The sequence below is a fragment of the Nothoprocta perdicaria genome, unplaced genomic scaffold (genome assembly GCF_003342845.1).
Source record: "Nothoprocta perdicaria isolate Ctin4 unplaced genomic scaffold, notPer1 scaffold_97, whole genome shotgun sequence".
Taxonomy (NCBI): Eukaryota; Metazoa; Chordata; class Aves; order Tinamiformes; family Tinamidae; genus Nothoprocta; species Nothoprocta perdicaria.
Window position 1 is genome coordinate 1,059,242 of NW_020456276.1, and position 127,289 is coordinate 1,186,530.

Genomic DNA, 127,289 nt, shown 5'->3' on the forward strand with positions numbered 1-127,289 from the left:
WACACCTCAGGCTTCCTGTGACACTGGAGAGGTGGCCCTGGGGTCTCTGATTCTGGCTCTGAAATGCTGCACCTCACTGCTGGAGTAATACCCATGGTGGTCACAGAGCCATTTGGATGTGACTCTACCAGGAACCCCCACAGAGGTCTGATAATATTTCTTGGCAGAGAGGAGGCAGGTGAGTTATCCGATCACCAGCACTGGGGAAGAAGGCAGCCAACTGGATCAGACATAGGAGGACTGAGAAAGGAGTTTGGATGGCAATGCACTTAGCATGGATGAGATTCATTGAGGAAGGTGAGGGAACATCTGAACATCTCAGCAGCTTCTCTGTGCAGCCACAGTGAAGACTCATGGCAGTCAAGACCTGTAGTAGGGACCTGACTTGGGCATAAAATCCCTCTGACCCTAGACTAGCCTGAAGCAACAGTGACAAAAGACGCTTACTTTTCCTGGCTTTGGCCTCACCTTGACTCTTGTTAACCCTTCCTGCAGCCCTYAGTACTGGTTCTGGCCAGGTGCAGAGGGAAACTCAGAGACACGTCAACAGGCATTGCACATACCGAATTGCTGCAGCCCAGTAGTATCTTCATTGTCTTCATAAGCCAAAAGCAGGGAAGAGCTGCCCACTGTGGGCATAGAGAACTAGGGGCTATTCCAGATGCAGAATGAGCTTGTGTCAGGTCAGGGCAGATCCAGGCAAGTCCTCGATGGCACTAAACACTTGACTYGGGGATTTTGCTCTGCCTCTCCTTGCCTTGCTGCAGTCTCACCCTTGCTAAAACCCCTGGAGAGCTGCCACGATGGCCCACCAGATCTGGGCTGGGAGACTAGGTGAGATCACGGAATCACAGAATGCTTAAGGTTGGAAGGGACCTCAGACCTCAAAGGTTGCAAGAGACCTCAGAGATCCGGGTGCTTGATAGCCCTACTTGCCCTCAAGGCACTTGTCCAACCATGGCCAGGAGGGCAGGTTGCAGGGATACCTGTCTTCCCTGCCTTCTGCTCCCACAGGACCCTGATGCAGCAGAGCAGCATGGCCAAGGTCACAGGAAAAGGGGAGGGACTGCTGTGCATGGGACTCTGAGGAACATGTATTCCTTTCAAGCTGCTAGCATTCATGTCCATAAATAAATAAATACCAGGAGCCTGGCACTCGTCTGCTCCCAGCCATTACAAAGGAGCCAGTGTTTGCAGTCAGGCTCCTCCTCCGATGCTGTTGGGGCCTGCTCATCCCTCAGGCTCCTGAGGTTTAAGCCCAAGTCAGGACGTGATCTGCTTTCCAGTGTGCAGGATCCGTTAGGGTGAGCATGCAGGACCGGCTGTTGGTGGTGCCCTTGCCATCTCCGTGTGCTGAGGTGGAGTGGGTCCCGGGAGCAGGAGAAACGTGGGGAAATTCCACTGCCAGGAAGCCTGTTGCTGAGCGTGCTCCTTTCCTTGGGAAGTCCAATGACACAGGGAGAGGAGGTGACCAGCTGAAGGTCACGCTGTGAGTCAGCAGCTCAGGTAGCAAGGAGTAAGGTTGAGGACATACCTAAAAACATCATGGCAACTTCAGGCAGAGCCTGCAAGGCTGCCTATCTGCTGTGTAAAAGTGCTGCATGTCTCTCCTCATGGCCAAGAGTGGGGATGGGAGAGAGTTCAGAAGGTCCTGAAGCCCCATCATCTCCCTGCAAGCCCTTCCTTTCCTTGGGGAGCAAGGAAAAAGTGCTGCTTTCATCCCAGGTCTGAAATCTTGTATGATCTTATATTTAAATGAATAAAAGTCTTTGTCCTACAGCGTGGAAGCGCTGCGCTTGGCCTCCTCCATGCCTCTTGCTTGTCTCTCTGTGGGGTCCTGAGCCTGCTCTGGGGCTGGCAAGGTGGTCGGAGGTCTCCCCTTGCTACACCCTGATGTCACCTGCTGCAAGACATCTGGGATAGGAGAGCAGAAGAGCACAGTGCTCCTCAGTCTCCAGCTACTGCTGCCTGCAGACCGCGCTGGGGTGAGGGAGGGATGTGAACAGCCCTGCTAAGACAGGGCACGCAGAGGCTTTTCAGGCTCTGCCTTTTGCCACAGCACCAAGAGAACAAGAATAGGGCGCCTGGAGGCTCAGGGCTTTCAGACTTGGTGCTGCGAAGCGTGGGGCTGAGTTTGGCTAAAGCCATGATCCCCTGAGAAGTCCTGGGAAATTTAGCATGGCAGCCTGCCCTGGAGATCTGGATCAATGTCAGGAATCTCCTGGCTTACCGCATATCTGCAAGGAATCCCTCCAGAAGGCCACTAAATGCAGGTTTGTGTGTCCATTGCTTAAGGAGGCCTGCCAGGAATGCAAAACTGCCGTGCATCTGGTAGGAACGGTCGATCCCAAATCGCTTCAGATTCACGCTAGCTGGCGACCTGTTTTGTCTGAAAATCCTGCCAGCACAGGGTGAGGAGTGTGGCAGTGCGTACTGCCCTCACTGCCCTCTCCCCCATGCCCTGCTGCTGCCTCTGCTCTCCTGGGGTGACCTGGATGAGGCAGGTGTGGCTCAGGCTCGGCACTCGCAGAACCCACAATTGCAGTTGATCTAGTTCATGACCTCGAGCTTGTTTGCCAAACGAATTTCTAGGCAGCGCCGCGCCCCTGGCTGACATGACACCCCAGCTCAGATGCGTGTCCTGGGACCGTGCCCACACGTCCACGCACGCGCGCAGGAGCGCGTGCGTCCACACACGCCTCCCACAACACAAACAGAGCTCGGGTTACTGCAGCCCCGGCTCCGCTCAGCACAGTTATGAAGTGCTGGGGAGTCCCTCGGCAAGGCAACTTGGGCAGGGGCTCAGCTACCCCTGTGCAGGGACTGCTTGTGCCCACGTGGGCTTCTGCTAGCTTAGTGCCCTGTGTGCCCCCCGAGGGACAGGACACCGCTTCCACCCTGCTTCTTGGGGGAGATCAGATGCCCTCAAGACCTACCCTGCTCCCAGCTCCACATTGCAAAGCCTGGCATTGGCACTGACTGACTGTCCCATGCAGGCTCACTGGGAGGASGACAAGCAGAGCAGGAGGAGAGCTCTTTTGGCTACAGGACAAAGTTTGCACGTGGAGGTGTGAACCAAAGAAACTGTCTGTGCCCATGTTTCATGTGGGAAGAGAAAGCTGCTGATCCCCAGGGCAAGAAGAAGCTGACATAACTTCCCAGGCAGGTGGCTGGATCCAGGACCAGAGCTAGCCCTTCGCCTCATGGTTGGTCATGCGCTGGTGACAGGACCAGTTTTGCCACCACAGGGCAGGCCTTGGGTAGTGGGTGGTCAGTCAACTTGGGAACAACCCCCATTCCTCACCRTGCTCCTTGCACTGAGGCTTCTCCTCTATGGCCTGAGACATTGGCCAAGGCCAGGTCTTCTCTGAACAAACCACATGTGGTCGTAGGTTTCCATCTCCAGTCCCTTCARGGGGACTTTTGGTTGAGGGAGCAGTCAAAACCCTTCGCAACACATGTGCCCTTAACCCAAGGATCAGTGCAGGGAGAGATATGTAGGGGGATGCACTGCAGTAACTGTGATGCTCCCCCASTTTTCCCTAAGTTTTCCCTCATTTTTGCCCTTACTTTTGGAGGATTGCCTTGGGCATGTTAAAACCTGCAGGCAGATGTTCTGAGCTATCCTGTCAAGGGTTGGATTCCCCTACCTGCTCTGGTCCAGAACAGTGAGATGAGTCATGTTTGCAGGGTCCCTACATTTCTGAAATCCCAGTCGTCAAGAGGGGAGAAGAARCAGAGATGTCTTTGCATGTTTGTGTGTGTGTGCAGGGGCATGCAGCCCCTGGGTATGTGTGCAAGTAGGTGGACTGTGTAGGGTGTGCATGATAGGAACGAAGGGTCTGTGCAGGCAGGGAGCAGTGAACACAGGGCTTTTGGTGACAGGGACAGGTTGAGGTGAATTTCTTTGCAGATGGAGGGAGAAGGCAGCGGGGATTTGGGCATGCAGCTGCAGGCTCCTTGCCCATATCCTGCTGCATGACATCTCCTGCTGCATTCATATGTCTCCAGAGATGCGGGATGAACGTGGGACCACAGGGACAAGGGTTGCACTCATAGGGAGATGACAGGAGGGGATCTGGCTTGGCTGCTTGAGCCTTGGTGCTGCAGCCTCTCTGTGGYGGGGGTGTGGGCAGGGGCTCTACACAGCCATGGTAGGTCCCAGCAAGAATGATATTTGTCAGAGAGCAGGAAGATAAACAGCTTCCTGTGAAAGCATCTTCAAGTCTCTAGAGGCTCAGAGTGTCTGCATGCCTCAGGAAAGCATCCGAGAAGAATTGTGCCTGTTCCCCTGCTGTCCTGCAGAGTCTTGACTCCACCGAGAGGGACTTGCTCACTTTGATGCCATGATGACACCAGGATGCACAGGAAAGACTAGAGAAGACATGAAGTGGGACGGCATCTGGTGCTGTAGAAATGTTCTAGCCATCCTGGGGCGCCTGACTCTGTGGTTCTGAAACTGAGGACAGTGAAGGATAAATTGATTGCCAGGGGAAAAGGTTCTTGCACAAGTTGTGGAGGGTTGGTTTCATGCTACAAATAGGGGTATACTTCACTCTTTTTTCTTTTTTTTTTTTTTTTTCCATTTCTTTTTATTTTTTTCTCCCCAGAGAGCGTTTCTGTTGTTTGCATCCATGCCAAGTCTCCAGGTGTGACCTAGATCTGTACTGACCCTAGCCTGCCTTTTTCAGCCTACGATTGTAATTATGCTCTAATTATGTTCCATGGACTGTTCAGCCAGCTCAGGTGCACCTTGCAGGCAAGGGCTGTGTCCTGTTCACCCCATCTGTGCCCCCCAAACACTATGGGGTGCCTGGCCTGGCACTGCGTCAGGACAACACCACCCTGAGCCTTGTTTCCCCTTGGGAACTCACAGGTGGAGCTGGGGGCTCTGCCCTCCTTGGGTCAGCCCGACTCTCATTCCCCACACAGCCCACGGCTCCCCCAGCTCACCTGCTCTTGCCTTGGGCCATGCAGACCTTGAATAACCTGTTCCCACTCCTGCTCCAACCTCATGACAAACCACCTGGCATGCAGCAAGGAGTGTTGCCATAGCAAAATGAGCTCATCCCCGTGCTAGGGACTGCGGGGGGCAACCATAGGGCCATGGGAACAGCAAGCACAGGACCCTGTCCTGGGCCCTGCCCTCTTCCCGACCCCCTCATGCTTTCTCTGTCTGTGCAAGCCTGCAGGACTCTGTTGAACCACTGCCTGCTTGGTATAAAATGGGATTTGCAGGCCCACTTCTGGGGACAGAGGGACCAAGCTGAGGACTGTTGTACATCTAGATTCCAACAATGCTGTTTTAAAGCAAGTGTGAGCGTCTGAACACCTCTTTCTCCCTGTCTCCAACACACACACATGCACAGGATGTCCGCATGGTGCCAAGTCATTGTGTGCTTTGCTACATCCTCGGTCGTCTTCTTCTCCCAGTGATTTGCTTTGAGCCTTGACCAGTGCATCTGCCTGGTGGTAGAAGTGATGGCTGCTGTTATGCAGCAGAGCTCCATCACTGGATCCCTGCTCTCTGAGAATCCCGATACCACAAATCCCAGGGGAGGCTTGGCGGCCTTTACCTGAGCAAATCATGAGAAGCAGTTGTCCTTCTGTGTTCAGTTTGCCAGGGCGGCAGGGTGCCCCACATATCTCTGTCTGCACAGCTGTCTGCCACTCTTAGCTTGGATCATGGAGTATGGCTGGACAAAATCTTCAGCAGTGCTTCATGGTCCATCATGTGTAAAGCAGAAGCCATAGAGGGGTTTGGGTCACAAGCAGGAGCAACRAGGGGATCCCAGACCGGCTTTGTCCTCTAGTGAGAGAGGCACAAGCTAAATCTCTGTGTTATCTGCRGGGAGTTTGGGATTGTTGGAAACAGGCTGGGAGAATTTGAGCCCTTTGGCTTGTTTGCAAGTGGCTGGGCAAGATGCTGAGGCTTCTCTCCTGTGGCTGGAAGGGCCTGGCCAGATCCTGRAGGTTGTTTCTGACCCCTAATTGCGTACTGAGAGACTGTGTATGTCAGAGGTCTCTGGCCCCAGGAGAGCCTGTCAGTGTAGGTCACCAATACGTCCCTGAGGACAGAAATTAGGAAAACAAACTGTGTGCTCACACAGCCCCTAGACAATGGCAGCCACGCCGGACTCAGGCTGATGTAGTCCTTGCAAGAGAAGCGTTGTGTGGAAGCATGGCAGGGCAGGCAGCGTGCCGGCCAGCACTCCCCGCAGGCTCCTGCCTGGCATTGTCACCTCTCGCTAGAAGACCTTGGATGAGTGAAGTCTGTCCTTGATCAGCCTGTGCCTTCACGAGGCACAGCTGGAGGCCAGTTCTTGGCTATTGAGGTTCCTTGTTCCCTTCTAGACATGGACTCTCACTCTGCACACTCAGGTGCCCTCACCTATTGCTGCTTGCAAGTCYGGGGCTGGAGCAGGGTATGTTACCGCCCTGTGATTCTTTGGCCCCGTTGTCACCCCTCAGGGCTTGCTCCGCATTCTGAAGCGCTCCTTGAAGGAGGGAGCAGGGCAGATCCAACTGAGGGGTGCTAGGGGCAGGTCACGATGCTGGGGAATGCCAAAGCAGCCCCAGGAGGGCAGGGAGCTGGTGAGCACATGGGCTTCTTTGGTGGGTGGGGGGTGTCTGCGCWACCCGTTGAAGGTCTGATACTGCCACGCCAAGTGCATGCTGACTGGAAGGTGTATGTGTAACACACACAGACGAGGAGCTGTAGGCGGGCCTGTGAGTAACCCTGAGTGTAGCTGCTCCCATGCATGAGTAACACAGTATGCATCCCTGTGTGTGTTCTTGTGTGTAAATGTGCAAAATATGCACACAAGCGTGTGCATCTGTGCATGTAAGTGTGCAACACTCCATGTGATGATCTACCCATGCAGTGTAACACCGTGCAGGCATCTACGGTATGTCTATAGTTGCCTGGGCAGCTGTGTATGCATCTGCATGTATAACTCAGTGAGATTATGGATAATCCACTCAATAAGTGGGGTCTCCCCACGAAGCAACATGGTCTCAGGAGGACCTGTGCTGCTTTCCGTGCCTGCTTCTGCGGGACAACCCCTGGCAGCAGCCCTGCAGGTCTGGGCAAGCTGTTGGGCTGGCCAGTGCCAGCAACTTGTCCCCACCCTTGCTCTACCTGTCAGACAGGTGGGGCTGGCCCCCAGCCAGGGCCTGTGCACTGCACAGTCACTTCTGGGAAGGGAGGATGCGAGAGGGCTGGGTCTCAGCACCGGCAAACAAAGGCTGGGGACCTGCTCGCAGCTAAACAAGCTCTTTGTTCCCCTGCACTGTGGCTCTGGGCCGTGCTCCCAGATTGCTCCCTAGGGTGCTTAAGGCTTAGAGTGTGCCCAGGATTTGGCAGCACAGTCTCTGAACGCTCAACCCCTCCATGTGGTCATGTCGTCTCCTCCTGGCAGCCACGGAAGACCCTCAAATCCACCCTTCCTCGTCTACCAAGGCTGTCCTACCTGTCCCGCCAAGACCCACGGCTGAGGATTCCAGGAATCACTGCCCATCTGCCCCAGCAAATCCTGGACCTGGGTCCTTAGTCTGATCTTGGACCCTTAGATAAGGCCAGGAGCTCATAAGGACTCTGTTAGGAACCTGGTGCCAGGCAGAGTCAAATCTTGCTTGTGTTCAACGGGATACACTGGGAATTTGCAGGGGAGAACTGGGACACCCAGAAACTCTGGCATTTCCACAACTGTGAACCTGGTGAAGAGCTTTTGAAAGGCATTAGCTATACTGTGACCAGTTTACCTTTTTGCTCTGGGAGACTCTACTCCCATGTGAAGCAGCCTCTCTTGCAGAGACTGCTCTTGGTGCATTTGAAGGACAGGGTGTTGCAATGTGCAGATCTCCCCTGGGGCAATGTGACTGGTAACTAGAGAGTTTCATGATGCAGGATCTAATCCCACAGCTCCCATCCTCATGGTTCAGGTCAGGGCCATCTCTGTGCTTGATACACAGGTTTCTAATGGTTCAATCCGGTGGCCCATTAAAGTATGTCTTATGTAATGACAGTGAATGAGGTGGCTCCCATGAAGCGTGCTCTGAAACTCAGCTCATTTTAGAAAGGCCTGGAGCAATGAGATCCTCTTGTGGGACCCACCCTTTGCCTGAAAGCAAGCTCAGGCCAGGACTTGCTTGCCTTCAGTCCTGAAGGCAAAACTAGAGGAGCCTGAGGATTCTGGAAGTGCTGCAACCACATAACTCCATGATAACAGCACCTCAGCCACCTGAACACATCTGAGCTGAAACTGGAATCATGAAAATGGAAAATACTGCTGTGACCTGAGCTTTCAGTCAGGACAAAACAACCTTGTTGTGTGTTGTGACAGTAAAGACTTGCTCCCCTAAGAGCCCAAAGACTCAAAAGTCTATGAATATTTTCTTTCCAGACAGATCAATGTGAAGGCTTGAAGGCTTCATTTTAAGATGATCAGGGGCAGATTCTCATCTCAWCTCTTCTAAATCGTCACCTTCCTGGTCCACTTTATTCTTCAGAAATTGAGGGAGCTCTGTCATCTCCACCCTAAGCAGACCTTTGCCCTGGGGCTCTGGAGGAGCATGCTGCTGACGCAAGAGCGTGTCTTGAGCTCAGTGAGGTGTGCCTGGGCAGTTCAACAGGGCACTGCCATCCTGGTCTCTGAGGTGCACACACATAGCCATAACTGGAAAATTTTGATTGTTAATGGAAAATCACAGGCTACATCACTCTGGCTGCGTGGGGGAGCTCCTGCCCAGTGGAGCACCTACGATCTATGGTGGTCCATGGTGCAGTTCCAGGAGCTTTGGGAGGACCTGGAATGCTGTGGTCCTCCCCTCTTCCCTCTCACCCCTCTATAACTGAACTGTCAACATCAGAGAACAGACGATAGGGAATGTGACAAACAACTAACCACATGGTATAGCAGGATGAACACTGGCAATGGCCTTCGTCTCCACTCACTAGACACTTGAGCTGTGACAGCTGGAGGGTGGTGATGCCCCTTTCCCTGCCACAGTGCTGATCCCCCTTGTCCACCACAGAGCAATACGCTGACTGAGTGAGCAGGAATTTAGCACCGGGCAGGCATGGCCTTCTCTTGTGTGGACACAACAGAAGATATGGGACGGATCTTGGCAAGGACATGTTTACACTGCTACCAGTTCAGGCTTGGTCGCAAGAAGGGGTGGCAGATAGCTTTGCTTCAGTCATGGGTGGGTGTTCAGAGATACCCTTCTTCTGTGCGCGCTCTGCTCCTGTACCATAATTGACCACTGACTGCCCTCATGCCTTGACGTATTTTTGGTGAAGAGGGAGCACATGCTGCCAGGATGACCCCCTCCCCCAGCTGTTTCTGGAGCTTCCAGCTCTGCATCCAGCCCCATAGTCCGACCTTCAGGATCAACATATTTGATGCTAATGACAATATAAAATGATCAGCAAATGGTTCCTTATATGTTTGACTTCCTTAGGCACTCAAGAAAGTGGTGTCACACCAGGGCATCCAGTTTCTGTTCCACAGCTCTCACTACTCCCTCACAGCTTTTTCCAGGCTTTTCCAGACACCTGTGTTCCCCCATCTTCCTTCCCTTTCCAACAGCTTGCTCTTCCCTTCCTTCCTCTTTGGCTGTATGCATTCCTGTGCTTTGCTGCACTGGGGTGCTCAAGCTAGGGTAGGCGCTGAGCTGGGCTGAGTCTCGTTGCCTTGCGTGTACACACCTCCATAGAGCAGTGAAGAAGGTCAGCCCTGAAGTGGTGCCCTAACTGCAATGGCCTTCACGATGTGGACTCACTCAACGCTCAGTACCTAGGTCTACTGCAACCCAGGGTATGCTCAAAATAGGCTGCTGGGCTCAAAAACCTTTTTCTATTGTCTGGGCTCTCAGCCACCAACTTCAGAGTGGACAGAAAGGCAAGAAATATGTGGAAGAGATCAGGATTACTAAACACCTGAAGTCAATGTTTGCATGCAGGAAGAATGAAAACATTGGAAGCTGCAACCCATGAAATAACATAGTTGTCTTGCTCAAATCCTACACCTGCAGTATGTGCAAGGATTCCCCATCCCTGTGTCTTGGGCAGGTAACCAGGGTGCTCTGATCACCAAGCATGCTCCTTCCAGTACATGAGGCTTTCAGAACCACAGACCTTGATGGTTTGACAGAGGACTTCTGAATTTATTTCATCATGGTCTGCTCAGCAGGAAGCAGGGAGAATGACTAAACATGTGGGATGTCTATCTCCACATGTTCTCACATGAGAACATAAGAGATATCGCTCCAGTAGACCTTGACCATGCCCAGGTGAAACATGTGAGATGGGAAGTGAGCATGAGTAACCGAAGGCAGCATCTTCAGCTTTGCCCAGCCTGCTAACAAAGCCATGAGCTCCTTAAGCCCCCTCTTGCTAATTCCTGGGCTTCCCAGCTCATGCTGTCTTTCCAGTGCTTGTGCTTGCATGCTGCTATGGTGCCAGGCTCCATGCAGTGTTTGGTGGATAACAAAGGGCAGAGTTGGCCAGGAAACAAGAATGCAGCGAACATTTGTTTTTGTTTCACAGTGAGACGGAACGGAGATTTTTACTTGCAATGATGGAGGAAGGGGAGGGAGGAATATAGGAAACATCCACTCTGTGAAACTCAGCAAAGACACTCTTCTGGGGATGCCAGAGACCAATGGGTGAACATCAGTCTTGAACTGGGTAGTCCTGAATCTGTCATTTTCTGCTGGAGAGGAAGTATTTGTGAAAGAAACAAGAGCTGGAGCAAATGGGGAGATTCTGTGTTGCCAGACCTAGGTGGGGATAAAACTTAATTCTGGTAGCAAGTCTCTAAATCTGCTCTTGAGGAGCAAGCGAAAGCTCAGTGAAGGGCACTCATGTGGCCAGCAGGAGCCACAAATGGGGAGCACCACCAAGCTCTACACTAAGCCTTGATCCCAGAGAAGCAGCAAGAACAGCAGGGAATAGGCCATGGGATAAATTCCCGGTCCTACCCAGCATCCCAAGAGAAGGAATGGCACTGAAAGAGCGGCAGACAGGCTGAAGAGGACCGAGTAGAACAGAATCAGTGTGGAAGATGCCAGGAGCCACCTCTTTGGGACATAAGTAGCTCTGGCCCCATTACAAATACACTCGTGAGGCAAGCAGAGGTTCTCCCGGTGGAAGCTTCYAGGAGGTTCAGACTGGGAGTGAAGGATGGAGATGGGATGTAGGACTTCAGCAGCAGGGTTGGCCACAGGGAAAGGGAACTACGGGCAAAGATCTGGTTGCCCAGGGCTGGCAACCCCCATGCCCTGCGGCTTGCCGCGTGTGCGTGGCGTGGTGGCATTCTGCTGTCTCTGGTTCCAGGCAGCTGCGACGGCGCCTTCCCCGTTCCAGCAGCGTGAGCAGCTGCTCTCGTGTTTAACAAGCAAACAGCCCAGGGTTTTAACAGGTGAGTTACCAGCAGCGAGCAGCTCTCCTAGACAAGCCAGACATCCCCCGAGCAGCTACTGCTGAAAGCGACTGGAAAAGAAACTGTTGGGCTCCTGCGCAGAGGAGAGTGTTGTCTGGGATGCCAGGTAACTGCTGTTGCCCTGGGAAAGCGGGACGCAGCCCTGAGGCACGCGYCCAGCTCCAGGCATGCCAGGCCAGCCCTGGAAACCTGGCCGAGTTTGGATCCRTTGTGGCAGTGCTTCGCTAGGATCCCTGGCAACATCCCTCAGCAGTAACTGCCCTCCGTGCATGCACACCCCAGGCTACAACTCTCCCTTATGGAATTCAGCATAGTGAAGTGCAGTTATCCCACGTCATATAACTGCCCCGTTCCTCACAGCACATTCCCCAACAGCATTTTCCTTCCTCCAGCAGTGCACTCCCTAAAAGCTCCATCCATGAAGCCCTTCCCAGGGCTGCAGCGCAGCTTACAGCAGTGCAGCTTCACCCACACCCTTTCATTCCCCCATTCCTCTAGTTCCTCCATGAATGTCTAGTTCTCAACTCCCCGGCTTTTTGACCAAGAGCTCAGTCCCTCTTGTTGTGTTCCACTTTTGTGGATCTGGAGGCAGTTTCCATACTTGTGCTGCTTGGGAGCTCCTGTACATAGCAATGGGAATGCCACTGTCACTGCCACCACTCTATTCCTCCCCAYAGGGAGTTTAGCCATGTCCTCCAGGAACGCTGAGCCAGAAGGAGAGGAAGAGATRGTGAAGGCCAGCAAAGACTGTGGGGAGTTTGGAGAAAAGGTAGAATGAGCAGGAAGGAAAGCTGGGAGATCCTAGGGAGATGCTGTTACCCTCCTGAAGRCTGTCCTCACTCCGCACGGGGTTCTTGTCAACCTTGCCATTACAGCCTGGACAGACAAGAGTCCTGCTGTGCTCAGCTATGCTGGAAAAGTGGTTCACATCATTGTGCTCATCATTGTGAGCATCATTGTGTGTTTGTGGTCTCGTGAGCTGCATCTTGGATGCCTTCTACTGGTCCAGCCACAGGTGTTCTAGGCTTACAAGACTCATTCCTCCTGTGGACTCACGCAGACCTCATGGGAGGCTGCAGTACCAGGTCCCCCAGCCCATATCTGCTCACTTCCCACCTCTGTCCCCTCACTCCCCTCTCTGGGACAGGACAGGGGAGTGGGATGAACAGACTCTGTGCCYGAGGCCTCCAGACTGGATGCCCTTCTCTTGCAGTGTCTGTGGCAGGGCACTGTGAGTGGCGGGGCTGGTGGTGGGAACGCTGGGGACATGGTGAAGCAGGTTTGCTGCTGTTGCCAGAGCTGGTTAAACATTGTCTCAGGCCTGTTAGGTAACACAAACCGCAGCAAGAATGAAATGAAACTGCTTGAGCAAACAAGGTGTGCTTGGCAGGGCGGCCGGCTGCGTGACAAAGTGCTCTTCTCCCTCTGCCAATATGCCAGGGTTATCTATTGACTGAGAATAAACACCTCGCCCACAAAGCCAAACTCCCAGGGACAGCAGCACAGATGACACAGACGGCTTCTGGAGACCCGGCTTGGCCCTGGGCTTGCCTTGCTCCCACTGTGCCCTCCTCAGACACTTCCAAGTCCCAGCATGGCCCCTGCCTTCACAGGTAGGTGTATGGGCAGCCCAAGCATCCCAGCATGGGCCCTACTGACACTCAGTACAACTTGCTTCTAATAGGTCATGGAGGCCGGGGATGGACCTGGAGCAACATCTGTTTGCTGGAGCCAAGAGATTCCGACTGGGAAAAGCCATTCCCGGGGGAAGGTGATGCAAGTTATCTGACAAGGGGCTGGCTGCAGACCAGACCACACTCAGTCCCGGTTCAGACCAGGGACTGGGACCTCTTCTTGCACCACAAGGCAGCCTTGATGCCCTCACCTCGGCCGTGKGTGTGTGACCCATATAACTCCACCCCAGAATACTAGAATGTATTTTTTTTTCATTGATAGGGCTTTGGGTGACCACAGATCTCCTCTCCTGAACTGTCTTGCTGAATGGTTAAGGTGGATTTCTAGCATGGCAGGAGACTAGGCCRCCCAACTGAGACAGCAAGGCAGTTCCTCACGCAGATAAGAGGTGAAGCTATCGCAAAGAGGCTGGGCTGGTCCCTGGGCACCTCCTTGCAACAGCAAGTCAGCTCAGCTCTTGCCATCCTGTGTCCTGCATTTGTTGCCTTGTGGGTGCTTGAAGCCACCGCAGTTTCAGTGCCCTGATCAGAAGATCCTTCAGCTGCCACTGATGTCTTCAGCTGCCAGGTTGGCAGCTGATCCTTCAGCTTCCAACCTGCCACCAGGTTGCATTGCCTATAGGAGGATTCTTTTTCCCTTTGGATACTAGCAGTCTGATTATTATGGTGGATCCCAGACTGTGCCCTGCAAAGCTCTGATCATGGCCATCAGGAATTTGGGAGGAGAAAGGGAAATTTGGTGCAGAGTCTCAAATCCCCCCATCCATACCTTCCTACTTACACAAGTGTGAAGTGGAGGCCTGGACTTCTCCAGGCAGCACAGTGGCTCAGCCATGGGGCTCTTCTAGCCTTCCAGCAACTCCCTCAAGCTTTGTCTTGGGAAACTGGGAGCAGTGTCAGCTCCCGGAGCCAGCCAGTACAGATGGGCCACATGACACCTTGCTTTGAAGGTCTCAGCTTTCTTTTGTAAACAGTCAGCCTCTTTCAGGCACAGAATGAATCATTTTTAGCAGTGCCACATCTCCTGCAGCAAGAGGTACAATATACCCTGCGGTCAGGGTGCAATATCTGGGTGCCCCTGCCAAAAACGCACCTCTGAATCTTTGCAAAATGTTCTCCCTGCTCAGGGAAGACCACCAAGACACTCTTACCTCCTTGCTGGTGGTGTGGCTCTGTTCTGTACTCACTCCAGGCAATAACCTTGCTCAAGGATGTGTCTTTGGGTGTATCATTGCTTTTACTTGAGCATCCCAGACCCAGTTCAGCCCCAAGCACAGAGGGAGGATTCCAGGGTCTTGTTGAGGGTGAATAGGAGCTGGGCTACCTCAGCCTCTTTCCCTGCCTCCCTATGACTGCGCTCGCAGGGCAAGGCTGGTATCGGCACTGAGCAAGGACAGGCAAACAAGCAAAATGACATACAAGAAGTTACAAAATAAACAAACGAACAAGTAAGAATTTATTCCTTTATGATCCTAAATCAAAAGGAGGAAACCACATGCACCTGCTGGGTGCCTGCCTGGGCTAGCGTCCCCATCCAGTGGCTGGCACAGATCCAGTCTGTGCCCCCGTGCCATTGCTTCAGTCCAGCTGAGCATCACCACCTTCCATAAGAGACGTGTGCCCTACAACACACATGGTCACACGGGAACATCTTAATTAATGAAAAAAAATAGATATGTACATTCATTCTGTGCCTTTCTTTATCTTACATAAATTAGAAGCTACTTGTGGGAAAAAAAAAAGGGCCTGTTTCCAGATACAAGTGTCCAGGCTGGAAATTCAGACAGGCCCTGTTTGGAGTTCTCTCTCCTTCTGTGGGTTTTCCATTGGACGAGACTATGTGTTGTCTCTGTCTGCTCTTGGCTGATGCTGTGGTGAAAAACTGCTGCACAGAGGGGCATCACTCATCCCATATGGAGRAACCAGGGCAGCAAGCACCAGGTCATGAGCAGCAACGGGGGAGGACACTTCAGAAAGGCTTCACAGCTGGGATGAGTCCTGTCTGGTCACAGTGGTGCTTGTCCCTCTGCCCGGGCAGGAGGTGGGTGCCAGCAGGATACCGGCTGGATTCTCTCCTTCGTGCCATCTGTCACCCAGATTTCTTTTCCCCTTTGTCTTTATCCAGGCTTTGACACAGCCAAAGTCACAGAAACTCTAGATGGTGATATAAATCCAACGAGGGAAATAATGGTTTACAATAACCTACTRGAGCCAAAATATTAGCTTTAAATATCTCAGTGCTGGCAGTCACCAGCGTGCACATCTGTGCCCACACAAGGGGGCTGGAGTCTCACACGCTGCGTAGGGCAGCAGCTTCCAGATCCAACCGTAGGCAAAGTTTCATGGCAAGGAGCCAGGTTCAAGGCAGGTCCTGGGGGGTTTGCCAGGACCTTTCATCCAGGATCTTTACAGTTCTTTGTTCCTGTTCAATACCTCCTCCTCTTTCCAGCCACTGGAGTTCTTCCCGAATTTGTAGACCAGCCGTCGCCCATCAACTCTTTCCAAGATCTCCCGTTTGTAGTAATACCTGGAGAGGATAGAGGTGGAATCAGGGCTCTGGATGCAGCATCATGTGCTGCAGGGGACAAGGACTGAACTCTAGTGGATCTGACCCAGCCCCATGGGCAAGGTACCCCTGGGAAGTAAGGGAGGGCACTCACCGCATGGCTCGGCTCAGCTTCTCGTAGGTCATGCTGCTATTCTTCTTCTTCTGGCCCCAGAGCTGAGCCACTGCCTCTGAGCGCAGAAACTTGAAGACACCTTCCCGACGGTCCTCCCACTTCATCAGCCCTTCGTTCAGCTCAGGGTGGATCAGAATGTCCCGGATAAACTCCCACAGATGGGTACCTCTTGGGGCTGCAGGACAACAGGGTGTTTGATTAGGGGGAAGCTCTTGGTTTCCCTTTACATTGGATCCCCCCTGAGCCCCCCACCAAGGAGCATGGTCAATGGACACCATCTTTCCTCCCACCTTCCCACCCATGGAGTCAGGCACTTCCCAGCTCCTGGCTAGGGTCCACGTACAGTGCTTGCTTTTCCGGCTCTCCAGACAGTCTCTGCTTTCTTTGCTGAGTTTTCTGGGTCGTCCTCGTTTCCGCTTACCATGTTTGGTGTCTCCTTTCTTGCCACCTGCAAAGCTGTCTGAGCACACAGAGAAGAGGATGCATTATATTCAGAGCCTCCAAGATTGCAGCTCACACCTCCCTAGGCAGAGATATTCTAATCTCTTTCTTTGGGAACAAAAGCACAGGGAAGAGATAGTGGTGGAGAGGATCGGGGGGTGAACCCACTTTGCAAGCCCAGCTACCAGAAAACCAGCTTCTGGAGAGAAGGGTCCTCATTATCTCCAGCCACCATTCCCTTCCCCACCAGGGAAGATGACTCTACATCCATAGGGCAGCATGTTGTTTTCCCCTGAAGACCTTGCTGCTCCCTTGCATCCCCCCGAAAGAGGTCTAAGACACATAGAAGGCCAATCTTCTCCCCTTTCCCTGTGTGGCGATAGCTCAGAAGATGTTTTCTCTAAACCAGTGTCAGAGCAATAGTACCCTTGCACTGGCCCTCACAATTCCCACCTGGCCCTTGCAGCCAGAAAGCTGGAAACAGCCAGGAACAAGCTTTCATTTCTGAGCTCCTATGTGGGAAGMGAACAACTCACCATCAGGAAAGAGCTTTGCTTCTGCAGAGTCGAAGTCAAGGTCAAGGTCACTTCCACCGGAGTCCTGGGAATTGGGGCTGTGAGACATCATAGGCCCTGGAGGTAAAAAGACAGGGCTCAAATCACCAGCAGTTTACACTTGAAGATTCCTTCCCGTGGATTTTGCTCCTCATTTTCACATCAGGCCCCTGTAGCACAGTGTCTCTGCAAGGTCTAGACCTGTGCTGGGGCAGGATCCCATCATCCTCCCAGCTTGATGGGATTTTGCAGCCTAGACAGTAGGCTGAACACTGACCTGAGGTATCCGAGCTGTCTGGAGACATGGCACCAGGCAAGCAGGTGAAGTCTGTGGAGAGGAAAGGGCTTGGGAACTTCATGTCCTCCAGGGAGTCCTTGGCACCGGGATTTCCCAGCTCTGGAAGGGACAGAGGGGAAGGGTTAGCCCTGCCGACAACATCTGGCTCCTGAGGACGAAGCCTGGTCAAGGCACTGCTCTTACCCAGGTGGGTGGTATCCAGGAATGTCTCTTGGGAAGTCGCATCCTCTTTTTCCAGCAAGTCAATGATCCAGTTAAGCTCGTCAGAGGCTGCAGAAAGGGAGAGCTTGGGATGAGCGATGCAGAGGGCAACGGCACACGCAGGGACTTGAGCCCAGGTCAAGGATCCTGGCTAAAGGCAGTGTCCCCGTTCCCCAGTGCCATCATGTCCACCTCCCCTCCAGGTAGCCTCCCCACAGAACAGACCTCTGCACTGCCCAGGTGAGCAAGGGGATCTCGGGGCTACAAGGGAGCTCTCAGTCTCATGCTCAGAGCCCAGCAGCCCAAAGACAGAGGGAATACTGGGGCCACTCACTAATCTCATGCAGGCGGTCATAGAGTTCATCCCCCAGGGGCCCAAAGATGAGGCGCATCTGGTCCCTTGTGCAGTGGCACAGCGTGTGCCCATCCATGTTGCAGCAGGAGAAGTCGATGGAGCTCGCGTCGTACTTGTTCTTCTCCACGTGGTAGCTGATCCACTCTAGCACTTGCACCTTGGTCCAGAAGTACGGGAGCTCACTGAACCACTCCGGCTTTTCTGCAAGGGATGAAGAGTGGGATTCAGGAACAGGGAGGTGTCACCAAGGCAGGGTGCCATGGGCTGCCTGGGTGGGGACAATCCCCGTGATGATCATCTAGGGCACAGCAGACCCTATACTTAGCACTCTATGGGGCTGACACGTGCCTGACATTTCCTGCAGAATTGCCAGTCACACATACTSTGCTCCATAGATGTTCTGGGTAACAGTGATGACCTGATGTCCTCCCCACCGTCAGGTTTAGGCGTTGTTTGCCCCATCCGTGCTGGGGTCTGCCCTACTCTGCTGGCTGTGTGGCTCTTTCCAGGCTCCCCACACCTCCCCTGGAGCTATCCTGCAATGGTCCCACCTGCAGAGTGGGATTGTAAGCACCAGGACCCTCCTTCCAAACTGCTCCTAAGCTCTCATGTGACCCTCACAGTCTGCATCTTGGGGATGTGCTGGAGCGGGTGAGAGGGATAGCAATGATTCCCTCTTCTCCCATGCGGCCAGGGCACTCTGAACTTTGTGCCATCTTGGACTCCTCTGGCAAGCTTCCAGCCAACACACCCCTGGGGAAACTGAGGCATGGAACAAGTCATTGACTTGCCCCAGCAGGACCAGGATCTCTTCCAAGCCACCAGAACTGCCTGATTTCTATCCTGCGTGCTGGGTCCCCTGTAGAGCCCACCRCTGCTTGCCCCTTACCTGCGCTCTCTGCCGAAGGCTGGCTGGTGGGGACACTCAACCCCAGAGTGCTGTCATTCCCATGCTGTCCTAGCACATCCAGGCTTGGCTGCCCCTCATCTGCCTGGTACATGGCGCTGATGTAGTTGGAGAAGATGTTGCTGATCTCGCAAGATCCCGCCATCAAGCTCTGTGCTGAGAGACCACAGTGAGTCCTTGGTGCCATCCGGGCAGGGGGCCTTGGGTTCGCGGACCCCTTTCCCTGCAGCTGGCACCTCCTCCGAGGCCACCCGTGCCCAGCACCCTGCCTGTTTGAGTCACTGCCGTGCTGGGGCTCCTGGTGAGGCAGTGCCCGCTCCTCCCCAGAGCAGGGAGGCTCGCGCAGAGCCAGGGGACACAGAACCGCCTCGCAAGCATTACCGGCACACTTGCAAAAAAGTCTCCTCTCCAAAAATCTGTCCTCCCTGACCTCTCTCAAAGTCAAGGCAAGCAAATGATAAGCAAGCAATCCTGCTGCCCGTTAGTGGGGGTTTGGCCCCTCGGTGGGGCTGGACATGCAGCAGTCCAGCGCTCCCCCAGGCCCGCGGAAAATCACAGCCCGGCTCTGCGCACTGCCGACCCTGCCGGCATCGCACCCTGCTGCGGAGCCGGCATCAGATCAAGTCCCTGGGGCTCCTCGTAAAGGGGGGGGGAAAAAAAAGAAAAAAAAAGCACATCGCCATGTCTTTCTGGCCAGGAGAGCATCAAGACAGCCCTTGGCTCTCTTGGATGAGCCAGATCTAGCTGCTTGATTGAGAAAATAGGGCAGCTGGGAGGGAGCCCTCAACATCGCTGTTTCATTTACCCCCCAAAAGGGTTCAGGGCTATGGTGACAAAACAGGTGTTTAGCTATGGGGGAAAAAAAAACAATCAAAACCAACAAAACAAACAAACAAAACCAACAAAGAGCTTTGCACCCATTGGTGAGAGCAAAGATGCACGGGGAGGAAAACAAAGCAGCCACCCCGGGGAACGGGCAGCGAAGGGAAAAGCTTTGGTACCTTCAGTGGTGGCAATCCCGTGAGCAGCAGCTAATCCAACGCCCGGAGCGGCGAGAGGAGGACCCCGAGCGCCGTGCCCTGCAGCTAGTCGCTGCTCATGGGGGCCCTGGCCTGCAGTGTGGTGCCTATGGGCAGGCCCTGCCCTTGTCTCTCTTTTATAGCGCGCASAGCCGTAACGCGATCGGGCGGCCTGAGGGGAATTCCAGCCTGAAACGTTCGTGCTCCCAGATCCAGGTGATTTGCATAATATGAACCACCAGGTCCCAGCCCAGCTCTGCCTTGCCGGGAAATCTGGGTTGGCCAGTTTAATCATTGTCAGAGCCCTGTGCCCCGCTGATGCCCAGAATCTCACCCACGTTGGCTGCTTGGGGTGTTTTCTTCGCTCCCTGCTGTTTGTTTGTTCCCAGCAGCAGGTTCATTCCAAGGGAAAAACGCTGGGCAGGGCCGGGTGCCTCCTGGCAGGCCCCGTGGGGCTGCACATCCTCTCGCGGGGCTCTGGTGGGGCAAAGGGGCTGGAAACCTGCCCCAGGGGCCAACCTTGCTCTTGAGTATCCCCCTGCGAGGTCTTGCCCAGGATGAAAACCCAGGAGGGGAGCCTAGCCCTGGGAGACAAAGCCAGTGGCCCATGTCGAGCATTGGCTCGTGGACATCGGTCCAGCGTGGGCACAGCTCAACCCAAAGCGGGGAGGAAGGACTAGGTGACAAAGCTTGGCAGAGGCTGTGAGTGGCACCTAGGTGGGATCAGGSTGTCTGTGTGGACACAAAGTGGGGACAAGACAGACGGCTGAATATTTCTGTTCTCCGTGTTGGGAGAGACCTTTTTTTTTTCTTTACTTGCAGTTGGCTAGGATGGGCTGCAGTCCATCCCCTGCCATCTCACAAGTGCCTTGGCATGGGCACACACATAGGAAATATGCCAAAGGGAAGGGCRGGGCTGGAGGATGCATTTGAGGAATTGCTTTTGGTGGCTTCTGCCTCTCTGGCTGCTGGGCAGGGGGCTTTGGGACTCTCTCTGGATTTGTTTGTGCTCTTCTTGGCCCGGCACTCTTTTGGGGAAGTCTGGGCTCATCAAAGTTTATGGCCTGGCACCCGCTTGCCTGGAGCTGGTACTCAGCAGAGCCAGCATCATCCATGCAACACTCGCCTGAAGCAAACCTGTATGTTGTGTGAAGAGGGCAGACTCTGGCATCGCGTAGCCAGGTTTAGGTGCCCTCTCTTGTTTGCTTTGAAAAGGTGCCTGGAGCAAAGCCACTTGGGTTCCTGCAGGTGTGACGGACAGGAGCACATCAGGCAATACTGATATTCACCCTTGTCCTTGTGGCCGGTAAGGGCGCTGTGGCTGCACGCCCCATCCCTCTTCTTGTATCCCTTGTCCTGGCAGGATCCTTGCCGCAGACCCAGGGCAGGCAGGGCCACCCTGCCATCCAGGAGGCACTAGGTCACRCCAGCTCAGGAACCGCTCCAGCTTCATTCTTGCCCTGCACAGTCATGAGAGCTGGGTCTTACCTTGCCCTTTTGTTCCCCAGGCACAGCATCCTGCGGGGCAGAGGGCTGTCTGCGTGCCAGGGAGCAGCCTCTGCCATCAGTCATGGACCAAGCCACACGCGCTGGGGAACACACTGGTGCTGGACACACGGAGAGCGGAGYGCAGGGCTCCTGTTGTAGCCAGGCACTTGGATGCCAGGCTGAGCTTCCAGCCTTTGTGGTTAGAAACCTGCTCGTGAGGGAGCTTTTCCACTCTCTGCTGAAATGCAGCGGAGCGGGAGCACCAAACGAGAGCTCCATGCTTTGCACTTTACCAGTGCCACGTGCCAAGGGAAAAGTGGAGTTGGTGTTTAGCATTTAGGACCCTCCTGCCCAGCCTGCCCACTGTTGTGGGTCGTTTGGAGGCTCTGCCCTCCGCACATCCTAGCCTGCCCCCTTCCCTTTGCACCATCCTCCCACAGTGTCTTTGGGAGCCAGGAGATCATGGGCTCTGAGCAATCCCCACCCACACCAGCAGACACCTCTGACACTTCTTCTCTGTGGAAATGGCCCTCCTGCCTGCCCACCCACCTACGTGCTTCAGCGCTGGCCATGCAGGTGGGCTGTGAAGAACAGTTCACTGGGGGGCTCCTGTCATGCCTCATGCCTGGCATAGAGACAGCATGGAACTGGCATTTCCCTGCACCCAGCTGCTCAGGGACAGTGGAGGCTGCTGGAGCCAAGGCATTGCCCTGGTGAGTACTAGGGGTGAAGCTCATGGCCAGTCCTCCCTGCCCTGTGATGCAGGTTTGCTGCCTGCCTGGCATTTTAGGGGGAAGGGGAGAGAGGAGAGCATGGTGTCACATCACTTCTGCATGCTTGGTTGGGACTGCACATTGGTATTAGGATCACCATGCACTCAGTGGCACCAAAGGCGCAACCCAGATGTCCTGGCATTCCTATCTATGCTTAAGGGTCCCAGCCACAGCTCTTGGCACRGCAGGAGTCCCTTGCCAACTTTCCACTGCCATTTATCTTTCCAGTAACTTCTGCAGCAAAATGTGAYCTTGGGAACACACTCCAGCCTCCTCTGCATCTCCATCTCCTCATGGATCTTGGGGCTGGGTGGCCYGAAGTGAGGCATCCCCGTGGAGACACTGCTGTCCCCAGCACCAGACGCCGCAGTCCCACAGCCGGGGCTGCCACCTGCTGGCTGTCCCCACGGTCTAGAGCCGTTGGCTGTGACTTCCCTTGCTCTCCTGGGCCACCAGCCATGCGGAGGTGGTCTTCACCCAGCCAGGCTGCTTCCCAAGATGGGACATAGAGTGTGCTGCAGACGGCCAATGCCTTAAGAGCCTCATTCCCAGAAGGGATGCAGTGCTCTCACATCCCCTAGGATTGCAGCATCCTAGGAAGAGCAGGGCAGGTGTGTGGGCATCAGCACTCTGTCCAGGAGGTGCAGAAGGAGTGGAGCATCCTGMTCCAGTGCTGAACTTTCACCATGGACATGTCCCTGCAGACCCWGTCTCAAGAAGGTGCTGAGAGCCAGCATGGGCTGGGGGATGCTCTGCTCTCTGGGGAGGAAATGAGGGGAGAGCTGACACTTTGGCTTGGAACTGCCCAGCTTGATTCCTTCCTCCCCTCATCGCCCTTCTCACCAGGAGAGAGGCGCAGAGCCAGTCTGGCCAGGGGGGCAGCCTTTCCAGTTCAGTCCCTAGCGATTCTGGGCAGCCCAGCCATATCTGTCCCATCTGATCACAGAAGGATGTAGGTGAAGGTCCTCATCTCACAACACCCAAGGCAAGACCACAAGGACTGTAACGGCAGCACTTCTCCCATCATCTCCTCCAGTCTCTTCACCACATGCATCAGCACAAGCAGGTCCCAGCTCTGCTCCATCAGTTCAACACATTTTATTTGTGAAGACAAAAAGGCAAGGAACAAACACATCCATTGGGGGAAAAATCAAAACAAACAAACAAACGAAAATTACGTCATGAAACAAATAACTTACACTATTTACAAGAACACATCGAGGTATAAAATATATGTACATGCCTTAACCTATGAACAAACCCAGACCACTGGGCTGGTCTGCCCAAACCAACAGAGAAAAAAAGCCTTCCAAAACTTGGCCTCTACAAAACAGCTCCAAGCTAGAAAAGGCACCTGCTATTTGCGATTCTCCTGCAGCAAGAAGGGCTCCTGGAGCTGTGTGCGCCTACAGTTCCACAAGCCCTCTTGCTGGGCTGGACTTAAGGTTGGTCCCAGGAGGTGGGAAATGCTCAGCAGTCGGGCAGGTACCACGGGGATGTGCTTGGGAACCAGAGCTGTTGCAGGTTGGGTGATGAGCCTTGGGGAAGGGAGGAAGCCCAAGGAAAGTCAGAATTGAGCCTGGTGGGCTGTGATTGTGCAGGGCTCCCTGTCCATTATAGCTGGAGTATCTGCACCAAGGTGCAAAGGAGCCAGGGTCACTGGATCCACCTCCTCCTCTGGACAGTGAAAGGGATATGCAGAGGGAAGGTCAGCTGTGAGACAGTGCTGAAATGCAGATCTGAGCTCAGTGTTCTGCAGGGGTGGTACCTGGACCTACCCAGCTCGTATAGGACTGGCGAAGAAGCAGGAGATGGGCTCAGGGAGCAGCACTGACTCCRCAGAGTCAAGGCCAGAGGGCAGTAGCTGAGATCCCAAAGCTGCAGCTGTGCTTAGAGGTGCTGGGGAGGGGGAGAAAATCACAGAATCACAGAATATCCAAGGTTGGAAGGGACCTCTAGAGATCATCTARTCCAACCTTCCCGCTMAAGCAGRTACACCTAGAGCATGTGGCACAGGGTGGCATCCAGGTGGGTTTTGAAGACCTCCAGAGAAGAGGTCTTCATATACACCCAGGGGGAAATATACCCAGGGGGAAGGCAAGACCCTCATGCTTTGGCTCTTTGCATCTGGAGATGCTAAACTTGGACAYGCTAGCTGGCCTGGCTGGCTGGCCTGCTGCTTTGTGCCATAAAAGCTGTGCATGCAGGGAAGGAGAGCTATGCCTATGCTCCCTGGGTAGGCTCACAGAGGTCTAGCAGCCCAGGGCTTTTCTGAGCCAAAACTCACCCGGATACAACCCTGTGCAATGTGGTCTAGGTGTCCCTGCTCGAGCAGGGGCGTGGGACTAGATKATCTCTAGAGGTCTCTTCCAGTCTCAACCATTCTAGGATTCTGTGACTCATCTCCCTCCCCTTTGTGCAAAGGTCAGTCCTGGGCCACAACAAAACTGCACACAGGGGATGGAGCAGGCAACTGCGTCCTGAAGGGAGAAGACCCAGGGAGTGAGAGAGTGCATGCACAAAGACCAGTGTCACACAGCAAATGCGTCCTTCCCATCAAGGGAAGGACATCCTGGGACAGCAGGAATCATTGCATCCTTGGCATGAACCAAGGCACCCAGGGAGAAGCAAAATGAGTGAAGGCAGCTCCAAATCTTCCCTGCAATGGAGAGGTTTGGCAGAGATGTGTGGAGATGGCAAAGAAAAGCGGAACAACCCGGCTCAGAGTGAAAGCATGAAACATCTCCTCAGCTTCCTTCCACAGGCAAATACTCCTCACCTTCTCCCATACCCCTGACGTCTACTTCTGGGCAGCTAAGCCCATGGCCACAGCCCAAGTGTTCGGTCAATGTCACCTCAGGCTTACAAAAGAAGATAAAAACGGGCAAGTGCAGCTCTGGGCATGTGCTGTGATTCTTCCTAARAACAGGGCAAGCAGTGAAGAGAGGAGATGAAGGACCACAGTCCAAGGGGCGACATTTGCTAGTGCATGGTGGGATCTTGTGCTGCAGTGTTTAGAGGAACATGATTCCCCCAATATTGTGCATCAGAGTTATGACTCCTTGCCAAACTCCATCGTGCTGTGAGAGTCAGGTTTGCTCTTCAGCCAGAAGAGGACAGTGGGGGTGATCAGCAATGATTAMATTTTTTCCTAATTGATGTTCAATGCCCAAGAGACAATCTGGATTCAGGTATCTTTTGGGAACATGCAAGATTCAGCTGGACTTACAGGCCAACTCAACCCAGGCTGTTCCAGACTGCTACCGAATCAGAATAGGCTCTGGAAATTTTTAGCTTGGACAGGACCATTCAAACTGGGAGCTTTTCCTGATATTTCAAAGACAAGAGGCGTTTYGCTGCAGCCACCAGCAATCTGCAGAAACAGGACTACAGGCTGAGATGAGCCTCACAGAGATCCCTTTCCATCCTTCCAAAGGACAGGAGAAACCACTTCCAAGGTGCAAATCAGCACAGAGCAACAATGCAGAACTGTGGCCTGGGCATCGACCAGCAGCTGGAGCAAAATCTCCCACTGTAAAGGTGAGACATAGGGGTGCTCATAATAGATTGCATTGCCGTGCCCTGCTGTCCACCATCAGGGAAGACAGGGGAGGAGAGGTGAAGGACGGCTCAGAGATGCAGCAAGGTGAGGCCTTGTGGGCGAGGCCATGTATCCCCAGGACTAATTCAAGTGTCAAAATCATAACCATCACAACAATGATGAACAAAACCAGCCCAAACCCCACCCCCCGCCCTATCCCATTCCCCAAACCAAACCAAGCAATGACAACACCCAGCTTGCACCGTGAGGTAGCTAAACCAGATCAACACCCAAGAACCACTCTCCTGCATGGGAAATACTAACCCATGGAGGCAGAGACACAAACACACACACAGACTCATGGGACCACACTTGAGTCCTGCTTCAAAGACCTCCCCTTCTGACCTGCTTGAAGATGTGCTGCAGTGCTTGGCTTCTTACCCTGCATCTGGAGAAGGCAGCCTTGACTTGACCGTCTGGTTCCTCACTGGCTGCAGTGGGAGGAGAGGCACAGTCTCCATGCATCTTCYCCACTTTTGGAAGCCCAGCTGGCATGGTGCTGGGCATAAAGGCATAAAAACATATGCTTGGTCTTCCTAGGACTGGYCCCTCACTCCCACGGGAGATTAAGTAAGCATCTGCTGCCTGCACATAGTAAGAAACTTGCAGTAAAGTCAAAGTGGGAGGTGTAGCTGATACCCCAGAGGGCTGTKTTGYTGTCCAGAGGAACCTGGACAGACTGTGCAAGTGAGCGGAAAGAAGTCTGATGAAGTTCAACAAGGACAAGTGCAAGGTATTCCTCTCCCATCAGRGGAGGAATAACCCCACGCATCAGTACAGGCTGGGGATTGACCTTCTGGAGAGCCGCTCTGAAGRGAAGGACCTGGGCCTCATGGTGGACAACAAATTGAGCATGAGGCAGCAGTGTGCCCTGGTGGCCAAGAAGGCCAAYRRGATCCTGGCACACATGAAGAAGAGCGTCTCCAGCAGGTCGAGGGAGGTGATCGTCCCTCTATACACAGCCCTGGTGAGGCCACATCTGGAGACTGTGTCCAGTTCTGGGCTCCCCAGTGCAAGAGGGATGTGGAGCTGCTGGAGAGAGTCCAGYGCAGGGCTACGAGGATGATCAGGGGCCTGGAACATCTGCCCTATGAGSAAAGTCTGAGAGAGCTGGGCCTGTTCAGCTTGGAAAAGAAGAGATTGAGAGGGGATCTGATCAGAATATGTAAATGCATTAAGGGAGGGTGCAAAAAGGACAAGAGGGTCCAAAGGAACTTAAGGAAAACACTATTGACAGCAAGGATGATAGAGCACTGGAACAGGTTGCCAAGAGAGGTTGTGGAATCTTCTTCTCTGGAGATACACAAAACCTGCTTGGACGCAATCCTGTATAACATGCTCTAGGTAACCCTGTGTGTGCAGAGGGGTAGGACCAGACGATCTCTAAAGGTCCCTTTCAACCTCAGTGATTCTATAAAAGCCATGGAAGGTCTGAACCAAAATCCCCCAGCAGCAGGTCCCTTCACCAACTTCAAGCAGGGAGCAGCATCGAGAGGTTTTAGATCAGGCACTAGCAGATCTGAACGTAGACACTGACACATTATGGTCCACATATGGTCTACATGGTGCACAAGCCCTGGCTACAGGTAGTTTCACACTGACACATACACACTCAAACACACACACCCTCGGCCAAATGCAAGTTGAACAGGCTGAGCAAAGAGCAGAGGAACCCTAACCAAGATGCTCGYGCCCTTGGAGGGTAACACCTCCTCGCTCCTGCTTAGCCATCTCATCTCTGTGCGTTATTCTGGTGGCCAGAGTACCTTGTGCCTTTTTATTTACCCCGCTCCCAGTCCCAGCAGCGTACACCAAGTCCACAGTAGCTGTTCCTCCTGTCACCTCTCTGGGTACACCAGCATCTSCTGGTGACAGGAGAGGTCCTGGAGCTTGCATTCAAGAACTTCAGTCTCYACCACACTAGGATCCCTCTGGCATCAGCCCCTGTGCAGTGCCAGAGCCAGCTCCAGGTGCTAGGGGCTCCAGGGGGTCTCCTCACCTCCAAAGCAGCCTACAATCCCAGGCTGAGCAGAGCTCGGCAACTGTCAGGAGAAGGCTGTTCGCTGTCCTTGTCAGTATCATGAGTACAAACAAGCCACCATGCCTTCCATCAGGATGTGGCAGCAGGATTTTTTTTTTTCCTAAAAAGACAACAACAAAAAATCCATCAAATAAATAGAGATGCTCCTGTGTTTTGGAATGCAGAAGAATTCCCACTTTCCAGCTGGAATAGTCTTGAGGAGTCCTGGTGGCAAAAAGACTGGATTTGGTCTTCAAGTACCCATTCTTGGAGAAAGCAGGGATAAAACAGTGGGTGTTTTTTTAAGAGCAATTAGGCAGATCCTGGAGGTCCCAGTTTGGCACTGGYGGGATTACATGGAGAAATCCTTAAATCAGAGTTCAAATACTGCTTCTTCTGTGACAAAATGGGAGGAAGAACATRAGAGTGCCTTTCCCAGCGTCTCCTCTGCTGTCTCACATCAAGTCCTGTCTGATACCATACAGGATGGAGGGGGATGATCCAGTGGGTCATGAAAGTGCCAGTGTGAGGGGGCCTTGGCGGCCCCTTGAGCAGGTGGAAGGGAGAACAGTGGTGGTGTCCTCTGGGAAACAAACTCCTGGAATGAGTCCCCAGCCTTCTGCGGAAGCTGAACTTTGTGAGGTCATTTACAGGGGATGAAGAACGCGCACACTTGTCCTTCAAGCATGGGGTGAATCAGTGCAAGACGAGTGCATGCAACCCTTTCCTGTGCTTCAAGTACAGATGACTCGCACCTCTCCTCCAGCTACACCCATAGCTTGCTGGGCATCCTCTGGCTCCGGGCTCTGCTGGAACCCAGTCCCACATGTCCATGCCCAGCACCAATCCTGCCTCCTGGCAATGGCTCAGCTAAGTTTATAAYCACAATGTGGAGACTGGGAAGGAAACGTGCAGCAAATTGGTCTTCAAGTTATCGAGGGAAGGTGTCTCCAGGCTGACCCTACTCTTTGTGCCCATGGCTAGGGCCCAGCAAAGCAGCTGAGTGAGGTAAATCCAATGCACATCTCCAAGCATTAAGGCCAGGTAGACCGATTGAGGGGAATGGATCCAACTGGACACCCTTATGCAGATCTGCTACCACACCGAGTTACTCTCCCATGCGTAACTTCTCCAGGGAAGCAGCCTTCAGTGCTGGGTTATATAYCTATGGATACCACACTCTGCCCCCTCCATGCTGTTGTCCTGGCCAGCAAAACCCATCAGCTTTGACATTGTGAGGTGGAGACAGATTGCTGCAGGAACCAGCTCTGGAGCCCACAGCAACTGAAGAAGCACTGACAAAGGCTGCATGAACACATTTCAAGTAGAAGAGTAAACAATGTCACCAAGAGGGAGTCAATCTGGAATCCGACACCCAGGAATCCCATCAAGTGTTACAGCAGGCTGAGCGAAAAGGGAGCTGAAGCGTTTCCCAGTCACAAGAAAACCATCGGGATGCTGCAGCAGGAGGAAAAGGGGAGATGACAATGCCTCACAAAGCTGCTTCCTCATGGAAGCCGGCAGTGCACAAAGTACCAGACAGGACATCATCCATCCTGTGGGATCAGGCACAAAGAAGTTCCCATTACCGGGCTGAATTCTTGCAGATATTAAGGTCTTAATAGTGAGGTAGAGGGACTAAGACCTTTGCCCTCCTGTCACTTTTTCCAGTCTTTTGGCAGCTCCTAGTTGGATCCAGTAGGTAATCTCCTCCCACTCCAGAGCTTCACTGTCAAGTCACTGAGAAACAAAGGTGAGAGGGATAAACGAGGGGCAAACACCACGGAAGGCATTGCTCAAGAAACATGTTCTCCACCCCCAGCCCACAGTAGCATGCAGCCCCCAAAAAAGGACTTTTCTAGGCTAATTCCTCTTGGCAGGAGGTCACCCAACCCAGTCTGGGGAGCAGGCAGGCCCAGTGGGGCTCAGCCTCTAGAGACTAGTGGCAGCAGCTGATGACAAGGAACAAAGATATTATGATCTGTGGGGACTCCGGAGCTGACTCTCCCAGGAGGATTCTCAGGGTCCTGTGACACTGCAGGGAACGGGTGAGCTTTGCCTCCCTGAGGCACAGGGTGCTTTGGGGAGCAGCTGCCAGCTCCTGCTCTGTCACGCATGCATGGGTGGAGGCAGGCTATGGCTCCCACAGAGCTGCAGCAGTAGATATGGGCACTGGGAAAACAAAAACAAAAGCCAACAAAACCAGGAATGTGACTGGGGCAAAGGGGTAAGTCACTTCTAGCAAAAAAAAAAAAAATCAAGTGGAGAAAAACGCAAAATAGTTTCATACCGTTAAGAAGCAGCTCAGACCAGAGAGAAAGAGAGAGAGAGAGAGGAGCTAAAGCAAGCAGCAGAGAGAAAGAAAGACAGAGGAAGGAAGAGATGGACAGAGAGAGAAAAGAAAAGTAAGATAGAATAAGAGTGCATGAGCAAGAGAGAGCCAGAACAGGAGGGTCAAGGCAGACTAGTAGCACGGCCCTTTATGGCAAGGACGCGTCGTGGAAGGCAAGGGGTGAGCCCAGGCACGTAATTCCATAACTTTACCCGGCAGTCACTGTGGCACAGATGGGAGGTTGGGAGGTGGGGAGTGAGAGAGAGAGACAGAGAGACAGAGAAAAAGGAAGGGAGAAAAGGGACATGGTTGAAAAGAAGGTATCAGAATCTTGCTGCTGGAGAACTCCCCAAGAGCAACAGGGGGTGACCAGCCCCCACAGAAGACGGGTCACTGTGTTGGGGACAACCACAGCACCACCACAATGTGGGCTGGGGGCACAGGAGCAGGAGCTATGCTCGGCCAGCCTGGCCATGGGGCAGGCTAACATCAACAGGATGACATGCAGGTGTGCRGGGACTAGAAAGCTGTAGGGAAGCCCCTCTTCCTTCCCTCCTTGTCCCACTTTTCCTTCATTCTCAGTGGAAACCCACCCCAGCTCAGGGCTGACACCTCCACCCAAGGGTCTCCCCCTCCCAGGATGCTCTGAGGACCAGAAAGCCTGAAGCTCACCTGGAGGCAGTGAAGATGTGCTTTGAGTTGGTGCAGATGGCGTTGATGGGGCTGTCGTGCCCTTTGATCTCCCCAACTGGGGTGAAGGTGTCCACATTCCACACTTTGATCATGCCTCCACGGCAGGCACTCAGCACCATGGGGCGACCAGGAATGAAGGCCAGGGCACAGACCCAATCTTTGTGTGCATTGGGGATTTGCTGTAGGTAGGGGGACAGGACAGAGACCATTACCATCCTTAAAGCAACAATTTAATCTGCAGCACACATTCAAGAGCTTCTTAAATGCAAGCAGGAACMCTCAGATCACCGCCGCCTGCCATGTCCCCATCCATCCGGATGCTAGGGATGACACTGCAAAGTTAGGAGGCCATGGGGCTCAATCCAATACTTGGAGCTGGGATTGTCTCTTGGGCAGGAGGCAACAGTCTTGTCTTCAGAGAGGAACATGGCATCCAGGTACCCAGAACAGCATTTCCTGCCACAGCCCGATACCCCTGGGTGCCATCTAGGAGTACTGGGCCATCTAGCATACTTTCCCACAGCAGTGGGGCTTGCTAGAGTTCAAGGAATAGAGGTGCTCTTTCAGGTTAGCTTAGCGCAGGACACTGATACCAGGTCTCTGAACTTCTCCTTAGGCCCTTTGTAGCAATGCTCCTCTCCCCCCATAACCCAGGGAACCTGTTCCATCCACTCCCCTCCAGACCTGGATAAGTTCCTGCTGCTCCAGATCCCACTTCTTTATGCCGTTGTCCCTGGAGCCACTGAAGAGGGTGTCTCCCTGGATGGCCAGGCACTCGATGCCGTCGTAGTGAGGGGGTTCAAAGTTGTGCGTGGGGCCAATGTTGCCCACCATGCCCTCAGTGATCTCAAAGACCTGGGGGAAAGCAGTTGGTGAGACACCTCAGATGGGAATGGAGGCCACCTGCTCTTGGACAACTGGCCATCAGTCTCTGTTTCTAGGCTCAGAGTAGCTATAGAGTTGCTGGAAAGGGGAGAGTTAATTACAGCTTTTTAGGGGGAGGCAAAGGTCTAACTAAGGATTCTGCCACAATCATGGGAATCTGCCACCAAAGACAACCCYCATTCCATTGCATTTTACCCGTGGGGAGTTTTTACACACCACAATGGGCCAAGTTAACAGCCTGCGGCTACCAGAAGAGTGAGATCCTGCTTTTCTTCCCAGCTCATTTCTCTCTGCTTCCCTGGTGCCAATTCCTACTAAACCTGCTAGAAAGAAAGATCAGAAAATGAAAAAGGAGGGGGGAAGTTTTGACTGTGTCAGTGCTGGGAACAGGCAGGCACAAGGTCTCTGTATCTGTGATAAAGAATACGCAGGACAGAGCAAGCTGCTAATCTGTGCCAGCCACAACAAGCAAATGTCATCCACAGAGCCTGAGGTTTAAGAAGGTTGCAAACTCCTGCCTCCAAAACTTAATTTGTATCAGGGGCAAAGCAAAAGGCAAGACTGGGCAGGAGCAGATGGGCCAAAAGCCACAGACAAGGGAAAGGAGGAATCTGAGTGAGGAGAGCATAGGCTTTGGGAATTGCTGAGCTCCCCTATGGACATTGGGCTCTGCCCCAGAGCTAGATAAGAGTAGTATCATAGAATCATAGAATGCTTAAGGTTGGAAGGGACCTCAGAGGTCATGTAGTCCAACTCCCCTGCACACGCAGGGTCACCTAGAGCACGTGGCACAGGGCTACAGTACCTTGACGTAGTGATCTTTGGAGCCCGTGACCACCAGGTCATGGTTGCTTGCAGTCTGGTTTACTGTGAGACACATCACAGGCCCGATGTGGCCACTCAGCTTCCCGATGGGTTGTAACCTTGGAGCAAAGGCATAGGGTCAGCTCACCCTTCCCTGGGCACCAAACCCCCTCCAAGAGGCTCCCCTAGGTACACGCCTGGTGTCCCCCCACATGCCTGGTGCCCCTCCGATAGGGAACAGTGCCCAGGGGGAATATGAGCTGGGACATCCTACTTTCTAGTGATACCAGGGGTAAAGCAGCCTTGGGACACATCAGCAGCCTCTGCAGAGTCCAGGAAGAAGCCAAAGCTCAGCAACCTGGTGCCTACCTGGCAGGGAAGGGAGAAACAGCACAACCAGCGGGATCCTGTCCACTGTCTGTATTTTTCCCCTTTTCTGCCTAATTCTCAGTGGATGGGGGGGCTGGGGCAGTCATTCCAGGCCCTCCTGAAGGGCCAGTGTCTGCTGAAGGTCAGCAAGCTGCCTGGTCCGCTTGTGGCACCAGCCCTCACCTGCTCAGCTCCCAGACGCGGACAGAGTTGCCGGTGGCGGCGTAGAGCGTGGTGCCGCTGGGGTTGAGCGCGATCTGGTTGATCTGATGCTCACCCTGTACGCTGGTGACAGTGCGAGTGCTGGTACCGGCACATGCATCCCCAGAGATCACCTGGCCAGAAGATCTATGGAACGGAGAGACGGAGGAGGGAGGATAAGTGGAGAGCAAAGTTCTGGTCTGCAAAGACCAGAACTGCAGAGGCCTTGCTCTGTAACTCGATGGGACTGCTGGGCTCCAGATTGGCACAGGTAGATCCCATGTCTTGGAAAGCCCTTGGATATCACCTACTGCAGGACCACCCTGGGATCAGCCTGTCTTCCTGGCCACCGCTCTCCYTGGGAAGTGGAACCATGCACTTCACTTGGAGTGTGTGCATGATATAAAGCATCCTACTCTGCCCCCTGTTTCCATTTTGGGCTGCTCTTTCTTCCTCCCATTTCCATTTCCTCCATGTAGGAAGAGGAAGAGCTGGCTGGCAGGTAGCACAAGGAGGTAGAAGTATCTGGCTTCACCATCATGGATAAGGTGGTAGAGAGAAGCACCTTCAGATCAATGCAGATGAGACAAGGTTGATGGAGAAAGTATCTCTTTGCTGGAGTGAGCTAGGGGCATAGAGAGCTCGCTCTCTGCCAACCTTTGGGCTTCGCTTTGGTTTGGCAGACAGTAGGCACAGCCAGTCCCTCCCTCCTTTCTAGTTCTCAAACTCCTCTCTAAAGATCCAAGTTTCCACTCTGGACTGCCAGACATACAGGAACATGTCTGCTACCTGCCAAAAGCCTTCAAGGTTCTCWCCCCTGAGAGAACCCCTCATTGCAGGGTGGTCCCAGGTCTCCCCCAGTCTCTCTGCTCCGTTGCACTGCAGCACTGCATTTGCTGCAAACTGACATCAGAACTGCTGGCTTGTGGCTTTGCCTCTATCACCTGGGGCCCCAACAGCTCCTGGCATTGGCTTCTGCAAAGCCAGAGGTGTTCCCAGTTCCATGGTCCCTCCGGGTCACTCCCGCCTGCTACATACGTGAGGGTGCGGATGCACCGGGCCGAGTCCCGGATATCCCACACTTTGATGTATGAGGTAGACACGGTGAACACCAGCCCTGTGTGGCTGCAGTACTTGATGGAAACCACATTGTTCGGGTGACCCTTGAGGGAAGCAATTTCCTGGCCCGTCACCAGGTTCCACATCTTGCAGCTCCGGTCTGTGGGAGAAGGAAGGTACCCAAGAGCGTCAGACTAGGGCAAATCTCTCACTGGGTCTGGGCGGTTAAGGGTTTCCCCTGTCTCAAGGGAAAATGCACCGGCCAGCCCTGGCACCAGCATAGTCCAGGGGCAGCCTCAATACTGAGGACAGGACAGAGGTCCAGGAAGAACCATCCCCCCTGCTGCCAGGCACTTCATGCATATTCCCTCTTGCCAGCAACTCCCACATCCTCTCTCTGTGTCACACACCTTTAGACCCAGTGAAAAGCAACTCGTCGGTGGCATCCAGACAAAGCACAGGTTTGGTATGTCCTTCTGCCATGGAGACACACTGCAGTGGGGCTGTCCGGGCATTCTTGGTGCCACCCACTGGATTAATGATGCCCCTTGCATGGGAAAGAGAGAACAAGAATGTTGGGGTCTGTGTGTGGACAGGTATGAAGCTACATAGGCCCAGAGACATGAGAGGACAAGAACTGCCTCATCCTGAAGATCTCCCACTAGCTAGCCAAAGGAAGAGCCCCTCTCTAGACATGCCCATACAAACCTCAGCACAAAGATCCTTGTGCCTGTCCATGCCCATCCCCATCAACCTATGCTTCATGTCTCTGTCCCTGTGAAGGAACCCGTCTAGAGATCTATCTAGTGGTCTCTGTTCTGCTGCTCAGACTGTCATGCCCCACTGGCACAGACCCAAGGAACAAGGAGACCCAGCTCATCTGCTGTCAGACCAGACTGGGACAAATGGGACCCTGCACCTTGCCTTGCCTAGGGCTCTGCTCACCATGAATGTTTCAGGATAGCAACATCTGCAACTCCACTTCCTTGGAGGTTGGGGTCTCCAKCCCATGGCTTGTGGGCCACAGACAAGGCCCTGCTGCAAGACCACAAGCATGGCAAAGAACAGTAGCTTTTTTGCATGCAGCATCTATATTACAGTGGCCATGAGAGCTCTGTTACCTATCACTGGCTCTAAGCAGAAAAAGGTAAATCCCGGCATCCCTGCCAAAGCTTTTTTTTTTTTTCTTCCTCAAAACATGTCAATGCAYGATGCAACCTCAGGATACAGAGCATCTGCCAATCCCTTCCACGTCAGCAGCGTATCGGGCACTGGGCATTGACCATTCCACCCTCCCCGTCCTCAAGGGACATGTGCACGGCCACTAAAAGCTCTCACCAGCTGAGATGCCAAAGCGCAGTCTCCTCCTGCAAGCAGAGCCTGGAGCTGTGCTAGTCTTTCTTTAACACGTAGGGAAACTGGGACACAGGGCTGAAGAGGGGCCAGCACATGGCCATGAATTAGTTGGGAGGACAGAGCAAGCATGGGGGCTCCTTAATTTGGGCTTGAAGGTCACCTGCGTGTGCTCTTTCTTTCTGCGTGTGCTCTTTCTTTCTCAGAAATGCATTGACAAACGCAGATGAAATGATCCTCCCCTGACTCCTAGTGTTTAACCCAATCATGAGGCAACACTGAAACCACATGGAAATCCCTGGTCCCTGACGTGGGGTGAAATATTATCAATGGGTGCTGCAGCTGCAAATAACCTCGAGGGCCCAGCACGCACCAGTACAACCAAGTCACTGGTACCATCCCTGCGAAGTGACTAAGCCAGCTCAAAGTACAGGCAGCGCAAGGAGACACCCAGCTCAAGGGTTTATGTTCCTGCAGGATAGTGAAAAGGTTGCCATGCTGGTAAGTAACTGCAGATGGTGGAATAAAAGAGGGGGACAAGCCCAGTGCTCCCTTCACCCCCAAGGCTAAGCTCTGGGCTGCAGACTAATTTGAGAAAAAATCTCTCTGCAGGTTGAGGAAAGAGATTGACTGTTCCTCAGCCCAGCACTGGGAAAGCACATCCAGACGTGGGGAGCGCTTACAGATATCCACCTGGAAGACAYGTGCAGGGAGGACGCACGGACAGTGGCCAGTGTTGCTCGAGCCACTCCARTGCCCTAGCATCATGCCATCCTACCGGAGAGCGGAGGGAGGGACGGGACACTGAAATTACGCTGCTGAGAGCCCACCAGAGGTGCAGCAGAACACGTGCTCGCCCCCATCCAGCCAAAGGCCACAGGTGTCCCCAGTGCCACCTTCACAAAGGCTGATCAAAGCAAGAACAGCTCGAAACTAATAGAGGACAGCACCAGACGTTGGAGTTGGCATGCCAAGGAGAGAGGACAGCACACACTAGCAGTCTGGGAAAGAGGCCTGGGAGACAGGGCAGAGCAGCAAGGTACAGGTGGAACATGCAGGGACCAGGGAGAGTGGAATCTTAAGAAAAGAGAGGAGGAGGAGGAGGAGGAGAGGAAGAAGTGATAATAAATAGAAAGTTGTCTATACCTCAGCACCTCCGAGACAGAGGAATCGCTGTCATCAGACCTAGGGGCAGAAAATTAGCAGGATTATGGGAGAGAAAACCCAGAACAGAAGAGGCAGAAGAGGAGTCAGAGATGGAGGGTTGTTATTGCATCCAAGTCAGCATGTGACAAAGAAACAGAGAGAGAGAAACAGAGAGAAGCACACAGGGAAAATCAGGGGAGAGGGCAAAGGAGCAGGATGTGACATGAGGATCAAACGGCAGATCTCTGTCGGGCACATCGATGCTGCTAGATTTGCTCTAAGTCAGGCACCAAACTTAGGAACAAGTGACCAATCTGCCACAGGGGCAGTCGGAGCAGCATTTGCGAATTTGTGCAAGTCCATCAGGTTCTTGTGAGCCTCACATCCTGCCCCACCCCAGCCCATCCTGCTCCGCAGTCCTTCCCAGCAGCCCAAGACTGGCACCATCACRTCTCCAAGCGTGGCTCAGCAAGAGCCCAAGCCTGTGAGCTCCAGCGAGCAGCCAGTTTTGAGGGAACMCACACCAGGTCACCACAGGACAGGGGCAGAGAGTCCAGCCTGGCCCTTGCAGAGCATCTGTTCCGTTGCAGAGAGCAGCAGTGAAGGAAGATGGTGATGAGAGTCTGCTTGGAGCCATCCCAGCTCCTGTGCTTCTATACCCTGTAGTGGGACCTGGTATTTGCCGCTTGCTGATACAGCATCGATCCCCCTCACTCAAATCAGCCCACACCAATAGGACTTACTTGTCCAAGGCAGACCCTTGGCTCTGGTTGCTTGTCAGACGRGAGAAAACATTGCGATCATTGCGTGGCCGGGTAGGTGGGGATGAAGGAGGTGTGAAACCAACATCTGGAGGCCTGAGCCAGGAAGGAGTAAACAGAAATGTGACATGGAGTACTCAGTTGTCAGGCGCTTAAATCCCTGTTGCCCACACTGGTACACGAGAGCCATGCTGAATCTGCCACAGGCAGCGCAATTAGCATCTCCCCACTTGTCTAAGTCTCCCCATGGCAAAGTCTCCAGCTCACCTGGCAGGTTGCCCACGGTCATAGGATTTCCTCCTTGTCAGGGGTGAAGTGTCTGAGCCACGAGATTGCCTGGGGCTGGAGCAGAGCAAATGGTGATAAGTGCCCTTCTCCAGGCTGAGTCCCTCTCTGCTGAACCCAGATCCCTCCCCCATCAGAGCAAATGGAGAAGTTGGGGTGCTCTAGAGGCATAATCACAAGGTCGGAGGATTTCTCAAGTCATCACATGAGTGCAGGTCCTTGTGGCATCCTGGGAAGCTGCCAGGATTCTGCTGCCCACAAAGCTGGTAACAGAACCCAAGGCAATGATCTAGTGGCCCTCATTTCATCCTTCTTTTCTCTCCTCCTTAAGTACTCTTCTCTTTAGTTGCAAAGGATATCAACACATTCCTAGATATTCTCCAGCTTGAGAAACCCACCACTGCTTGCTGCAAACTGGTCTGGAAGGGTGTAAAATTTGGCACATGCTTTGTGCTTTGGAGGGCTAGGACAACTTCCCAACCACCAACCCATGCCTCCGTGAAACTCTTGGTACACAGAGACCCATTACCCTAGGCTTACAAGGTGCTTCCTCGTGTGGGCAGGCTGATGGTTCGGGACACTTTCTCCTTACAGTAGGGGTCTCGGATGGAGAAGCTGATCCCGTCCTCTTTGATCTCCATGAGGGACGCCAARGATTTGGTGATGTTCTTGGTGGAGATATCCAGTGTGGGTCCTAGACACTCGGCTGATACTGCCTTCATCTGCCCTGAGAGCTTGGGCTCTCCCTGGAGCAGGGAAGAGGAGTCAGACACAGGGAGCATGGGAGAAGACATGGGGTACAGCAGGAAAGTGCAGGGTGCTGTTGCTCATGGTCTGTGAATATGAGGGGATAAGTTTCCCTGTATCACACTGGGATGCCCACCACAGCACTGGTTCTCCAGGCTACAAGAAAGGGTGACAGCYTGAAGAGAGCAGAGGGATTTCCTCCTCCTTCTCGAACACAAATGAAAGATGTGGTACTGCGTGGCAATCTGCTTATGTGCACACAAACTTGGAAGGTATTGGGTATCCTTGTGCACAGAGTGTGTATATCCTTGTGCAAGTCCCTAGTCCTTCAGGAGATTACAGAATCAGGAGCTATGGGATTCTCCTTGTCTAGAGATGACTCCACCATTCTATGAAATCCAAGGCCTGGCTCCCCAAGGGCAAGACAACGAGGCCAAAATCAAGCCCTKGCAGAAAGTGTGCCCATCACATACCCTGTGACAGGGCCACACAGCAGGACCAACTCACCTTGAACTTGAAGTCATCCTGGCTGGCTGAGCCCTTCATGGTGAAAGACTGCGAGAAGCTGCAAGGAGTGTGAGAAGACCAAGCTGGATTTTCAATGCTGAATACTTTTCAGAGACCTGCCCTCTCCCATCCTCTGGTCTCACTGGATCACCTCCTGCACTTCAGCATCCCTTCCCCATCAAATGGCTTACTCTTCATTCCTTGTTGGTCTAGGAAATGTTTGTGCTCCCCCACAACAGCTAGACACCAGAGGAAAGCTTAGATGGGACTTTCTTCATCTATATCCATTCTTGAGGTCCCATGAGTGGAATCAGACTCCCTACCGCATCACAGACACTGGGACTACCAGGTCAGGCACAGTCTGCAAGTCAGGGCTAAGTTGGGTACTCACCTCCCATCTGAAGCCAGGCTGAATTCGGAGACTTCATCATCCGTACTTGTGTAGCCATTCTCTGTGCACATGGGAGAAGGCATGTGAACAATATGAAGGGCTGCACATCACACCAATTCCCAACTGGACTGGCTGGCAGCAAGGCTAAGGGCAAAGCCTGGCTTGCTGCGAGATGCCACATCCTGTCCTTGTGGCTCTGCTGACATAGCTCAGGTTCCCTGCCCAGAAGCATCATCACACCCGGGTGCTGGTGCCTGGACAGGCTGACCCCAGCCATGGCACCTCCAAGTGCACACTCGGGGTTGGCATAGGCAGGCTAGACTCAAGCCACAGGGAGGAGACGGAGGCTCCATGGGCAACAATGCCTGGCCCAGGGAAAGTACCGGTCCAGCCCTTGCCCCYCACTCTGCCTCACCAAAAGTTCCTCCGTCAGCTCCCGGCCCACCTTGCTGGACATTGTGAATCAGAGCTTGCAGCTCAGGATGCAACTCTGCCTTCTCACGCAGGGCATCCAGGATCATGTGGTTCTGTGAAGAGCCGGTCACATCTGTCTGCCTCAGGCGTCCCTCCAGTAGGCGTATCTGGGCTTCCTTCTGTGCTACTTGCAGCCCCTGGCAGGACAGAAGACCATGGTTAGCCTGAAACAGTCACACTGAAGTCTCCATCTCTGTCTTCCATAGAGCCTGGGAGCAACCTCCATGGAACGACTCAGCTCCCCACCAAGCAGCATCAAGAAAACCCCTGTCACAAGAATGAGATGGGAATGAGGTTCCTGGCAGGACCTGGTCACACCTTTCCCAGCCCCCCGCCTCAAGTAGTGCAGTGTTCCCATACCTTATCAATGGAAGCCTTCAGGAAATTATCCAGCAGGAGCCGGGCTTCAGCCAGGGAGCAAGAGCTGATCACCACAGAGGTGTCAGTGGAGTCCAGCTCTTCCTGAAGATCAGAATTAGGCAGGGAATTAGATGCTGGGCATGGGAAGGGCAGAGAGCGGGCACAGTAGCCAGCACTGCTTCACAAGGCTGTTGGTGGCACCTCTGCTACGTCCCTGTCTTGAATCATTCACTCTTGACTCTCATTTACTCCAGTCTTCCCAACTGACTGCTGAGATCTAGACATCGAGACTCACATCAAACCCAGAACAGGAAACCTCTTGGTGCAGGCACTTAATTCAGCTAATTTGCAGGCACCAGCCTCACCCAGATTCACACCTCAAATCACCAGTTCAAAGTCTAGCCTAAATTAACAAGAGCCTCTTTTCCTCTGCTCATCCATGTGACACAAACCCGGCAAGAGCACAAGCACCTCTTGTCCAAGGCTACAGCCACTAGAGGGAAATGGAGAGTCGGGAAGCTCTACCATGCATCCGGTATAGAAACCAGGACGTGTTTGTTTGTTTTTTTTTCTTTCCTCTCCTCTCTTCTCTTCTCTCACTGGGAAAAAATGTTGATCCTCCCCCAAGGAAGTATCTCATGCAGGCCTTAAAAAGGACTGCAAACTCCCATGAATATGCGTGACCATCAGTCTTTGGGGAGGCCATGGACTGTGGCTTTCCCACATCTCTCAAGGCAGTGGAGTCTGAGGCATCTGGGCACCTGGGCTCATTTCCCAGYCCTGCTGCTGAGTCCCCACAAACCAAGTGAGGAAGAGGAGTGGGGAAAGAGCCTGACTGCCCATCCTGTACTGGTGGCCGATGCCTTCTTGTAGAGGTGTTAGGAAGCTGCAAGCACCTGGCAGAGCTCCCACTCACAACCAACCACACAACATGATGGGCTGGTGCAACATCTCACTGTCAGTATTTACATCATTGGCCTAGAAGAAGAGGCCAGACATACAACCTGGTGGGCCTTGACCTCCTGGGGATGCTCCCCACTCTACATCTCTGTCTCCATTTCTGCAGGCTGAGCCTGGTCAACTTGCCCACCTTTGTCTCCTCGATTTGCATGATGGTAGCCTGGCAGTCAGAAATGCTGTCATTGATGTAGTCTATGTTGGCCCCCAGCACTTCAATCTCCTCATTCAGCTCTTGCAGGCCTTTTTGCTCCTTGGGGCTCTCTGCTTGTAGTTTTGTTCGCTTGCCTAGCAATGCCTCTTGCAGTAGCGCCAACTCCTCCCGTTTCTGGGGGGAGAAAAGGAGGTTGGGTTGGCACTGTCAGCATGGTTCTCCCCTAACCCTGCGCCCACCGCCCAACACCAGTGCTGTCCCTTACCTTGATGAGCCGCTCCATGTCGGCCTCCAGGTTGACAATGGTCATTCTCTGCATGACTATGTCGAAAATGCGTCGTTCCAGAGACTGCCATTTGAGACGGGCAGCCTTGCTGAAGGTCTGGCTTGTCCCCTTTTTAGGGAACTTCTTCCTACAGCCAAAGGGGAAAAAAGGGGTCAGGGCACCAGCCACAGCTTCCTGGAAAGCTGTGCTTTCCCCTAAAGGACGTCCTGGCTCTGGCTACCCAAAGGTGGAGGAGGCATCTGCATCRTTTTTGGGTGACTCGGATCTGCCATCCTCCTTGTCTGCTCTTGTTAACTCTAGTCCCTTGTTGGCAGAGGCAAGAGACTGCCAGATCATTACAGCAGGGCTGAACCTGGCAGGCTTTGTGCCAGCACTTGTAGGAGCCCAGTGTTGGGCTCAAGCTCAAGCAACRGGTAGTCACACGCTACCAGCCTGATCTACCACCAGATCAGCAACTTAGTACAGGCCAAACGTGCTTCAACCCCTGCTCCCAGCTATAAGTCACATCTGCTATTATGGGGATCCTGGGAAGACTTATCGCCCACCCTGCGCAGCCCCAGCTCAGCAGAGCCAGACCACCTCTGTCCTGACCTGGCAGGCCGAGTTCCATTCATGGAGGGCGAGGAGTCTCCCAAGAAGTTATTGATTTTCCGGTTCCACTGTCGCACGATACTGGAAACGGAGCGAGCTCCAGATTCAGGCTCCGAAGAGGTGGTGCTGGCGGAGACCTCCGCACCGGAGTCCAGCATGGCTGGCTTTTGGCTCATCCTGCCTGCRACCCGGTCCGACATGGGCTTGGCGAGACGGCGCAGAGCTGAGACCTACCCAAAACAGGGCAGAGGAATGCCCATGTCAAACAGGCATCCCTGGCCCAACCCAACCTCAGAAACTTCTACTCTTGGCCGGACCAAGAGCAGCAGCAGATCGGAAGAGACCCGAAGCTCCAAGACACAGATGGGTGCGAAGCCAAGATGGGAAATAAGCCCTGGCTAAGCAGCTCTAATGGAAGTCTGAACCTTGCCCTGGGGGCATTTGTGCAACTCTGTGGACAGCACGCAGAGGATTGCTCCTTCCTGACTCCCATTCGTCCTCCCGAGATCAGCTGCTCTAGGAGGTGAGAAATTCCTCTGCCGGCCACAGTTGTTCCTCCTGAGCTACCTGGTTACTCACAGCCATAAACATCTTACCAGTCCTTTGGGAAATCTAACCCCAGGGCKAACATTCTCCAAATGGCTGGTTGTCTCCAAGTCAAGTTCGTGGAGTGCCGCTCCAATGGAGGTGGAGATGTTTCCTGCTTGCCCCAGACAGCTCCCAGAGGCCCCTGTCCCAGCAGAGGTGACTGCCACTCTCTTACCTCCTGGGTTTTCCTTCGCAATACTATTTCCTGCTGCCGCTTCTGAGACTCCAGAGCCCGGATCTGAAACTGAACATGAGAGAAAGAGATGCCTTGGGTCTTATAGGCTAGGGAGGGCTGCCCAAACACCCTAGCAATGATCTCAGTCCCTGGGCTCCCACCACTGAAGCCAGGACGTGGTGTAATTCCATATGGGACCAGATTCCTGAACAGCTGTCTGGATGTGAATAGAGTCACTCCTGATTTTAACAGAGAGSAGGTTTATAGTCCCCTTGGTGGCACCCTGCCTTCTGAGCAGGGCGAGGAGTCCACAGCAGCTCTGCTAATCACACACTAGGAGCTGCAAGTGGGCCCCRAGGATGTAGCTGCTCCATTAGGTATTCTGTGACAAGGTCTGCTCCTTGCAAGGCAAATGGGTGCAGCAGTGCCCCAAGTTTCACTGGTATTTTTGAGCACCTCAGAGTGCCAGCGCAGGACAAGAATTGACTCTCCTACAAAATGCAGTGTTCACTGCACTGGGACAGCCAGTATGACATGGGCTAGCTGGACAGAGCTCCAACCTCTTGCCGACGTTGCTCCTTTCTGAGCTGAGCAATCTCCCGATTCCTCTTAGTCTCCGCCAGCCGCCTCCGCTGCTGTTCCTCCCGCATCTGCTTCATCAGGGCAACCTGGAACAGAAGGGTGCTGTCTGCCAAGGCACAGGCACCCAGCGGCGYGGCCGGCAGAAAGCCTTCCCGTGCTCGCTACCAAGCAAGAGAACATTCCTCTTGCTCTATCAGGTACAAAATATTTCTCCCTTGAGCAGCGTGGGGAGCTGCACCTACCCACTTGGCTGTGCCAGTCTCAGCTTCGTTACTGCACTGGAAGACACCTCCCAGGCCTGGGCACATGGGATGCCCTCCCCATCCCTGCACATAGCAGCCACCCGTCTGGGTACCTTTGCCTTCTTCATCTCGGCCACCTCTGTCTGCAGCTTCCTCAGTTCTCGCTCATAGCGGGACTGGTTCTTCAGCAGCCGAGCGTGCTCCTTCTGGGCTGCCTGGAGCTTCTGCAGGTCCCGGTTCATCTCCTTCAGTCGTTTCTCATAGTCTGCCTTGATCTTGTTGGCTTTCTCCTCTGTGTAGCACTCCATGGTGCCTGGGGAAGTGTGGAAAGGGGTTGATTTGACCCACACACCCTGGGCTCCTTCTCCAATAACACATCCTGCCCAGGGAGGCAGGACACTGTGCYCTCCTCGTCTTGCCAGATCTTTCTTTATTCCCTCTGCTCTGACCTGGGGTCTGTCTGGAGGCACCATTCAGGACAGCAATTTATGCTACAATTGCAAGGGGCCATAGAAGAAGCCATAGAAGTGGTTCTACAGCCATGTGAACCCTGCCTATGTGATCCATTATCTACTGAGCCTCAAGATCTCTTAGACTGTTGGGTCTTTTGTGTAAACTTGTGTCCCTCAGTTTCTCCAAGCATCTAACAGGACCCCATATCCCAGGACGCAGTGTCCAAGGATAGAAAAGGCACTACCTCTCCTTCCCCTCCAGCCACCTCTAGGGCCACGTGAGCTTTCCAGGGGACTAGTCCTGCTCCCACATGACTGTGTGGAGGGATGGGCGCTTTGGCTTAGAGCTGGGGAAGCTAGGCAGAAAGGGGGGATTAGGAATGGAATCCAATGAGGAGAAATAGTTCTCACTGAGGTTTTGCAGGACACGGTCCCGCTCCAGCTGTGTGTCCCGGATCTTGTTCTGCAGTAGGATCAGTTTTTCCTCATATTGATGCTTGAGGGTCTGCAAACGCCGCTGGCTGTTCTCCAGCTCATCGATCAGCTTCTGTTTGATCTCTATCTCACATGTCAGATCCGCCAGGTCAGCTTGAAAATTCACAGCTGGAGGCCAGGAGGGATAGTCAGGCAGGRAGGAACTGAGGACAGGATCACTCCCACAGCCCCACTGAATTATAGTGCAAGGAGGGGACAAAAGGAGCTGAAGAGAAAGGGTTGCAGTGCACACTGCTGAGGAGGAGCAGCATCCCAMACACCCTCTGTAGCAACACCTGGACGAGACGTGGTCCAGGGTCCCACCAGACTCCCCCTTCTTTAGTGCCAGGACACCACAACTAATATAGCCCCAGATACCAAGATGCTCGTGCCGCTCTGAACTTTACCCTTCTCCTCCGCATCTGAGTCCGAATCTACCAGGCTCTCTTCACTCCCCGAGTCCTCATCTTCATCCTCACGCCCATCCTCTTCCTCACAGCCGCTCTCATCTTGTTCCTCCTCCTCCTAAAAGGAGAATGCCTGGCCTCAGCTTGCAGCGTGACCTTGTCCTTCTCTCTGCTGGCCCTCTCCATCTCCAAACCCGTGCTCATCCCCATGGCAAGGGGCTGTGGCCTCACCAACAGGTCTCAGCCTCCTAGACAAGGTGCATGGGGGCTGCAACATGCTTTCTGGAGCCCCCAGTGTCCACAGCAGAGATGGGCAAATCTGTGCTTTGGATCTGCCCCATACCCCTGCTTCTCCCAGCTGAGCAGCACTGCATCCTCCCACCTCCTTTCACTGACACAGGATAAAACAGGACCTAAAGAGACATTGGCTCCTTGCTGCACAATGGCTGTGGAGCACCTCCGTCTTCCTTACTCTTGCTCCTGTTCTTACGGAGTCCCTGGTATCTCCACCACCCACTCGAAGTTCATCACAGGGCCAYGCTAGCCCTCGATCCTCACCTCTTCAGCCTCGTTCTCATCGGTCTCCTCCCCATTGTCCTGCTGCAGCTTTGGACACTTTTTGAATGCTTCCTTCTCAGGGCTGGTGGAGAGGAACAGGAGGGCTGGAGTGAGTCTCTGCAAGAGGGAGCCTGGGAAGGGTCCCAAAGAGCCACCACTGCTCCCCTCCCACATCCTCTGTTTGGCTTTTTTGGACCCATYTGGGAAAGCAACCTCCAGACATGTACGATGACTGAAAAAGAGATCAAGGGGTGATGGGGAAGGCCATGCAGGACCCTGGGTTCCCTGTCTGTRGTCACTGGCAAGAATGGGGAGAAGAGGGCAGGACAGCTGGTCCTGCAAGGTCAGATAGGATATGCCACCTCCCGCCACATCCTACAGGAGCTGACCTCTTCCTCCGTTGCCTTCTCTCTTTCTTTTTGAGACGCTCCAGGTCTTGCTTGGCCCGCCGGAGGACATCAGAGGCCTCCGTCTCCAATGCAGCAGCAGGACTGCTCAGGCCAGCTAAGCCAGGTGCTGGGGATGAGCCCATGGAGTAGGGGGGTCTGGCAGAGACGCGCGAGAGGCTGCGACGGAGCGATTCATTCATGGACTCACTCTCCAGGAGTTTGGTCCTATGGAGGAGAGACAGGCTGTGGTCAAAGCGCAGGACACCCTTATTGGAAGGGAAAGACCTGTCTGGCTTTTAAGAAGGCAAAAGTCAGCCAGAGAGGCACTACCCAACCATCCCCACTCATCTTGGGCCAAAAGACCAGGACATTGCAAACAGGGAGCACCTGAGGGAAATGTGAAACAAGCAGAGGTACCCAGAGTCAGCAGTCTCTAGGAAACATCAAGAGCCTTGCCAGCTCTTCTCCTCTTCTACTGATGGCCACACAATGTGTAACACAGACCAAAGCAGTGCCCAACACTGAAGGTGGGATTCACAGCTCAGGAAATACCAGTGGCCTCAGCAGCTACTTCACTGAGGTTACACCTTCCTTAACCTTATTCTTAAACCTTCCTAAGGAACTGAATTCTGAATAATCCTTCTGAGCCATGACCAGCTCATGACATTGGCAAGGAGAGGAGCACCACCTGGGCTCAGACCCAGCCCTTGTGGGTACCAAATGCTGTGTCCAGCATGCCAGGGTATCCAGGTGACAAGTGTTAAACCCAGCAGACCACGTTGCCTCTCAATCAGCACTGAGCAGAAGGGGAGAAAAGCAGAACCTGGCTCACCTCAACTCTTCAATCTCTCGAATGTAGTTCTGGATGAGGGCACCAATGGCTTCGTTGCCGTCGCCTGGGGGAGGCAGAAGCTCAGGTCAGTCAAGGCAAGACACAGGACCTAACACAGACACCATGGATCTACATGTGGGTCAACCCTCTGCACTGCATGTGCACAATCTCACCTGCTTTAGCCAGCATCAAGTTAGCCTCCTGGCTCATGAGATGCGTGACTCTGCTATTGATGGCATCAATGGCCTCCTGCATGGCTTTCACTCGCATGCGCAGTGTGTTGTTCTCCTTCTGGAGCATGGCATTCTCATGGAAAAGGTCACTGTAGCCTTCTGAGCCATCCTCCCCGATGACCCGCTTGCCCTTTGGGGAGAGGAGAGGAGCCTTTGAGCACAGGATATGCTAGAACACAAGGGCTCACCAATAGCATTCCTGGGGTCAGACAGGTCCTGATCCCTAAAGTAGGGTCAGGGAGAATGTAGGAATGTCAAGAAATCCTGAGCAAAAACACCCAAAAGAAAATGGCATAGATGGAGGGTTGCGGATGTTTAAAGGCTTCTTCCTGCCTCAACATCCCAAAGATTTGACCGAGGTCCTACGTGTGATGAGGCAAGAATTACACTCCCACCCCCAGTGTATGAAGCACATGCACTAACCACTATGCCAGCCTTCACAAGGGCCTGCAGTGGGAAGATAAGTGACTTAGCACAAGCAGTTCACCAACCAAGGGCTAGCTTTTATGAAGAACAAAGCAGCAAGAGCTGGGCAGATGTACAAGGGTAAAAGAAACCTTGAAGTGATCTCTCTCTCTCTCTCTCTCTCTCTCAAAAAAAAAAGAACTCAGAAAAAAAAAAGATTTCCATCATCATTAACAGCAAAATGTGCCATTTTTGGTCTCTTAGTATTTTGCTATAGCTGATTTTCTCGACACCATGTTGCCATTGAAATACGGCCATCTCTGGAGCAGTGTTGAACTGTCTGGGGCCACAGAACTTGCTCATGGAGAAGGGGGGCTACGTAATGGGGCCATATAAGAGCTGCTTATTCATAGTGTGAGAGAGTGGTGGACAGGACAGTCCTGCCTTCTAAAATGGCCCCATGTTCAAACATGTTCAAACATGAGGAGTATTCTCTCTGCTTCTGGATCAATCCCACCTCTACAGTTGCCTTCCCATAGGGCTCTGTTTRCGCGGCCACTCACCGCCTTGTACTCCATCAGCTCCATTTGGAGTCGAGCAATCTCCGCCCGCAGGGCGCTGATTTGCTGGCTTGTCTTGTCTTGGTTTACCACCACTTTGTTCTTGATGTTGCGAGCCCGGTTTGCATACTTGAGTGTGTTCAGGGTCTCCATGAAGTCCCGATCGGATGGGCTCACACAGGCGATCATGATGGTTTGGCTTGGGGAGATGAAGGTCACAGTGAGATGACAGTTTCCCCCACTCTATGCCAACCTGGCAGATGAATCYTCAGGTTCAGTCATGTTCAGTGATGGGCTTCCCCCAGGACCCAACAAAGACCACTTATATCCACTCAACCTAGGCCCTTCTTTACTTCTTAACCAAGATATAAACCAGGTTTAATCCCTCCCTGAGCCAGAGGCAGAACTCATATCTACCACTCCACTACCACAGCATTAAGCATTATGAAGAAAAATCCACTATCCAAAAACTGCCTTGCACATGTAAAGCTTTAGAGAAAAGAACGGGTTCTTCAAACAAGTACACCCAAAGCAGGCAGGAAATGAAAGCTGTCCCATGCTGGGCAATGCCACGTGCTAATTCTCATATCAGCAAAGTCTCTTGCAATTTTGCCAAAGTTGGCTAGTTGTATCTGGATTTGGGAGCAGGCAACGTATTTAAATCTGCAAAGTCAAGCATTGCTTGCGAGGAGGCACCCCGACAACCTCAGGTGTCTGCATCCTGATAGAGATCCCACACAGAGCTCCCACATAGAACCTCAACCCCTTAGACATGAGGACAGCTCCCCACAGATGTCTCACTGGACCACTATGGTCCAAGCCGGTCCCAGCATCCCTTACCTGTTGCCCCCAAGGGAATCCTGCAGCAGACGAGTGAGCTTGGAATCACGGTAGGGAATGTGCACAACTTTCTTGCTCTGGTCTCCGAGGGCACTGATGACATTCCCCAAGGCCAGCTGTCAATGCAAAGGAAAGCATCCCCTTAAATTCAGCCTCTGCTGGGAATATAGAATCAGGAAGATAGCTAGGAATATAGCTGTCGCATTTCCAGCATTTCAGTCCTGGGGTGAATGCAGTGTCACAGATTTGGGGTGCAAGAGCTACAGGAACATGGCTTCCTATGCCAATTCCAGTAATCATCTTTCTTCCTCAGGCTGTGTCTCACATACCCATGTGCATGAGGGCACTGAGGAACAGCAAGGAACCCTGAAGTTRTTTTTAAGCTCAAGTTATCATATCTCTGCCTATTGAAGACTGGTGCCCTTGTTCATCTGTACTCCTTCCTCACAGTTCAGTTAYTGCCACACTCTGCCCTTGGCAGAAGAGCTGTGCCCTCCTCACTGGCCTTTTGGATCACGGATAAGGCATGGCATGGTAGCATAAAYCATGACAGACGTTGAGCAGCACAGAGCATCTCCGAGAGGGACCCCAAAGCGTGCCAGGCTCTTGCAGCAAGGTCCTGCCTCCCCTGCCCTCCACAGGCTAACCTCCCCAGCACCATACCAGCCCACAGTTGATGGAGATGCCTTCCTTTGCTCGCTCTCCTGTYGCACCCGTTCGCTTCAGCCTCTCCGAGCCGGCCAGGTCGACAAAGTGAAACTTGGCTGTGAGGGTCTCRTACTCAGTGGTGGGCTGGGCTCCGTCTGGGAGGCCGGTCACCTCCCCATTCACCTGCACASAAGCATATGCAGACAAGCACACACAAGGATTGCCAACTACAGGAAACTACCGTAGCCATAGACATCAAGAACTGTTGTGTTTCCACTTGGCATCCACCCCTTTGAAGATCAGGGAAAAGGATCCGAAAAGCAGTTTAYATCCCTTGGACCAGACCACCCCTGCCTGGAATGGGGCTGCTCTGGGGCAGACCTTTAATCTCATGAAATGCTAATGTTTGCYTTAGCTGGAAGGAAACAATACACAGCCCACACTCTCCAGCTTTAWGACTCCAAACTCTCTTGCCTTTCCAGAGAAGCCTCTGCACATTGCCTGGGTATCAGAGTTGGGGACAGCCCAACCAAGAGACAAGTTCTGCCAGCCCTCCCTGCATCTCACCATCTCCGGATGGGTGCACACTCTCATCTGGCACAGATGGATGGTGAAGATGGCATGGGATCGGGAGCTCTGTACATTCATTTGGGTACTGGCGGTGGTGCGGGAAAGAGCCCCTTGCTTCAGGCACTGGATCAGCTGCAACAACACCATGGAGGAAGAAACAAAACCTTTAAGTTCCCCTGTAGYTGGCCAGGACACTCTTTGCAGCTCTGTAGCACAAAGCTGCTGAAGATCTGCCCCATGCATCACTTCATGTAACTATGCAGGATGAGGTACCTCCATCCTCACCCTATCGCCTCTGAGTGGTGTGTCCCCCACGTGTGGGAGCTGTCTGAATGTCCTCTTTTGTACCCACCTCATCCTGTGAGCTGATGAGGCGTGACGTGACTCCTGTGGTATAGATGCTCCCACTGGCGTCCTCATGGATTTTGATGTTGGATTTGCGGTGGCGAGCATCAGGGTCACGGGTGCTGTCAAACAGGTCCAGAATCTCTTCATTGTACAGCTGAGAGGGATGAAAACATTCATGGGATGAGTAACAGTGACCAGGAGGCTGGCAGAGCCCAGCATGCAGGAGTTGCCATCTGCCCTCCACTGCTGAGGTCCTGAGAGTTGGGAGGAGAGCTAGTTTGTGCTCTTCCATGAGTCTGTGTTATTGCATATGTGCATGCGTGTACGTGCCTATRTGCACTTGTGCGTGCAGGCAAGGACAGCCAGGAGTGCCAGTGTGAAGATGTGTGCAAGGGTAGGAGAATGTGTCTTGTGACGTGTTTGTGTGTGTACTTATGTATAGCAGATATTGCACAGGCAAGCTTGTGTGTATATCCACATAATGCCAAAATCCAYCTAGTGAAATACTACAGCCTGTAGCAGTCACCTCAACCTTGCAGATGATTCTGGCCCAGAACTTGGTCATCCAGGCTCTTTGAGCAGGTTGATGCTGTCAGATCTCACCCTACATGGTCATGCTCACTGTCTCTGGCCCTGCAGATCCTGTTTTTGCACTGTTCATAGAGAGAGGGCAAGGTCTCCCCATGCAACCTGCACACCTAGGGATGTCACTGGTCACTGAATCAGCAKATCCTCTTCTTCACAGGTTCCTCTGCATTGCAGGGCAGAGGGAAAACAGGGGCAAACCTAAGGACCCAGAGCTGTTATCTGTGCCCTGTCTCCATGCCAGGATGGAGAGACAACTCAGTGTTCCTTCACCCCACGATCACTCAATGYAGCACATGTGCTGTCACCCATATCCTGACTCAGACAGGGAGGTCACCTGAGGACTACAGATTCCTGGCCAGTGCAGCAAATCTACATCCTAAGCAGGGCTAATCTACACCCTACTGCCCCAGGTTCAAAAGAATTCTTGGAGCATTTAAACCTCYCTCTAACAAGTCTGCTCCTAGGAGTTACAGGGCAAGGATCAATAGAGCCAAATCCTGTTCCCTTGCTGGGATGGCAGATTCAGTAACAAGCCTCTTACCCAGCCCCGTGCACACACATGGCCACAAAATCCTCCCCGGATGCCTGGCCAAGGGTGTATTAGGGGCAGGTATTCAAGCAAAGGCACGAGGTCTGTCCTGGTTTAATATCTTCCCTGCAGGCTGGGTGGTCTGGTGGGCAGAGTCCTCAGCAGGCAAGTACGGCCTTTCTCATCGGCCTTTCAGGCAATGGGTTTTCACCCTCCCCAGGCATAATAGGGCCTCTGGGAAGCCTTCAAGACTCCCAGCTGGCAGACAGCATGGCTCTGCATGCTCCYATCTACACTGGAGATCACAGAATCACAGAATGTTCAAGGTTGGAAGGGACCTCTAGAGATCATCTAGTCCAACCTTCCCGCTCGAGCAGGGACATCCAGAGCACGGGGCACTGGGTGGCGTCCAGGTGGGTTTGGAAGACCTCCAGAGAAGGAGACTCCACGACCCCCCTGGGCAGCCTGTTCCACTGCTCTGTCACCCTCACAGTRAAGWWGTTCCTCCTCAYMTGGAGACGGAACTTCCTGTGTTTCAACTTATACCCATTGCCCTTTGTCCTATCACTGGCCACCAATGAGAAGAGCTTGGCCCCTTCCTCCCTACATTTGCCTTTCATGAACTYATACATGTTAATCAGATCCCCTCTCAGCCTTCTCTTCTCCAAGCTGAACAGGCCCAACTCAGTCTCTCCTCATACGAGAGGTGCTCCAGTCCCTTCATCATCTTATTTGCTCTCCACTGGACCCTCTCTAGGAGCTCCACGTCCCTCTTATACTGGGGAGCCCAGAACTGCACGCAGTGCTCCAGATGCGGCCTCACCAGAGCAATGAGATGATGGCCCTTAGGGCTGTCTGGCCTCAGCTAAGCATGGATGCAAATGGCTTTGAAATACAGTAAAGGAATTTGGAGGAAACCTTGCGCCCATCTGCCACCGCACACCCTTGGGGCCAGCAACACTGCAGCTCCTCTCCCTCCTGGAACCTAAAGATCTCCAAGGCTATTTCAAGAACCAAAAATACCAGGGATAGAGGGGTGACAAAGACAGAAAATACACTGCCCTGTGGCAGCCAGAGCTGACCAAAGCAAAGCCACTGATCCATCATTCACTGCCCTTCTCTATGTCTGTTTGGGATTGTGTTGGACCTGGTTGTGCTCTACAGGCCTGCCTTCAAGGATGGCTGGTGACACAGGCCAGTAAAGGAGTCACCAACAGCAATCCTCTCCAAGGCTTTTCCTGCACCCTTCCAAGTTGCAAAGCCTTGGCCCTAGCTAAGAGGTTGCCCAGCACCCTGTGGCAGTGTGGGGTCATCCTGGTGAGCAAGCAGGAAAAATAGAAATGAGGCAACAGAAATGACTGGACACCAGAGAAGATTTCCTAAAGAGCAGACCTGGCTGGCTGACAGGGGGAAAGGAGGGGAAAGGATGTCACATCAGGGGACAGGCAGAAGGGGCTGAGGACAACAACATCCACCCTACAGCACAAGGAAGACTGGTCTTTACTCCAAACAGGGGGAGTAAGGGAGCCCATGACCTCCCACCCCTCCCCAGGAATCTAGACATGAGCAAGGGGGAAAGTTTTTCTCCTCAGGGAGAATATATTCACTCAGGAAAGCTATTTTTCCACAGCCAAGACAGTGCCACCACAAGGGACCTTGTGTGTGGTTAACACAAGGTCACCAATGCTCTGGTGCTTCCAGTCTTCTCTGCCCTAGCTCATCTGGGGAGCAGCTGGGACATGCAGAACTCCAGTAGACCAGGACAGACGCTGTGCAAAGGACATTCCCCACCAACACTGTCCCTCCTGGCACCCACCTCCAGGAACTGGGCACTGACTTTGAACTCAGGTGCTGCTGTGCCCTGGCTCTGCGCAGCCCGCTTGCGCTCCTCGATGCCGCTGAAGAGATGGCCGATGGCCCGGGGAATGATGCCCTGCTCATCCTCGGAGATATTCATATCAAAGCCAGTGCCCATGGTGTACGTTTTCCCTGCACCAGTCTGCAAAGAGGGAATGAGAAAGAAGCCAGCTCAGCCCATAGCGCCCCACAGCTCCCCACGCCAACCCTTGGCTTCCCAAACATCTCTGCTGGACTCTTCTGATCCCCTTTCCCCCCTACCCTACCGGTACCCAAGCCATAAACCAGCTGGACCTCCCCTTCTCCTACCCATGGTCACCCTCCAACCTGGCTTGCCCGTGAACCAGAAGCAATTCTCTGTCCCCCTACGTAGCCAAGGACATCCCCACTGTCCCCTACCCTTCACAGGTCTCGCACTCAGCAGAGAGTTGCCACTCTAGGCTCAGGAGAGCCCAGGGTCCATCCCAGGTTCCCAAGAAGGGGCAAAGCAGGTACCTGGCCATACGCCAGCACTGTGGCATTGTAGCCCTCGAAGCAGCCTTCAATGAGCTTGCCCACGCACGTTGTGTAGATCTGCTCCTGCCACGTGTCCAGGTCAAAGACAAAGTCATAGGTAAAGGCCTTGTCTTTCCCTAGAAGCACTTGAGGTTCTCCAGGCGTTACAGAGGTGCAGATGTGGCATCCCTCAATCTTCTCTTTGGACAGCTGGGGACGGATCCTGAAGGAGCAGAGACGGGGTGAGAAGTGCCTCACGACTTACCTGAGTGCCTGGTCCCAGGGAATCTGCGGCAATTCTTCACAGAAACTTGGCTGTTGCAGGGAGGGGGTTCGTAGCATTGCTGYGTGCACTTTGAAGCAAACAGCACGTGATGCACAGAGCACGTTCTCCTGGAGCTCTGCCCCCTGCCTGGGGCTGCTTGCCCCAGTGACGATGCTTATCTGCTTGTGCATGAGAAACAGGCTTGGTGGGTGGCAGCAGTGCCACCARCCACCGCCACAAACCACAGCAGAGCCAAGGCCAGGCAGTCCCAGGGCACCACCAACACAAAACCAGGCAGCCCGCACCTGAAGTCTTTGCCCTGCACTAAACGCTGAATACGGCTCAGCAGAGCCGGCTTCCCCACGCTCGGATCAGCTCACTTGCTGCAATGGCCCTGGCTTGGCAGCGAGCTCCAGGCTGCATGTGGACAGGGATGAATTGAACGAGGCAGCCCTGATGGGGACGACTGGAGCACAGGGACAGGCACGGGGACAGGGACAGGGACAGGAGGCGTTTCTAGGGCAAGCCACCCACCCTGCCCGCAACGCGGCAACTCTCACCCAAGAGGCAGCAAGCTTAAGCTTGCAGTTATAAAGGCCCCAAAAGCAAAACCATAGATAGTCCTATCATCAAAATGACCACCTAAAATAAGCCACTATCCATTCTGGTGGCCTACTGAAATCAAGGAGTCTGCAGATGAAATTGGGACAACAAAGCTGCACTTGGCTCCTGGCTTGCTTTGGGGGCAACGACTCCCTGCTGCATTCTTGCCCTCCACCCGCCAGCACCTCCAGCTGCACCAGAGCAGACCGAAAGAGCTGTGAGGCTGACCTCAGAAACGCAGCTCTGCCGGGCAATGCAGAGCAGCTTCTGCTGCAGCTGTAAGAGCTTTGGGTTTCAGGGGCTCGTGTTGGCAGCAGCAAGCTGGTGAGTCCCAAGGGACTTGGGGGAAAAGAAGGAACACAAAGCCAAACACGCTGGCAAATGCCCTCTCATTAGAGCTAATGACTGCACATCTCCTTTCCCTAGATGCTTCATAAATACATCAATTAATTCCTCCTAAACCACATAACGAGCAGGACGGGACGCAGATCTCAGCAGACGCTTTGTGGATCAGGGCTCSGCTTTCATTCACACAACGTACCAGGCCTCACCAAGCTATCTGGCAACAACCACAACACCCTAAAGACCAAAAGCATCCACATTTTGGCTGGGGGCAGGTCATCCCTGCACAGCCTGCAAGGGGCTTGTGGATCCCATGGGAGGACAAGGCCGATGGGAGGAAGCGCGAGCATCCTGTGTCCCGCAAGCAGGAGGCTTTGCTAGCAGATGTGTGGGAACAGCTCTTCGCTATATATGCACGAGGGTATATTTAGCTCAGCAGCCACAATAGAAAGCAGTTTCTGATGTGCTCAGCACGAGACTTGCCCCCAGGGTCCCACCCTCCTCCAGGAAAATTAACCCAACAAGTCCTAATGACTTTTTGACCATTACGACGCACTCGCCTACTTTATCCCTCTGCACACACAGTGACATCGTCCCCAGGGAAGGGAGAGGGGAACAAACTGAATGCAGGATATTTTTGGAAAGTTTCTCTCTCAGGAAAAATGGGAGTAGAGTTTTCAGCAAAAGATGCCTCTCCTAGTCACTAGTGATTAAATATGTGCATGCATGTGAGCTTGGAAGCCAGGACGAGCCAGACAGTAGATGCACGTATATGTATGTGCATCCATGCATTTTCCATAGCGTGGAAACCACGCTGGGCCTGGCCACACTGTGCTGAGCTTTTCCAGCTGTCCACATGTCAATGCCATCAGCAGACATCTCCCCGACTTTGACTCTTGTAATCAGCTGTCCAAATGCATTGGCCAGCTCCACGCACCCACAGAGACCTCATCCATCACCCCAAATCCCTGCACATGTGGGACTCAGAGGGCCAGAGAGGACTTGGGCATCAGCCCAGCTCTCAAAGCAACTGCCCTTGAGCTGTCCTGTCTCCCCACAGCAATTGAAGACCCCAGTGCTCACTCCTCTGATGGAGCTCCCTGCATGGAAAACTTGGGAGCCCAGGCTGTGGTGTGGGTTCCGTTTTCCAGGCAACTGGCCAAGCGTCACCCACTCCAGCTGACAGCAGCTGCCACCCAGGCTGTGAATACTGGGGCTTCCCAGCTGTGAGAGCAGGACGAAACGGAGTAGGAGGGCCAGAATGAGAGCACTGTGTGCCAGCAACCCCTGGCAGATACCRTGGGCAGCGACAACAAGGCATGGCCCCTCATTGCATGGTGCAGAGATGTCTATGGGAACTGGCTGTCACCAGCCACCCGGCCACCCAGCACTGCAGGAGATTTACGTGGCCACCAAGAGACACTGCATCGGATTTCTCTTTGTTAGTATAACTGATCCTCCTGCTCCTGAGTGTTAAATAGGCCCAGCTCACCACCACTGGGAGAACTGGCTACCATCCATGCTCTTCCAGGAGGAACATCTCCATTCYAGGCAGTGGACCACACAAGCCCTGGCTGGGCCAGACTTAACTGGCAGAGAAAAATGCCACCAGGATCAATTCAAGACTGCAAAGATCTCACGCAACTCATCCTGAAACAGGGTCCAACACCTCAAACCATGGCAGTTCCAGCATGTCTACATTAGCACCTTGCCCTCATCTGCAGTCTGTGGTGGCAGAAGCAGTATTTGTAGTATATACACAGCAGAAGTGTATTGGTGGGTGAAGTCATGAACAGGCWGCACAAAACCTCTTCCAAATATACCCGAAGGACCTGGAGACCTAGCACAGGTTCTCCCCTCAATCCTGTCATCAGCCCCATCAGGTAACGTTCTGCCTCAGTTTCCCCATTCTTTAGCAGAGATGAGCAGTTTTGCTAGCAGAGTGAGGAAATCAAAGTCTGGATTGGTTCTGGCCTATCTTGATTAGTTCTGGCCCTTCTTATCACTACCTCTATCTAAAAGGAAGCTGGCCCTATCCTACCTGTCCATGAGCCCTGGGAGAACTGAGGGTGATGCTGGCATGGGCTCAATCTTAAGGGTGATGGAGTCAGCACCTCTGGGCAATGCCTACTTTTAGGCCTGGCATGAGTGCATCCAGAGCTGCTCTTGTTTGCTAGGGTGCTCCCTAATGTAAGTGTGTGCCTTCCATGCACTCCTTTCAACCACAATCCCATGGGATGGCCATGACTCTTCTGCCTATGGTCACGGGTGCCAACTTGTGCCTACGATCAAGGCCCGTGACAGAGCCAAACGAGCCATGGTCTGCTCACCCACAGCCCCGATTCCTATGTTGATTTGGCAATTAGAGGCTTATCCTCTAAGAAGCACTCAGAATAAACCAGAGTTTAACCAGTAGGGAGCTCCTCATTGTTCCCCAGCTCAGGAGGGGYTAGATTAAAGTCCAGGCTCCACAGGGCAGGTTGAGCCCAGCAGCCCCCGCCCTGGCACAGACTGAGGTTTCTTCTGCTTGAAGTTTGCTCTGGTATGATAGAGGTTGCCCCAAGGCCCAGCCMGGAAGAGCAATCCCAGGCCTATCCCACCCATCCCAAACCGATAAACCTGCCCTGGGCAAGGCAAGGCATGCTCAGAAAGCAGGCAAAGGACACTCAGCAGATCCGCAGAGGCACCAAGAGCCTTGCCACAGCAGGAGGAAGGTGGCAAAGAGGTAGAATGAGATCACTGGCCACCCATCCATCCGCTCATCCATCCACTGGCATACACATCCACACCTTTAGTCTGCTCCCTGCAAATGGACGGTGATGAGAAGTGACCACCAAGCAGCAGCTCTGGCGGGGGCAGTGACCGATGCCGCTGCCTGCYCCGTTCAGTGCCCAAATCCGACAGCAGGAGAGGCGATGCATGCCAGGGGGAGCCCGGATCCGGTCTCCGCTAGAGTCGGATTCAAGAGAACAAGGGACACAGAGCAGTTTGTAAAGACACAGAGGCAGCRCACAGGGGACCTCGGCAAGGAGCCGCGCTCTCTCTCGCCCTTTCCTTTCTTGTCTTGCTGGCAGGCTCTGGAAGTGCCTGTCCACAGAGCCACGCTGCCATGGCAATGCAGCAGCAGGAAGGAAGAGGGGAAGGGGGGAAGAGGGGAGAGGGGGCTGCACCCCAAAGCGCAGCCAGCACTGCGGATGCGCGCGCAGGCGCGCTCTCCAGCGAGCTCCGTGCGCACAGAGGCTGCATTGTTCAGCTCGGCTGCCATAAGCCAACATTTAGCCAGGAGCAGGGCAGCCAGGCCAGGCTGGGAGCCCAGCCTTTGGTGGGCACCTTGGTGGGCAGCTCGCTCTCATGGGGAGACTTCCAAACGTTGTCTAGATGCTGCCTCCGCACGCGGCAGGAGCAGCCCCGCTGAGGGGCTCATGCACCCTGGCACCCCAGGGTGCCCTGCTCCCTGAAGAGGGGACGGGGGTGCACAAGGCACATGAACTGTCCTGCTCTCAGTGCTGCACCTCGGGCACACACTGGGTGCAAAGCAGACGCTACCTAATGCCGCTCAGTCCCCAAAGACAGACACAAGGGAGGATATCACCTATCCTGAGAAGGCATGACACATGAAAGAACTGCTGGGCCCATGTGCCAGTGCCCGTCTGCCTCTCCAGCCTGACTGCCTCAGTTTCCCCACTTCTAGCCCATTGCTAAGGCAATATCAGGGGGCTGCGGAGCATCTTGCCCCCAGCACTTTGCCAAAGCTGTCGCAGCACATATTGCACCCAATGCACCTACAAGAGCCATTGTAATGGCCCTGTCCAGTGCCTGGTATGTGAGCACAGAGTTCCTCCCACAGCCCTGCACGTGCCATGCTCTCCACAAGCTGCACTGCCCTTCTTCAGCACGGCCACTTCTGAAGCAGACTGGCTGCTCCACTGGGTACGGAGCAACAGCAACAGGAGAGAAAGGGCACAGGGGAAGAAGGGATCTAACCTCCCTTAGAGCCATCACCCAACCCTCCGCTTCAAACAGGGGCTGTTCCAGCCCTCCGCACTCCCCATGGAGGCAGACCACACATGTTCTCACCACTGGCATGGGACTGCAGGGCAGCCCATCGCAATCAGGGGTGCCAGTTCACACCAAGCCCTCCCCTGRCACATGGGACCTGGCATCTTGTCTGCAGCTGCCTCTAGCTGCCTTCTGTAACCATGCAAGTGTGAACTATCCCGCAGGCTGAGCAAAGCCKGCTCTGGCTCCAGCACGGAGCTCCCAGCTCTTGAAAGCCTGACTGGGAGCAAGGATGGCTCTGGGATGGCAGACCACTGTCCTCATCCAACAGGACTGCCAAGGAGAGAGGAGCTGCTCCCCTTCCCATACCCTTCCCGACGCCAAGGAGGCTGCTCAGCCTGGCAGGGCTGGGTTTCACAGGGAGCAGAGCCAGCACCACTGGGCAAGGGATTCAAGAGCAGCAGGGCGGAATTGCCCCGCAGGACTTTCCCGCTCTGTGCCAGGCCCTGGAGGCTTGGTGCCACTTGTTCTTGCCCTTCCCATCTCCAGAGCGAAGATACCTGCTGGCACCTCACACTGCCAGGCAACAGGGCACTGCTCCCCACCTTGCTGCAGGCATCTCCCACGATGTGGGCTAGCAGAGGGTGGAGTTGGCAGCCCCTAAGCCAGCCCCACCACTTTGCCTGAGCTTGCCAAGGCAAGAGGGCTGAGCAAGTCCAGGCAGGGACTGGCTCTGCTTCCAACATCACCTGCACTAGCTCCGGCTCCCATCTCTGATCACCCTTTCTCCAGCCTCCAGAGCTGCAGGTGTATCTACCAAATGACTGAAACTTGTGCACCGTCTACCTGCCTGCCACATTATTTCATCACCTCTACTGAATCTTGCCCACTGAGCTCTCTCTCTCCAGTGAGCCCYCCCAGTATGGGTGAAAGCAGAACGGGGCAGACTGGGATGAGAGGTGCTTCACTTGGTAGGAAGACCAGAGACACYAGTCCAAAAACTTTTAGATGAGAAATCAGACTTAAAAAGCCTCTCTCCTCAAGGAGAAGTGCTGAAGGACACAGCCAATGAGCAGAAGATACTTCAGTGACCCTGCTTCAGTGACCCTGCAGGACACCCTACAAGCCTGGAAGCCCCCCACTAATTGTTGCAAGCCCAACAGGTAAGACAGTGGGCACACAAGGCTAGAAGTGTGGTGGCCTAYGGGCTGCACTCAGCATGACTTGCCAGTGAGCAGCTCCCCAGGGCAGCTGGATATTTGCAGCATCTACAGAGAAAGAGCTAGAGACTTTTCCCATCTCTCCAGGCCAGCACATTAAGCCTTGCACCATCCTCACAAGCCATCAAAGAGCAGTGGGTCAGAGCCTCAGCTCAGAGTGGGTCCCTCCATTTGAATGGTCTGCCCTTCTCTCCCAGGACAGGAAACCTCCAGTCTCGTTCTCCACCACGGATAGGGTCTCTGGAGAGGGCTTGTTGCCAAGAAACAGTTACTCGCACACAGGTTGCTTTGGACCCCAATCAAGACAAAGCGAAGCATTTAATTACCACAGCAGGAAGGCAGCGCAGCAATCAGAGAAAATCAAATGATGCTCCCCTGGGACTGTCAGGTCTGGTCAGTAAATGCTCACATGAAGAGATACAGTAAATCATTTCCTAGTGGGAGAGAGCACAACACGGAAAAGGGCTGGCCTCTACCTGTTTCCAGAGGCACCTACTGCAGAGAGACCACTCTCACCACCAMGGCAGAAGGTGCTGCAGGTCTCACGGGTAGGGCTGGGTTGGGACTGAGGGCAGGGTGAACTGCCTGGCAGTCCAGTTCGCAGGTCTTCGCGGTGCTGAGAGGTGTGAGGGCAGCACAAGCAGACCTAGGGTGTGCAGGCGCAGATCTAGCAGCGGGCCTTGTTGCCATCCYGTGCTCAGACTCTACAGGAAGCTCATCCCAACGCAGACGCCCTGTGGCTGCTCTCCAGACCTGCTCTCCAGCGCAAATGGCACTGACCTGAGCAGAGCTCCACAAAGCACAGCCRTCCTCCAGAGCCACCTGGGCCCCTGCTAATCCTTCTCTCCCGGCTTTCCCAGGCTTAGGGAAACCTTTCAGTCAGACCTTGTCAACCACCACGTGCTGCTCATTAGTTTTGGCAGGAGCACACTGGTGACGAGCTGCACCATCTGGTCTGCACTGGSATCCACAAGTGGAGCTACAGCCAGGGAAGGGGCAGTGAGACCCACCTGACATTCCAGGAGACTGTCTACACAAGGAGTCAGCATCCCGGGGCAAGAAAAGATCCAGCGAGAAATCCAACCCAATGCCGAGGGCATAACAAGATCCTGGGGGAAACAGAGGGCATGTTTTATAGCCATCATCTCACCTGAGAGGAAAGGTGCGGACTAAACTGGGGATCCCTCTGGATTATTCCACTGCCTCAGCAAGCCAAAGAAAAGCAACTGACAATCCCATCAGCTCTGTACAGGATTAGCATGCTACACAGCGTGAGTCTGAACACAACTGGTGGGGACAGATGGGAACCAACATCYTCCCCAAGCCCTGCTTAGAAGAAGGGGGTGGAAAGTGCCACAGATATTAGAAGACGGTGGACAATAACTTGAGGCAGTCATCTGCCACGGGGTGCAGGGCCCAAAAAGCAAGCAGTAAAACAGATCAGCAATGCAAGGTAGAGCACATGTGGTAAAACAACCGAACGCAACACATCCTGGCATGGGGTGTGCTGGCCCTACAACCATGCAGGGATGGCATGGAGGCTGTGAAGTTTGGCACGCATTATTTAGCAATAAGTAATCATTGTTAGCCAGGAGATTCCGCCCCTGGTTTGCTGTCAGCTTCACCCTACGTAAGCGCACAGATGCCATGGACTGAAGCGGGTAGATGGACTCTGCCTTGTCACAGTCCCCCAGATCGGCCTCCTCGTAACTAGGCATGGCTCCTGATTCCTTTCAAGCCACTGGATCACACCGCAGGSTCTCCCTGGGGTGCTCCTGGGAGGCCCTGAATCTCAGTCCCACCTCAGCGCTAGTGAACCCTTTAGAGGTCAGGGTCTCACAGCTTCCTCAAGTCCAAGAATGCCCACCTCAAGCTCCCGATCTCTTTCCATGCCACAGCCCCATTGCCCAACTTTAATCATGGCCAAAGAAAGCAAACTATTTCCTGCAACATCAAAGCCCATGGGGTACATCAGGAGTAACTTGCCTACAAGAGAGAAGAGCAGGTGGAACAAAAGAGGTGTTTCTGCCCTATAAAAATCCCTGGGCACTTGGCCAGAAGGAAGAGGAATGCTACAAAAAAATCTGGGAGTAAACCAAGGCAGGGCTTGCAGCAAGAAAGGCTTGTTAAGATGTGATAATCCCCTTGGGCAGGTCCAGCATGAAATATAGATGAGCAGAGGCTGCAGCCACAAGACTGAGAATCACAGAACAGAATTACACAATGGATGAGGCTGAGAGGGACCTCTACAAATCATCTAGTCCAATCCCTCTGTACAAGCAGTCACCTAGAGTACATTGCCCACAACCCTGTGCAGATGGCTTCTGAATAGCTCCACCAGCCCCACAACGTCTCTAGGCAACCCTCCCAGTCAAGAAGGTTTTTCTCATGTTCAGATGCAACTTCCTGTGTTTCAGTTTGTGGCTGTTGCCTTTTGTCTTATCACTGCTCACCACTGAGAACAGTCTGTCCTCATCCTCTTCATATCCTCCCTTCAGATATCAATACACACTGATAAAAAGCCCTCTTAGTCTTCTCCCAGCTGCACAGGTCCATCTCAGCCTCTCCTCATATGAGAGATACTCCAGAGCCTTGATCATCTTTATAGCTCTGCGCTGGCCTCTTTGTCCTCTCCACGTCCCCCTTGAACTGGCAAGCCCAGAACTGGACACAGTGCTCCAGGTGTAGCCTCATGAGGGCTGAGTAGAGAAGCAGGACCACTTCCCCTGAACTGTTGACAACACTCATTCCTAAGGCACCCTAGGAGACCACTTGCTTTCTTGGCCACAACAGCACATTGCTGGCTCATGGTCAACTTGTTCACCAGGACTCCCAGGTCCTTCTCTGTAGAGCTGCTCCCCAGCAGGTCAAGCCCCAGCCTATCTTGCTGCGTGGGATTATGCCTCTCTCGGTACAGGGCTCTGCACTTTTCCTTCACTGAACTTCAGAAGTTTCCTCTGTACCCATCTCTCCAGCCTCTGAATGGCAGCACAGCCCTCTGATGTATCAGCCACTCCTCACAGTTTCATATCAGCAAACTCACTGAGGGTGCACTCTGTCCCTTCCTCCAAGTCACTGATGRATAAATTGAACAGGACTGGACCCAATATTGGGTCCCCTGGGGGACATTGCTAGCTACAGGCCTCCGACTAGRCTTTGCACCACTGACTGCAATCCTCTGAGCTCAGCCAGTCAGGAAGTTCTCAACATACTTCACTGTCTRCTCACTTAGCTTATCTGCTAATCTAGCACCTCTAAACTCAAAGGACCAGCTCCTTCTAGCAAGGCTTGGGGCCACCACAGACAGGGAACCAGCCTGAAACTTCTGCACAAATCCATCAGCTCTCCCAGGGGGCAGGACCCTAGCTTGAGCCTTTCTTCAGAGGCCAGTCTKCCCCATGTCCCAACACAAAGCCCTTCCTTCTTTCCCAGTCTCTCTGCTCTCCAGACCACTGCAGGGATAGAGACATCACCGTCTTGATGTACCTGTTCAAACAATGTCTCACAGATTGCCCATAGGACTCTGCAGACGGATGACTGTGGTTATKGTATCAATCCCCATGGAAGCTCTCATGAAGGAGTGAAAACCTTACTGCTTCTCCTGGGGAGGACTGGGCTGAGCAGATGCAGCTCAACACACACCTATGGACCATCCCCTGCCACCTCCTCCCACGACCCAACRGCTGCTCCATTCTCGTGCACACCAGACATTTGGACTCGGCCCTCAACTGTGCCCAAGGCTGCGACTGAAAGGAAGAGGGAGCCCACGGGGRGCAGTCACAGGCAGTTCTGTCCCTGGTGCTAAAGGTCAGGCTGCACAGTTCCCCAGGGAATGCACTGGGCGCCTGCAGGGTCTCAGCTGTCAGTGGGGAAGACGGATCTTTATTAAACATCTTACCCCTGGGGAGGGTCAGGCTGGTGCCAAMAGAATCACAGAATCACAGGATATTCAAGGTTGGAAGGGACCTCTAGAGATCATCTAGTCCAGCCCTCCTGCTCAAGCAGGGACACCTAGAGCACGGGGCACAGGGCGGCATCCAGGYGGGTTTTGAAGACCTCCAGAGWAGGAGACTCCACAACCTCCCTGGGCAGCCTGTTCCACTGCTCTGTCACCCTMACAGTAAAGAAGTTSCTCCTCACCTGGAGACGGAACTTCYTGTGCTYCAGCTTGTGGCCATTACCCCTCGTCCTGTCGCTGGCCACCAGTGARAACAGCYTGTCCCCTTCCTCYCTGCATTCTCCCTTCCTGAACTTATACATATTAATCAGATTCCCTCTGAGCCTTCTCTTCTCTGGAGAAAACAGGCCCAGCTCACTCAGCCTCTCCTTGTACGAGAGATGTTCCATTCCCTTAATCATCCTGGTTGCCCTTCTCTGGACCCTCTCCAGAAGCTCCACGTCCCTCCTATACTGGGGTGCCCAGAACTGAACACAGTACTCCAGGTGCGGCCTCACCAGAGCTGAGTAGAGGGGCAGAATCACCTCCCTTGACCTGCTGGCAACATCCTCCTGATGCCGGCCAGGATCCCATTGGCCTTCTTGGCCACGACCATCCTCCTCAGGTCGACCCAGTGCCAACATTCAGAGCTCTCCCCTTCAGGCTGGCTAGACCAGCAGAAAAATGCCTGCTTCTCCCAATGCAAACCAGACCAGCTCATGGAAAGGACTGCGGGGCTGCTCGGACCAAGACAGAAACTCTTTAGCACCCACCCAAGGTGGGAACCATCCAATGCAGGCTTGCTCCTCACACTGAGGGGGACAAGGAGGGAGGTGGCGAGGGCTGGTGGTAACCCCCTTTGCCCCAAACCTCCACGCTGTTTAACCTCGCAATCTGGGCTGTTTTGACAGSCTCTGGCAGGAAATACCCCCCACGGGACCACCACGGCCAGCCCCGCTATGGGAACAACCTAACAACTGTGTGGCAAGAGCGGGCTTTTCAATTAGCACCAGGCYCAGCGGGGGTATCTCCTTTTGCCTCTGGGGGCTCAGCAGTTTTATTCCTAGCAGGTTTGTTTAGAGCTTCATCTCCTGTGAGTTTCTCCTGCCCCCAATTTTACTTCTTTGCTGCAACTAATACTCCTTGCGCAGAAAAGCYGGACGTAGGCTCAGTGCCACTCTAGCAGCTTAAAAGGAGCCCGTGCTCCAAGTCCCTGGCACTTTGTGGTACTAAGTACTTGAATCCCAACTAATGGGCCCCAGGATGCAGGCACCAAAAGCCACTTAGGGCAGTTTTGCCCTGGGTGATGCCTTTGTGTTTACACAACGTGATCGCTGCCTTGTGTGCACGGCTGGCGGAGCTGCCCCCCCACACGTACCATCAGTGTTTCCATCTCTTTTTTAACATTTCCGCTGTAAAACCCCAGCAAGCGTGTGTCTGATTGAAACCAGGCACAGGAAAAAAAAAAAAAAAGAAAGAAAGAAATAATAATAATAAAAAAAGAATCTGTCTCACTCGCACAGCTGGACCTGGTTTGAGAGCAAAGTCACTGCTCTGCTGGGTCATGAATGCAGCTCCCCTGGCCACTATGGCAAGGTGAGGGTAAGATCTGTCCAGGCCAGTGACTTTCCCTTAATGGGGAGGAGAGGTCAACTGCAACAGGCTCTCCGAAGCCACGGAAGCCAAGAGCTGGAGCACGCGAACCCGAGCGCGGCAGCAGTCACACTGATGGGTTTAGCAGAGCTGTGCAATGCACACTGCGGGGCTGGGCGAGCTGCTGCGAGACCTGAGCTGCCCTGATGGAGGTGAAGGAYGGGGGGAGACAACCCAGGGCTTCCCATAGCTGTGCACTGCATGGCCAGATGACCTCGGCAGCCTCCGGAGAAGGGCCCTTCCTTACAACATAGCGCCCTTGGGGCCCAGCCACGGCCTCCTCCCCCAGGAGTTGTGGTCGCGTTCCCTTCAGACCTGTTCAGTTTTGAGGTGGCGTGTCCAGGCGGCGTAAAATTCACAACAGACCTCGTTCCTTATTAGAAATGTGGCGYAAAGCCCTCTCTGCCCTCGTTTGGGCTCTGCGATGGCACTAGGATAGGTGTCCCTGTTTCACTGGAGCTGGGGCATGTTCTCACAACAGGCAGAGGGAAGAGGACATCCTGGGGGCAGAAGAGGTGCTGAGGTGGGGATGCGTTTGTCTCACCTCCYGCTCCATCCAAACCTCTGTCCTGTAAAGCCACCACATGCAGCCTGCGTCCCCTGAGCCACCCCATCCCTCCACGTTCGAAGGGAGCTTGGAGCTGCATGGACCCTGCTGACAGCAGCACTCCCTGCACCGGGGTCAATGCTCTCCGTCAGCACCTGAGCCCAGCACCATAGATGTTGGGCTCAGGTTTGGGACYACATCTGGTCCCAAAATTGCCAGAGGTGGAGACAACCCCTCCCTATTCAGTTTGGAAAGGCTAGAAGCACCTCGGCCCGCTTGCCTCTACAGAGAACAACTCCAGCTAATCCCAGAGGTTCCATAAAACCATTCAGGAAAAATTACAACCACCTGGAGCGAAAATGCCAGGACCCCATGAGGTTCTGGAGCCCAGTTAACCACGTGGCTGCTTGTGCCAAGGCACCAACTCGTCACCACTGCAGTCCCGGTGACCTGGGCTCTGCCGGGGGAGACTGCAGTCCCCACGGGCTGCCCAAAGCTGAGCTCCACATCCCGCCCTGTCCAAGGGGGAAAGGGACGGACACGAGAGCTGCTCCCCGCGGCAGCAGGACACAGTCGGCAGCGGTCGGCAGGGTCGGGGGAGGAAGCAGAGAATCTCTCAGCCGTAATATTTACGAGAACAGCAGAAGAGGGAGGCTGCGCGGTTAAAATAAACTTGAAATCCGACTCAACTTCCTTCCCCAATTTCACCAGCTCTGTTTCCTGAGTCCGCAACCYACCAGGCGAGCTTGGGTGCTGCACATGGCTCAGGGCAGGGGGGCTGCTTGTTCTTCTGAGTGTGTTTGAGCCCTCCAGAAGTCCTTTTTGGGGGGCAGCACACCTGCAGACAATCGTGTCTCCCAACCACCCTCCAGTCAAGACCGAAGGAGGAGGTTAACAACCTCWAGTCAAGAGACCCTTCCTGACACTGCCCGACCTCCCGCAGCCAGAGCTGGACTCAACTTCCCACCAGCTCCTGCCACAACGCCCTGGACTCCGCTGTGGCTGCAAGAGGCCACCAGCACCTGGGAACAGATAAGGCTCCGAAGGAGACAAGGCTCCAGAGGGAGGACGCAAGCGAGAAGCCTGCAGAGCTGACGGTATCGGTGCAGCTGGAGCTCAAAGGCCACACTCAGGAGGAAGCAGCAGCCGAAGCCTCCCCTCCTCTTTGGAGCAGTTTTCTGCCGCGCTGCCTCCTCTAATCGTAGGGCAATGGAGTGCAAAGACCCCCCTCTCCACTGGCCTCAGCAAAGCACCGTGAAAGCTGGGGGCGGTTTCAAGGTTGAGTCTGTTAAATTGGCACAAAAACAAAACAAAACAAAAAACCACGAAGACGCAATTCCGCTGCAGCATTGAGCTCTGCTCCACTTCTACCTTACGGCATCAAACATTTTAAGATGGCAAAGGGATTGTCTGTGCAGCAAGACAGGTTTAAAACCTATTACAAATAAAAGGCAGACTGGGTCCTGCCCTTGGTCAGAGCCCTGCAGGAAGCACAGAGTTTTTTCCTTGGAAACAGAGGTGCTCCTTGTCCAACAAGGACCGTCTCTCTTCTGCATCTGTCAAGCCTTTAACACGGACACAAGCTGCAGCTTTCCAAGGCTGCTTCGCATCAGCCCCAATTGAGGTGCCCRCATTTCTTTAAGTTCACAAAGGTGCTCGAGCAAGTACTGGCCATCTCACTCTGTGTGCAGGCCTAGCCTAAAGAAACCCACTTGGCCCCGCCAGCAATTTAACCATAGAGAGCAACTCCCTCCAAAGCCTCCGTCACCACTCAGCATCCCTGCGTCTGCCCAGAGTCTTAGGTGCTCGTCACACCTTGCTCTCATTCAGCAGCAGGACTGTTAGGGACTGGATCACAGGCAGCCCAAAGCAGCATCACAGACGGCAGATTCAGGTAGGAAAGGGCTCTAGGGAGCAGTGGGAGGTGGAATCTGAGGGCAGAGTTCAACCCACTGCTTGCAGAGAGTACTGAGGGATGTAAAACACTTGGCTGTTCCTGCAGCAGGGCTGTATGAGACCCGGGGCACACACATAAAGCACCTCCCTCTCTTCCCCATCTAGGGCAGGAGAGGATGCAGATTCCTCTGCAGTCTCCGAGGCTGCCTGGGCAGAAAAACTGCCCATGTTGTCTGATCCCTGGGACCTCCAGCTGTTTTGCCCTTGAAGGAGGCCAGGTCAGCCCTGCACACGCAGGCTGGCGCTCAGAAGCAGCCTGATGCTGTCAGCGCAGTGCCGCAAACCTGCCTGCATTGTCTCGTGCTGAACTGCATTGCTTGAAACCCTCCTCCTTCATGCTGCAAGCTCACCTTCCGCTCCAGCATCCTTTCTGCACACAAAGCCGCAATACATAAATAAGTAAATAAAGAAATAAAACAGCCCACGGAGCTGGACAACAGCTAGCTCCTTTTTCAGGAGGAGCTGAGAAAGAGCTGAAGCTGCTCAGGTCCTCGCCAGGCCCCACTGCGACAGCAGCAATCAGTGGTCCTGTGGAAAGGAGCCTACGCATTTGAGGTCATTCCTGACCTCCCCCGTACCACTTGCARCAGACAATATGTGACCCCGTTGCTGACACAAAGCGGGAAGARGACAAAAGGCCTCCAGCACTGCAGCACCTGCTAGAGCTCCTGGGAAAAAAGGGATCCCCAAACTGGAGCAGGGCCTTTGGTGAAAAGGCTCCATCCTGAAAGAAATGCAGGATGGAGGATGGGAAGAGTTTGGCCAGCAGGAAAACTCCACCCCCAAACCCCAGCCAGTTGGCACCCTTTGGTTTCCAGGTCAGRGTCCTGGCATGGACATCCCGTTCCCCAGCTCTACCCCTGTGCAGTGATGCTGCTGGATCCACAGGAGGCAGTTGGTCATCTTACCTGCAGCTCCCCCAGATTTGCAAATGCTTTAAGAACCTGACTCTCATTTTCTGCCTTTTGAACAGAGCAGGGCATAAAAAAAAAAATACCTCCTGCTTCCAGGATAAGTAGGCTCAAAGGACAGGCAGCGCTGGGAGGTGTCTCAGTGCACACGCACACACACGGATGCAGCAGCGCTTGCAGTCCCACACCCACTCACTCCCTCTCCAKCACCGACACTGCATTGAACATCTTTTGTGTTCTTGCTCTACCCATGCAGCCAGGGTCCACCCAGAGCAATGYCACTTGCAGATGTTCTTTCCTATATTAATACGGATCCCCTATGTCCTTCCCACCCACCTTATGCCAGACCCTTTCTAGATTGTGGACAGAKGAGCACTGCACTCCTCCCTAGTTACCCCACCAATCTGTCAGGAAAGCTGGCTGTGCATGGACACCACTGCAGCCCCATAGCAGGAGACAAGGGAAGAGCAGTGGGATGGGGAGATCARTGCAAACTTGCCTAAAAGCTACCTAGCATTGCCTCTCTGGGCAGTTTGGCGAGATCTAATCCTTCCCTCTCGCCCCTCCAACACCTTGCGACGGAGCACGAGGGCTGCAGCAGGCTCACATCCGTCCAGAAGAAAATGGGCTGACTCAGCAAAAGCATGGGGCAAGACGAGGAAGCCACGGGCTCCCCTCCACGCCGGACAAGCCTGGCCGTGACAGACGGGCACTCTGCTTTCCTGCTGAGCTCTGGCTGTGCACTGTCTCCCTGGCTGCTCCTACCCCGCTCCAGTTGGGGACTCTCCTTGTCCTCCTTCTGCCTTCCTTGGCAGGGAGGAACAAAGAAAATGACATTCTGGGCTCCCAGATCCCAGCGGCTGCGCTCAGAATACACCCATCCAGCTTGGTACATCCTTAACAAAGAGCTGCCAAAACCTGGCCCTGAGGCTCATCTATATCTGCAAAGACTGAAAGCAACCACGGACCTGTCCTGCTGGCCACCACCCACATCAGGGCCCTGTTCCCCCAACAGCCCCCAGCACAGCACACGGGCGAGATGCCCCTGGCAGCGCCTTCATTTGGGTGCAGGGCTTTTTGTTCTCAAGCCAGRGACAGCACAAAGGACATGGAGATGCCGCATTGGTTGCTACCACATACATGAGCAGCCACCCTCCTGCTTCCCCTCCCCCTCCCCGCCTCCAAATCAGCCCGTGCTTGACACCCCGGCASGTCAAGTCCATGCACAGCATAGCCGGGAAGCGCCGAGCGGGAGCGTGGCACGGAGATCTCCTGGTTAAGGGGCCCCGGGGCTCTGCAGAGGCTCGGGAGGTGCCCAGCGCAGCCACCTCGCCTTGCCCAACACGGTGACCCGAACCCTCGGGGGAGCGAGAGCGCCGGGACGGAGGTGGCGGGAGGTGACTGTAGTGGCAGGAGGTGATGGGGATGGCGGGAGGTGATGGGGGACGGCAGGAGGTGACGGTGGTGGCGGGAGGTGATGGGGATGGCGGGAGGTGACGGTGGTGGCGGCCACGCCACTGAAGCAGCCTCGGAGCAGCGCGGAGGAGGAGGAGGAGGCGACACCGGGAAGAGGCCCAGGGCAGGACCGACATCGCATCTCCTTCCCCCCGTCGGTTCCGTCGGGAGAGCCGGCTCCCCGGCACCGAACCCCGCACCGTGCTGCGGACGGGCACCGAACCCCCGCACTGCGGGCGGGTTTATCGAGCCCCCCCGCCCAGGGTGCAGCGAGGCCCCCACGCGCGGAGATTGCTGCGACCCGGGACTCACCTCACCGCCACCTTGACACAGCTGTCCGGGGCCGCCATGGCCCCGCCGCCCCGGCGCGCACCCACGGGGAAGGAGGCGGCGGAGGAAGACTCCCGGTGCCCGCGGCGGGGAGAGGAGGAAGGCAGCGAGGCGGCTGCGGCAGCCCCGGGGCCGCGCGTGCCGAGCGGGCACGGCCGCCGCCGCCGCCGCCGCTCCGGGGGCCGGGCCGGGGCGGGCCCGCGCGGGACACGCCCACGCGTGCGGAGGGCCGCGGGCACGCGCACACGCACCCCGGCACAGGCGCGGGCACGCGCGCACCCTCCCCACGTGCGAACTGGCATCCGCGTGCACGCGCGTGCACACACACACACACACACGCATACGCGTGCATTCGCATATGCAAAGACTCACGTGCACGCACACCTGCACACGCATGCACAGACACATGCACACGCATGCATGCATGCATGCACACGCAGGGACAAAGGTGCACGCACCCACAGGCACACATGCACACATATGCATGCACTTACAGACATCAATGCACACACAAAGACACGCACACATGTGCACACACATACACAGGACTGTCATGTGCATCTTCTTTACATATGCACACATAGACATGCACGCACATGCAAGAAAACAGACACATGCTCTTACACACATTTACATACGCATGAACTTGTGCACGTGTGCATCTGTGGGTGTGCCTCTGGCGGGAGGTCTGTGAGCGCATGTAGGGGTTGTGTGTGTGTCTGACACATGGGCAACCTTCACATACACAGATGCACACGCACAACTGCACGAGTGTACTCACACACACACATGCACAAGCACACAGAGGCACACCCCCCCTCCTCTCCGCATACACACAGACATGCATGTGTGCTCACACTCACACACCCCCTCACATGTTCACACGCACACACACACTTGCACACTTGCCTCATGGATTTGGCACAGTCACGCATAGATGTTTGTGCAAACACACACATGCACCTACACACAAGCACGCACACACACATGCGCATGCACACACATGCACGCGCACACTCCTGCACACACACACATACACACACACGCATGTGCCCACACATGCACCCACATGCACATGCGCACGCCGCGCACTCAGCCCTGCTCAGCGGTGCCCATCTGCCACCTGCCGGCTCCGYGGGAATCCCGCTCCTGCTCCGCTCAGCAGCAGTGCCTGCAGCTGGGCCAGACCCACACGGCCACAGCCAAGTTTCTGGCTTTCATTTTGCAAGAGCTTTTATCTCTGCTCCCAAAAACGCACTGCTACCGAGCGGCTTCTTCTGGGGCTGAGCCCAGCTGCCCTCTGCTTCTGTGTGGGACTGCTGTCGCAGAGCAGCGAGGGGATGGCCAAGCTGCTCTTCCTTCAGCGTGGTTGGAGCTGGGTAAGACCTCTCCAGGAGTGGAGAGGTCTCCACAGCACTGTGTGTGGACCCACATTAGCTCCCACTCAGCCAGTACCTGGTCTGCGGCAGTGCTGCCTCCCGCCAGGAGGACCTCATGGCTTCGTGCCTCAGAGGAAGCTTGGAGAAGCTGGGAATATAATGGACTCGCTGAGGCTGCACGGCAGCCTGGGCTTGCTGCTTATGGCCACCAATCCACCAGAGATGCCCTTGTTCATGGGCAATGCAGAAGGGTAAATTCCAGCCACATCCCTCCCTCCCAGCTGTGTCCTGTTACGTCYGGGACTCTTCCTCCTGGTCCTGCTTGGACTAGGTGGGTCAGGTCATGTCCAGAGCCACTGTGCTCTTCTGGGTATGTCTTGGAGCAGAGTAGCTGTCCTCTCCTCCTCCCCAGGAAGAGCCACCGGGCCTGAAGCCACCCCTTCCACCTACTGCTTGCTGGATGCCTGGRCTGCAGCAAAGATGGAGAAGCAACCCCATGTTCTGTGCCAGCCAATGCCACCAATACCAGTAAAACATCACCCAACATCTGGGGAGCCCAGAATTGCACCCAATACTCCAGCTGTAACCTCACCAGAGCTGAGTAGAGGAACAGGATCATCCCCCTTGACCTCCTGATAACATCCTCCTGATGCAGCCAGGAGCCCATTGGCCAAGACTGCCCCCAACCCTCACATTTCCCACTGGACCATCTCTGTTTGTTAGTAACAGGGCCAAGGGCTTCGCAAAGCTTGGAACTCCCAAAATGGCTGGTTAGGGTGTGAGTTCCTCAGACCAGGTGCAGATCTCTGTCAGAACCCTGGAGGTGGAAGCTGTCATGTGAGTCACTGCCAGATGTGTTTAAATAAGACCCCTCTTTTAAAGAAGTTCCCTCCCCRGGCTTGGGTGAGCTGGCAAGGAGCCTTGGACACTGGCTCTCTGGCCAGGGTGGCAGAGGAAGGAGGGAACAGAGTGATCCATATGGACACATAGCAGGAAGACTTTAATGACCCATTTAGCTCTTACAAGACTTTGCTAACTCAGTGTTGTCTTGACTTGTTACCAATATCCTGCAGTCCTGGTCCAAGAATCCTTCCTTCGTTGGACAGAAGACTCACCCTCTCTTGCCTTGGGACAGAGCCAAGACAGGGCAGCCTCAAAGGTAGAGAGGGGTAGAAGCATGACATTTCTCCAGTAGTCCCCATGCAGGCACCAGAAAGGGGCTGATGCACATTTGGCAGCATTGGAAGTTCACAGGCAAGTGTTGGAGGTAGTCTCCTGGGAGGTGGGTCTGCTGAGCCCTTGAGTGGTGGGTGATRACATGGCCAAAGCGTCCTGTTGGGCAGAGCAGGTTTCCATGCCTTGAAGGTTTTCCCTTTCCTTTTGCAGCTCCACAGCTGCCTTCTCCAGTTCTGTCATCTGCAGCTGGCTGCTGGCTGCCATCTCATCCCTGGTCACTTCTACAAAGGATGGGTCACGGACCAGAGATGCGAAGCCTCYGGAAATCAAAACCTGGAGCATTCAGAGGAGGATGGAGTCACAATTCATAGTGTGCTCAGTCTGCAGCAAAGTGCCCCTTCCTGCAGGCAGCCCATTCCCTCTACTTTTGCTTTTGTCCCYTCTGTGCTGGCACGTAAGTGCTCTTCAACCCCACGGCTAAGCTTTGCCCTCCACACCCCTACTTGGTGGAGTAGCCCCTTGCCGCCCTCCTCCTCCTCGTTCATCCCTGGCAGCCCTTCCTCACTCTCYACCAGGCTCCTGCCCTGCCTTACCTCCTTGATGACCCCCAGATGATTGCTAGGGTGGAAGCTGCATTTATGTCATTGCTTTCATCCTGCTGGCACAGTGAGCTGGACATCGCTGTCTCCACAGAGCCACTCTCCCCAGGCAGCCGTGTGACAGGAGCAAAAAGTGCACCCTGGGCTTGGGCAATGCTCAAGTGAAAGCTCTATCTGGTTAATATGGGGACAGCAGGTACTGTTTCCCCAGACTGGACACACTCCCAGTCTTCTGGAACTCTGCCCAGCAATGGAGCAACCAGAATCATGGAGGTTGGAGCAACCAGAATCATGGGGGCAGAGGGAGCAGGGCACCAGCCTAGACTCACCAGTCTGCTTAAGCACTGACACGGGAAATCTGTTTGGAGCCCCAGGATGCAGAGAGGACACCGGAGCTCTACACTCCAGCCAAGAGGGATGAGAGCTAGAGAGGGACTCCCTGCCCTGAGCAAGGGCCTGGCAACCCTCGGTGTATAACCAGGGGCAGGGACATGGCTCAGCCTTCTCACAGCCACTGACCACCACTTCTTCCTGCCCTGGCTCCAGAGCCAGCTGCTACTGTGAAAAACAGAGCTGGTAGCTCCTCCAGCTTGGATGAACGCCCTGAACCCATTGCAGTAACTGAGGCAGGAGGCCTCCCCATTCCCAGAGATGATTACAAGTCCCCCTTAAGCTGTGATCTTGACGGGGGAGTGCCAGGGACTGGGTGCCTCTGTAGCATGGCAGTGTTGGCCTTTCCTAGGAAGGTAGGCAGGTTCAGTCCACATCCCCCACGGTGCTGCCACACCACATCTGGAAACATGTGGTCCCCTTTACCTCCTGGGGTGGAACATGCAGCCCTGATGATTGGCAGCCCCCCAAAGTGGCCACTCGCCTCCTGCTCAGCCTCTGCTGCAGCCTCTCCATGGGGAAGGTGTGGTTATGCTCTAGGGGAGGGAAAAGGGGGAGTCAGGTGGGAGCAAGAGCAAGGATACCACTGCCACCCCAGAGGTTATCAACTGGGCAAGGCTTAACTAGACTGGGCGAAAGAACAGGTTCAGGGGTAGGAGGACAGAGCAAGATCCCCTCCTGCCCATTCCCCATGCCTGCTGCTCACACGGGGCAAAGGTGGAAATGAGCATGGCCTTATGGCTTTGCTATCTTGGGGGTCATCAGTCCTCCCACAACCTGAGGCATCTGGCTCCCCACTCTATCMTTCTCAAGAGCAGAAACGCAGGGGAGAGGTGAGGAATTTATCTGCAAACTGTTGGGGACTATATGTCTTTTTTTCTTTCTGCACAGGAGCCAGTCCCTTCCTGGTGCTCTGACTCCCAGGAACCGGTGCAAAACTTCTCCAGGATATGAGCAATGCTGAGACTCACTCAGTGATGGAGATAGGCAAGGCTGCCTGGGTGATGTCAGTGTCTTCTGTCCAAGCAATTCATCCGCATATGTCACCCTGGCAGGGACAGGGAACTGGATCAGTGTGAGGAATGCAGCCCTCCGTTTTCAACCCAAGGGGACACCGGTTAGGGGATGGACCAGGAGGAGKGCCTGGGTTGGGTGAGCATGGTAAAGCAAGAAGTACGAAAAATTATGTTCTCYTACTTTTGTGACCCTGGAGCTCTATTGTTTACCTAGATCCTAATGCCACCAAGATGAAGGAAAAAAGAGAAAGGAAGGGAAGAGCACTTAGGGGAGTTGCACACAAGCATATGTGAAGACATCTGAGTCCTGAACATGTCTCTGTGAGTCTCAGAACGAAGCTGGGATTGGAGGCTTTCACTGCCTACTTCTCTGGATCCTTTTTTATGCTCTGAGAGCTGAATTTCTTCCCAAAGGACTCGTGTCCATGGAGTCACTTCCAAGCTATCRTCCAGCTTTCGATTACTCCCTGCAGAGTCAAACTTGCCTCATAACTGGAATCAGTCACTTCTCCAGATCTTACCTGGGCAAGACCAACACACAATCCAGCACTGGCACAGCCTCACTGTGAGCTGGCTGGGGCACAGCATCTTGCTCACCATGTTCAAACGAGGCGTACCAACCCTTACCCTTGCAGTGAGTTGTTGTTGTTGGCATTGTTGACGTTAGTCTTGCCTTCATGGGGGAAGTCATCGAGAAAAACAGGGGAGTCGAGGTCTTCGCTGCCCACCTCAGTGAACTGCAGGGGCCTCTGACTGGCCACATGGGGCTGCAGGGGGCTGCTCTGCTCCAAGAAGTTGTCAACCTGGCCAAACAGGCCACCTGTCCTCTGCAAATGACAAAGAGCATATATATATATATATATATAAGAGCAAGTGTGGAACTCTGGGCTGCTCTGCAGTGAGGAATGAGGCCATTTTCATGGAAAATAAACATCCGCATGCCCAATCCTTCTGATAACCTCTCTGCCATGGCATTGTGCACTGTATGGTGTCGAGAGCTTCTCTATCCAGGTGGAGATAGTGAGGCACTGAGTTGTGAATGATAAACCTTGTATCACAACGGCAGTGTTGGGATGAGAGCCTCCAGCATGTATGTGATGGCAAATTCAGCCATCTCTGAGGGACACTAAGCTTTTGAGATCTTTGGACACTGAAAGAGCCTGTGATAGGACAGTGCCTCAGGCTGTCTCACAGAGTCTTCAGGAATAGGGAGGGAATCCATCTGCATTGTGCTAGTGGTGACACCTGAACTGTCCTGTCTCAGATGTGGGTCAGCATCCAGCATATTCATGCCAGGCACAAGCAGAATCATTTTTACAGAGGCAGGAGGAGGATTGTCTGGTGGAGTAATACAGCGATTAAACCAGAGCATCCTGTTGCCTAGGCAGGGGACGGATGCACTGACCTGGTATTTGTGGCTCATGCTGTCTTTTRTGATCAGGTTCACTCACATGGACCGTGTTCCACTTGCTGGTAGCCTCACTGACCCGCTGGTGGACCACCAACACATGGAAGTGGGGAATGACCAGGACTAAGTACCCTTCAGCCCTCTTGGGCATCTGACATGCCCTGAAGGCTCAGCTCACCCTGTAAATCCCTTCTTCCATGGCAGCCTCAACCATCGCTCGCTCTAGCTCCTCCTCAGCTGTCAGGTCCCCAGAGATGGCCCGATGAATTTCAGGGGCAGTTTCTTCTTCAATGCTCCTGAGCCCAGCCTGGTAGGGACAAGGAGACAGGGTTGGATATGGCCTGACCCCACAATCTTTCTCTCTTTGGACTTTGAGGAAGGATACACAAAGAACCCCATTCTCTTGATTCCCAAACCATACTGTCATGGCAGATCCCTTACCAAGGACAAGCCACGCATTACCCTACACCATCTGTATTTGATGAAGCAGCTTCTGGGCCAATGCAGCTCCACTAAGGGGTTTGCTAAGGACAGCCTGAAGACAGGCCATAGTGGTAGCTATGTCTTTGTCTCTACTCTGGGGGTATCTGAACTGTCGTCCTGACTCATTTGCCCACTCCGCAGTCTTTGGCCCTCATCCTTTATTACTACATGTGATTTCCTCCCTACAGGTAGGTCAGTAGAATCTGGGGACATCTCTGTATCTTTGGCTGAACACACAAGATTCTCCTTTCCCATTCCACCCTAACAGCATGCTTCAGAGCTGCTTGTGCAGGTTTCTCTGACGCTACAGCAGTCAGATGCACATGAACTCTGTCTTCCTGTTGTCAGTTCACTGTCAAGGTGAGGAAATGGAAAAGGATCTCTCATCGAAGAAGGGTTAGTGGGAAGGAAAAGGATAAGCGCAGTTCAGTCTAAGCATTGGTCTGAAGTAAGCATTTGGTCTTAAAACCGCATCATGAGACATCATTGTCTTTTCTAGGGTAGAAGTCAGCAGAAGAGGAGCCAGAAAACTCATCTGCTTCAGGAGTCATCTATCTTCTGCGGACTAATGTCAGCTTAACCTGGAGGAACACTCATGACAAGTTCAGCATTGCTTGAGTTGGCCTTCTCATTTTCAGAGTCTGAGGGACAAAGATGCCTTCCCTCATCTCTGCCCTGTCTCTCTATGTCCTCCTGGACTCTCCTGAGCTGGGGAAAGCCCCCTTCCCTATTTGCAGAACTCCCCACCATGCCCTGTAGAGCCCCAGGCACCATTTGCTCCCAGGATGAGTCACCCCCTCCACCATTACTCCAGAATTCTCAACCTGGATCTCCACAGCATTCTTCTTGGGTCGGTAACCGTAATACTCCTCCTGGCGCTTCATGAACTTCCTGAAATGCTCTTGGATGAGGAATGTGGCATAGAATTTACCCACTGTCACCTCGTCATCTGGAGGGGAGAAAGCCAAGCTGACAACATTGTCTACAGTCTGAAGAGTCTGGAAGAGCCAAGACCCCGATAAGGGGTTTAGCCCTTCTGGGAAGCACCACCAGAAAACCCACCTCCAATAGGTGGGATGACCTGGTCCAAAAGCTTCATACTTGTTCGCTTCCAGATTTTCTTGATAATGGCTCTGAGCTCCTCATTGGCTTGCTCAAAGTTACCTGTGAGGAAATGGAAGAGATGGAGTAATTTTCCCCACAAAATCATGGACATGAACAAAGCCAAAGCCTGTGAAAACCTATCCAGGCTCGTGCAGGGTGTAATGGCTCCCTCCCAGACTCCCTGCCCAGGAAAAATTAGCTTTCTAAGAATGGATCTGTGATTTGAAATGTCCTTAACTACAGGCTGCGTCCTAGCAAACAGCAAGTGGATAGAAGGTTGCTGCCAGCTTCTCTGTTCTCTCTCTGATGGTCAACAGCATTTCTCTACCTCCTTCTAAGTGTTCTCCTTGGCCTCATAATTTCTGCTGGCTTRCAATCACAGGCTGTCTCAGAGCTGTTGCTCCAGAATGTCCTGTGCTCCTCCCAGCGCTTTCTGCATTTTCTGGAATGCTTTCTGCATTTTCTGACAGCTGTGTTTCCCAATGTCCTTTCCCACCCCAGCAAAAAGGGAAAGTCTGACGTGTCCATCTGGCCCGTCAGACCCAGATGGATCCCCACTGCTCAGCCTCACGTCCGTCTGCCCCAGCCCTGCTGCAGAGTTCATGTATGATTGCTGTCAATCCCAGAACCATGAGATCAAGTCAGTCTGGTGCATTCCCAAAGTATGGCTTTGCAAACTCCACTGCTGGCAAGGAAGGCGGTGAGAGCAATTCTTCCTAAGCAAAAGGGATCTACCTAGCTCCATCCATCTCAGCATGAGATACACAGGGAGATGCAAACAGATAGATATATAGGGAAATGCAGATCTGGAGCAGGCAGCACTGTGGTGGATGTGAAGGAYGATCAGACCACGCTTAGTAGTGTGGGGATGGAGTCTTCCAGCAGTGCACCATGTCTGGGATGGGAAATGGGTCAGAATTGCCCCTGAGCTGTTCAGCTTGAAGTTATATAGCTGGGATGGTACTGGTTTATTCTGGGGGGATGCAACACATGTACAATTTTAAGACATCCTCCTGGCTTGTCCTGAGCAGCCCCATGTATGTGCCTATTGTTGCTGATTCAGGGAAATAATGGTATGAAGCTGAGGGTGGGGGTATTTTGCATAGACGGTATAGCCCATCAGGGAAGAAACTCTGTGGTTCTTGACAGAAAATGTGTAACTAGCACCCCATACCGCAGGAAGAAGGTTCCCCTGGTATCCTGACCAAGCAAAAGAGGCGTACAAAAGCATCCCTCACCTTCTGTCTTGATCTTGAGGGCTGTCCTCACCAGTGCAAAGAGGGTTGCGTTGAAGGTGACAGTGCCATCGCTGTTCAGGGGCATGTTCATGCACACCAGCCGCTGCACAACAAATCAGCAACCATGTCCCCACTTGGCTGGAGCACGCTGGCACCTCCATGCAGACAGAGAGTCCGCTTTGGCAGGAGGGCAGCTACAGGCCCTTGCATGAGTGTGAGAGACTGCACACCGACTGAAACATCTCACTTTGAGCTGTGAAGCRAGAAGCCCTCCCAGCTATGGCTAATGCAGTCAGTCCAGCTGGACTCTGCACAGTTGCTTGGCATTATGCAGGCCAGAGAGAGGGAGACCACTCATCCCGATCAGCTAAACCACACTAAGCTGGAGGAGGCTTCAAGAAGAGTCATGGAAATGAAATGAAATGAAATGAAATGAAATGAAATAAAATAAAATAAAATAAAATAAAATAAAATAAAATAAAATAAAATAAAATAAAATAAAATAAAGCTGTGTTTTTTATTGTGACACCTTTGGCACAAGTTTGCCCAAGACTCCCGGGGTTTTATATCAGTGAAGCTTCCCTGAGCTCTATCTATCTGAACATCTTTCTCATATGAGTTTCAAACAGGCCCTGGCTTTGTGCAGTATGAGCCAAGCTGGGAAAAAGATTCTCAAGAGTCTTGGGCTTTCTCAGTGCTCTCAGGATCTTAGATACAACTCTCTATGGCCCAGCTGATGTATCTGATGAGGTTAATCAGGCCCATCATTGCTCTTCTGCCCGACGTGGGATCTGGAGCACTTCACTGTGGCTCAGAAACTTCTCTGCACTGAGGGCTCAGGGTCAGTCAGAGACCAGACCACTACAGTGGTCTTCCATGGTGCTGGAATGAGCACAGGGGAGTGCTTTACTTCAGGACCCTGAAATACACCAACTCTAGCCAACTCTCCTTGCTCCTCTCTACTAAACACCAGAAACCAGAGGACAAGCATAACTTATGACACTGAAAATCTAATTGCATTCCTGACTTTAGCCTCTCTGTTGAGGCAAGACAGGGRGTATATGGATGCAAAAGCAACCTAGGAAAGGCATCCCTATGCCCATTAACGAAACCATCCCCTTGGCTGTTACCTTACAAGCCACACGGTGTGGGCAGAACTTCCCAAAGCCCAGGGGAGGCTGGATACGTCTCAGCAGAGTTACCACATCAAGATGTTTGATCCTGCCCCTGTGGGAGGCAACAAGCAGCATGAACRGTGTAGATGGAAGAACGCTGTGGGGCACAGTAGTGTGTGAAGTGGTTTAACCCCTTGGCCTGCCCAATGCTTCTTTGGTGAGCAAATTCCTCCTCTTTCCTGTACTTTTCGGGAGAGCTGCTGTTCCTCTATGGCACTGGAAAGCAGATAAATCTGTGCTGCACAGTGGGAGTMTTATAGCCCCAAAAATGATGATGGTTAACATCTGCCTCGGGACACACTGAACAAGCTGACCGTCTACATTCATTTCCCAAAGCCTGGAAGCTAACTCAGGCACAGACACAGTTAGTGGAAGCTGTCTCAGGGACTGCGGCAGAGTTTAGCAGCTCATCCTTGGTCTCTCTGACAGTGGCCCCACAGACTGTCCCCTCATTGCCACTCACTCCACGCCACGCAGAATCACTCACTTGGCCTCAGGGTCGTACTCAGCCCAGATCCGTTTGAACTCGTCCAGGTGATGGGGCCCAAGGATGGACCAGTCCCGTGTGAGGTAGTCAAAGTTGTCCATGATGACGGCCACAAAGAGATTAATGATCTAAGTGCAGACAAGTGGGTGTGAGGGACACCAGGTCAAGGCAGAGCTGGGCATGCAGAGCAACCCCACAAAGAGAACCATTACCCCTTGTGATTCAGAGCACAGAGCAGTACCGCACTGGCCACATGTCCCCGAATTGGGCAATGGGAAAAYGAAGGCAGACAAGCGTCAGCTCAGGGGTGAGAAGGGGCTTAGGACCCTCCCRGAGTCTGTGGATGTTATGGATTATCCCATGCACAGAAGTCTTCTGCCCTAGCCCTGGCTGCAGTGGGCACAGGGCAGCTCTTCTCTCTCCATCCTCACCCTCACAAGAGACACCCTCACATCGGTCACTAAACACAAGCCCTCTTTATCTGGACAGCAGCACACTGAAGGGCTGTGAAGGTTTGGGGCCACATGGGCAAGCAGCTGCTAGGTCCCCCAGACTAAGGGAAGAGGGAGCTGGGAGACCAACTTAGTGAGACGTAGGGCTATCTGAATGCCCAGGAACTGACTGGGACTGGGAGTGGGATGCGGAGAGGTGTTCCAGGCTGAGCATGCGGGACCTGTCCCCCACGATGACTTGGGGCCCAGAGGGAGAAAGGTGTACCAGGAAGGCGCAGAGCATGTAGAAGCTGATAAAATAGAAGTAGGCAAAGTTTGTGCCGCAGGTGTACTCCTCGCCCTCAGCGAAGTCTGACTCAGGATCACACAGCTTCCCATAGCTGCAGGCCAGCAGGATCTCCTGCCAGGCTTCCCCCGTCGCACACCTGAGGAGAGGGGATGCCGGCTCATCTCTGTTCTGTGAGGGATGTGCAGGGAGTCTCTGGGAAAGAAACAGTCAGGGTCCCTGGGTTCGCTCTCCAGCTTGGGGCTTTGGGCATCATCTGTTACTGGAATCTCTGAAGTGATCTGTTTGGGAAYGAGCTCTTGCTTCCTCTTCAAATTTCACAAGTTAAAATCCAAATTGTGAAGCAAACATTCTAAATATAAAACTTAAAGCACCCTCCTTCTCCTCCCTCTCACCCATACTAGGCAAACCAACAGCCATTCATGAAGTGCTTCCACTGCTACATGACATTTTTTTGGCAGGGGAAAAGAAAAAATCAGCTATAGAAATACTAGTTGTCTTCATTCTGGTGGGTAACCGGGGGAGTTTGTGACCAGCACTTTTCCGGGGTTATCTTCTTAACACGGAATGACCAACCTGAATAGCAGTAACACAGCTTGTGGGAAGGTTTGAAAGTTGTTGTTCCGGTTGATTTGAGTACCATCCACCATGGCAATCTTCCCAAACATCTGAAAATCACACTGTCAGGTCTGCAGCACCCTTAACCAGGTATCCCCGGGCCTCATGACAGCAAAGTCCCAGGAAGTATCTGGTAGAGTAGTCGGTTTCTCAGTCTCCCTCTCCTCCCCCATCCAACTCTTTGGGTCCTACCAAGCTCTGTGTGGCTGCCAAAATCAAATCTCATCCCCACCCCTCTCCTTACCTGCATCCCAATCACAGCATAGATGAAGAACAGCATCACAATCAACAGGGCAACGTAGGGCAACGCCTGTGACAAAAAGGCCACGTTACGTGAAAAAAAAGTCCCATATCAAAGCAACCTGAGGACAACAGATTGGGTCTGGAGGTACTGCCTGAGGGAGGCATCAGACCCCCATGTAGGAAGCAGGGTTGAAGTTTACTTTCTATCTGTTCCTCTAACCATCCCCCTGCCAGGCCCATCCTCTGGTTCTCATGTATGGAAGGTCGATGCCAAACCCCAGGGGAGCACCAAGTTGCTGCAGCTAGCATGAAGGCCGAGCAGACTTGGGAAATGCTTAGGGCTCAGGGAGATGTCCAGACCCAGGCACTGGTATGCTGAGATGCTGCAGTGTGCTCCTAATTTGCCCATTTGATGCAATGCCCAGCCTTGCTAGGTCCAGGGCATTTCCTATTTGACTAGTCTTTAGGAGACACGCAGAGATGTCTCATGCTCTGCAAGCAGCCAGGGAAACCCACCCAGATATTCTCAACCATGCTGACAATGGTGGTGTACATGGTGCAGAACGCTTGCTCCAATCTGAAGCCAGTAGCCTATGACCAAAGGAGCATTCCTCCTCTGCCAATCTAGAGACCATTAGCCCAATTAGCCTTAAGATTGAAGACTGCTGCCAGCCCATGGCATGAACATGTCTGGGAGGAGAGGACTGCCCTATACACACACCTGGAATGACTTGATGAAGGTCCACAAGAGGGTCCTGACACCTTCTCCCCGGCTCAGCAGCTTCACCAACCGCATCACTCGGAAAAGCCGGAAAAAAGTGATGGAGACACGGGAGTTGTCATCAGGGTCCTGCAGGCAGACCATAACACTTGGAGGGCAGTGGGCACTGACGCCTCCAGGCAGATAAGTGTGGGAGCAGGTCCCGGCAGCAGAAGAGCAACAAGCTCCCTCCTGCAGGAACAAGTGATGCTCCCCATGACCCTCGCCTATATGGAGGACCAAGCAATGATGGCATTTGATGGCATTAATATGCTGGCATCTTCCCTCCAATCTCCACATAAGTTCATCTCCCCAGACCTACTGTCTCACATTTCAGCCCTCCCTGGACTGCGCAGGGGTCAGATATTTGCATGGGTTAGAGATATCCCATTAGTTAGGAGGACACTTCAAGGAGAAAACCATGATGCAATGCAGGTTAGGGAGAGCTGTGCAGTTTGCCACGTGCCAAACAGGGCCACCCAAAGACACTAGGTCCCATTTTGGACCTTCCCAACCCAGCAAGGCATTTCAGGGTCTTCTAGTGAGGTTAGCTCTAAGTCAGGCAGAGGAAGGGATAAGAATGGCTTTGTAAGCACAAAAGGGTTGATTTGAGGATTTTTTCCTCTTGGGCACATTCTAGCAGGGATTTCATAGGACAAATGGAGAACAGAATGGAGAACGGAATGAGGAGACTCTGCGTGGGAAGGTCTGCCCACTGCTCCCCCCAGCATCAGCGATGCCTCCCCTGTGAAGGTCACATTCCCCTCTTCCACAGAGATCCCCCCCAGATCCCCTCTTCCACAGAGCTCCCTCCAAAAGATGCCCTCCACAGGCTTTTCCTGACATACTCCTATGACACAGCCCAGGATGTTTGTTGTCCCTCCAACTGCCATCTCCAGCCTCCCAAGACTTCAGTGCTGCCTCCCTGAACTGCGTTAATCCATCACACAACACACCAGTTACCAGCGATTTCAGGGCATTTGAACTACGACCTTCATCRTTCCCTCTAGCAGCTCAAACTTCTTCAGCTCAACATTTCTAAGAAGTTCCCAGAACCACGCTGGGAAACACCATCTCCCCTCACCATGCCTCCATATTTTGATTTTCTCTTTTCCATAATACAAGAGTTTCCCACTAAAAATGGCAGTAAGGAACATCTGTATCAATCTCATCACGTTGCTGTCCCCACATGGCCTGATCAGAGCAATCCTGGGTTACAAAACTACACCAAGAGACCTGTGGAAGTCTTAGTCCAGGGTGCTAAGACATGGAGGCCTGGACAGGGAAGGGAATAGGGAACTCAGGGAATAGGGAATTGTCACAGCCATCCAACTCAGGAGGGACATGTCTGAGTATGCAGCCTACGTTTCTTGGTATCCAGCAGCTCCTTGCCCCTGTTCAGCTGCAGAAGCTTGTAGGAGGCCCTCAGTTAGAGCAATCCATTATGAAAATTGGAGCTGATGAGGAGCACTTTTGCCTACCCCAGCATGGTTAGTATCAGGTCTAGCTCAAGGTAATCACTGTCCACCATGAGCTGCCCTGTCAGCCAACTTTTCCCACCTTTGGGGGAAAAGTTGGACTCTCCTCTGAGGCAACGAGAGGAGCAGTGACATCCCTGGGTTGCTGCACCCCACAGTGCTCAGTAACTGCATGGTCTCATGGTGGTTTCAGACATTAGCATGGRGCCTCTCTTTGACCAGTTACACCATCGCAAGTGGATTAAACCATGGGTCTAGCTGGACGAGACTTGAGGGCCCGTGCAACACTAGCCATGGGACATAGTCCATCTTCCAAGGGGAAATCAAGGCAAAAGAGCTAAACCTCTGCAATTTCTCTGGTCAACAATGTAAAAAACGGCACAGAAAAATCTTGTTAGTCCTTGCACAATCTAGAAGATGGTTAGAGGAAAGAAGGTCAGCAACCTCCAGCAGTCAAAGGACACCTTTGCTAGATGCTCCGTTCTGTTTAGCTCAGCTATCCTTGTGTTTCGTTCCCTGGAGGTGGCCAAGCTGTTCCAACAGCTTGACACATCCAAGGGCGAGACAGATTCCCTCTGAGAACTGGTGTACATGGAGGGGTATGTCACTCCATATCCCACTCAGCAAGGGGTGATTTATTTGTGKGAGAGAAGAGGGCGGTTTGGTGTGTGTCTCAGCAACATGCAGAAYGCGTGCAAACACCAGCCATATGGGCACACCAGCAAAACCATGGGCAGCAAAAAGGACAAAGGGGCCCACTACAAGCACATGCAGCTGATATTTACAATGCTATCACAGCCTCCACCGAGGCAGTACAATCCACCACTGGAAGCAAGAACAGTCTGTCAAGAGAATAAGACAGTCAGCAAGAGAGGTGAGGCAGGAAGTGAGAGAAACTGTAACAGAAGAACAGATAGGAAAAGGAGAAAGACACAGACACAGAGGACAGTGTAATATGAAAACTGGGGATAAGCAATTGTGTCTAAGGGTGACAAGAGGAAGGAGGATGAAGATCCACCTCCTTTGGGCTCTTTGGACAGGGAAATGTGACTCCTGTGGGGCAGAGGCAGCAGATGGATAATAGTGGAAGTGTTGGTCATGATGGACTTACCTAACCATGTTCCCTGCTGCATTTCACTTGTTGCAGYGTGTACATCTGGGCCAAAGGCACAGCGGGAATATGAACTAGCATGTCTTTGGACCCAAAGACTCAGGAACGGCTAATTTAACTGCTTCCCACAAATTCCCCTCCAAGCCAGACACAGAGCTGCAGAGGTGAGATCTGARCTCAAGCTAAATCACAGCTCCTCTCCCCAACAATCTGTGCTGATCTCATTAAATCTGCTCGAAAGCTGGAGTACATGAGACTGGTGCAAGTTTGTTGGGAAATGAACTGTGGAAGTGGCTATCCCATGCATTGCTACTTCTACAGTTATCACTAAGTCTGCTGAATGCAGCACACAGCCTCCAGGTGCACTGGGGCGTTTTCAGACCATGAGGTATGAAGTTCCCAGTGCTGCAAAAGGCAGCGGCACACTGACTTCTTAGCACRTCAACCTGAAAATGCTTCCTGCAGGGTCTTTGCAAACATAGCTCCTGGCAGTGGCACAGTGTATATGGTACATAGCTTCCAGAATGCAGTGTACGGGCTACACGCTTGCRGACATATACAGTCTTCTGCGTGTATATGTATAGATCAGTGATCACTGTGTATAGAGACACAGGCAAAGCAAATGCTTTGCAAATCGATCTGTCTGCCTTTCCTGTGGCATGTGACAGAAGTGTGTTGTGGGGGGACAGGGAGTTCAGGGGAGTCTTTTCTCTTTTTTGCATCGTTTTTGCAGATCTGCAGCAATCCGAGAATTAACATTTCGGTGATTTCTGTCCAGGTGTGTGCATGAGGAAGAAAGGCAGGCAGAGTGGGTAGGGGGTGCTCCTCATAGTCTAGTCCTGTTTCCCAAAGGATTCCTCTGCTCATAAATTTTGGGCAAGAAAAGGGACAGGGCACTGTCACATGTTAGCAGGCTGGGGGAGATCCCCTATAGTGCTTTAAGGTTCACAGTGTCACAGCTGTCATCTCCATGAATCCACGTCTCAGGCAGATCCTGGCTGTGTGAGGATACAGGGCCTCTGTATTTCCAGGACAGGAAGAGAGGTGTGCCAACAGGCACACTAGCAGAGCTCGGCACTGCGCTGGTGTCCCTGCCCTGCCCTAGCACAGTACAGCAGAACGGCCCCAAGCACGTACAAGTAGTGATGCTCCCCGGGGACACCTTGGTGCTGCAGAGGCCTGCCACTTACATCAATCTCGCTGAGGATGACATCGATGATGCTGCCAATCACAATAAGGAAGTCAAAGACATTCCAGGGATCCCCGAAGTAACCCTGTCAGGGGTGAAGCAGAGAACAGAAATCAACATCAAAGGGCCAAGCCGAAGAAAACACWATTTCTTGTGCCCAGCTGAAAGTGAAGCTGACAAAGGGACTAAATCCACCGTAGCAGATATGGTCCCTTCTTAGCAGCCAGCAGATACTCTGTGCAGTCATACTACCTGCATAGAAGCTGAGCAGAACCCACTGTTACACTGGCAGCAAGGGAGAGCAGTGGTCCATCTGCACCCCACTCAGCAGTGCTGCAYTGGTTGGGATGAGGATAGCGTGCAGCCTCTGATGCCTGAGGCAGAGGCAAAGGGAGGGATGGTAGTTAGATCTGGGACTCCCTCATGAAGTGCTTGGTTTTATTTTGCAATAGTAAAATGAGGAGGGTACAGAGAGGTAGCTAGAGGTATAACAGGTCTCTGGTACCCAACCCCACCCAGAGAGAAAGGTGAGCTCAAAGACTGGAGCCATGAGTATTTGCATTGGGTTGTATGGGGTCAGCAAGGTTAGTTCTGACAACTGCTAGTCCATCCAGAGACTTACAGATCCTGCTCATGGGGGTCCACAAGAGTCCCATGAGGAGAATTTCTCTGGAGTCCTAGGTCTAGGGGGAAGTTGTACATGAAAGATGCCAAATGCAAGGGAAAGGCATGCTCTTGGCTTAGCCTGAGACCATCCCCCAGCCTATGGACCCTGTCCTCACCTTGGCTTTAAAAGCCATAAGCTTGAGGATCATCTCCAAAGTGAAGAGGACGGTGAAGGCCACGTTGAGGATGTCTGAGATGTGGTTCATCTCTGCAGACTGGTTGTAATGCTGAGGAGATGTCAGGAAGAACTATGTGAGCCCAAGGACAGGTACAGTCTCCATTGTGATCCCAGAGGTGTGTGCTGGATGAAGACCCTCTTTTACACACCTATGGCTCAGAAAGGGTCAGCAAAAAAGGATTTATTTTCCCCTGCATCCCCTTCTCTGGGCTTCCCACATCCAACCAGTCCCACTTTGCTTCTAGTCCTAGGGTTGCTGAGTACACAGCACCAGTTTTGCCATATGGAACCCTCTCTCCAGGAATTCTCTGAAAAGGTTAGAGCTTAAGAGGTGGGTCTGGCACTGTTGACACCCCTACATTACCTGTGGTTGGCACTCTGCTCCCTTACCTGCATGCCCAGGCAGATGGTGTTCAGCAGGATCAGGAAGAACATGAGGTACTCAAAATAGGAGGAGGTGACCACATACCAAATCTGATACTGGTAGGGGTTCTTGGGGATGTAGCGCCTCAGTGGGCGAGCTTTCAGCGCATACTGCACGCACTGGCGCTGGGGAARAGGGGGAGATTTCATGCACACAGAAGGACATAGGCCAACACCACTGGCACTGGCAGGCAGACAGCACCAGTGGTCATGCTGCAGCTCCCCAAAAGCACAGGCTGGTCTCCCATTCTTTTTTAGCCCAGCAACATAGGCCAGGGATAATGATATTTCAAGTATCTGCTATGCTGTCTGCAAAGACCTCCAACAAGCACCCACGTGGAACTAATGCAATTCTCATGGAAATAACCATTTTTTCTCCACACTTCAGAGTTTCTCAACAGGCACTTCCCTCCCTTCCTGGCTAGGGTCATCTGTGCACCTGGGAACCCCAGATCCTCCTTTCAACCTGCAGGCATCCATATCTAGTTCTCCTCACCAGCATGTGATGTGTCCCCTACTGAAGCTGTTCTCACTGTTACTTCTRTCTCCTCTGATATCTCCAGTCCTTTGCTTCAGGTCAATTCGGGCACCCCACCAGAACCAAAAAGTCCAGTCCCTCATTCTATTCCTCTCTGCCCTGCCTTTGAAAAGCTACTATATGGTTTTTGTCAGTCTTGTCTTGTGCCAGGAGTCAGACTGGGTGCTGGGATTATTCCCTGCTCCAGCAGTGCCGGCAATAAGGGCTGATCAAATTCAGGCTGCTCCAGAAATGCCAGAACCCAGAACAGGTCCGTTTCATCCTTATCCCGAAGCAGCAGGACCCAGGGCTTGCTCACCTCCCGGCTCCCCAGCAGCCCCAATACCTGGTTCTTGTCCAGCTCACAGTTCTTGTACTCGCTCTCCCCCTGCTCCTGGAAGGTGACGATGACAAAGCCCACAAAGATGTTCATCATGAAGAAGGCAATTAGGATGATGTAGATGATGAAGAACATTGCAATCTCTACACGGTAGTTATAGATAGGGCCYGTGTCCTCAGCGTTAGTATCAATGGCCTTGTACAGAAGCCTACAGGAGGGACACAGAAGAAACAGAGACCATGACTGGGAGAAAAAAAATGTGTTTTCTTGAAAGACACAGAGAGTCCTGGGGATGTCCCAAAASCAATATGGGTGGAATGGTTCAGCCAGGGACGCTCTGTCTGCCCCACAGTCCCCACTAGGRTGGTTAATGCTTCTCCTTGGCCTAGGCAACTTTTTTTTTTCCTCGGAAAAGCTCTCTCAGCTGATAGCTGTTAATCTGAAGCAAGTGGCAATGACCTACAGGTTTGTTATTTTGGCTAGGCCTTTGCCCCTGCATGCAGACTCACTCCGGCCAGCCCTCGAAGGTGGAGACCGTGAAAAGTGACATCATGGCCGAGAAGACGTTGTTAAAGTGGAAGTCATTGTGCAACCAGACGCGGTCAAGCATCACAATCTGCGTTGGGTCTCCATCCACATAGGTGATAAATTTGCCCCTGCAATGGGAAGGATGCGGTGCTTACAGGGCCATGCCTTCTTCTGCCTGCCTGGTGCAGCACAGGCCAAGGGCTACCTGGAGCCTGGTAGGGGAGGACGGCCCTGTGCTTATTTTSAAAGTCCAACAGAAAGGGGAGCAGAGCAATGTGCAGTAAAGGGAAGCAGCACAAGACACCAAAACCTGCTTTTAACGGCAAGATCCCCTTGCAGGAACACAAGTGATCCACTCCCCTGCCCTCACCTTCCAGGCCCGGCCTCAGCAGGGTGCCCGGCTGGACTGTGGTGCCCAGAGCTCTTACCTGCAKTCCTTCTCCGTCAACTTGGATGGATCTGTACAGCTGTAAAACTTGCCCTGCATTGTACAGAGATCAGGAGAGACTATGATTTTGCTGGAAYTTTGGAAGCCTCAGGGAAGTTTGACTTTTTCATAGATCACAGTTGATCCCCACCCTTCATCTGTACTAGCTCTGACATGTGCCACAAAGCGCTGCAGGCTTTCCCACTCCACTCATCAAAACAACCCATTCCTGAGCTCAGGAGCCACGGCAGACTCTGTCGACAATTCTAGGTTGAGACAAAAAGTGCCTAGTACTGGTAGAGGAAACAAATTTCCCAGGGCCCAAATCTGACTCATCCTATCTGGTGTTCAATTATTTGGAAATCAGAGAATGAAGAAATAGCTATAGAGGTAAATGAAATCTAATGTTTGTCGACATTTTTTTCTGAGTTTTCAGGGAATTTTGAGAGCTCTCGTCCATTGGCTGGGAATTTAGGCACAAATACTAGAACAAAGCTGAGTTCAGCCAAGGATGGCTCTGCCTTTTCTAAGAATATTCCCAAGGAGAACTAAGGGAACGGAGCTCTCCCAAGGGAAGAACTAAGAGAGAAAGGGAGCTCCTGTAGAAGAGGTGCATCCAAACTGCTAACAGAAGTCATAAAGCACTTGACATCTTAGAGAGGAGAAACTGAGACAGTAAGCGGGGAGAGAGAGCTGGTCCCTTTGTGTGTGTTGTCTGGATCCCACACTTTCCTGGGTGTTCCTTGGCATCCCTCCTGTCAGGTGGCTCTTCATCCTGAATGTCGGGTGCAGACAGGTCTCCTTTCATGTATTATCTGTGCTGGGAGATAGCTTCCCTGGGGGGTTATGGCTAAAAGAGTCTGTCTAGAGCACCCCTGAGCAGGAGGACATCTCTTCTGCGTGTGGGGAACATCTCTCACCTTGAAGAGCTGGACCCCAATGCAGGCAAACATGAACTGCAGCAATGTTGTGACGATCACGATGTTGCCAATAGTCTTGATGGCCACGAACACACACTGGACCACGTGCTGTAGAAGGAGGGGACAGAGCACAGGTGAGCATTTCTGGGGGAGGTTCCCTCAGCCCTCCCTCTCACTCACTGCAGGGACTGGACCCAGGGAGTGAGGGCAGGCAAATGCAGAGTCCTACCAAGAACAGAAGAAAAAGGTAAACCCCTTCATATACTGCATCTCAAGGGGAGGTGGAATTCAGTTTCCTCTCTGGCAACCCCCAAAGAGTGTGAAGCCTGTCACATAACCTCACATAGGGATTCCCATGGGTTGAGCACAACCTACCCCATCTTCCCTCTTACCTTCAGCCCCTTTGCCCTGTTGATAGCTCTCAGAGGCCTCAAGACTCTCAGCACCCTTAGGATCTTCACCACAGAGATGGTGCTGGATCTGGAGAGAAAGGTAGAGTTGAGAAGGGGCAATTCTGCTCAGGCCACAGATGTTATGGACCCACCAGGCAGCCAGGTAGGCCAAGCTGAGGTCATGCATGAGCAATGAGGACCAGCTGAGACCTCTAAGGACACTAAGTCACCATGCTACACAAGGCCGAAGGCTACACAAGGTGGCTAGAGAAAGTAATTCCAAATTAAATTTCTGTCTGCATGTTTGACTTTGACATGGAAAGAGTTTTTCTCCTTGCCTCCCAGCCATTTACACACTTTTTTTTTTTCACAGTGTAGTGGCAACAGATGCCTTATGGGCTCTAATACATGATGAACACCCAAGGGACGATTGTTCTTTCTCTAGGCAACATGGGGAATTGCAGCACCAAACGGGACTGTCTGGCTAGAGAGAMCGATGATGACCCCAGGGAATTATGGAGGTGCTTACTCAATTCCCATGGAGATGAGAGAGACAGCAACAACGAGCAGGTCGAGGATGTTGAATGAGTTCCTGCAGAAGGAGCCTTTGTGCAGGAAAGCGCCATACGCTGTCATCTGGGGAGCAGAAGAAGTTAGCAGAGAGGCCAGGCAAGGCTCAGAGACATGGTCGCACTGCAGCCCTGGGACAGATGTCATAAGAGGGGCTTTTCACAGACCCTATCCTGCTCAGGGTCCTGCTCACAGACCCTATCCATTACTCTGTAGCCAGGCCAGGAGCTGACTTCAGATGAGCTGGAAATCCTCCTTGCTCAACCATCTGGAGACATAACATTTCCAAATGACTCAGCAAACTAAGGGGGAGAAAAGCAAAGGGACTGCACTGGGAGCAGCATTCAACAGCTGTTTGAATTGCTGTTTCCCTCCTCAGTTTTTCTTGGCTTTCTCTTTTGCAAAGTGATTCTTGAGGAATGTCTGGAAAAAAATGTTATTGTCATGCCCATGTGTCCTGGTGTCACAGGAGAGCTGACTTGACTGCCTGATCTCACAGCAGGGTACACACAGCCCCTGGGATAGGTCACACACATCCTGGACTGCAGAAACAGCAGAGACTTTAGGCTCGGCCAGAAGCTTTTCCCCTTTGGGTCCTGGAGCTTGTTTACTGAAGCAGCTCCAAGCTTTTATATATATATATATATAAATATATATATATATAAATATATATATATAAATATATATAAAAAAAAAAGACTGCCCATAGTCAAAATCTAGTTTAGAACCATGCTCTAGGTCTTGCCCACTGCTCAGGGTCTGCCTACGTGGATCTGTCTACACACATTTATCTCCTACTTGACGGCAGATGAAGGGGCTGTTCATGGCTAAATCCGCGGGGACAGAGACTCACCTTCAAAACAATTTCTACTGTGAAGACAGAGGTGAAGCCAATGTCAAAATAGCCAAGAATCTGGAGATAGAAGCACCAGAAATTGGTGAAATTTTGGTGACATGAGAAACATTCAAGCATTCCAGTTTCAGATATCCTGGCACAGTGGTTGGGAGAGCCCATCTCGCTAAATAAAGCCTGCAAACCAGATGCTAAAGACTCAAGAACTTCCCTCAGCTTTGCTGATTCTCCCCAGTGCATGCTCAGACTTGCTGCCTAAGACCAATCCCTTACTTGGAAGTGAATGAGGTTTCATTCCCCAAGCTTCTGATCTCTAAAAGTATTGAGTACCCTGGGACACTGTCTCCTTATGAGACCCCACATCCTCTGCCAGGCGCTGCAACAGAACAAACCCATGCATACTCTGAAAGGTTAGATTTACAACTACATTTGCTCCATGTAGGCAGCATTGCAGGTTGCTGCATAAACAAGTTGCCCAGTTTGCTGGCTAATGGGATGTTCCTATCCACAGAAGTCACTACAACGTTGAATCAAGATAATCTTAAACTCCTGGCTGGTGGACCTCTTGAGCCAGAAGTAAGATAAGGCATGAAACAGTACTACCTTGTTCCTATTACCCACTGAAAGGATAACATAACCAGCCTCCTCTCCCAAAAGGTATTGCCCTCCCACAGCCAGGGCTGGACTCAGGAGTTAGCCTCTCACACTGATTCTTATTTAGACATAAAACAAGGCTAGGATAATCTGGCATGCTATAGGACCTTCTTCCTGGAGACCAAAAGAGAAACGGGGAGCTCTTAGTGAGATTCTTATTCTCTGCATGGAAGTCTCTCACCGGGAGAAAAAAATCACAGGTACCAAAATCTGCCTGGGTATTAWGCCCAACAAGCAGGTCTCTGCTTACTGGGGAAATGAGGGTCTTTGTGCAGTCTTCCCACCCATTCGATCCCTCTGGAGCCATATAGCACCTGGTTGCGGAAGGACTCAGCCCGGATGGGATCCTCGGCTGCCAGTGAGATGCTGCTGAGTAGGATGAAGAGCAGGATGAAGTTGGTGAACCAGGTGGCATTGACAATCCTGTGGCACAGCATCCGAAACCTGCAGGGAACATGGATGGCATGAAACAGTGCCATAGGGTCAGAAGGTTCTTAGATGGGGGTGCAATAGCCTGAAAAAGGTTATTTCTAAACCTTGAGAACAGGAGGGCCCTGGACATGAAGGAATTTCTGTGCTAGCTCCTCCATGAAGAAGACTGCATTGTCCTAGTGAGCCGGCTACCTCCAGGACTGGCTTTTATGTGCAARTCTCTGTTGGGAATGGTTGATGCTAGAGGTACCCAAGCCAGTCCTGGTTCCATTATGCCAGGAGTAGGATGGGTGCCTACTTGTTAGTGGGGCTGAAGATGAAGAAGGAGCTGGCTTCAGGCATAGGCACGGCCTTCTCTTTCAGCTGTAGCTCTGCCAGAGGACGTGGCCGAGGGCTCAGAGGGATTTCAGGCTCATCTTCCTCATCATCACCTGCAGGGTAAGCACAGAGAGCGAAAAGGAAAAGGTCATCCAGAGCGGGAGAGAGAATGTTATTCTCTCTGGGTGGATCTTGTGATTCTGATSCGTGATTGTGTTCCTGTGATCTTACAGCCCTGAGGCTGGTGAAGAGTGACTGCATCCTTTATCCCTCATATAGACAGGGTGGTGGTACCATCCCTGCAATGTCTCCCCATCCTTCCTGCTCTCCTTCCAGGGACAAGACTTACCTGGAAAGTCAGCGGAAGGGTAGGGGTCTTTGATCTCATTGACRTTGGATTCAAACTCGTCCACTTTTAACTAAAAGAGGGGAGAGGAAAAGACAAGAAGCTGAGTGTGCCAATATTGCTGTTAAACACTGAATGTTGGCCAGACCATAGTAGCCTGAGAGCCATGTAGTGCAAGCAGTTTCTTTGCATGGCAGAAAAGGTGCCCGGCCCTTCATCAGGACTTCCTTAAGACTTGGCCCTACTAGCACCGACCTTGGCTGTTGTGGGAATCCCTTCTCCCTTTGCTTTCTGCTCAAGCTTCTTGGCCAACAGCTGCTTCTCATCTTCAGACTTTTCTGGGTAACCTCTGTTGAAAAGTGAAGAGAGGATAGAGGAGGAGAGGAAAGGAGACAATACTTAACCCAAGACAGAGGTACCGCTGATGTCTAGTGTCTTTGTGCTCTAAAGCTCCTGGTTTAGGATCTCCCACTGCCAAGGAGCATGTCACTCACCTGGACATCTTCCGCCGCTTGCGCTCCTCTGCTTTGGCCTTCTGGGCTGAGGTCAGACTTTCAGCCTCAGCCAGGTTATCGACTGCAATAGCCAAGAAAACATTGAGGAGGATATCTGGAGGCATAGCGCTAAGGACATGTGGGATAGTTCTCCTTTGAATGATATGGCCAGGCTACTCATGATCTCCAGAATGCCCGGAAAAACATTCCTAGAGCTGTGCCTTAGGTCCCCTTGATCACCTGATCCTTGTGATCCTTGAGTCTGCTCACATCCCTCTTTCCTGCTGCACTGAGCCCTTGGCTTAGTGATTCTTGGCTCAGTTTATCCAGGTCAATCTTGCTTCTGTATTGACTGATGACTGAAGATTTGCCTTTCATTCTTTGAAACCACCCTCTGTGGTATACTTTCCTCCAGCCTCTGGACTCCAACCCCACCAGTGAAAGCCCTGAAGCCTGTGTTTTGTTCCAGCACCAAAAGGACTAAGGCAGTGTCTGTCTCTCTAGTAATGGGTAACTGCATCAAGGGGTAGGAAGCCTCAACCTGACTTCACAGGTGGAGGATACAGTTACCACAGACGAAAAGGATGATGAAGTAGATGCAGACCAACATGCCAGGRAAGGATGGGCCCCCATAGGCCCTGATTCCATTATACATGATTGAATTCCAGTCCTCTCCTGTCAGGATCTGGGAGCAGAGCAGAGATAACATAAGATAGAAATGGGAATTACAGAACACCTGCACTAGAGGACAGAATCCCATAGCCTGATCCCATCTCCTTCATCTAGTTCTGACTCAGAATTGCTTTCCCTGACCCCAGCCTCAAAGCCACACCATCTCACACACCTTGGCTCTCACCAGAAGACACACAGATCAGGCAAAACCGTCAGCATCCTGTCTCCCACCCCTATGTCATGTTTGCCACAGTCCATACCTGGAAGACACTGATGAGGGCCTGGGGGAAGTTGTCAAAAGTGCTGCGCAACACCTCCATATTTTCAAAGTCATACTTGCCTCCAAAAAGCTGCATGCCCAGCAAGGCAAAGACAATAATGAAGAGGAAGAGGAGAAGAAGTAAGGAGGCAATAGAGCGGACTGAGTTGAGCAGGGAGGCCACCAGGTTACTGAGAGATGTCCAGTACCTGGGGAGGGAAGAGACAGGAGTGTGTGGAAGGGGAATGACTGCTCTGGCTGCAGGCAGGACCAGGGCAGCAGGAATATGCTGCTCTGCTCAGAGAGTTGCATCAACAGCCCATCATGGGGGTTCTGACYCAGTGACACTCACAGGGCTGGAGGCTAGGACTTCTTCAGCTAGGCTCCTGGAGGTGGAAATAAAGTTCCAGCTCAGTGTGCAAAATATCTCACTGCCTACACAGGGCTTCACTAGATAGGAGCAGGGGAGGAATGTGTAGTGCCAGAAGGAGAACCCAGAAGACTAGCCCATAGAACTCCTATTTACAACACATCAGAACCCAGAGCAAGATGTGAAAGTCTCTAGAAGCCCTTCAGAAACATCTGCTCTGTCTTCCTCCCCACTCCTAAATCTCATCCACAGGATGAAGAAATCCCCAGTTTGGCCTTGCCTCTCTTGCAAGAAGCTCCTAAGTCTTCTCCCACTGCAACCCTCTGAAGGGACAAGGCCAGTGTAGCATGGAAGTCCAGTTAGTCCACAGAGCTCCTGCACCAACCTGGTGATCTTGAAGATACGGAGGAGCCGGATGCAGCGCAGCACAGAGATGCCCAGGGGTGACAGGGTGCTGAGTTCCACCAGGATGGTCTCCAAGATCCCCGCACACACCACAAAGCAATCAAAGCGGTTGAAGAGGGACATAAAGTACTGGCGCAGGCCCAGTGCATACATCTTGAGCAGCATTTCAGCCGCAAAGAGTGACAGCAGCACACGGTTGGCATTATCTAGGATGAGAGACCCAGCCCATCAGAACATGGACCTCTTCATCTCAGCATAGCACAACATGAGGGCTGTGCTGCCCACCTCCCTTCCCTGTCCWCCACTGACCCCTGAGTGCCAGTTGTAGCAAATCCTTCTTTTAGGGAGCACCCAGGAGAGAAAGGCAAGGGAATGGCTGACACATGTACAACTGGGTGCTTGCATTTGTGCTTGTGCAGCGCACGTCGGTGCACGCAGTTTGTCCACATCCGTGTCTCTGCGTACAGAGTGTGTGTGCTGGGCTATGAATGTATGCRTGTGTACATGCAGATTGTGAATTGTGAAGTCAGGTGTACATGGCTGTATTCTGTGTGTGCACGCATGAGTGCGTGCAGCTTGACTAATGTGTGTGCATGTGTGGCTATACTCCATGTGCAAGTGCCCTGGCGTGTATACTCTGTGTGCTCGGTGGTAAATATATCTGTGTGTGCACCGTGCAAGACCATGTGCATGAGAGTATACACTCTGTATGTGTAAGCGTGCAAGCTGCACATGTGCTATTTGTTGCTCTGTGCTGATGGTATACCTACACTTGTGTGCAAACAGTGTTTGTATATATGAGTATCTAACAGCCCCTGTACTATGCTTATGTGGCATTCAGCATAGAAATATGTGCATTTGTTTGCACGGCAGCAGGGTGTTCAGAGCCCTTGCTCCCTCTGGTGCTCTTTGCTCACCTTGCACTGTCGTTAGCCATTCAGGCTGTAAGTGGTGTTCAGAGGCGATGGACAAAGTGTTCAGTGCCACAAGCAGTATAACAAGCCAGTAAAAGAACTTGGACTTCACCACATCCCTGCACTTCCTACGGAACATCCGATTCCAACGCCTCCACTGGCGGCTAGGGAGACAGACAAAAAGGGTCAAAAAGGCCGATGGAGAGCAAAGTAGAATTACCTCTATTCCCTTATCTAGAGCTGTCCTCTGAGAGAGACTGAGATGGTCACCCGTGAGTGGGGCCATGTAAGTGCTGGGGTATGAATGGTGCTACTCCCACTAACAACTGGAGACTCTGGGATAAGGGGACTGGCTATGRCTATGGGACTGGCATTGGCTATGTTAACTCAAGCTTTGCAGTTCTTCCATACAGAAGCCTCCTGAGTCATTTCTGTCCTGCAATGACTTCTAGTTTCCAGCCATGGTGCAGCTCCTAAATCACAGGTCATGCTGAATGGGGCAGGAGAGGATGTCTGAAGCCTGTTTCCGAAATGAAGAGGCAATTTATCCTGAATTGGCTTCTTGCCAGTACCAGAGCGAAATTCCCTGCTGTCTGATATGCTGGATATGCACATATGCTATGTGTTAAGACACAAAGCCCTCAGTTTTCCTTAAGGAACTGTGGTAAAAAGAAAGCCTGGCGCAGCTAGAGTGGCAAGAGAGAAACTGTGCAAGCCTGTATGCAAGGTCGCAGATGGTTAAACCAGAGCATACTCACAAGTAGACAATCCATTTGTTCATGCCCTCTATTTCATATAAGCTCTCTGTCTCCGACCCTCCTTCATCCAATGGCATCATACCTATAGGAGGAGGAACATTGCAAGCTTTTCTTGGAGCTCTTGGGAGAGAAACATCACGGAAAGGACCTCTCCCAGGAGTATATCTGGAAGATCTCCCCTACTTGAAGTGAATATAAGAAACAGTCCCAGGGAGACGGCAGGTAGAGCTCTGACATGTGGTTTAGACTGGCCCATGCAAACCAAGAAAGTAGAAGGAACTGGAAACCTCTGCGCTGCAGGAAGAGCAACAGTAAACCAGTGGCTAAGGCTGAACAACCAGTAATATGTAGGTAAGTTAGCCACCATTCAAGATGCTTCCAGAACAGACTAAACCAGGGTTCATAGTGATCTAAAAAAGTGCTGCAAAACGGGAGGTGTTTAAAAACACTGTCTGCAGATGTGAACTTTGATCTCTTCCATTGTTTCCCAAGGCTTTTTGCACACGTGCATCAGCTCAGCTTAGGGCATCAGAATTTACTACCTYTTTTGTTGGTTTGCAGAACACTGACAAGGGACATGACTGACTCACAAAGAGCGTGCGGGATCTCCAGGCCTTGATGCACCCTTGACTAGATGGTTGTTTTTCAGTTTCTGCCCTGAACCATGTCTAACCTTTCAAACTGTCAAAAAAATGGCAGGAAACTCATATATCTCTTAATATGTGAGTTAGTAACCCTACATTGCCCCTGCACAAACAATTGCACACAAGCATGGCTTCTCGTGACCATTTCAAGTATGTTTTGTAAAAGAAAGATGACTTGGCCAAAAAACATTACTTTCTGCAAATAGTAAATAGGGTGGCTGAGATGGAGGTTTTGCACAAGGGCCAAGTTATCTGCTTGCTTGGATCAAATTCAATAAAATAATTCAGAAAAKGAAAAAGAAAATGAGGAAAGAAAATGTTCTGCAGAAGTCAAAACATTTTGTTCCATAGATTTTCAAACAAAACTTCCAGAATGCTCAATGTTAGGACCCCAATCTCTACACTAATCTCTACGAGGCAGCTCTGGTACCTTCTCCTCTGGCCCGATCACTGTCCATGACTTCAGCATGAGTAATCCAGTCCATGTAACCCTTCAGATCCTCCTCCAGCTGCTGCTTCTCCCGCAGCTTCTGAAATGTGCCCCGTGATTTGGCCTTCTCACGTTCTTTGGTGAACTCGCTGAGACAAGACAAGCAACGGAGTGAGCCACATGTCACAACTCTGTCCCAGGCCAGTCTTCATAGAAAGATAAAAGTCTGAAACACCCTATCCCGAGAGGCAGCTCTACTGACTCTCCTTTCTCTTGACTCTGTTGCATGATGCAAGAACATGGGTGATCATCTCCTTGATGCCAGGCAGGGTTTTTTCGCCATCACTGGCTCTTTTTTGGGAGCTTCTTGTTGCAGATAGCTGTGTCTAGACAAGCTACCACTAGATGCTGCAATGCTGCAGAGGCTGCAGGAGATCYGTAGTCCTGCTAAAACGCCAGAGCAAGCAGGGCCCTATCTGGAGGGACAGAAAGCTGTCCCAAGTGCTCCGTTTGGGAAAAATATATTATTATTATATTATTATTAATATATTATTATTAAAAATATATTATATTATCACAGGAATTAGCAGTAATTGGGTAATTTGGCACTAAGTGTTAGGATCATTTAACCTGAGTGATATTAACTGGTTATAGTACTTCAATTAGATTGTTGAAGCATTAATTATAATAATCATAATCTCTTGTATCTCTTGCACCCACATCAAAGATGAGTCATTAGGTTGCCCATAAGAAAAACATGTGGGCTTCACAACAGGTCGGAATATCATAGAATCCAGTATGAGAGAATGTGTGTCTTGCATTTGTTAGCATTTACTTATGTTACAGAGAGATTTCTTTGTTTCCAGTGTTAAGCTGAAGTTTTGGACAGCCCAGGCTTGAGTTACCAACAGGCAACTCAATGTTCATTGTTTCTAAATATGCAAGGAAAAAGGAAATGGGAAACGAAAATGAACAAAAACTTTTCTAGGCTTGCCTCTTGTACAGTTAAAACCAGCTAAGGCCCTTCCTCAACAAAGAGAAAGGCTAGGGCAGCACTTACCCACTCAGCACCCCCAGCACCAGGTTGAGAACAAAGAAGGAACCGAGCAGGATAAGGCTGACGAAGTAGATCCAGGGCCATTCATTCCCAATGGCATCATTCACCTTGCAAGGACAAAAGCAGATGAGGCATCCTGAAATTGGAATACTAACTCATGTTTCTTCTCTGGGAGCCTCTTAGCAGCCTTYGGGAGCTTTGTGCAATGATAGGAAAGTTTGGGCTGACAGCCCATGAACCTGCCTCTCTSAGCCCTGAATCCTCACTACTCTATACAATCCTTAGAGGAGATAAAGCCAAATCCAAGTTCTTGGGAAKCAGAGCTCAGCCCAAACCTCATCAAGATATTCTCCCAGTAAGAAAGTCATGGAGAAGCACTTATCAGTCAGTCATGCCTGGGCCCAATCCATATCTCTATGGCCTCAAAGGTTTGACAATTATATGAGCAGATCACTGGGTTTCTGAAAAGCTCCAGCAACCAGATACTCTGGAGGCCAAACCTGTTCTATGAATGAAAAATTCCCTTGGACCAGGGCATCCTCTGACAAGTTGGTGGCAGGGGTAGGAGCTGAAGCACTCTTAGAGCACACTTTTGCCTGTCTGAAGTGAGGGGATCTCAGGCAGTGCTGCTCAGCAGAGACGCAGATGTGCCTAGTTAATGAAATGGAAATTGTGAAATGAAGCTTAGTGGGAAAAAARTGCTTCTCAAAGGAGAGACCTTAGCCCTGGAAGGGGTAGTGCATACTGGTTGGAATTGCTCCACATCCAGGAACAGGATGTGGAGTTGCAACCACATCCAGGTTGCTGGGGCTTACCCAGTAGAGAACTTCAGTCCAGCCCTCCATGGTGATGCACTGATAGACAGTAAGCATGGCAAAGCCAAAGTTATCAAAGTGAGTAATGCCGTCATTGGGCCCTGGCCAGCCGCTTCGGCACTCGGTGCCATTGATAGTGCAGTGACGTCCATGGCCAGAGCTGGTGCATGGGGCTGGCTTCTCTGGCTCCACCGTGGCAATCACATCTGAGAGGAAAAGCTGTGGTATAAGSAGCAGGCTGGGATAAGGAGATCAGATCCCAGTATCTCCCAGTCTCCTAGTGAAGCATTACAGAAAGGACCCCACTCACCACCTTCTCCAMATCATATACCATCACCACAGCTGTGCCTTCTAACAAATAACCTTCCTCCCTCCCCTGTTCCCATGTCAAATACTGGTAAGACTAGTGGTAAGACTTGGTGGTTCCCAAAGCAACCGCATACAAACACCTCCGTCCTGCTGTTGCATGCCACAGTCCCACCTGTTCCAATGTAGTAGCAGGTCTTGTGCATCTTGCCCTTGAACAGCTCTTGCCCAACGATGGCATAGATAATGATCATGAAGAGGACCAACAGGGCAATGTGGAGCAGGGGTACCATGGCCTTGATGATGGAGTTCAGGACAACCTGAAGACCTATACCAGAGAGAAGGGAGAGAAGGTCAGCTCCTTCCCAACCAAACTTGTCTGTGCCTTGCACGCTTCTGGTCTCTCCAAGACCTTCAGCCTACCCAAAATACCACTTGTCAAAAGAAGGGCAACATCAAAMGCTGGCACAGGTGAGGTGGGACTGGATGCCCTGGAGCAAGAATTCCCTTCTCTACTCACCATGTGAGCAGCTGGGAGACCCCACATGAGTCATTGCCAGATATTATTGGAGTGTGATTCGTACCCCTCCATTTGTTCTGTTCCTTTCATACGTCTTGTATTCACATGAGTTACAGGAAAAGGACATCCCTGTCTGGAGAGAAACTGCAGAGAAAATCTGCCCTCCTTTCCACAGTCTACCAAAAGATGCTGATGCTGAACCCTGAAGGGAGCTATGTGTGCTGTGACCTGCAAAGCTCTGCTGTTGACAACACAAGTTGTAGGGCTGAGTGATAATTTATAATTTCATATTCTGGCCAGGCGTGGTCCAACACTAATGTGAAACCTGTGCCATGGTCCCCCATTCCAGAGAGGGACAGGGATTCATATCCACCCTCTCATTAGTCCTCCATGCTGACAGGGTAAAGGGCACCCACTTGGCACTCCAGACACCAGCCGTAGGGGTCTCAGCACACGAAATGCTCGCAGGGCCTTCACRTCAAATCCACCTTTCCCTCCTGAAGACCCTCCTTCCTTGGCATTGATCTGCTCCAGGGTCATGGTGAAAAGCCTGTAAGAACCAGCACACAGGGCAGAGAAAGGGTAAAGGAAGGAAGAGAAGGGCACAAAGATGGAAACTAAGAAATCTGTGCAAAGGAGTTAGAACTCCATAGCCAAGTTGAGCCAAASTTATAGAATGACTTCTGGCTAAGTCCAGCTCACGGGTCCACCCACTGCTGGATACCCATATGTTGGGATCTAACCTTCTCTGCCAGGCATCTTGGAGCTCTCCCATCCCCCTGGTGCCCAATGGATCTATTCCCTGTGTGCCAAACCCCAAAGGACTCCATGCCACTCACATTCTCCAGAGCAAGGAGACCTGACAGGCATGAAGAAATAATGAAAAGAAACAGGAGTTACAGAGGAACCCAGAAGGAGAGGGCAGGGCAAGAAAACGGGGCTACRTGGGAAAAGGGCATAAATTAAGACTACAAGGTGCCCCCAAACTCACTGTGGTCACTAGGAAAGATGATCTAACTGATGGGATATGGATGAGATCTGGGGAAAGCTGCATATCAGCAACTTCCCCTCTTCACATTACCCCAAGGACACGATGGAGAAGTCAAGCACATTCCAGCCATTTCGGAGGTAGGCGTCTGTATGGAAAAGAAATCCGTAGGCAATTATCTTGAGCATTGCCTCGATGGCAAAGAAGATCAGGAAGGCGATTTCCATCTTCTCCTGGGGATTGCAAAGAGAAGCAGGAGAGGACACCATTAGTGCAGACTGACACCTCCCGTGTGTCACCACTCTGCATAGTTGCAGACGATGTGTCCCTGTCTCTGTCCTCGCTACTAAGGCTGTGATCTCTCGTGTATACTAGAGAGCACCTTGGCAGCTCTGAGGTTGGGGATGTCGCACGTAGCCATCTCTGGCTACTCTCTGGCCTGCTCCATGTTCCCTAGCATCCCTTCAACAACAAACTACCAGGAACAGGCTTTTGCCTGCACACATTTTCTTACATGCAATTTCTTACAAAATACATCAGCAGATGCGTCATTTCCCAACCCAATACCCAGAAGCGTCTTGCCCAGGACATTGTACATCTCCATTTCTCCTCCCTACTACTCCATCCTCCCACCACTGCATGGCCTTCCTCCCACAGTCTGAATAGTTTCCCTCTCCTCATGGTCTGAAACCGTGCAGTCTCCATGCAATGAGCTGACCACGTTGTGGCTTCCCCTGGGTCTCAGGCTCTCAAGGGAAGTAAGGTCATATCTAATGTCATAAATATGCATGATCTAATGTCATAAATATGCATGGCAGACATGTCTGGTAGAGTGAGTTTCTAGAAACTGGCCCACCAAGTGTTTCTTCATCTCCTCTGTGGGGAGTGGAGCCGGCGGTGGGGAGAGGAGAGGGGTGATCTGAAAGACAGATTAGGTGAACCCTGTCTAAAAACTTTATTTTTTCCTTCTCTCTCTGTCTGCTGGGTGAATTCTTTGCCAAAAAACTTCCTGCAGCAATATGTACTTCCCCACCTCTGCAGGCGCTTAAGGATGGGGCATGGTATGTCTCCCCTTAGGAGAAGAAGAGACATCCCATGGCTCCCCTGGGGTACTCTAGACACTGTATCTGCTCCCACAGTGGGTCTGGCACCCAACCGCAATGGCTCAGTACAGCCCTCAGCAGCTACAGGGCCCAAAATAGCTTGTCTTTACGTGGGTTTAGCTGCCTGTGCCCACTTGGCTCTGTCTGTCACTCTGATCACTGCCCTTGCTGCTGATGGCCTTTTCCAGACAGGGATTAAAATGCAGTTGAAGCAGACAGATGGATGAGGGTATTTATATTTTGAGCTTTCCATAGACGTTCTCCTCCATCTGCACCCCAGGGATCAGCAATTGCTGGAGGATGGGAAGCATCCCTGTTTGGGCTCTGCAGAGAATTATATCTAGAAAGGTGAAAATGTCACTTTAGGACCAAACTTGCATAAAATTCTTTGCTGGGAATGCCTTCAGCACTCAGCCTAGTGAAAGCACACAAYATACTGTATGCCTTCCTTACAGGGTCTGTCTGGTTTGTCAAACCTAAAATACTGTCCACCTGAGAAATTAAGATCAGAGAATAGATAGGAACATTGCTTGATCAATCACCATGTCCAAAGGCAGTAGACAACATGCCAGGTGTCACAAAATCATAGAATGGTTGAGGTTGGAAGAGTTAACTGGTAGAATAGAAATCATCTCGTCCAACTTCCCTGCACAGACAGTATCACCTAGAGCACATTGCACGGGACTGTGTCCAGGCAGGATTTGAATATATCCAGGGAAAGAGACTTCCCAATCTTTCTAGGCCAACTGATACAGTGATCTCTTACTCTCACAGCCAGTAAGGTTTTCTTCAAACTCAGGTGGAATTTCCTGTGTTTTAGTTTGTGTCCATTGCCTCTTATCCTATCKCTGGCCATCACTAAAAATAGTCTGCCCCCATACTCTTGACATCCTCCCTTAAGGTATTTGCATACACTGATAAAACTCCCTCCCCATCCTCTCTTCTCCAGRTTGACTAGGCCTCGCTCTCTCAGTCTTTCCTAGTATGAGATGTTCCAGGCCTCCCCAGTCCTGTAATCATCTTTGTAGCCCATTGCTGGACTCTTTCCAGTAGCTCTATGCCACTCTTGAACTGGGGAGCCCAGAACTGGACACAGTACTCCCGATGGGGCCCCACCAGGGCTGTGTGGAGAGGCAGGATCATCTCCTTTGACCTGCTGACAACATTTTTCCTAATGCACCCCAGGAGATCATATGCCTTCTTGGTCACAAGAGACCAAGGGAACTTGTTCACCAGGACTCCCAGGTCCTTCTCTGCAGAGCTGCTCTCCAAYAGGTCAAGCCCCAGCCTTTACCAGTGCAGGGTGGCAGATTACATCGACCCTTCATTGTGTTCACTGCACTGTCACATAAAGAAGTGTCAGCTCCTTGTTGGATCGGAGGGCAAGAGATGCTGAGACTTCACAGTCTTAAAACACAGGGATCTCCATGACTGAAACATSACCCAAAGCAGCTCTTAATGGTGGGATTTTTGGAAATGTATTCCCTTAYACTAAATATTAGTTTTGTCTAAACAACCACAACAATAAAATCTATGTGATACTAACAGAGTGCCTTCTGCACAACTTGAATTCTAGTTTTGCCCTGTTTACTAGGYCCCATGCTTTATCTGATAGGTTTATATAGCACATAGGGTTCAGCCATGCTACTTTTAGCTGCTTTGATGTGGAGAGCTCTATCTGAGCAGTTACTCTTGGGTTCAACTAGCAAGGAGAAACAGGTACTTTAAGTGTCCACAGCATGCCAAGCAACACTCATAATCTTATAACATGAACATGTCCTAGGAGACAAATTCCACTCTAAATTTACCACCATATATCTATGGAGAATAAGGCCTTAATCTATGCTATTCATCTGTGCTATTAATCTGCAGTTTAGTGTCTCAAAGACAGCAAGACAATAGATTTAGGGATGTGGCAAAACTTTCTGGAAAAGCTGTGGTTGAGGAAAGGACTGTGCCTTACCAGGCTGGAGTTTGCAATGTTGGTGTCATCCTCAGGCATGGGCAGGTAGATGGCCAGTGCCACACAGTTAGCAAAGATGGTCAGAAGGATGATGATCTCGAAGGGTCTGAGAGGAAGTATTAAGAAAAGGAGACATAGGAAAGGGACTGAAAATCAAATACGGCCCAAGCCCCTGTTCTGATGCATCTGGGTGGATGTGGGACAACTTCCCATTGGGGCAGGAAATCAGAGAGAACAATCTGGCTTCATGCTATACACAACTACACTTGTTCCCCTTCCTTGATCCTTGGGGAATGGAAGGAATTTGTTAGTGATGGACCAGAATGAGACAAAGAGCAATGGCTGCTGGAGAAAGGCTTTCCATTGAYTTTCCATTGGCTTTTCCAGTGTTGGCCAGTGTGAAGGGGAAACAAAATAAAAGGCTGCCTTTGGGGAATAATGAGGGCAAAGGAAAGCTGCTAGTTTTCCCCTTAATATCCTTTGGTAGGTTATCTGGAGATTCAGGATCTTCTCCCAGGATGTAAGCACTTAGCCAAAGCATCACCCTTTTGTGTGTGTTGGCCCTTGCTCCCTTTGCACTCAAGGGCATTAGAGACACTGCTGAGAGGAGACTTCAGGTGGGCTGTGACATTCCAACTAGGACGTACCCAAAGCAAGACAGCTCAAGTCTCTTCTTGTCGAATATCCAGCTGCCATCCTAGGGCCTGAGGTGACCCAGTGCAGGCAGCTCCATGGGCCTGAATATCTACAGCAGTCAATATAAGTATCATTCCCTCTTTAAAAGGGAATATTGTATTTATAGGGTCCTGTAGAATCTCCAAAGGGTCTGACTTGCTGTTGCACCTGCAGGGCTGGCACTCAGTGACAGTTGGGTTCCTGCAGCCTACGCTGCTTCATTCAACCATTGAAAACACCAAGTCAAGCTCTAACTGTCATGTTCCTGCATGCCCAACAGTTCAAGCTTTGGCCCTGTCCAGGGCAGGGCTCTCACCTCAGGGATCACAAGTCTCTGTTCCTTGCAGGATGGTGCATTTCACCCTGTGGTCTCCAGGAAGTGCAGCAGATGTGTGGTTGGACAGCTACACATTTCTTAACACTGCCAGGGACAGTGACTCCACCACCTCCTTGGGCAGCCTGTTCCAATACTTGACTAATCTTTCCACGWAGACAATTTTCCTAATATCTAACCTGATACCTTCCCATGCCATGATCCATCAAGTAACTATCTCAGTTTTCCAGCTAATTATGCAGAGGCCAGTCTCCTGCTGCACTGGCTATACTTCTGTCTAATCCGGTGTTATGAGATGAGGTACACTAAGCAGTGTTCTCTCCATTYCCATTTCTGCCTGAAAAAATGACAGAGTGCTGTCAGTTGGACCTTCCTATGCTGGTCTTCGATGAGTTATTTTGCCTTTTCTGGGTCCTTCTGGCAAACAAACTGCTGATAATTTAAAAGCTAAAAAACAATTGGAAAAGCTGCACTCTGTGCCCCAGGTAATATAGCATGACATACGTGTTAGAGGCTTCCCTGTCTGCTCTGATGGAGATGACCYGTCCACTTTGCCAGCTTTCATTCCAGTTTCCATATGGTTGCAAGAATGCAGAGGTGTAGGGTGCAATTCAACACCATGGAGTAAGTCCCACATTGCCTGACAGAGTTCATGAGCGTGCTATTTCATTGGTAGAAATGAAAATGGGATGATTCAGGTAGCCAACACATTCTGTACTAGGGCAAGGGGTCTCTGCATCACATCTCTGATAGCTCCAGAAACTCAAAAACCTCCCCATCCTCTTGCCCTGAAAACCTCAATTCTGCTCCTGAGCAGCCTCCTAACGTGAGACACCTGAAGGAGCCAACTTGAACATCACAGTGGACATTAGGCACTCTATGCCTTGTTCTTGGTCTCCAGACTCCTCATCTCACTCCAGACTCATCCTCCTGTCTATAAAACGTCATAGAAYACCAGCATTCTCCAGCGGGCAAAGACACTATTCCAGCTCTGTGCCTCGGCTTTGACGGATGCAATGCAGTAGAGAAGAGGCTGGGCAGAGGGGTGTAACAGCACCCTGAACTCCTTTTCCAGGCATCCCCACAAAGCATGGTCACGCTAATCTCCACTTGGCAACCAGCCTTGCCTTGACGTCCATAACAACCCACAGGGGCTGGAACAACCCCGTCATGCCTTGCAAAGCCTGAKCCTTGAGTGAGGCGCAGCAGGTGCGTTGGTATATAAATACAGCCGGGCTAGATGAGCGGTGCCAGTGAAACCCAACGCCCAGGATCAGGCGTTTCCCACAAGTCTGGACTGCCTGCTCCTCTGATCTTCCTGGTGAGACATCTACCTCTTTCCTCCGCTTGCACAAGTTGCCAGCGTGGGAAAGACCYCTCTCAGTGTGCTGTGCAGTTGCTCTGATATATACTGGCTCATTAGTAAGAATGTGTTTGAGCATGCTGCATATATTTATATATATATGTACTATTTCCAGCTCTACGTCTGCCACTAGTGACCATGGCAAGGTCTTTCTGTGCCCCGTGCCTATGTAAGACACAAGACACAGYTCTGTGGTGGAAGCTCTTGCAGAACACGCTATTCCTCAGTTGAAGAGAAGTGGCAAATTCCCCAATCTCTGTTCAGCTCCTCCTCAAAGTTCAGAGGGTCTGCTGGGGCTGGTAGGAACAACAGCCCATCAAAGCAATGCCTGCTGTGAGCCTGCTGCAAGTGTCTTCAAAGGGGCAGCTTGGATTCTGGGCAGGATAGCATCACTGGTGGTGCTGGAGCATGACTTTGGCACATATACCACAATGCAGGCAGTGCTTCTCACCAGCAAGGTCTGACTCCGCAGTGCCCAGGCACAGGATGAGGGTTTGCTCCAGTGGGACACGGCTACCCTAGCTACTCCAGAGAGGAAAGAACTCCAGTCTGGAAGAACCCATCAGGCCTGGGGACACCTAGATGCATTCAGCAACTGAAATGAGAAAAGTTGGGGTGGTAAGGCTGGATTTGTTGGAATTGCCCAAATCTTATCAGTTTCAATTGAGTCCAGATCTTTTGTTGAAATTAAGGGGAATGTTTTCTCTCCCCATTAATGCAAAAATGTCTTCTTCCCTTTCACAAAAGTCACAGTTTAAAAAACAAGGCCATGTATAATGGCCTAAAATTATTTCTGGAGAAGTGGCAGAAACGTGATATTGTAGCACTTCAAAACTGTATCACCCCAGGCAAAGCAAGTCCAGCTAAGGGGAAACYATCTCAAACCCATCCAATAGTTAAACGAGAGACACACAGAGATACATAGAGTATGTCACTCAGAACATCTTCACTGTGAATGCCTTCACCTRTTAAAAAAACTGTGGGAAGAGAGGGAATAAGGAGATTAAAATGGTAATGCTTTTGTAGGGATTTGTAGGGATTTTTGTAGGGAGAATGCTGGCTAGATGCCCATGAAAAAGGCAGGGAGCAGGTGAAGAAGCAAGCAAGCAGTGCCAYGAACACACAGGGCCATCCCAAGTGGCTCTCTGTGTTTTTCCTGCTTTCCTCCCAAGCCCCTCTTCCCTTAGGCTGGCCTGTCCTCTCAACTTACATCCTAMGCACCTGCCCTTCCACCTCAGTCCTCCTCTCCTGCTTGACCCTCTCCCTGCCCTAGGAGAGAACTTGCATCTCTCAACATCAAGCACTCTCCCGTCTTGACAGRTCAACACCTATTTCTCCCCAGCATGGCTCCTACCAGCCAAAACTCACACAAAATCTGTATATGCCTGCCTCCCTTGGCACACAGGCCATGTCCTCCTGTCCCCTCAAAACCTTTCTGCGCATCCCATGACCTGATCTGCGTCCTATTTGTGCCCCCAGATTGCACAGCTGTCACCTTTGCCAATGCAAAGATACGAGCATGCTGTGAGCGTGCCCACGTCSTTCCTTGCCTTTCCATGTTTCCTTGCAGGCTCAACGAGACAACCAGCACCACCGGCCCCATGTCAGAGACAGCTCACAGACTCAAGGTGTGCTGAGGACTTGCTTGCACAGCAGCCCCAAGCTGCTCCAGCAAGCACTCCTCCTTAGCACCCATGCCCACGGGCATGCACATGCACGCGCTCCCGCGTCCGCCCAGCCAAGCGCACCCAAAGGATACTTCCACTCCACGATGCTGATGCATGCCTTCCGTAGCGGGTTTTGAAGGGTTAAGCAGAACAGAGCCCTGGGTGGCCGGGGGGCTGCTGGTGGCACCGGCTTCTTGGATTTCTCCTTCTGTTGCCTCTTCTTCACGTCATCTTGGGGAGAAGCAGTCTCCATAGTGTTTCTCTCCTAGCTGCGTCTTCTTAATCCACAGCCAAGCCCCCTTTCCCCAGATCCTGTTCAGCCAGAGCCCCCCTGGATCTTCTTCTACTGGGGTGGATGGTGGAGGAGCAGGGACTGGCAGCTCCACTCRCATGCACAAACGGACAAAGTATGAGTTTAAAATTAGCTACTAGCCTGGCTCTTGGCTGATGTCACAATTCCTGAGGCAGCAAAAGGACCCAAGCAGCTGTTGCTTCTTTACCCAGTTTATTCTGAGGCGAGTGAGTGCTTCACATGCCACTGAGCCAGGCGGGGACGAGCAACCCAGTGTCATATGTACGTGCTGTAGAGGAAAATTGCCCTCACCCTAGGTCGCCTCTTTCCTCATCTCCCTTGTCCTTCCTCACCCAAGCGAGGAGACTTGCTCATAGGGCAAGGGCAATGTCTGAGACATGCAGGATACAAGAAACCTAGGGTAGGCTGTGTCCTGCTCCAGGGATGTCTTGGAAGTTCAACTGGGCTTTGGAAAGCCCAGCTGAATATATGGACAATGCTGGGGACTCCTGAGCCAGATGTGTCTCTCAATGCACATAGGGAGACAAGGGGGTTTTCACAACCTTTTCACAGGGTCATTGTGCCAGCTGAAGAGCAGGCTGTGATACGGGCCTGGAGGGCCACACAGCCAGATGAAGCCAATCATCCCTTTCTCGGTGGCTTATGGCAGGAAGACAGCATGAGAGTAATTCCTACAGATGCCCCAGCCCATTTTTACATACCTGGAGGGGAGGAGGCCTCAACAGTAAAAGTGCAAAACATGCCCTTTTCTATGCCACTTGTCTGCATTAAGCAAATCAGAGCCAAATTATTGATTCTCAGAGCTCCTGCCTTGCCTCCATGTCATTGAGACAAGCCTAATGCCCCCATTTCTCCTCTGGTCCTCATTCTTCCCCCTCTAAAGTGCTGCTGAAAGCCATAAACTGTGTTTGGGCTGCAGCCTGTGCAGGGGTGCCTGCTCTTGGACTGCGTTCTCCCCACCAAGACAAGGATTTGGGGTCCACCTTGTGGCTGGCCTGGAGAGAGGCTGCAGCACGTCCCTGGTGTGCTCACGCTATCAGCAGGCAGGGCTCCCTGGCACGGGTCTGCCCCAGCTTGCCTTAGGGCTCTTCTTCCAGCTAGGTCCATGCTGGCAACTTCTCACGAGGCCTCTGCAGGGAATGGGCAGCAGCATCTCCCCTTCGATTTCTCCTGAGACAGCTGTCTCAGAGGACAGTGTTGTGGCTGCAGCAGATCTGTTGCAAGCAAGGGTCTGCAAAGGATTCTCAGGGTCCCTCTGATCTCCTCTCGATCCCGGCATTGTCACAGAACGAGTGGTGGCAGGGGTGAGTGACAAAATGCACCTCACTCATATGAAAGAAATAACAATAGGGTTTATTGATACGGACAATGATTTCACGAGATTCTATGGCAAGGTCACTTATTATTCACTGCATGGAGGCTCAAGATAATACATGATTATTATCTTGGGATACCCTCCCGTTGGGTCACGAGGTTCAGATTGGACCCCCTTGCTTTCCAGGCTCCTTCTGAGAGGAGTCTGGGTGCGGCTGGATCCAATCCTAGTCCCAGACCTGGTCAACGGTTTATGCCTAAGGGTTTCTGTGCACAGTTGCAAAGGAAAGTTAAAGAAAGAAAGCGCGCTGTGTTCACTTACCACAAATCTGTCGTGGAAAGGGGGGTCTCTCAACCTCGAGGAGGATCCTTGAGAGGCGTCCCTGCCCAAGGGGAGATCCTGCTGTGCAGGCCGCAGCYGTGTCAGGAGAAGCTCAAAGGGCTCCCGGGCTGTCCGCATATTTATAGGATAAGAGGATTGACTTATAGTCATTCTTTCATTTCAGAGGCCCATTGGCTGGTGCATTAGCCTTTTCTCCCCATCGGGAGGCAACCTTCAGGACTGTTATGTTGAGTCTAAGTGGGAGAAGAAATCAGGATGGTGGCGCCTACCAGGGTTAGATAAATYGCTGGTGGTTGGCAACTGAACAGGGCTGCATGTAAGGTACAGGCCAGGTTGAGCTGGGAAAGGAGCGTATCCATCACAGTCACTCACCATCTGCTCCCTTCTGAATCCTATATTTCCATCCTTGGAGATAATCCGAACTAAACCAGATAAGGTCCTGAGCATTGTAACCTAATCAGACCTTCTCCAAGCAGGGGGTTAAACACGAGATCCCTGGAACTCCCTTCCAAAATTCCTGATTAATTTCTTTTGACATTCATCCACGTGTGCAGCTATTGGGAAATGCTTCCTGCAATTTGTGCTCTGTGTTTTGCACAGGGCTATGTGCTCAAGCGTGATCCCTAAGGCCAAGGCTCATTCACACATCACTCAGCCCTGGCACAGCCGGTGCCAAGTGCAAGAACTTTGGTGCGTACCACATATTAACAATTCCAGAGCTAGAGGGAAAAGCCGAAGCCCTGCGCTCTGAAGTGTAATAACAGGGTTGGGACGGGGTGAGGAGCACTGCACAGTTATCTGCAGGGACTACGCTCACCTCCCTCTACAGGGACGGGTCATTCCATTACTAGGTCCTCCCGCAGTCCCTTTCTCCCTACACCTCTTATTCCTGAAATCCCACAATTAATGGATTCACGGGGTGGGATTCCCACAGCCTCAGCTCTGCCTGTGCTTCATGAGGAATTATYTTTACTTTTATTTATTTTTAACCAGGCAAAGAAGGCTCTTAAAGCCTCCGCCTTTCCATTGTGCTTCGATATATTTAATTGTTAACAGATTTCACCTTTCCAAATTTCATTTCTTTGCAGCATAAACGAGTGCTCAGCTCTGTGTACTGCATTTATGAGGGATCTGGGGAAGAAGCTGGAAAGAGTATCTTTTGGAAAAGTTCGGAAGTATGGAGTGTTTGAGGTAGATCAATGAATACAACAGTAGGGCTGAAAAGCAAAGAGCACATCAGCACTTGTTCAGCACACTTCCATCTAACTATTGCTCGCCTATATTCTGTCTATACTCACTATACTCTCTCCAGTAAGATCAGARCAGGGTTTTATCGTGTTTCTTGGCCAGGGTAAGTCTTTGCTGAGGCAGGTAAGCATACTTATAGACATTCTAGGATATACTGTCAGCTTTTAATCTGCAGTTGAAAAATAGTTTAGACGATCACAATTTCCCACTGGCACCACCAGTCCTACATTAGTCACCTGAAATTCCTTGACCAAGTCGGTCTCTTCCCAAGGAAACATCAGATTGTGGAGTCAGATTTCTCAGTTGTCCTTTATATTTTTAAAGAGAGGGTGAGTTTAGTAGCAGGTATTCATCAGACAAACATCCCCTACAGCAAGGTATAATCTCAGCTAGATGCATATTTTATCTAAACGTGCTATTCCAGATGTGAGCAGTGGTGCCCCGGGGAAAGGATGGTGCTGTACAGCTGGATGTTGGCCTGTCTGCATGACGCCCAGTGTCCCTGTTGCTCTCTACCCCACAGGATCCAAGGCCAGAGGTTTCAGAAGGGTTCAGGCCATGCAGGGCAGCTCCCAAAGGTGGACACCAACCTGCGCAGCAGTTCCCAGCTCATGCTGTTGCTCTTGAGCAGGCCCAGGCAAAGCAACGCAAGTTGCAGGCAGGCAAGAAGAACAAAGTGCCTCCTGCAGGCCAGGAGAGAGGGGACAGGAGACATTTGTTTTACCTACCTCCAAACATCATCTGCAGACGTCACTGGATCAGCACTAGCACCCTACACCAAGCCAGACACACCACCCCTCCTGTCCCACTCCTGGGCCTCAGATTACAGGTCCAGGCATCTCAGCTCTGCATCTTTATCTCACTCGTGGGCCTAGGAACAATCACCACCCATGTAACTGAGGGAAAAGAGATCTTCAGAAATGTCAGTGCTGAGAAGTTAAAAGCTGACAGATGCCTTGGGACTACTAGTCTAGGCCTCCCACCACCCACAAACGAGCCCCAGCACGCCAAGTCCCATGGGGCAACTCACTGCAGCCAAAAATTGATCCCATGCCTCTTTGCCACCAGCTGCTCTTCCTGCAGGTCAATGCACAGCAGGGACATGTGTTGGTATGGGCAAGACTACAGCTTGTTGGGAGCTCAGATCACCCCACCCTCATCCCCACTGATATTAGCACCCCCAAGGCCTGCAGATCCCTTCTTCCCCAAGCCCCACAGTGGGCTTGTCTGTCCTACCAGCTTCACAGTCACCATCTCCTGCATAAGTGATGTGGACATCTTGGTCCTCCGTTCTCTCTTCCACCTGTTGTGGGCACCACAGGCATTTGAGGTGTGTGGAGAGATCTTGCTCAGCTTTAGGACCACTAGGTGGGGAACATGGCCCTAAGGTGGTGAGGGTGATGTGAAGAATCTGCTGGAACTAAAGTAAGACACCACAGAGTCTGAGCGTTGAAAAAAMTCTTTCCTCCACTCACTTCCTGCCTCAGGCTCTGAGGGCATKTAGGGCAGGATTGGAGCTCTTCAGAGTTATTCAGAGATCCTTTAAAGAGTCAAATWTGTTTGTTTGTTTGTTTGTTTGTTTGTTTGTTTTCATGAGCTGTTTTGGAAAGGGCGACAGCTCTTCAGAGAAGGTTTGTAAGATGAGGCTGAACACTGCTCAGAGCCACATAGGCCTGTCCAGAGCTGTTGAGCACTCCTTAAAGGATTTTAGAGCTGCATGAGTGATCAACCACTGCATACGAAAATTTTAAAGCTACATAGAGGCATTCTAATAGGGTTGAGAACAGCTTAGATGGCAGCAGAGGATGATTAGATGAGGGCCTCTGTAGTCCAGAACTGATACAGACCCCCTCAAACTGGGGCTGGGGACAGAGATCCCTGGAAGCTGCATAGAGTCCTGCCCCCATAGGTTAAGTTTGGGTGCCTGTCACCACTCACCCAGCTGTTTGCTGTTGGAGGCCTTCCTGTATCTCCCAGAGGCACTTGTTTTTTCTCTTCATGACCTGGGCAAAGGACAGGCCCAAGTCAGTAACCCACTCCACACCCATTTTGAGGGGGCTTTCCCCACACAGAAGCCTTGTCCTGCCTTGCTTCCTATGCCTAGTACCTTCTTGATCTCACCCTGCTCCTGAAGAGCCTCCATCACCTTGGTTGCTGACTGCTTCTCCTGCAAAAGAACCATGGAGCATTGTAAGGGACCCAGGTGGAAGCGGGGATCCCTAGTCAGTCTCCAGGGCACTGTGAGGCCAGACAGGGCTGGGAAGACAGAACCACAGGAAACCTCAGGGGTTGGCGCAGGATCGCAGACCTGGTGGAACTCCTTCAGGTCTATGGCTCCCTCTTCCTTCAATTTAGTCATCTCTGCCTAGGAAAGAAAAGGTGTCAGGAGCAGTTCAGTAGGGACAATTGGAGGATACTGATCAGAGTAGGCTGGGCTCATTACCCAGAGGTATTTCTGACTGAGACTGGGCATTCCCAAAGCATGCAGCCTCTGCCCCCATCAGGGTCCTGTCAGACATGATGCCCCCAGATGCTCAGGAAGGGCTACCCACCCCAGCTCATTCTCTCACAATCCTTCTGGGGAGCCTGCAGACCCACACCAGGGTGCTCCAACCACCCATGTACCCTGTAGGTACCTCAACATGTCTACCCCTTGCCCCTCTATCTTGTGAGCCTTTCAAACCCACAAGGCCTGGGAGAGTCAGGTGAGCAGCAGAATATCTGCCTCACCTGGAGCTGTGTGAGGACTTCTTTGGTCCTCTCCAGCTGCTGGAAGCMCTGGGCATGCTGCACTGACAAGTTCAGGTGCTGTGGAGACAAAACAGGAGTGAGTACCAACTGTGGGATGATCGTGGGGCAGCCAGAAGTGTGTCCAACGGGATGTGTGCATATGCTTTTACTACCTTAGTTGTGAGCTCCTGTAGGGTGATGCGGAGCTGGTCTTTCTCCTCCTCCTGCAGGAATGGGGACAGTGGTGGAGAGCAAGGTTTGGAGGTCCCCCTGCACATGCCTGCTCATCCCCAACACTTACCAAGCACTTGAGTTGTTTCTGAACTGCAGCTGTCTCATGATTAGTCTCCTTCAGGTGGTCCAAAAGGTCACTGAGCTCTTCCCTCAGCCGCATGTTAGGCTCCTCAGCCTCTTTCCAGGAGCTTCGTAGTCTGCAAGAATGAGAGCAAGCTGATGAGTGCAGATCCCCAGAGCAATGATTAGGCACCCAGGCATGCAGGTAATACACAGAGCCCTTCAAGGCTGGTGGCAGGTCCCCCATCTCCACTCAGCGTACAGGTCCTCTGTCACGGGCTCAAGTGTACAGGTGCTGTGGACAGCCCCAGGGAGTATCAGCCCTGAGTAAAACGGAGCCGTGCCCACCTCTCTTTCAGCAGGATGCTGGCTGCTCGCAGGACCCCACAAGCATGATCCAGATCCAACAGCTTCTCCAGTAGGTCCTGGCATTCATCCTGCTGGTAGTGCAAGGAGATCTCCAAGTCCTCTAGCTCCATGCAGCCTGGCATGCGTTACAGGCCAAGGGGGCTCCAGGAAGGACCTTCCCACCAATAGTTGCAGGCAGGYCTGTGTCTAGCTGCCACGGATACACTGCCTCATTGTGATGTCACCCCACCTCACCTGGAGATGACAGACATCCTCCAGGGTTGGAGCAGTAGCTTCGGACAGGTCTTGCCCAGTGTTCTCACTGCAGGGGTCCAAGAGAGATGTTTAATATTCAAACATCGCTTCCTCCATCTCAAAATCAATGAGTCACTCATCTCAATGATCAATCACTCATCTCAATCACTCAATCACTCATCTCAATGAGTGAGAAGCGAGACAAAGAGAGAAGGAGACCTGCATGGATGAGTAAGGAACTCCCAGAAAAAAAATCATAACAGAAGAAGCAATTAGAATCTGGAAAAGGGCACAGGCCACTTGGAAGGAATGTAGGAATGCTATGAGGGTATGCAGGTTGGGAATTAAATCTGGAATGTCAAGGTCAACCAGAAGGATTTTTTAATTGCATCACTAGCAAAGGAGGACTAGAGAAAATGTGAGTTTCTCCTTGAATGGGGTGGGCACCATGGTTGCAAAAGACACAGAGAGAGCCAGTCAGCCAGTTTTCCRTTTACCCCACTGCCCACTCATCTAACCCACACTATCTGAAATTGCTGTCATGGGAGAGAGTGTTGAAATTCTCGCTGAAGGACAGGGAGATGAGGAGCACTGCTCTCCCTACATCTASCAAGCCATTCATTCCATCCCAAAAGGCTCCCAGTTTCATTGCACATGATCTCCCTTCTGTGAATCCTTGCTGATAACCCCTCCTCCCCGTCTTGTACACCACTTAGAGAYGACATTCATAAGGAGCACGAAAGTCCGGAGGACGCCGAGACCAGCTGTGCACAGAGGACCAGGGAGGCTGCACGGAAGCCCGGAGGGCCCAGGAGGGTCAGCTGCACACGGAGGCCCGGGGAGGCTGCACAAAAGCCCACAGGGCCTCCAGGGCCAGCTGCAGAGGGAGGCCCATGAGGCTGCACGAAAGCCCGCAGGGCCCCTGTGGCCTCGTGTGTAGAGGCCCAGGGAGGCTGCTCGAAAGCCCGCAGGGCTCCCGGCGCCAGCTGCGTTCCCTGGGCAAAGTGGGAGGCTGCAAAGCCCCGGATCACAGTCTGAGTCTCACCTCCAACTGGGAAGCACCTCCGACACAGTACCAAACACTCCAAGCCTCCCTTGAGAAACACATTGGATGCTTAAATACCCTCCAGCTTTTCCTGGGTAATTCAGGGCTTTCCACCCTTTCTCTGTTTGAGGCTCGTTTCTGTAGCAGGGCTACAGAAATGCCTTTTCCTGATAATATTTGCTGTGGGTGATGGGTGTTCGCCGCCTCCTGAGGAGCCGGTGCTCAGTTCTCCGCGTGCTCAGCATCACTCTGCTTCCTCTCGTGGTTTGCTGGCCCGGGCTGCTCTGATGCTTCCAATGCCGGTGGGCTTGAAGTGCGTGTCCATGTAGCTCCACTTGAGCTTGCTCTGCATGTGGCATCCCAAGGAAAGCCGGCGCTGGTGCCAGCATCCCAAGGAAAGCTTGAGCTTGCCTGGTGCCTTACACAACGCCTTGGCTTTCGCTTGCTGCTGAGGTTACCCATATGGGGCTTGTGGCTTCTGTCTTGGCTAGTGAGACCTCAGAAGGTGTGAGACTAGAGCCAGGTTTCACGTCTGCCTCTTGCCAGGCTGCTCTTCCTTTGCCACCAGCAGTTGTGTCCCCATTTCGCCTGTCCCTGCAGTAGGTGTCCGAAGGCATCAGATCCTTCTCCAGCACCAGCCCGTCCTAYTAACCACATCCTCCTGCAGCTGCTCGAGGAGACAGGGATGTCCCGTTGCATGGGATCCACCCTCTGCAGCGTGGTCTTGGGAAGAGCAACACTGCAGTCCTCATTACGCTTGCTCAGCCTGGCGCATGTTGACAGCAGATCAACAGAAACACAGGAGCAACCAGCAAAATCTTGATGCTGGTGTGAAGAACATCAGCGTGGACAACCTGGATGCATGTGGGCCTGCAGAGGAGCAGCCTGCACCATTGGCAGGGAGCAGGGTGGCTCGTGCCCCCTTTGTGTTTGACTTCTGGTTAATCAAAGGCCAGCTCCTTGCTACTGTGCCAAGCTCCGAAGCCTCTGCAAATGTCTGGGAGGGAATTGGGTGCTTGCACAAACACAGAGCAAGTGCTGGGAGGTGGAGCTGGGCGCTTGCGCCCTGTGCGAAGCCAGGCACCGTGCGCTTTCTAGGGGACTTTGCCAGCCTGTCTCAAGCTGGTGTTTAGTCCTGTGGGCTCCTTTCAACTCCCTCTTGAGTCCCTCCAACTCCCTGGAGCTCTTCCAGGGCAGGTCATCTTCATGCACTTGTCTCAGGMTGCCCTTGAGCAGCTTCTTGTGAGGAGTGTTGGGCTGTACCCAAACTAAGGACAGGAAAATGGGCTGAACTCTGTTCTCTTCTGTACAGAGAATGTCTGTGCAGCAGAAGAGGTTGTTCTCTAAGCACGTGAGTCCTTGCTGAGTGCTCCTGTGGTCACAGCACAGGACATCATGGTCCAGAGAGAAGGTTCTGCATCCACTCGTGTCTTGGGTCTCTATAAACAAGTTTCTCCAAAACAGAAACTCCAGCGTGCAGAAAATCTTGTTTCCACAAAGCAGAGCCATTACTAAAAGCTGGCTTGGGGTTTTGGGATTCTTTGCTCTGAAAACAAGCAGAGCAGCAGCTGAGGGAGGCCTCGCTGGCCACCTTCCAGCAGCAGAGCCGACCTGCGGCCTTCCCAGCTGCGGGAGCCCGGGCGCATGGCTCTGCTGTGACATTCCCGAAGAGCACACAGGCTCCGTGTTCCTTGGAGAACCCAAGCACTGCTCTCCTCATCCCCATGCGGAGAGCAGCGTTCCCAATGGGCCGAGCCGGAGCCACGCCGCTTGGCTTCACATCCCGCCTTTCCCCAAAGGTCTGGGAGGGCTGGCGGCTGGAGCCCAAGCGCCTGCATCCTTAGCTCATAAGCGGGTAGGTGTGGATAGGAAAACTGCACGGAGAGGAGCTGCCTGCAGCGAGGTTTCCCGCCCGGGGTGTAGGTGCATTTGCTTCACAGCCGCATCCTCATGGTGGTAGTGGAGCTGTCCCTGYGCCAGGGACCAAGCTGGGTGGAGTGGCCGACACTCCGGAGGGCTGTGCTGCCATCCAGAGGGACCTGGACMGGCTGGTGAGTTGGGCAGAGAGGAACCTCATGAGGTTCAATAAGGACAAGTGYAGGGTCCTGCACCTGGRGAGGARTAACCCCAGGCATCAGTACAGATTAGGGGTYGACCTGCTGGAAAGCMSCTCCRCRGAGAGGGACCTGGGAGTCCTGGTTGACACTAAGTTAACCATGAGTGAGCAGTGTGCCCTCGTGGCCAAGAAGGCCAATGGGATCCTGGCCTGCACCAGGAGGATGTTGCCAGAAGGTCAAGGGAGGTGATTCTGCCCCTCTGCTCAGCTCTGGTGAGGCCGCACCTGGAGTACTGGGGGCAGTTCTGGGCACCCCAGTATAGGAAGGACGTGGAGCTTCTGGAGAGGGTCCAGAGAAGGGCAAGCAGGATGATTAAGGGAATGGAACATCTCTCGTATGAAGAGAGGCTGAGTGAGCTGGGCCTGTTTTCTCTGGAGAAGAGACGGCTCAGAGGGGATATGATTAATRTGTATAAGTTCAGGAAGGGAGAATGCAGGGAGGAAGGGGACAGGCTGTTCTCACTGGTGGCCAGCGAYAGGACGAGGGGTAATGGCCAYAAGCTGGAGCACAGGAAGTTCCGTCTCCARGTGAGGAGCAACTTCTTTACTGTTAGGGTRACAGAGCAGTGGAACAGGCTGCCCAGGGAGGTTGTGGAGTCTCCTWCTCTGGAGGTCTTCAAAACCCRCCTGGATGCCACCCTGTGCCACATGCTGTAGGTGTGCCTGCTTGAGCAGGAAGGTTGGACTAGATGATCTCTAGAGGTCCCTTCCAACCTTAAATATTCTGTGATTCTGTGATTCTGTGAAGGAAGGTGGCTCCTGCAGGGATCAGATGGAGACCCGGCGCTCGCTCCTCTGACCAGCCCAGGTGCCRACAGGAGCCACCACCCGAGCCGTGCGATGCTGCAGCGTCAACGATGAGGAGCCAGGTACGCGAGGGCCTATTTTTGCCTGGCTTCTGTTTTGGTGGCTCTCTTGCCTGCCTGGGAATTCACTTCGTCGGCTCCTTCCTCGAGGGCTCCCTTTGGAGACCGCGCGCCAACATGACTCATGCCCGCCTTGCGCTTTTATCTGTGCCCCTTTGCTCTTCTGCCTCGCTCCAGCCTCTCCCTGTTCCTCCAGGACCTGCCCCATCCTGCCGCCCTCCGCTCGCCGCCCCGGGCGTGTGACAAACTGCATCTCCTGGTCGGATCGAGGCCCTTCCCGGGTCTCCGGCAGCTCCCATGCAGCACCCGCCGTGCAGGGGAGTTGGGGGAGCACCAGCCSTGGTGCCTGGCATCTTCACAGGGCTGTTTTGCGATTCCTTTTAAGCAGACCGCAAAGGGAGGGGAGAGGTTTTTGTAAAATAAAATTCCCTAGATACATATCTCTTGCACAAGGCACATTGCAGCCTCACCTGCTTCCCTCTGGGGACTTGGGGAGGCTTCTTGGAGGCTCCGTAATTACGTCCCCTTTGCTCCAGTGAGGCGGTAGCTCCAAATAGAAACTGCTCCAGGGAGCTACAAATGTGATCCCCGGGAATGGGAGGGCATCAGGAGGAAGAGCAGGGCTCTTGGGGGGCCTCCCTCCTGCAAAAATACCCCCAAGAGGGATGTGCAGCTCCCGTGTCTCCAAGGCTGCCGGGCTGGAACCGCGACTCGTCCCAGCTGCCACGTGCCTGCCAGCGTTTCCCTGGTGCAGCGCGGGATCGGGAAGAGGCGCCCGCCACGTGCTGCCAGTGAAAAGGCTGCGGGGTTGCTAAGCAGGGCTGTTTTWAAAGGCATTCAACGCAAGCAGGCGGGAGCTGGAGCTGGGCAGCACGTAGGAGGGCACAAAGAGGGGGCGCGCGGTGCTTCTAAATTTGCAGCCGTGGCTCTGGATGCAGCAGCGCGAGGCGGGCGCTGCAGCATCGCGGGCAGCGGCCGCCCGGTACCACTCGCTGGTACCACAGGAGGGCGAGGGCAGATGCTCAGTTTGATTTAGGGGATATATCTTATGGAAACACATCTCTGTTTTGGCTTGTAGCTCTTTTAACATCAGAACTGGATTTCTGTGTGATCTTATTTATCCCTTCCCATGTGCAGTCCAGTCTGGGRCAAATGCCCCAGTTTGGGGCCAAGTTTCTTCTCCTGAGAGCCAAGCAGCAAARAGAGGCCACCGGTGCCTTGTGGAGCCAAGCAGGTGGAGGAAAAGGTTCCCGAATAGAGCTGCAAGGCTTGAACCCTCGCGGGGCTCTGTGGCCTTTCTAGGGCCGCAGGGAAAGGGACAGGAGCCCCTTGTTGCCTTGTGGTGTCCTGGAGCTCGTATGGAGCCGTAGTTGGGCATCAAAGCTCAAAGCTGCCCTGCAGAGGAGGAGGAGGAGCAGCTCATTCGTAGGGAGGCTCGGGATGAAGAACGTTGCTTTGTAGACAGGTTCATGAGCGGTTGCCCTCCCTTGGTCGCTTCCTCTGCAGAGTTTGGCTATTCCAACCCCAGGTTGGGTGCCTGTTTTTTGGCATGGATCGATCATTCCTAGGAGCCGCTCTCCTCTCTGCAGGGAAAGCCCTTGCGGGTCCGGGGTCTGCGCTGTGGGGACACGATGCTGTGGGAAGTCACCGTCCAGACCATCTCCGGCCTCATTGCAGTGCACAATGTGCCCCTTGGTGGAGCAGGGCTGGAGGAAGCCCCGTGGGGGACAGTATTGGGGTGACGGTATCAGATCAGCAGGGTCTCCTTTTGCTATTTGATCCAGGAACTTGGCAGTGGTAAAAGGAAAGGTTTATCTTTCCCTTGTTCCAGGAAAATCCACACAGATTAAGCCTGGTTTTTTTTTTGTTGTTGTTTTTTTTTTTGGTTTTTTTTTGGCTTAGAAAGCGCATGGTGGGAGGCAGGGAATCATATGGAGCTCGATCTCTGCAAATCCCTGTTCGCTTTTCTCCATGAATTGCACCGGTTACCGCTGCATTTTCACAGCTCCTTGCTGTGCAGAGCAGGTCACAGCCCGGTCTGCTCCTTCACCTCRTGTTTCCAGCCTGGGGTTACGCACAGAAACTTCAGGCCCCAAAACGAATCCCTAGGCATTGGTCACAGTCAGTCACAAATCACAAATTTRGGACAATTGGTCACAAGTCACAAATTTGTGACAATTGGTCACTAATTCACAACRGCTCCCAGTTTTGTCCCATTATCAGCAGCTGTGACCAGGCTGCTGGCTCAGGCCAAGGGAAGAGCTGCTGAGGTCTTGGGTGTGGGAACATCCCCAGGGATTGGGCTGCTAGCAGGGAACAGGCTGTGGAGATAACAGTGGAAACTGGTCTGGCAGCGTCGTGGAAGTAACAGATGCTCTGGGACAGAGCTCGAGGGCCCAACTTTCACAAGCACCTGAAACCAGCTCCAGGCTTATCCGGGTCGGTGGAGAATTAGCTCTTCTGAGAAAATGAGGCTTTTCCTGCTATATCCKCTTCCTGGCTGCATGGCGAAGTTGGCACGGAACCAGGGAACTCTGCGTTTTTCTAAAATGCTCTCTGGAGGGTAACTGTGGATATCCACAGCTGCTGTGAGGGCTGCGCCGCGCATGTCTTGACCAGCAAAGTAGAGGCTGAGTGAAGAAAATGTGGGGAACTGAAAAGCTGGAGAGCAAGAAGGTTTCCCAGGCTCTGAGAAGTGCCCTGCCGGTAGCTGGGGGATGAAAGAAGATGAGGAGGGAGCGGATTTTCTTCTCCGTCCTCTGACATGCTGCRTTTAGTTCTGTCCCCTTCAAGCGAAGGCAGCTGATCCTCAAGGGCACCTCTGTGTCTTGCAGGGGCCCAGCAGCCGGCAGCCCCTTTGGAGCTGGGAGCGATCCCGTTCCTGCAGAAGCAGGTGCCGCTGCATCCTCGGATGCAGACGGGGAGGGAGCCGGGCCCTGGCAGCGGTTTTCCTGTGGGCTGAGAGCCTGGCTGCCGTGAACCCGGTGACAGCAGGATTTCCTGTTGTAAAACTCGCCGGGTTGACGACTAGCACCATCTACGCCTCGCRGGCCAACTAGCACTCGGGTCCTTTCTGTGGGAGCTGCTTCCGTGCGGAAAAGGGGCTGATCCGCACAGAGACGGAGCTTCCCAAGATGGAGCTGGGAGAAGGGGGACGTGCAACTCCCTGCCCGCCCCCACGCATCCCTGTCACCTCCCCGCATCCCTGTCACCTCCCTGCATCCCTGTCACCCCCATGGACAACATGAGAGCTGCAGCACAGCGAGCATCCGTGAGCCAAGGATTAGACGCTTCCAGAGAGCACCTCTCTTGGGAGACAAATCCATGTGTTTTTTCCCTGTGAAGCCTTAAAAATGAAAGCCTTGCTTGGGCTGAAGGGTAACGCACCAGCTCACAAATGAGGCACCGCTGACCCAAGCAACGAGGCTTCGTTAGTGCCTGATTAGCTGTTGCATAATTTGCTGATTTTCACGATGCCTCCGCTTCCCCCTTTCCTCTCTGAACTATCTCAAGCAAAGCGCATGTGACCGAAGCCAGCCCATAGAACAAGATTTCTCGTTCTGATAAGTCGCTGCTTTTGAAAATCTTTGCACTTCTCTTACCAAGTTTGCTTGTGTTTTCCCAGAACTGCTCATTACGTGCCGCTTYGTGGCTGTCCTTGCCTGGGAACTCKCGGCCATCTGGACAAAAYGGCTTTTAGGWGTCCCACTTTGATTAACTCTTCCCTGCAATCCCAGCGGAAAACAACCTCTTCATTCCCTTCTCTGTTCCTTGCTGCTTTTTGGAGTGTTTTTACATAGGAGGCTTTACCAAATCCTGCTGTGTTGCCCACACACTTTATTCCACGCTTTATTCGCTTTATTCCATCGCTTTGGCCTGGTTTTATTTGCCCCTGTACAGGTGCCGAGGTAGAAGCAGGCCCAAATTGCAAATCGGCTGGCAAACCTGTGACAAGGAAAACAGAACAAAATGAGTTGCTCAAAGCGGGAAATTTGTTTTTGCTCTGAAACAAAAACGAATTGCAGCGTCTCATACACAAACATTGCTTTGATGAGGCTGCCCTATTGCTGCATGTCCAAATGGTCAGGAGGAGCAAACGGACCAGGTTAGAAGGAAAGTTTTGACTGTTTTAATATGCTTCAAAAAAAGGTGTTTGCCGCTTTTCCTCCTCTTCTCTCTGTGCTTGTGCTTCCTTTTCGCCAAAAATGTGTGTAAATGGCAAGGATGGAGGCAAAAGCTTCTCAGAAACGCCGTGGGAAGCGGTTTGGGTCCCCGCTTTGCTCTTAAAACTGCTAAATTTCTACTGCAGCAGCAATTGTCCTTGCTGACCTCGGAACCGCTCGCTTTCTGCCCGCTCCTCACGGCAAAGGGGCCCTCGGAAAGCGGCTGCTTCCATGAGAACTTCCCATGCGGGGTGTGCAAGTGCAGGCGCCCGTCCCTTCCCAAGCGTTTGGTGCCGTTTGGGGACAGACTTGCCGATTTTGGGACGTCTCCTGTGGGACACTCCGCCGGAAAGGCGCCATAGAGAAGGGGCTTTATTCTCCTCTTTGCTTTTTGTTTCGCTGTGGGAGAAAACGAAAGCTCCGAATGACAGGAAAGCGCTGGAGCGAAGCACAGGTTGGAAAGATAAGAGGGGGAAAGGGAAAGGTTTGGCCAAAAATGGGTGTTTTGTGGCTGCAAAGCGGCTCGGCCGTGCGGTGTTGGCTGGGAAAAGGRCCCGTGAGCCCCACGTCCTCAAATCCAGGGCTTCTTCCTGGGGATTTCCCGAGGGGAATGTGGCTGACACCATGGGAGCGCTCTCTGGAAATCGTGACGGATGCTTTCCATGGGAGAAAGCATCCCAAGGATGCTTTCCTTTCCAAGGAAAGGAGAAACAACCCGTCCTGTCACCTCAAAGGGTCTTCAATCATTTTGGGAGGCTCTTTAGTGAGTTGGTGCTTCGGGCGGGGGGKTTCTTTTTGTGTTATTCTTTTTCCCACTTTTTTTTTTTCTTTTCCCCTCTACCCGTCTCATCTTTTTGGAAAGAGCGGATGTGGAAGTAAACAGAAACCACTCCTTTAATTCCATTTACCGATGTCTTGACTGCCATAAATAAACGTTATCTCGGTGAATGCCTCTTCCCTCACGCGAACGGGACCTCGCGCTCGGTGGAAGGAGCCTCCACTTTCTTCCCTGGTGCTGCCCTCAAAGGCCTCCTTGAACTGTGGCCATGCTGGGATGCCCTGATCCGTGTTTTTTTTTCCTGAGCTTCCATCTCCTGCTTGATCCCTCTGGGATTTTGCAGGGAAACCCGGAGCAAGCTGGGGTGTTGGATAGCAGGGAAACCCAATGGCTGTTGGGATGAAGGTGTTTCCCGTTATCCCTCGTCCCCCCTCCCACCCTGTCCTCCTTCCTTTTGTTCTTCCCGTGATTTTTGGGGAATAAASTCGCTCTTTTTGGCCCTGTTCAGGCTCCTGCTTTTCCCCTTGCCTTCCCCAAAGGAACTGCGGTTCTGCCGCTGGCCCCTCTCCCCCCTCCTACCCTCTTTGAATCCCTTAACCCCCAAGGAGCGTTTGCCAAGCTTATTATTTATTTTTTATTACAAATTTATCGTATTTATTGTCAGTAAACGATAGAAACGGGGCCGGCGCCATGGCGGCGGGACTACACTACCCACAACCCCCCGCGCCCGCACGGCGGGGGCCGCTCGGCGGCGCCCCC

The 127,289-nt window shown here is 52.6% G+C and overlaps 3 protein-coding genes across 3 annotated transcripts; all 3 read right to left on the minus strand.

Moving 5' to 3' along the window:
- Positions 1-15,232: 15,232 nt before the first annotated feature.
- Positions 15,233-19,594, minus strand: ELF3 (E74 like ETS transcription factor 3). The gene is made up of 9 exons (XM_026053219.1): positions 19,580-19,594; positions 18,561-18,729; positions 17,651-17,872; positions 17,299-17,385; positions 17,095-17,214; positions 16,800-16,895; positions 16,166-16,282; positions 15,802-15,997; positions 15,233-15,668 (listed from the first exon to the last, which is right to left on the minus strand). The coding sequence occupies exons 2-9, from the start codon at positions 18,721-18,723 to the stop codon at positions 15,548-15,550; spliced, it is 1,122 nt and encodes a 373-aa protein (XP_025909004.1). The 5' UTR covers positions 18,724-18,729; positions 19,580-19,594; the 3' UTR covers positions 15,233-15,547.
- Positions 19,595-27,292: 7,698 nt separating this feature from the next.
- KIF21B (kinesin family member 21B) lies at positions 27,293-70,861 on the minus strand. Its single transcript, XM_026053267.1, has 35 exons — positions 70,807-70,861; positions 53,607-53,829; positions 53,071-53,253; positions 50,142-50,291; positions 49,787-49,921; positions 49,235-49,402; positions 48,572-48,687; positions 47,735-47,930; positions 46,707-46,896; positions 46,534-46,597; positions 45,702-45,926; positions 45,313-45,394; positions 44,755-44,872; positions 44,285-44,476; positions 43,535-43,734; positions 43,158-43,265; positions 42,598-42,666; positions 41,835-42,064; positions 41,223-41,370; positions 40,937-41,131; positions 39,847-39,948; positions 39,458-39,623; positions 39,013-39,073; positions 38,622-38,679; positions 37,908-38,113; positions 37,350-37,424; positions 37,065-37,178; positions 36,322-36,360; positions 34,233-34,369; positions 33,802-33,982; positions 32,746-32,910; positions 32,195-32,312; positions 31,189-31,359; positions 30,484-30,683; positions 27,293-29,219 (listed from the first exon to the last, which is right to left on the minus strand). Exons 1-35 carry the CDS (start codon positions 70,842-70,844, stop codon positions 29,165-29,167), a joined length of 4,878 nt encoding a protein of 1,625 aa, XP_025909052.1. The 5' UTR covers positions 70,845-70,861; the 3' UTR covers positions 27,293-29,164.
- A 2,590-nt stretch (positions 70,862-73,451) lies between these two features.
- On the minus strand, positions 73,452-111,016 carry CACNA1S (calcium voltage-gated channel subunit alpha1 S). Its single transcript, XM_026053072.1, has 42 exons — positions 110,810-111,016; positions 106,679-106,784; positions 103,706-103,845; positions 103,041-103,174; positions 102,280-102,432; positions 101,799-102,004; positions 100,987-101,090; positions 99,927-100,075; positions 98,853-98,934; positions 98,098-98,258; positions 97,161-97,386; positions 96,407-96,614; positions 96,039-96,159; positions 95,475-95,589; positions 95,236-95,329; positions 94,984-95,053; positions 94,615-94,747; positions 94,199-94,328; positions 93,231-93,290; positions 92,337-92,443; positions 91,808-91,895; positions 91,416-91,523; positions 90,497-90,549; positions 90,050-90,196; positions 89,547-89,748; positions 88,651-88,809; positions 88,199-88,309; positions 87,418-87,501; positions 85,902-85,958; positions 83,600-83,728; positions 82,880-82,945; positions 82,594-82,685; positions 81,997-82,156; positions 81,280-81,407; positions 80,748-80,844; positions 79,618-79,720; positions 78,338-78,439; positions 78,100-78,224; positions 76,971-77,099; positions 76,012-76,211; positions 73,883-73,997; positions 73,452-73,712 (listed from the first exon to the last, which is right to left on the minus strand). Exons 1-42 carry the CDS (start codon positions 110,968-110,970, stop codon positions 73,452-73,454), a joined length of 5,376 nt encoding a protein of 1,791 aa, XP_025908857.1. The 5' UTR covers positions 110,971-111,016.
- Between the last annotated feature and the right edge of the window lie 16,273 nt (positions 111,017-127,289).

What these genes read in the sequence shown, in the direction of transcription:
- ELF3 (XM_026053219.1), bottom strand. Translation starts at nt 18,723, where the DNA reads ATGGCGGGATCTTGCGAGATCAGCAACATCTTCTCCAACTACATCAGC. An exon ending in CCTGGATACCACCCACCTGG is followed by an intron (nt 17,215 to 17,298) that starts GTAAGAGCAGTG and finishes TGTCCCTTCCAG; the next exon opens with AGCTGGGAAATCCCGGTGCC. An exon ending in AAGCTGAGCCGAGCCATGCG is followed by an intron (nt 15,669 to 15,801) that starts GTGAGTGCCCTC and finishes TATCCTCTCCAG; the next exon opens with GTATTACTACAAACGGGAGA.